The sequence below is a fragment of the Phalangium opilio genome, unplaced genomic scaffold (genome assembly GCF_054372755.1).
Source record: "Phalangium opilio isolate 3A_F unplaced genomic scaffold, DU_Popi_V2 ptg000369l_1, whole genome shotgun sequence".
Classification (NCBI taxonomy): Eukaryota; Metazoa; Arthropoda; class Arachnida; order Opiliones; family Phalangiidae; genus Phalangium; species Phalangium opilio.
The window spans coordinates 641,762-763,657 of NW_028324232.1; the positions used below are offsets into that span (position 1 = coordinate 641,762).

The following is a 121,896-nucleotide window of genomic DNA, read 5'->3' on the forward strand; positions in this document are numbered from 1 at the left end:
AAAATTTGTTAAAATTAGTTCATTAGAAGGAAAATCCGGATTTGATATATTTTAATCTTAGTGATTTATTACACAAAGTAACGAGGTCCCCAAATCTCCGTCAAAACGAGTGGGATTTAATTAAGTGTCATTTGAATAATCAATTTCAATCCCAAACCGGGAAATGAATACAAACTAATCTCAATTAATATTTAAAATAAATAACATTTTAAATATCACGACACTTGGGTGGATTTAAATACGGCAATTGCACCTAAAACATTTTGGACTCATTCTGGAAACCTTTGACGCAATTACGAGTAACCACCACCTTAATTAACTTTCCCATGCCACCGGAAACGCGATTAAGTCTTAATAATCTTAATTTGACTACGCCTTAATGGACCTTAAGGTAAAAACGGACAAAATAATATTTATTTTAAATGGTGTTATATATTTTAATTAACAATCAGAGTACAAAATACGGTTTTTTCTTTAAAAAAAAATATTTTTAAGGGTGTATCCGTTAAGCCTAAATGGGTTATTTAAATTATTTCCTCGCTTAAGGGGTACCTAGGCTACGTTTCTTACATTTGTAAAATAATAATAAAATTAAATAAAAAGGATTTTGAAAGAAAAATTAAAAATAAATTCGAGCACGAGATTCAGAACAAATTTTATCGCACGTGAAAAAGTTACGCAAAAGTTTTTGAAAATAATTTTTAAAAGCACGTGAAAAAGTTAGGCAAAAGTCTTTGAAAATAATTTTTAAAAGCACGTGAAAAAGTTAAACAAAAGTCTTTGAAAATTATTTTTGAAACGCGTGAATTGAATATTTCAAATATTTTGCGCGTGAGTATGAAATAAATTCGTAATATTAAATAAAAAATAAATAAATTCGAACACGTGATTTTAAATAATTTTTAACGAAATTCAAATATTTTGTTCAGCGCGAGAATTAAAACAATGGGATTTCGAGTTTTGTTATCGCGAACGAGTGTCAAGTTTGAGAATTATTTATGTTGGAATCGTTTAAAATAATTGCTTCCCACACGTATCTTCAGCAACCTTAATAACTCGGCGCTCATAATATACATTATTTACCGTACCGGTTTACGGGGTGAAACTTTTCCTTTAAAATAACCCCATTTCCTTGATTTTCTCTTTATGAAACAAAAGAGTTCTGCGTTTATTTGACAAGTAGCTCGATTCTTCTAAGAGGTGTTTTTATTTTTTAAGGTCAGCCTGCGAATTATTTCTGGAATATAACGCTTCTAATGGTCATTCTTTAACCGGACTAGTCGTGCCCAATTCACATTCTTGTTTTTTCCGAGTATGTAAATACCCAAATACGTTTTATCGCTGATAAGCTTCATCCGGGTTGTTTTAAGATTGTTAAAAACTACACTACGATGAGTCTCTCCGTATTTAATAAACTTTCGAGTGAAGATTTGAATTTGCTTTATTCTAAGCTTCAATTTGGTATCAACAACTTTCAAATCGGATAATAAATAAAAAAGTTAAATTTCAAACTAGAATCAAATTTGAAAACAAAATATGTTAGTTATTATCAGATTTCGATAGTTACTGGTTATGGTATCATTTGACCTCTTAATTTACGCGTTCAGAATACTATTACCAATAAAACTATATAACTACCAATTTAAATAAATTAAATGAAGTTAAATTAAGTTTAAATTACTTCGAGGAAGTGTAACAGAATTCGCGAGTAATTTTCACACACACCAAATAATAGCTTTACTAAATCCTTTTCTTTTTTCAACAACGTTTCGTGTTATTTTTAGAATTAAGTTTAGCCGTGTTTATAACAATTGCCAAAAGTCTTTAGTCAGTTCTAGCAGCGGCAGAGGTTAGGCCCAAATAATTCCCAACAACAAAATGTCTCTAACCTTATTTTTCAAACAAGTTTCACACACATACAGAGAGAGAGTGTAATTTTAACCAAGTCCAATTATTTTCCTTCCCCCCCCCCACACCTTCCCCCCCTCTGGTACCAAATTCACAATTTGAATTTTATTTATCCATTCAAGAAGAAGAAATCTCACGACCCGAATTTGTTACTTCGGTTTCGGTAGTTTACTATTTTCATTGGCGTTACGTTTAATATTTTTAATATCTTCAGCAAGATATTTTGATTTATTTAGAAATTAATTATTTTTAATTTAAATTAAACTAAGTAAATTTAGAGAAAAAATAAATAAAAGGTCTCAGGTTATTTTTTTAAAAATTTGGGGTTCACAATAATAATAATAATGAAAAGCAACGTGCAATGTTGTATCAGTTAAAACGTTGCCGCGAGATCACGAACCCCTATAGAAATAAACGTGTTAAACTAAGACGAATTTACTACCGCGCATTATTTTAATTTCACGCGGAAACGATACCAAAGCCAAGCTAGGGATAGATATAAAAAATTTTACATAGTCTACAACGCCTGACTTAACTCGGTTTTCAAATTAAAAATACGGTTGTTACAATCACGCGCTGATCCTCACGAGCTAGTCCCACCCATTACGTCCGTATTCGACGCGTTAATAAAGGCAAAGGCCGGATTAGTGTATTAAAAATGGCCTTTGATTAAAGCTTCCATTTATTAACGAAGACGAGGTAGATTCTTTCACGGACCATTTCATCCGAGCACCGGAGTAAGATTCAACGCAGGTTCTAAATACCGTATTAAAACTGAGTTAAATTAAGGCGGTATTTAATCGTTTAAAAAAGGTCTATGAAGTACTGGGAGCGCGTGCTCGAGCACGAGGCGTTTCCCGCCATTTTAAAAATGACCGGGTAAATATTCGCGTTGAAATAATTAATGAAATGGAAGCAGTTTCGAATTAGAAGGTGTTCGTATTAACCCCGCCTTTACGTCTATTAACGAGGGTGCAGGGAATTAATCGCTTCTGGCGTTAATTAATGACATTTTAAAAAGCCGTCGACATGTTAAAAAAAAAAATTATAAAAATTTATAAAAAACGCTTCCTAATATGATCGATGAACTAAATATTTCTTTACAAAAATATATAATTATTATTAAAGAAATTTTAATTATTATTAAATCTAGACCCGGGTATCATTACTTAAACCTCAATTAAAGATTTTAAATAATATAATATCTTATAGTCACATTGTTACGAAGAAGGTCTATTTACTTTAATAACTATACGATGCTATTATTTTAGAAGTTCCTAATGATAATGATAATGGCAACGATCCAGTTATAACTGAGACGTTTCTCACATACACACTCTCGACCTAAATTGAAACTTAACGATGGAAGATTTCAGGACTAGACTAATACTAAAACTAATCTAAGAGAGGTTATAATTTCTGGAAGTTTCAAAGTTGCAATGAAAAAAATAAACAAAAATCCAAAAGATGGGGGGGTTTTAAATTCTTAGCTCGTATTCCGATTTGCACGCTGAAATTTAATTAAGCGGAAAATGAAGCCAAATGTTACTAAAAACCGTAACGCTCAACTGAACATAGCCCCCCCCCCGGCCGTCTGTTTACCCTAAAATAATCGTCTCCGTCAAATTATCCGCGCATGCGCGAATTTTTTTTGTTTTTATAAAAGCCAAAATTTGCATTTCTTTTTGTGGTTTCAGATTGAGACGAGAGAGACGTTTAAAACAAAATCAACCGCGTACAAATCGGACCATAAATAAGGAAGTTGGAAAATTTTAAAAATTCTTCGTGACGTCATTACGGAGGGGATACAAATTTGAAAAAAATTATTTTTTTCAAACTTTCTTATTTATAGTCCGATTTCGATGCGGTTTGGTTTAAATTGAAGCGCAATTTACCCTCTCTTTATTTATAGATTAAAATAAGACGTCATCAAATTAAAATTAAATGTTTTATTAATTAATTTAATAATTTTTTTAAAAATAAAAATAAAAATAAAAATATTTAAGTTAAGGTCATAAAACAGTACCTTAAAAATTGAATAGACATTTTTTTATTTTAAAATAAAACCCAAGAAGTCTTGAAGACAAAAGAAGTATAGAACTAGCTGTAAACCCATTATAAAGGCAAGCTATACGAGGTAGGTCCAAGGATTTGAGAGCCAAAAAAATAAAGCCCTCGACCAGAGTTAGAGAGAGAGAGAGAGAACGTACTCATATATATGGCTTCGATATCTTAAGAGGGACAAAACCTTCCAACGCATTTGGGTCAAGAAAAATTGTTCGGACTCTACCGTATTGTTTTCAGTCTGTATATATATAAATATACACACAAACTTTGTCAAAATATATTTTTCAAATAAAAAATAAAGTGTTTTTCTACGTGAATTTACAAAATTTAGGGCATAAAGTTGTTTAAAAAAGAAATTTCCAAGAACTTGAAAAATTATTATTTATTTTTTTTTTTTTTTTGATTTTTTTATTAATGAATAAATAAATAAATAAATATATAAATGGAAGAGGCAGGATTCTACCTTTTACAGCATTGAAGTGTATGGGAAATTAATATTAGGTGTCATTACCGTCCCAATAGTTCCACTTTTACAGTTCAATAAAGTTAAGGTAAATTTTCATTCATGATTTCGTAATATATAACCTAATTCGTCAATATTAGCGTATTTTTTAATTAAACACTGATTTTTAATTACGAAATTTTGCGATGACGTAATTAAGATTAATTTTACGTAAATTTTAATAACAATTTTAATTAACCTCAAAATGACGCGATAAATACTAAAATTAAATTTAAAATATTTCAGTAGGGGAGCCATTCTTATTTACTTACATTATCTAAAATATTCGGGCGCTTATCCCCAAGCTGGGGTCTACCCGGTACGCGCCTTGAAGTAGTGAACCGCCCCTTGGTTAACTTAAGGGAATAAGTTGCAAAATTCAAGCCTTACGTATAAAATATTCGGTGCTGGTCCCCAAGATGGGGTCTATTTAGTGTATTTAAGCGCTAGTGAACCACCCCTTGGTTAAGTAAAGGGAATAATCGTAAAAATCTAAGTAATAAAATAAATAGCGCGTTTAAAAGACAGTAACGCGTAGTGTAATGGCAGCTAATATTAAACGCCCATTGCCCTAAAGAGAGTTTAAGGCCGGTAAGATGCCATTTCTGCCCGCGTCAATTTCCCGACAAAAATATTTTTCTCTTAAGGGCAACGATCTAGTCAGAATGTTGTTCGGTCAGTCTACCATTCCCCCGTTCGCGTACACCCCTACAATGAAGACAAAACGGGGGTCTTAATAAATCTCCGGTATTTTAATACTAAGAAAGGGGTAACTTATAGCGTATTACCCGAGTTGGTTCGAACGTAAAGGGTAGCCAATTTAGACTACATTATAAAGTTGAAATACATTTATATGGAATGCGATTAAAAATATAAGGGTGTTTACAACGTGGGGTCCTTACGCCTTCATAACGAGTTAATAAGGGCCCATACTTGGATTTTGGGTGATTAGAGTCATAAAATTTCACCTATTTTCATAAATTTGAAAATTATAACGTGACCTATGCAAATTTAAAGGAAATTTCGTCGGTAAACTTGAAAGAAACAAATTTGTTTGGATGATCTAATTTCTCTAAATTATTTGCAAGTAATAAAAACATTAGCATTAAGATTAAACTTAATTAAATACATTAAATAAATTACAAAAAGGGCGGCGTTGAACTGAATTAAACTGAACTTAACTTACGGTTAGAAATTAAAAACAAAACGCGACAAATAAAATAATAATTATATCTTTGAAATATTCAATTATATAAAATAAATTTAATGAATAATTCCATATAACTCTTCAATCAATTATCTTTGTGATTAGTTCGCTAACTCGCGCCTTCTAATTATCTCTATCCTTTAATTAGACTTTATTAATTGTTTAAGGTTATAAAAAAGGAACACTTATAGCGACTTCCGGCGTTGCCGCTTTTGTTCGAGATTGTTCAAAGATTATTTTAATTAATTTTATATATAGTTAGCGCTAATTGTCGGTTTCTATGAGACCGAATCCAACAACTAAAGAGATTGATTTTCATTTATGATGAGATGGAAAAATATACACTATTTTCAATATCAATGATTCCCCATAAATAATTAATCATACCTCGTTGAAAAACAATTAAAAACTTATCAATTAATTTATTTCAATGAGAACAAAAATTATAATTTTTTTTCTCATCATTTGAATTTGATTGTACCTCCCTTATTTGTCACTTGAAATTAATGAAACTTGGAGCTATTACTCTATGGAATACGGGCGTTCACGTGGTACCATCAGTTTTAACCTTAGAGGTCAAATAAGGAAGTTATGGTCACTTAAAGTAAGGTCAAAATATATCGACTTTAATTCAAAAAAATGTTATATAATAAATTTGATTCTAACTCCCTTATTTGTCGTTTGAAAATAATTAAACTTGGAGCTATTACTCTATGGAATACGGGATTTCACGTGGTACCATCGGTTTTAACCTTAGAGGTCAAATAAGGAAGTTATGGTCACTTAAAGTTGGGTCAAAATATATCGAACTTCAAAAAAATGTTAAATAAAAAATAAAATCACGAAACACGGTGCTATTACTGGATGGAATGCGTGCTTTTTTAATGGTGCTATTACTTTCTAAGCTGAAGTTCAAATAGATTAATTAGGGGTACTTAAAATCCGTCTAAAGATATTTACGGAATTTTGTTGTACACAAAAATCCGGTTTACCTTTATGTATGTACGTTTTGTTTACACCCCAAAAATGAAGTGCCGGGCCGTGTTTGTGTATGTGTATGTCGTTTAAAAATGAGTTTACTGTTTGTTTAGAATTTTAGGGACAATTTCGAGGGCAGTAAATAACAACATTGTTTAGAAGCTATTTATAAAAATAACGCCTAATTATAATATTCATTAAAAAGCATTGCAACCGCATTCCAACAAACTAACCTTTAATGCGATTATTATAAAATTATTATTAAAAAAACATCGGGTTAGGCTCATTAAAAATAACAACTCATCATTAAATTAAATGAGATGGAATTTAATGTAAAAATCAAATGATGTTCATATCGAATTGAAACCAGACTATTTTTGGTTGGGTGGCCCGGGTGGTCCTTAGAAATTAAACCTAAATAAAAATGATATATACTAATTATTTCACACGTAAATTTTACCTATTAAAAAACAGTAATGAATTTAAAATTGCAGCTCTGTGGTAAAATTAAATTTAAAGTTTAAAGGGATTTTCCTTCGAAAAATCTTAATTTAACTTGTATTCAAATCTTATTTTTATTTATTTCAACGATGGGAAATTAGGACCAGGTTGTTTGGGGGGGGGGAGTGTGTACGAAGTTCGTATATCGGTATCGGTCAGATCAAAAGAAAATTTCTTAGCAAAGTCGTTTCGAAAAATAACATAACAAATTTAAATAAAACTTAATATCTAGATCACGACGAGTATAAGGCGAATACCATATTTATATTTTATCAACGAAGCCAAACAAATTGATTACGCAAAAAGCAACAACATCCCTTCTAAGACTGCAATTGATTATTTTAGTTGAATGATATGTTGATAAAGAATTACTACTAAATGATATACTGTACCTTTAATAACTAAATTATATAACAGACAGATATTAACTTTATGTTATCTTTTAATATTAGATAAAATAAAGTTGATGGAATTCAACCGGCATCACGATATGCAGTAGTTAGTTAGCTAGTTAGTTAGTTTATAGGGATTTATAAATTTCATTAAATAACCAGTTTTATACAATTTGGGATTACCTTAAGTATCCATTACAAGTTTCTAAGCGAATATTAAAAAAAAAAAAAATGTGCCTCAAACCATATCTGCAATTTCAAGTTCACTTAACCCTTTTTTGAAGCGTCACGTGACGCTGTCGGTTCTTCCTACGTTGAAACTGAATCAATTTAGATAGAGGATATGTTAGAAATACTTTTTAACATTTAAGTAACAATCCGCCTCAGCTTTAACCGATAAACGATCTGCTATCCATTCGCAACCGGCCTTGGAAGGTCAGATATAGCAAAAATTATTTTCACCCCTTTAGGCCTATGAAATTAAAGGGGATATGAAACGTCCACACCTGAATTTTAAGTAGTTTATAAATAGACTCGAATGCAAATTTTAGATTTTTGATTTTTATTAAATTATTAGAGAAAAAAATTCTGGGATTATTAAAATTATATTAGGTGACGTTTCACAACGCCTTTATGATGTCATTGGTTCCCCTTGGGACATTTTGGTTTTCGTAATAGTCTTATAGAATTTTATATTTTAAAAGTGTAATTTAGACTTCTCAGTCATTCACTCGTTTCAAGGGCAGTTTGCAAACTAGATAAAGCAACGGCGGATTAATACGAAAGTAGTTCGTACGAATATTTGTAACTTTGAGAGTTTATTTATACCTAATGGTAGATTTCATAAACATCAACGAATGTTTCATGAGTCAGAACTTAGGAATATATAACTCGGGGCGTACGGGAAGGTGGGCAAATGCCCAAAGGGTGGAATTTTGACGATGTCTAAATAATTGATATCTGAAAATGATATATAATTCCCAACCATTCATCACGTTATTATAGAATTAAATATATATAATTTATCAACATAATTTGATTCTTGTTTTAGAATTTGTTTCAAAATTTTCTCGGCGCCAAAAATATTCAAAATACAATTATTTGAAGAGAGAAAAATTTATTTCAAATTTGGGAAAAAAAATTATATTTCAAATTTGGGGAAAAAAAATTATATTTCAAATTTGGGAAAAAAAATTATATTTCAAATTTGGGAAAAAAAAATTATATTTCAAATTTGGGAAAAAAAATTATATTTCAAATTTGGGAAAAAAATTATATTTCAAATTTGGAAAAAAAATTATATTTCAAATTTGGAAAAAAAATATATTTCAAATTTTGGAAAAAAAATATATTTCAAATTTTGGAAAAAAAATATATTTCAAATTTTGGAAAAAAAAATATATTTCAAATTTTGAAAAAAAAATTATATTTCAAATTTTGAAAAAAAAATTATATTTCAAATTTTGAAAAAAAAATTATATTTCAAATTTTGAAAAAAAAAATTATATTTCAAATTTGAAAAAAAATTAATTTAAAATAGATATTAAGTGAATTACAATCTTCATGGATAAGTTAACGCGAGTGAAATACTAAATGCGGCGGTAGAGTGAAATGGCGCACTTGAAAATTTGCAGTACGTGACCTGTGAATTTGAGATATTTTTTATAACATTTCTGCCAAGGGCGCGCAGCGAGTATTTTTCGGAAAAAAACCGGGAAATCAAAGAAAGATATCCCTCGTAAATTAAGTTAAGAATTTTAAGCGTTTTCCCCTACTCTTAAACCAATCGCAAATTGCTTTTAAACTTAAAGCTAAACCCGCTTCAAAATGCATTTAAATTAAGCAAAACTTTGATTGAAATTCGAAGACGGTAAATTCCCCGTGTTAGTTGACACTAATATAACACCTGTAACCGGATAGGAAAAACTCAGTTAACTACTGACAAGTGACACAAGCCAAGAGCGAGAGCTTCGTGCAAAGGTCAAATATCTTGGGTGACCTTATGGGAAATGTCGCATTTTTTTTCTGTCCTTGACGATTTATAATTCGGGGGTCAATTTAACTTGGCCATATACATTTAACGGCGTTCCTTAACAAGTTAGGCTTGGTACTAATGTCAATTAAAATTGGCAAACAAATTTTCGGATAGAATCCGGATTGGTTCCTTTTTTTTAAGGATTTTGGAGAAGAAGAAAAAAATTCTATTTCACGATTTTTCTAAACTTAATTTTCCAGGTCTAAAATTTTAAAGGGGTTGAATTTCTTTATAATTATTTGACCTTAAAATTGGCGCCACTAAACCCCTAGCAATATAGTAAGGGAGACAGTATTATCCTTACGTAATCTAGTAGTTTCCAACTATTATCACGGCAACATTGCAGGGGGAAAACTACTAGATTACGGTATAATAATACTACACCACTGTCCTTAAATAACACTACCACCCTGGGCCCATTGGGAATAATAAGGCAAAACTGTACATATATTATTATAATGGTACACGATATTTGTTAGGGCGGAGCAGGTATAGTAATTTTTGTTCCACATTCCAGGGATCGTGGAGTATTTTAAATTGGGTCAAATTTTGGCGAAGACAGTCGGGTAAAGTGAGATTCTTTTTGACCCCACCCATAGATAAGTTACCCCTCCTTACCCCGAGGGCCAAAATCATAATCGTATCACAAACGCCACCAGTTTAATATAAATCCTATATAAGAGAATGCCAACCCTTCCCCGAAAAATGTTTTACCACACGATACAACAGGAACTAACTCTAAGATAGGCGAAACCAACCCACCAAAATAGCAAATCGAGTAATACGAGTTTCATTTTCTAATTTTGAATTTTTATTTTAAATGGAAAATTACGCCAGAAGTTCATAAACAGAAGTAATTGTTTTTCAGTCCTTTTTTTCCAATAAACACCCTGTATGTCTTTAAAGAGGTCACCGATCTTAACGTATGTCCAGCCAGTGAGTGAGTGAGTGTCCGCGTATAGAGTCTAGTCTGACCAGGCACTTGTTAAGTCTAAAGAAACGCCGTTCTGTCTGCGGCCTTCGCGAAATCGGCTGGAATCCAACCAAACTCAACCGCTACATCGAGAACTAGGGCCTAATGAGATCGCATCTTGGCTAGCTTGGCTACGGCCTATCAGACATGGGCGCTCTCCTCTCCTTTTGGAGCGAAATGAGCGTTTTGAGAGGAGAGAATCAGAAATTATACTATTGTGAGTGGAGGGTGAGTGGGAGTGGTAGGCTTCTAACAAAAAAAAAGGAGAGAAAATGAGTGCCACGATTTAATATCATGAAACATTGGAGTGAACCTCTTGGCCAATTCAAAATACAAATTTTAAAAGAGCGCGAGTTTTTACGGGCGGCGTAAAAGGGGTGTAAAAGGGGGTGAGTTTGAAAACCAAACGTTTAGCAATGGCTCGTGAGTGTGAGAGGTGAGTGGGACGAAAAATGTTTTGGGAGAGGGGGTTCTCTCCTTCTTTCAGGCTTTTGGAGAGGAGAGAAAATCAGAACCTATCCACTGTTTCTGGGTGGGGGTTAGGGAGACAAGGGAGGGAAATAAAGAAACATGCTTTGAAATAGTAACGGGGGTTTATTGTTAAGCCAAGGCGAAGGTTAGTGATTCATAGAGGTGGAGACAAGGCTCTCTAGCTTTGAACATGCTGTAAACACAAATGGTATTTGACAGGCTACAGTCACGTAGCCTAGTGAAATACGAATGCTTATTGGCTGAACCAAAACTTTGATAATGTTCGAGGAACGTTGCTATGCTGGTAGTGTGGGAAACGCTGGTACACAAGATTCAATAGAATAAACGAAGTGTGAGAGTTAAGCTGCAGAAAATTTTGACACTGACAGTTTCCGCTTCTCTCACCAGTGGTGTGCCTTGACGAGCTGTTTTTTATTGGGTGATACTTATTAAACTTAGTTTAAAATGCCAAAATTAGAAAATAAATCGAGAAACAAAGTTTGCTTTAGTGTAGGACCTTATCAAAACTAAGGTAGAACTCCAGCGGCTTCGTCTTCAGGCTTATCGTTCAAGAATCACTGCTTTCCGGAAGTTTCTGGACAAAATAGGTAGTCGGGCTTTACACTACAAGTCTTATTCTGATTCAACAACTAATGAAGCTCAAAAGCATATGTTGCAATAAGTGTTGCCACAATTATTGCAGTGACACGGAAGTTTTGCTGGGCCTAGGTTTTAATCGAATTTATCTTAATGGTAATTTATCTTAATTGAGAATGAGATGAGAGGAGGTTTAGTAACGAGTAGTGAGAGGAGTGGAAAACTTTTAATTTTATCTTAATTGAAATGAGAGGAGGTTCAATAAAACTACGAGAGAAAATGAGCAGTGAGAGGAGTGAAACATTTTAATTTTTATATTAATTGAGATGAGAGGAGGTTTATTAAAACTACGAGATAAAATGAGAAGTGAGAGGAGTGAAACATTTTAATTTTTATCTCAATTGAGATGAGAGGAGGTTTATTAAAACTACGAGATAAAATGAGCAGTGAGAGGAGTGAAAAGTTACAATGATGTTTTGTTTGGGAAAGGAGCGAGGTATACTGGAAAGGCCTACTATGGAAAATCAGTTGGAGTGAGCTACTCGTTCCCCGCTAAAAAATTTTGAGGAGTGGGAGTGGGAGAGGCAGAGGGTTCGCCCATGTCTGCGGCCTATAAGACGTCTGGTAGCTAAAGCCAACTGAATTCAAATAGCTCTTATTAACTAACCAATATAATAAAATCTACGTCTTTCCCGTTCAAATTTCGTTTGCAGTATATTTTTAGAAAGTTGTTAAAAATAATGAACGAGTAGAACGAGATGTTAATATTAAAATTAAACAGGGACGGACAGACATCTTCGTCTCACGCGTAAGACGATATAAATAAATTAAAAAAAACCCGAAATAATTATTAAATAAAAATAAACAAAAATATTGCAGTTAAGTCGAGCGTAAATCCTAAATATATTTACTGATTAATCTATACGATAAGATAATTTTAAATAATAATAATAATATAAATAATATTAATTAAAATAAATTAATAAATATTTTGACCTTTGTTAATTGAACTTAAACCAACAAATAATACAATATTTTTTTTTTTTAATTTCGAATGGGTACATTTCGATCTAATTTCCAGAGTATTATTTAATTTAAGGAGGTTAAATTCTATTTATAAATTAAGTGAACGGACCCCACCCTTGCTTGTGAGAAAGAAAGCCAGAATGAAATCAAGATCTCATATAAAAATGTTTCAAGTCGCTTCCGCGTTTAACATAATATATTTTTTTTAAATTCCCAAGACGAAGGCGAATTTTTTTGAAGTACTTAAATATTTTTTTTAAACTTCTCTCAGACATTGTGTTGTTAAAAATATTTTCTTTTACCAAACATTCCATGATATCTGACGGACGTAAACAATTTAGTCAAAACACAAACCCCCATTTTCCATTTCACCCTCTCTTTTTAGCTCGTAATGTTCACTACGACATACTCAAATATATTAGTTTCACCTTTTACAATTTTGGTAGGGTACTAAATTCGTCTGATGATAATGGCGCGAATTGTTGTTATATAGAGCGCGGATGTTTCTAAAAAAAATCAAAGAAGAAACGTACACGTCTGTGACGTCACATAATGGTCTTATAACATACACACACCGGCTTTCTTTGAGCCAGAATTCAAGACAGTGCGTTGTTACAAAAGGGGTTCCGCCTTAGCTTCGATGCAGCTATAGAGTAATGGCATTCCGTGTTAACTTCACATAGAAGGTTACATGGTCAAAGGCAGGAAGGTGCCATTACTCAATCCGTATAGTCACAAAGTCGTACAGTGTGTACTGTATAAGCGTAATGTTACGCGTTCAAATTCTTTCACAGACTTAAAGGTGAATGTCGTGAAACGCGTTATAAAAAGAACATCTTTGAATTTGGGTCTTAAGCTTACAATTTCTTTAAAATAATATTTCAATGAATTATATTTATATCGTTTGTAATAAATAAGGTCCGTAATAATTATAATTTAAATTAAATGAATTGATATATAATTTGAAACACCTTGAGGGAGAGTATTCGATTTCAACTACCAAATAAAAATAATAATTATTGTTTATTTACGAAGGTTGTTTAGTTTTGGGGGAAGGGAGGGGGTGAAGGTTTACATCTTCTAGGCCTAGAAATAATTTAAAACTCTTTCTTAACAAATCGCTAGACTTAAAAGTTGCTTTTAAATTATTTTTATTCAATATAGTAAACCGGAAATTTGCGTGTCTGTGGCCTAAATATTCAAAATACCTGCGGCGGGGGTGAAACTCGAAAGGTCGTGCGACAATTGACTATCTTAAATGTCAAAGAAAGTTGCGATGGTTTAGTTAAAGTTAATTTTGTCGGCCTCCGTTTCATGTTAATTATTGCAATTTCACGTACTTAGTACATGGTTTAACAGCAACGATTTCTATCATATCCTAACAGCAATAATTGCAAAAGAGGTCTAGGAAAATTGAAGCTAAAAGAATTACTAGAAAGAATACAACAAATTACTCTCCCATCAAACGTAATTTGAATAAAGCGACACAACAGGATGCGGCGTTAGTTAATATAGCAATAGAAAACAATAACTTCAATTACACTGGCTAATCATAGGTTAGGTAAATAAACTTTCAAGATTTCTTATAGAGGTCTGTGTATATTGATTTCACAGAACAATGCCGCGCTTCCAAACTTGTTCAATTTGAAACTTGCCCCCCCCCCTATATTTAGCCAAAAACAAATGCACGAAACAAGCTATAGCTTCTTAGTCATATTTTTGACAAAATGAAAACTTCTTATAAATATGATTGTACAGTCTAAGCTTTTGTTTGGAAGAGACGATTCTCTCATGAGAGTTTGGGGATGTGTTTTCCGCTCTATTGAAGCACGCGTGACACTCCTGATCACATTGATTGAACACGGTTTTATTGTCTTTTAAAAGTTTCCATGGCGTTATTAATTTCTGAACGTTTTTTCCTTGTTTGTTATAACTAAATTGTCCTCGTCATGCAGACTAGCTGACTGCCCCTTCAAAAGAGGATCGAGGCATGCAGAAGACGCATTTCCCCATGCAGCTTAATTCCCAGACGTTGTCTAACATTTTTAGGTATTATTATTAGATTTAAACAACCCGCTAAACCAAAAAAATATCATGTTTTGGTACAAAGAAAAATCAACAGAGCATCGCTATACGTGACATAATACTTAAGTGGTTGTTGGTATTCGCGTCAACAAGTGTACACGAACGAACGGCGTTGAGCCTGCGGTTTAGGTTATTTTCCACAATGGGATGGTATTATCCTACTACAATCTATGGGTTGATGTTTTTCCCGCTACAATATAGGGAATTTTCCTACTAAATTTAGTAGAGAAGTGTAACCGAAAGCGAAGTAATTCCCAACATCCCTTAACATTTGGAGCACGGTTACTAAACCTACCCTCATCATTACTCTATTAGAGGCTTAACTATTTGCCAAGGCGCATGCGCTTGTGGGTTTTTGTCCCAGCCACGTCAAGACAATCAAGGTTTGTGGGTTGATTGATTGCTTTGGATTTAGTAAATACCAAACAGTTTATAGAATTCATCCTAGCACGATGATGCGATGCCCATCTTAAGCTTGATGAGCAGCTCGCCTGGGAAGATTCATGTTACATAACTAAAGTATTAAGAGGATACAGAGTGTCACACTTCTTCTATTATACCCTTCTAATGATATTAAACAAAATCTAGGTATATATTTCCAAAATTTGCACGTACGTTTTACTTTAGATAACAGACGATGCTAAGAATCCGCTAACAAGACAGACAAGCCTCTAATCTATAACACAAGCTATAGCATATCCAATTGAATTGAATTGAAAAAAATAATAGGGGATTTGATTTTGGAACTAGTTATGTTTTTAAATGATAAAAAAAAGAACTTTAACTAGTACAAGTACAAGTACGTGTTTGTTAAAATTTCTAAGAGAACTGGTTCTCGCAAACAGCTAGCTAGCTATCAAAGGGAGTCAAATATTTGGTCACAGTTCATGGCTCTCTTCTCCCAACTTTTGGGGTCCTCTTTTCAAAATCAAAAATTGTTAAAAGGTGACTTGTCGACAAACGATAATTGTTCGAAGATATTCTAAGTCAGGACACAAACACCGCACAGTTTCCTTTCAAAACCTTACTCAAAAACGTTTTTCAGTCAAATCAGCTAAAAACGTAAGGCGGCTTTGCTTTGCCTAATTGGTTTATCTACGACTTGGATCAGCATGGATAAGCTGTTTTTACTTTTAAGAATTTGGTAACCCGGCTTGAATAAAGATACAAAAACAACCGCGATGTAAATACAGCTTGAATTGCGAGGACTGATATTAATAAATATGGTGGACTTAATAGCAGACGATTTTTCAAACTCTACCTCGGTCAGAATCAATTTAAACTTAAAGGGAGAGTGAAAAGGAAGAATCGATAAAAATTGATTTTCATTTCACTATCCCTTTAATAATAAATAAAGGCAATAATGGCCAAAAAAGCAAGGAGTATTAAAAGAGGATTGAAAAGTATTCTTGACTCACCCTTGCTGTAGGCATCTTCCAATTTAATATTAGGTGTTATTAACCCTAAGGGTGAATCTGGCATTTCGTCACCGACTGTCAAGGAATAGCTGTGTTCTGATTGGATACGGGGTGATTGGACAGCGTCTGACATCATACGGTCGTGTAATATAATTGGCTGATTGTCCAATAAATTCGTCCAGTCTGTTTCGGAGCCCAAACCGGCCATATCCTCGATATTCTGTTGAAATAAATAGATAAACAATTAAAAATCAAGCTTAATCGTGAAAGAGGGACTTCAATATATTATAAAAATCGCAAAAAATTCAGGAACCATTCCCCAAAATTTAACAGGCGGTTAATGACGTCACGAGGAGGCCTCGCGATGCATTGTTCCAGATTTAACCCCCCAGGGGGGTGAGGGGTTTGGTATATAAACTTACGATTGACATTGTTAATGAGCCATAACCAAAATAAAATGGTTTATACTTAGTTAGGAAAAAAAATGTATATTTTTGAAACCTTGAAATATTGAGAGAGTACGCAATTTCTTTATAAACAAAGTTTGAAATGACTTTAACAGACATAAAGAGTATAAATTCCGAGCCACATCTGGATGGATCTCCCCTAAGTTAACCCGACAATGTACTTAAAAGTTAAAACTTATATTGACTGCATCCAAAGCTTTGCTTTGTTCATTTCAGTCTGGTTCGAATATCTCGAGCTGGACTGTCTAGTCACGTGAAATTTCACGTGAAAGCGGGGTGGGCGGGGGCGGGTCAGCCTTTTTAAAACGATAACGTTAACTAACAAAACAAGTTTAGGTCATTAGTCAAGGTTAGGTTAAATCTCTCTCTGTCGATTCAAATGGAATCTCCAATTCAACGAAGCGTTCAAAATAACCATCCACGAATTTTTTGGGGTCTACACAGACAAAATTTACATAAAAATCATTGCCGGAAATTTAGTTAGAAAAACGATCAATGCACCCCGACAAATTTTTATACATAAAAAAAATTCATATTAAAAAAGTTTCCAAAACTCGACGACAAAATGTGACTTGTACTTTAAAAAAAAAAAAACGTTATCAGATCGATTTGCTTGAAGATATTCTGGCCAACCACAATTTTTCAACAACCTTTTAGTCGCTCCAGTAGATATTGTATAGACAGTGGTAGTGAAATGGGAGGAGCTACGGAGACGTGACGTCAACATTGGTATAGTCTAAATTGTATGGCCTAAGCAGACGACTTCCAATATGGTGGCCAAAACTGAGGTAAAAGATAGGACGGTGTTCCGAGTCCTACTTTCTTTCGCATTTAGTAGTATTCATCCGCCTTAACTTGCAAATATAATTTTAAAGGGAAAGTCACCCTGTATGGAAAATACCTTAAGCCTTGGTTTGTTTCGATGCCATACACGAGCCCTCAAAGGCTTAACAATAGAAATTACATTTAACGGGCGCGTTTGTGACATAATAATAAACTTAGACAATTTTGATGAGGACCACCACCAGCACCATTGTCAAAGCATTTTGGTTGGCGATTTCTAACTTCGATAAAAGGTCAAAGCACTCACTCACTAACTCGCTATTACAACATGCTGGTTGGTTGATAAAAACCTTGAATATCTCTTTTGTTTTGGTTTTTCATATATATACTGCCAAGAGATGTTATATAAAATTTTATTTATAGTCTAATAATAATTATAATTATTATTAAGTTCGATATGAGGGTCATGCGGGTACCTCTTAAATTAATTAAGTACGAGAATTTAATTTTAAACTGGCTGCATGCATGGAATAAGATTAAATTAAATTGGTATCAATAGATACTTTTCAATATTACGTAAAAATCTTTTATAAACATTGTAACTAAAACCTAACCGAACGGCTCTAACCTTATGAATGACCTTTAACGAACGAACCAAGAAATTATAAAAATTGTAGCTTCAAATTAAAAACAGATTAGATTTAAAAAAATAAAAAAAATTCAAAGACCCCCAAAAATATTTTTTCGTTTTTTTTCTAACTTGAGTCCGGTGAAAAGTGGTCAGGTCAGTACAGTAAAATACCCAAGGAATGTTGCAAATACCTACTCTTCTTAAAGTGATTGTGAATGAATTCATTTTTATTTAAAAGTAAAATGTATAAAACCAACCAGATCTTGAAAATTAAATAAGTCGAAAAAAATAAAAATATAAATTTCGAAATTTTTTGGAATTCGAGATTAACTTATTATATTATAATATACATTTAAATTAACCCTGAATTATTATTATTAAATATTAAATTTCACATTACCTTTAATATAAGGTTAATGTCTAGGCCGGTTTATTTTTATATATTTTTTTTATCTTGTATATAAAAAGAAAATTTCAGTCAAAAATTTGAATGTTACACAGAATTTGTTATTTTTCTTTTTAAAGTAATTTTCGGTGAAATCTTATTTTTATTTCGTGATATACCGATTTTGCGTACAGATATCAGAGCGACTTTACCTAATGTATATCCTGGATAGATTAGAATACCCGGGGAACACACAACACAAGTACTGGCATAAACCAGCCCTTTACTGTACTAAAACCACCATTGGAAAATTATACCAGTGCCATATCGTGCATGGTAGAACGTAGAAGTCGTTAAGGGGGCCAAGAAACAAGACGTATCTCGATTTAGCTACATTTTGAATGCGTAATCAGTTGCCTTCCACGTTATTTTTATTTAAATTATTATAATAAATAAATAAATCGTAAAAAAACATCGTAAAATTCAAAATCTAGAGTATCGACACTCGCAGGCCTTTGACTACACTCGACCCTACACTCAAAAACAACGATTTGCCAGTACCATTACAAATTCAACACCATTATTTAAATTAAATGAACAAAAATTAATTCAGAAAAACTAAAATTTAAATTTGAGGAGATATACCTATATATATATGTACATATTTTTTTTTTTGTTTTTAGTAGAAAAAAATAAATTTACAATACATAATGCGTGACAACGTACTTACGACAACATTTTAATATAAAATTCATTAGTTCCGAGGCATTTCAAATAATAAATATCTCAGGAAAAATAATAATAATGGTTTTAAAATAAAATAAAAAAAATAAAATATTTTAAAAATAATCGGCATAAACTTCCTACAAAGTTCACGATAAAACGTTGGTATTTCAAGTTCAAGGTCAACAGCCGCGATTATAAACGATTCTTATCTTATTATTTCTTAATGAATTATCAGAGAAATAAAAAAAAAATTGAGTGGCTTTCAACAAAACCATTAAACATTTTGCTGATTTTTTATTTTTATTATTTGGAAATATTTATTGAGTAACCTCGAATAATACTTGCAGGTTAAGGTGGTATATTTAGTGCTTGGAAGTGAAGGGGTTATAATGTAGAACGTCAAGGTAAGGTGATTATTTTTAAATCTAAAATGAATCGCTTCGAAAATTAATTAAATAAATAAATATATACATATTTTTTTTTTAAATGAACATTGCGGCCGGTGTTTAAAGGATGACCCCCTTTAATTTAAGCGAGAAACTTAACATATTAATTAAGGGGTCACCACTAAAACACTGCAATGATAATAAAGGGGGTCATACCTAAAACATTCCACTGATCATAACTACCTGTGTTAGGGGGCAAAATTGCTGGTCATATTGGTTACATTTTAGACTCAAAACTGACGATTTCTCATAGAACCATGCATCCCCCTGTACTACAAACCCCCCTCCCCCCCTTTTGGAATAGACACACATAATATTCAATAAACTTCAAATATATTTTTTTAAAAAGAAAAGAAATGTAGCTTGCAACTTAGAAGCGAATTTCAAATAAATTTTGACATATTTAACTATAGGCAGGCAGGCACGTTTGCATATTTTTCAAAACTGAACTACGAGGAAGAATTTGGCCAAATAAATACCATTTCTTTTTCTTTCAAATCTTCTAGTTTTTAAGTTTATAAAGTCGAAGTTATCAGAAAATCCTTTACATATTTCATTAAAATATAAATTAAATAACTTCAAATTAATACATTTTTGAAACTATTTTCTTTTAAAAGATAAAAGTCGCGTTTGATTTGTAGTATATAGAAGTTGCTTTTCTTTTGGTAGAGGGGCAAGGTTGGTTAACCAACCGTTAAAGTATTTTATGAAAAGAGCTATAGTCGCTCGACTTTGTTCACACTGACGCGCGTTAACTTAAAAAAAAGTCTCTCTTCAGGGGCACCAGGTTACTTTGCACCAAATACCATAGGAAATTAGACTTAATTACAGGCCATGTTTCAACGTCAACTCATCTTGAAAATGTTCGGTCATTTTGCCAAAAATGTTACGTATAAAAACATTTGAATTAAAAATACACTTTATAATTTTGTCATATCAGTTTCTGCATAAGTTTATAAGTGATATGTTATGTTCCTAGCATAAGTTTGTTTAATTAATATCTGGTCAAGACAAACTGAAAGGCTTGTAATTTTGAAGTGAGTGAGGTAGGGGGCATAGATTCGAGGAGGTAAAGCGAGGGAGGCCTGGTGAGTGAGGTGGCGCTGCTGTCAAATTTGGGCTTAGTAATGCATAGACTAAATAGGACCTAGATGGAATTAAGTCCAAGCTGCAAAATTAATTAACCACCACCGTCGTTCTCCTTGAATCGAACTAGTTATCTCGAGCTGCTGGAAGTCTCTCAGTAGCATTACGAACGTGTTATACTTATCATTTAACATATCACTTATAAATTAACTTATGGTTTTTTTTTTCAAAACGCAAAACGATAATGTAGTTGAATAGACCTAATGGTTAACCTTTTCATAAAATGCCTAAGAAATGGGGGTTGGGGGAAGGGGGTTGTAATTCAGTTTAAATTTCCAATCGATCATCAATAGTGCGTATCTGATAGATATTTTAGGCTTAGCAATCTTGATCCTGTACACATTAAATCACAAGTCTCCATTCATTAGGCCCTGGGCATCCACGGGGCGACTATATTATAAGTATACCAGCATTATTCAATAATAAGAAAAAAATGTACGTTGTTACCTCGAGGCGGACAATTTGAAACGTGTTTTCTGTAATCAAAGGATTATAGAGCTTTTTTATTTTTCTTTTTAGGAATGTTACGGTAAGATTCATCAAAAAAAAAAAAAAAAAAAAAAAAAAAACAGTTCGTGGTGTTTATACCTGAGAAAGAAGAGTTCCGAACTAAACCGGACTTTAGTTCCAAGCTGACGGGGTATAGATAAGGGCGTTCGCTTATTGGATAACACTGGAGTTTGTTATTCAAGAAGTAACTCATTGTTATAACGGTGAAATGATTAAGAAAAAAAAATATATCGTATTGTTTTATGTAACATTTGTTTTTTACAAAAATATCGCAACGGTTTCCGCCATATTAAATAACCTTGATATACTACTAGGATCCCCAGACGTTTATTATTATTATTTTTACATATTTTTGTATCTCAATGAATAACCGGCCGGCATCCATTTTGAATATCCCCAAATTGTCTACAAGATCACGTGATTTTAAACTCCTAACACTTGACCTTTGAACTAATAAAAAAAATAATTTCAAACTAGATCTCTTCAATATAATAAATTCGTGATCTCCTTAAATTATTATTTATTTAAAATATGAATTAAAATTAAATTGAATAACGTTATCCTCGTCTTTTAAAATCATCAAATGACCTTTCAACCTTTAGGGGCTAAATCTATAATCATATTATATAAACTTCATATCCCGGCCTAGACGTATTAAAATAACCCCATCCTAAAATCTTTTATGGAAAATTCCTTGAAATGTCCATAGCTGATAAAGGAAAAGATCAAACACATATTTATTTCAAAGTATTTTTTTAAAATTTCTTTTAGTACATTATGTGAAAACATGATTTTTATAAAAAGGCACATGACATGTTTTCATGGGAACTATAGTTTTCCTTTAGATATTATTAGTCTGTCAAATGATTTGAGATGGAGCTGGGGGGGAAGGGGAAGGGGGCTAAATCGACCCCCATTGAGCATCTTCGTGACTGGCTCTTTCTCACGATCGTGATTCCCAAATATTAGACACTCATTAAAATTGAAGATCGGGTATTGAACGGGAAAAGGTATACTAACGGCACCCACACGCTATTAATCATACCAACGGAAGATATCCTCTGCCATTACTCGATTAAATATTGCCAGGAAATATTTTTGAGAAAAACAGATTCTTGGTCCCAAAATTATCTTTTACGCGGTTTCCATTGATCTTTGCTGGATATTTAGAAGAAAAATGCGGCAAGGGGGGGGGGGAGAAGAGGCAATGGTCTTAATTCGTCATTGCCAATAACACGTTCAAAATGGAGCAACTGCCATTACTACATTTATAATATATATTAAAATAATCGATTAAAAATAAAAAATAATAATATTATAATTTCCGTCCTAGAATTAATAATTTTATTTAAGAATATTTTTAAAAAATTGATACGAGAAACATTAAATAAATGATTGAAAAAATTGCACGTGAATAATAAATGATTGAAAAAGTTGCACGTGAATAATAAATGATTGAAAAAATTGCACGTGAATAATAAATGAATGAAAAAATAAAATAAAATATTGCACGTGATTATTACAACTCGCGCGTGCCTCCCACCGTCCACTCCCCCTAATTAAAGCACGTGATTTCATTCATAAAAAAATGCGGGAATGGCACACGCACGCGCCTAGCTGTTATCCGACACCTTTGTCAACAAGCGGAAATATAGAATGCCATTTGAAGTATATACCGGATGTAGGAACTTATAGCGTACGCTATACAAATTACAAACAAAACTACAAATGGAAGAATTTAAGCTTATATAAATAATATTCTCGGTAACTAAAACAACCGAAGTTATCGTTAATAACGCCCCTGAAATTAACCATCCCACAAAACTACTACAGACAGACATTTCACAAATGGTTTTAAAAACTAACAAATTGATCAATAGAAAATTCATTAAAATGGTAGGCAATCAATGGTTAGTAGATAGAAATGTTTTAAGCCAAAATTTTCCTGGTTAGCCAAAAACCTTCGGGGGGATGGAAGCGGGGGGAATAAAAGCAACAGCGTAAAATTATGAATGAGGTCGATGACTTGAAAAAGCCATGAATGAACCAAACGAAATATACTACATAGATCTTCCCTATACAGCCAGTAATGTACGCCATGGATGCACGGTATTAGGGGCCATAATAGTACAGATAGTGTTTGCAAATACTCGCAAGTGTTGCCAGGCATTTGTGACGTGTGCAATATACAACAATGAACATATTGAATTAAGCTTTAATTGTTGTAGAATTCTGTAATTAGATTCAGTAATTATCATTCAGTTCCAAACATGAATGAATGCAGGAGATGCAGATAATAACAAATAACTGGCAACCCTGCCCCTGAAGCGCGTGCGCAGTTAAAGTTAAAGGGGGGTTAATTTCTCTAGCCCCCTTAGCGCACATTATCCATATACCAACACCATTCAATTCTTACTTATAGAGTATAGATAAATTATAAACTTATATTGTTACATCAATCAGATTATGATTTTTAAAGAAGACAACTTCGTAAGCGAAGTTATAGTTAATGGCACCTGTTGCAAACTCTCAAGGACTATACTTCTTAAGTGGCTTTACAGGTCACCAAATTCCATTCTAATTCCAATTATAATATAGCTAACTTTCCAAGCCACTTAAATACTACCCTGAGGCGAACCGTCAATATAAAAAAAACGTTACAATTGGTCATAAGAAATTTCTTTCTCGAGGTTGTAATTGTAACAAGTAATATATTGGATAGATACAATTTATGAGCGTATTAAATTGCAACCTTGGAAGGAGTCTCTCGAGAGTAGAATCGTTTGCTTAAATTAAGTACAACTAAGATGGCAATTCGAGCAGAGAATAATTGGCCATTTCTGTCAGATTTGACCCACTTTTCAAATCGTCTTCTCTATCCAAGGGATTTATTTGTCCTTAATATTTCATTACGTCAAAGAATTGTTCGCCTCTCACTTAACAATAGACTAAATTTAGTAGCGCGTACATACTTCCAATTATTTACTTCTGTTATAATATATCAAGCATACTATTATTTCGAATACACTGCCCAAGGCTTAACTTAAACGTAAACCCCCCCCCCCTCTCCCCATACCAAAGTGCATTTTGAAATTCGGCATAGATTGATTGGAAAAGGTCAAACTGTACTTGATCCCCAAAAAATACGCGTTAACCCCATAAAAGGCTTCCGCCATCTTGAAATTCTCACGCTTCATACATATTAAAATCATAGATATCTACAAGATGTTCATCCATTCCAAAATGCGAGGGTAATTATAGTTTGCCAATCAAGAGTTCGAAAATCTAACATCTATTGAGTAATGGCACCGTCCTGCCTTTGACTGTATAATTTTATATGAGAATTTAACATGGAGTGCCACTACTCTATACATCTATAACCACCGATTTTGTGTCCACATAAGTTAAAGTTATGAACATTGCAGGGAGTTCATTCAAACTACCCAAAACAGAATTAATTTATATAAAAATAAGATCCGGTGCAGGTTGCAGTAGTTAAGGACAGAAACAATTAATTACACAAAGCATATGGTAAGTAAGTAAACAAATGTTTACTTAGGCATAGCGTAATGACAGCTGACTATATAAGGTACTATGGGGAGATAAGGTAAGGTGCCACTACCTAATAAATAATAAAAAAATGTACACGGTTTTTCTCCTCACCGATATATCTATATAAAAAATGCCTGTACCAATCCATAACGATATCGAATATTCGAAGCAGCGCATTACAATTTACGAACTACTAACAGTAACAGGTGGTTTGGTTTAGTTTGGTTATAGCTTGCTATGAGTGAATTTCCGTTGGGGTTATGCCAATTTGGTGGCAACAACCCGAACCATTTTAGGAACCAAGATGGGTAAATACGCAGGGTGTTTCTGATAAGTCTATAGCCATAAATTAAGGTCCAGTGTTCTTTGTAACTTCTATCTCTATCCATTTTGTTTGACCTATAAGGAACAGTTTTCGAGTTACGATTTGATGAGTGTTTTTAATTAAATTAATAATCACTGTCTTTCAATATCTACTCAAATTTAAGACTGCGAAGTCCTGAGTTTGTTACGAGTTTAATTCTAAATAGGAAACTTACTATTTAAAGAGAGTCACTTTAATTTAAAGGCCGACTTCCAGCGAAAAGGGTTCTAGCGAACTGAAAACCGAGCATCAAGACTAACAATGAAGTGACCGTGCCGATTTTCGAAGCCCCGCTGGGGCAAAGGTTGGGAGGGTTCTCGCTAACTGAAAGCCATGCAATGTGGTTCTAGCGAACTGAAGATGAACAATAGAAATGATTTTAAATTTATTTCGTCTCGAATTTTTGCTTTCCACTGAAGGAAATTCTCTATTGCGTATCTTCAGTTCGCTAGAACCACAATGCACGGCTTTCAGTTAGCTAGAACCCTTCCAACTTCTGACCCAGCGGGGATTCGAAAATCGGCACGGTCGCTCCATTGTTAGTCTCGATGCTCGGTTTTCAGTTCGCTAGAACTCTTTCCGATGGAAGTCGGCCTTTAAGCGAGAGGGCTTTTAGTTTAGAGAAACTAGCCTATATCTTTAAAATAAAACTATTTAGTTAATTTGACACATGGGAGAGTTAAGAGCTCGAGTACTCTTTCTTCATTTATTTATTTATTCGGGCCAAGTACTTTTAAATTGAGAATTTATGCTAAATGAAGATGAGTTTTAGCACGTACACGTGTTAATGATACTCGGTTATATAAACGTATGTAGAAAACTGGCTCTCTCGGACTGACCCTATCATTTTGAAAAATGAGCTTTATTTATATACTAGCGGCACCCGAGTCTTAATCCCCCATTGAGTTTAGTACGGGCAAAGGTTCAGGGCTGTCATTACTAAATAAAAGTGCCTTTAACGGGATAACAAACTCTTTTCAACTTGTATTAAAATAAAGAGACGCTCTTAAATGTTAGGGCTGTGCAGAATAGTTAATATTTTTAAAGATATCGAATCGGATTTGGTAATCCAAAATTTTTTTGTATGGCTAACGGGTATCTTAGAGGGTACCCGATATTTTGGGACATCTGGACATTCAGTTTGAACTTGACACGGTACAACTACCTTGTCCGGGTATTTTCGGGTACCCAGCCCGCTAAAAGCAAAGTTTCGGGTACCCGCATCGCATGCACACCCCTATTAAAAATTAATAAACAATTTGAAGTTAGAACTCTAGAGAATAGCGCAGGCGCCAATATTTAACCATATACTTAAATTGTTATCTGTGGAATTTCTTATTCTATTTATAGATTAGATGCAGAACACTATCTCTTTAAAGTTCAATTTGTAAATTACACGGCGGTTCGTCGGCCAAAAAAATAAGAAGTTACATTTTGAGCGACGAACGATATTATAACCTTTGACATTATTTTTTAAAATTCTTTTTTCTCCTTCGTAGCAAGCGTGAAATTTGAAAATTTATTTCAAATTGGGGTTAGATTTATTCGGGGTTACGCCATCCAGTATCTTCGCGGCAATTTTATAAAAATATGAAGAAAAAATACATTACGTGAATTTTCAGGCTCATTTTTCAAATAAAACTATATGCTCAAAGTCGCGAAAGGTCAAGATGAAATTATGAAGGCCGATCTTACTCGTAATACATTTTAAAAGTAATTTCGGTTATTTAATTTTTTTTTCCATTTGCAAACTGCTCTTGAATAATAATATTTCACATGAAAAGTAACAATATTAACGTTATTTCACGTGAAAAGTATCAAAAATAACAATATTTCACGTGAAAAGTAACGATTTTAACAATATTTCACGTGAAAAATAACCATATTAATAATATTTCACTTGAAAAATAACCATATTAACAATATTTCACGTGAAAAATAACCATATTAATAATATTTCACGTGAAAAATAACCATATTAATAATATTTCACGTGAAAAATAACCATATTAACAATATTTCACGTGAAAAATAACCATATTAACAATATTTCACGTGAAAAATAACCATATTAACAATATTTCACGTGAAAAATAACCATATTAACAATATTTCACGTGAAAAATAACCATATTAACAATATTTCACTTGAAAAGTAATATTAACATTAGTTCACATGAAAAGAAAAATATTTTAAAACTACGAAATTTCTTAAAATTCCTCTTGAACCGAGGATGTTTTAATCTGATTTCTTTTAAAATGCTTGGATAATTTTGCATAAATTAAGGGTACGGAAATGGCGTAAGCTACAATTAAAGCGCTAATGACTTTTCATAATCAAAAATGGTAAAGCCATTACGATTAAAAATAATATTATTTTGAGGATAGTGGGTGACTTTTGACATTGAAATGCTGATGCTCGTGTTTTGAATAGCGAAAAACGTCTGTAGCTAACAAACACAAAACAATTAATTTTAAAATCTAACCTTGAGGAGAAAGTTTGAAAAATCGTAACGTACTGTTCGTGTATACAGCCGGGTTTTCCCCACCCCTACCTTGACGTATTGGCGAAGTTGCGCCATTTCAAAAATAACAGACAAATAAATAAACAAATAAAATAAATAAAATGAAATATTTCTGAATATAATTTAAAATTTAAACCAAAAAAAATAATAAAATTGTAAACAAAATATTTAAAGGTAGTTTTGAAATTTTGGTAAAAACTTTGACAATGGATGTCAGATATAGACCTAGAGGTAGGTAGTAGTTGTTGCTGTATTTGTTTACGACAAAAATGTCGCGACACATTCAAACAAATATAATAACATTTTTGTCTCTCTTTCTCTCTCTGTATTCTTGAAATGACACACTTCTAAACATAAACACTGACAATCAAAATGGCTCGACAAAATATATAAAATTTCCCCATTGAAAATAACTAAGCTATTATTTCGACATAACTAAACCGAATATAGAGACACCTCAAAAAAACACCAAGCAAATTACTTACAACAAAACGGAATTTTAGCGACGAATATTCTAGGTCATATTTTTTATATTTAACTGTCATACAAGTAAACTAAACCCAATATTTGTTCAGACGCAAAAACACGCGGGTATAGATAGTTTTCACACATGGAGGATTCATACCATTTACACCAGGAAGTCGGGCTATCTGGAGGACAAAAATCCGTCTGCTTTTGTCCTACAGATTGCCCGGCCTCCTGCTGTAAATGGTATGAATCCTCCATGTGTGAAAACTATTCATAGCGCATCGAGGGGCTATTCACTCGAATACTTTACGATTTTTGTACCTAAGCTATTACGAGCATAGCCCTTGGGCCATCTTGTTATTGGGTGTATGTTTCAAGGTCGATTGAGATTGGGGGTTTTAGAAGAAATATTCGTTCGAGCTCGGGTCTGGAAATGCTGTCGACCTCAGCTTCGCTTTCTTTTGCCTACGGATTCTTTTGGAAAATCCTACAAGTGTCTTTAATCCCTGGCGGGGTGGCTCCATGTAATATGTCTCCCAGAGGCTGCCAACTTACTAGACGAAGCGCCCCCTTTTAACGACCCTTAACAACTACGAAGGCACGATAGCAATCCGGATTGAATCAACGAAAATACTTGGAAGGAAAAAAAATATTAGCAGGGGGCCAAATATCTATCTACTTAGGAACGATATTAAAACTCTACCCTTAAATATTCATTCCAAGAAATTATTTTAAATCAAATATGTGAGCCACTTAGTTTGGTTTTAATCCCGGTTCAATATCAGGCCTGGGTTTCAATTTAAGAACACCACCTTTTTGGGTATATTAGTAAGGTATTTAAGCTCAAATCCACGTGCCATTTGAAATCATGCTTTTAGTATTATTTAATAGATATAAAAATAATTTATATATATATTTTTGAATTAAATTAGTTATTTATTAGTTTAGTTAAAGTCGATTATCTCGGGTTCTAATTGACTTAGAACCACGTAATTGGTACCGGTACTTAGAGGACATTTTGGGCTACCATATCCTCAAGGGATTTGAAAGTATATTTAATTGTACCATAGTTACGAGGTCCCACCCAAAGTTGATTGAGTTTAATGCAATTAGGGATGAATATTTTTTGCAGTAAATTAGCTATTATTTGATATTTTAGTTAAAGTCGCTTATCTCGGGTTCTAATTGACTTAGGACTGTGTAATTGGTACCGATACATAGTGGACATCTTGGGCTAACATATCCTCAAAGGATTTAAAAGTACATTTAATTGTACCATAGTTACGAGGTCCCAAAGTTCATCAAATTAAATACAATTAGGGATGGATGAATATTTTTTCAGTAAAATATTAATTGTTTAGGAACATATTTCAAAGTACGTTGTAGTGGGTACTGCTTATGTCTAAATGATAACGAGAGAGAGAGCGGTCGCTATACGGTAGACGTAGCCTCCAGTAAATAATATACCTATGTATAATTATTGTATATGTGACAAACAAACAATACAATAGTTTCATAAAGTGTATAGTGCCGAGCGAGCTCGAGCGACTGTACTACATAAAACGTTTTGTCATAACAATGCTCACTTAAAACCATCTGAAGCCACCAGAGCTAGCTCGCAAGCTACGTCAATCTATATACTGTCTATATAACGTTACTTCACCTGTTGCTATGCCAATTACATCAAATCCAAGGTTTTCATTCCCCCCCCCACCCTATGTTCAGCAACAGGCGCAATCCCAAATTATAATTTATACCAACTATTTTGTTAAAATTAATTCAAGAAATTTGCAAACAAAATTAAAGGTTTAGTCACGTGGTATTTATAAGGCGGGATTACGTTATTACTTTGTTTTAATAATATAAGATGGTTCAGTTTGAAAACAGCTTCAAAATGAACCCAATTTCGACCAAATCGCACCATAAATAAGAAAGTTGGAAAATTTCAAACTTTCCATTTGAACTTGGATTTTTATTTTTCTTTTCCAACTTTCTTAATTACATTCCGATTTAGCCGAAATTGGATTTATTTTGAAGCCATTTTCAAACTGAACCATCCTACATTACTAAAACAAAGTAACGACGTAATCCCACCCAATAAATACCACGTGACTAAACCTAAACTACGAAGTTGATGACTACGTCACAGAGGTTAAAAAACTTAATATTTTGGGTATGAATAACAACAGTTCGTTAAGGTACGGTCCCCCCTGCGGGACAACATTCCAATCTACAAAATATACCAACGCGTTAAGTCAAAGACTTACAACTACTACTCCTACCTTAAGTATCATGCCTGCCTACCTCGAGAAGTACAACGTCACTTGTCACCGTACTTAAAGGCGCTAATGTCCTTGGAAAGGGAATCGGCAATGAAAATTTTGAAAAATAAATTCCATCAACTGGAATCAAAACGCCTTTCTCCCATACATTATACTCACTACGCGCTTAAGTTGAAATATATTCATACATTATTAATTAAAAATCGAATAAACAATCAACTTAAGCGCGTAGCGTTTGTAGAACTTTCTTTGGTTTGAAGTTAAGTTGATTATTTTAAAAGGACTCTAACCCTTAAAAGAAAAGGAGCCATGGTTTAGGATTTGAGCGCGTTCAACTCTTTATTGGGTTATTGGAACATGATGGCAAGAGCATCATAAACAACTTCTAAACGCCAGTCCAACATGGTGGACTTTGGAGAGATATTTAATACCTTTCAAAAATTCAAGGTCTAATCCATGCGCACATGATTAATGTCGAAAATACGGCCTGAACTTTCGCACGATTTTAAGCGTGGTTTTATATTACGCTACTTTGAATATTTAATGTGAAAATTACGTGTGAAAAGACAACGAAACTTCTTAAATTGCAATTATATTTATTGTCTTAAAATTATGATTACGTAATAAAAGTCCAAGCTTTTGAAACCTAATAGAAACCAATTTTTTTTTTAATTTTTTTTCTTAGTACTAGTGACAAGTCCCTACCTTTAATAGTATTATTATAAATGAAAAGGTAGCATTAGGTGCCATTACTATCATCATAGCACGAGGTGTAATATGAAATCAACAGCGCGTGCTAATGAAATCCGATTTTTTTTTAATGACATAGCAACATTGGTCTCGTGAATTGCACCTCGCGCTAACAAAAAAAAAAATAAAAATAAATTTTTGATAATGACGTAATTTCACAATCTGGGGTTAAAATATGTCCTTGACCTTTTAGGGCTGGGTTCATCTATCCGTACCCTACCGAGAAAGTTGAAAAAATAAATAATAGTAATAAAAAAAAGCTGACACAATACGTTAATTAATTTATACCTAATTTTTGTAACAAAACTGTATTTAATTCTCTTAAATTTCGTAATATTATTTGGAAGTATTTATTTCATTTCAGCTTCAAACTTTCATTTGACAAAAAAAAAAAAAAAAACCACCACGTCAAGTTCACGATCCGCCCTTAAAACTAGACCCCGGGAGTTAATTTCAAACTCAAAATTTACGTCAAGTCAAACTATATAGTCAAGGTTGCGGTACACCAAGTCAATCTGTCAAAAGATTTTGGGTTTCTTGAGAAAACAGAATTACGCAATTTATTAAAGCTAATGTAAAAAGAAAAACCCCACATTTCTACAAGGTCAAAGTAGGAGTCAGGTAACCAGCCCAACCACACCTCCTTTAAGTACTTAAGTACGCCTTTAAATTATTATCAATACCATCATAATATTTAAGCGAATTAAACCTTAAATCGGGATTAAAATTAAGTTGAAATATTAATATTTCATGAGACAAAGCAAATTCAAATTATAAAAAAAAATTCTAGGGTTAATTTAATTATACTATATATTATTAAACATTAAACCATTTAATAACCATTAAATTTGCTCTAATTTTTTATACCCCTTAACACGTGGTGTATACCGTTCCACAATTTAGGGGGAGGGGGTCCTTGGGACGGTCGTTTTAACTGGCAATTATCGTTTAGGCACGGTACCACCCAAAATATGCAAATATCCTAATTGCATCACTCACAAATGTATATACATCTTAAAATATAGCAAATTGGAACATTTAGAAACTAAATTATTTTCAATAGAAATTAAGATTTGAAAAGATATAACATTACATAGACATGCACCACTCCCAAATACAATCTACAAGCCATACATAGACGCTATTCATTTAATTCGATTAAAATTAAGTTAATTTTTCTCACGGGCACGTAAATCACCAAAGCTTATAGTAATTAGAAGTGTATTATTGCCACTGTTTAACCGGTTTACCCCCAACAAAGAAATTTGACAAAAAAAATAAATAAATTCCCATATCGTGCCTGGGATACACTTAACAATAATTGCACTTAATTACGATTTAATTTTAAACCACGCCCATTAACCCTGCCGAATAATTGAACACAGCCGGGTCATTAATACGGTACGGTTGTTGTTGTTCTTAAGGGATTTATTGAGGATTGGGAAATCACGGTCACTGAAGAATTATTTTAAGTTAATTGCTTAATTACTAAATTTAGTTAGATTCCCGTGTACACCGAGGAGTATAAATTAGTGGCAGCTTCCCCCCTTCTTTCTATACTATCTCTATATAGGAATAAACATAGGGTGCCTCTAGAAGAATAATTAAACAGCTCAAATTACATCTTAATTGGATTTAGAAATATTTTCTAAAAATTCCTGCACAATTATTTTTTTTTTTTATTTTTTTTTTTGGCATTGCATAAAAATGTTTCTAACCAACACGGAAGTAAATCTTTGTTTTAAAAATGGTTTACTTTAATTTATTCAAGCTAGACGATATCGTGTCAGTATTCTTAACCAGTAAAGGTCAATTCTAAAACATTAACCCCTCAAGTTAAAATTAAAAATAAATAATTATTGAGGAATCAATAAATATAATAAGTACAACCAACGTATGACCCTAATATTATAAATTCCAAAGCTGCCGTAGAATCAGGAACATAAAATGATGATCAGATCTGCGCATCATGCATGCATCACCCACGCGCGCATCTCCCATATATATTCAGGTAAACAACGTACGCATTTACTAAACCATATATACAATTATCACAAATCACGAAATATTCAAATTGTGGAATGATTTAGGTGTTCCAAATATGCCACGAAAGAATTAAAGAGAATCTTCTTTCAAACTCATTTTAGGGAAAAACTATGGTATAAAGTCGCTCACTCACTCACTCACTATACTTAGCCTAGTTTGGGAACGCGGACCTAATTTAAAACGGACCTGTTCAACGAAAAACTCAACCAACCCATTTCGACTTTCATTAAATATAAACCGTAATTAAAATAATTGATTTATTTATTTAAATAATGTTTTTATATATATATTAAAATTCTTGGAAAATTTTCAATAATAATTAGCGATTTTTGCCTAAATTATTTTTAATTATAAATACATGGGTGGTGTTAATTTATAATATTATTATAATTATTATTTAAAGTTAATTAATCAAATTGACATTATTTAGTCCGTATTTCGATTAATCACTAGTTAATTTTTCCCCTGTTATAATAAGTTAAATTATTTTAAAACTAGTTAACTCTGAAACAAGTTATAAATCAATCAATTGTAGTTTTAAAAAATATTTCATAGAAAAACAGGTATTTTAATGTTAAATTTAACGCAATCCAAGAACGCAACGGTCTGAAGGATTTTCAACTAACTAATGATAACTTTAAGAAATAAAACCTTTCTTTTTTTAACATTATTTTTCAGACAACTTTCTAAACTAGTTTAAGCACAAACTGGGTGTCGTATATTTTCCAATTTTTTGGGTTTTTTTTTATTCTAAGTTTGATATAGTTGTACAAGCTATAGATTTGCTGTCTGTCTGCCGAGGGACGGGTTTTTTAAGGAACAGATATATCTGAAGTTAATCTATAAGGTAATTTCGTCTCAAAGGTCAAAACACAACGTGACCCCGCGTGTCAAAACGGGCGCCATTTTAACATTAATACGTGTTTCAAATTTTTTATTTTTATTTTTCAAACTCAAAAAGATTTCGCTGAAAGATGAACGTGCAGATTTAATAAATTTAATCTCGAAATAGAGTGACATTTTAAAATATTCAAATATACTTTTCCAGAAGTTCGTAAACTTGAAGTATATCAGTTTAAAAATGCTCCCTTAAATAATTATTATTTTTTTATTTAATATTTTTATAAAATTTTATACGGTGCCTATTATAATGGTGGTACGAAGAATTTTAATGAATTTAAAAGACAAGGTTATTCAAGGACGTTCAAGGTTGGATTGGCCACACCCCCCTCCCCTGAATATATTATCAAATTCACCCGTTAATAGAGAGTAAAATATCTCCCAATTTTAATGATATTACAGGCTTTGAACTTTTATAAAAACTGCATTTCATATTCTCTTTAACCACGTGAAAATTGCTCGAGATTTTTAAATTTTTTATTTTATTTTTTATTTCTTCAAAAATATCTTTAAATTTTAAACAAAAAAGAACCATTTAACTTAAGAAGTCCAAGGTTAAACAAATTTTAAAGTAGTCCTATATAACGGTTTGGTAGTCATTTAAAACGAATGCAAAGGTTTATTTAAATAAAATTTAAATAAACGTAATTTGTTATAATTAACCTTAAATTTCAACATTTAACTCACTCCTCCTTTCCCAACAATACCGTATTGTTTTAACGGTTCCTTTTTTTAAAATTTATTTCCTTCATTTTTAAGGAATGTTAATTACTGGGTTTAAAGATGATTAATTAAGAAGAGCTTTTTAATTTAAAAGTAGGACGTTTAAGCTTAAATTATGACGTCATTTAAAAGTTACTTTTCTAATCCTTAAACGAAGAATAATTATTTTTCAAAAAATTCGACAGAAATATTTATTTCTTGAAATTTTGCCAAAATCTTTCTCGCGCTCTTGAGATAATGGGGTCGGATATTTCTCAGACATTATCAAATTTAAATTACAATAAAACCCCCGACCAATACAATGTCCAACCCCAAATCTGTCTCGTGCTCGCGCTCTCGAGATAATGGGGTCGGATATTTCACTGACATTAACAAATATAAATCACAATGAAAACCTCGACCAATACAATGTCCAACCCCAATCTGTCTGGCGCTCGCGCTCTCGCGATAGTGGGGTCGGATATTTCATCGATATTAACAAATTTAAAATTACAATAAAACCCCCGAACAATACACTGTCCAACCCCTCGTTAATATGCAAAACGTTTCGCTTTTAAAACATAATTTGAAGAATCAATTCTACGAAATTTGAAATAATTCTAAAGGTTAGTTTTAATTTCCAAGTAAATTACGGCGGAAAATTTCCCATTCACGTAGGTACGTAATACAACGTCACTATAAATTCTCCTTATATTATTTATTATTAGTTTTATTAAGAAATAATATTCCCTATAACCTTTTGGTTAATCCGGTAAGGTACGGATTAACTAGATGGATTTGGTAAAAGATTAGCGGCGGATTAAGTAACTCCTTTAATCTATCTTTATCTCCCCTAGAAATACCTTGACCTAAATCCAGAAATAATCTTTCAATAGATGAATTTAACAAAGTTATTATTACAAATTATTATGTTTTTTCTTTGTTATCTAATCTTAACTATAACAGGTGATTATTCTCGGATGTATTCTTTATAGAGTGTTTCAATTTTTAACACCTTTTCCCATTCAAGGATGCTTTCATTTCTATAACTAAACAAGGATATGTCGAAATGTATAATTTCTTTTTAATTTCTTACTAATTTATTTAATTTAAAATTGTTTCTATGTTATAGTAATAGCGTACTGTTTGGTTGGTAGAGTTTGAAAAGAGCTTTAAAATGGTCCAAACCGCGTCAAAATCCGATAATAAATAAGAAAGTTTGAAAATTTCAAAATTACAAGTTTGAAAAATAAAATATTTTCAAACTTCCTTAATAATCGTCCGATTTGGACGCCATTGGTCTCATTTTGAAGCTGACGTTACGCCCTAACCGCATACGTTAACATCCAATTAATATTCAAAACACAAACTAAGTTAAATCAAAAATCAAACAAAAAAATTCCAATATAATTTGAATTATCGTAACAGAAGAATTTGATAAATCATAAATTATATAAGAATGCGGGCTAATAATAATAAATACATCCTTTCTCGATGCGCGCGTAAGTAGTAACAGCAGCTACAGCCTTTAACTCTATATCAAAATAAGAGAGGGTTGCCATTATGGCATTCGGAGCAGGATCTTGTCGGGCAAAAGAAAGAAAGCTCGAATTCAAAATTGGGTCAATAAAATATTATAATTTTTTCCCCGTCTCCATGCCTATCTTTACCATTGTTAAATCTTACAAATTCGTCAGGTTAACTTGAAAGTAAGTACAATACTAAAATCCTTATAATATATTCGCTACCAAGTTAGGTTGTCGTCGGTTCAACATGGTTACCATGCCTTCTGATTTATTGAGTGGTTACTCCGGTATTAGAAAATTTTCTCCTTCTAAGAAAATTGGGGCAGAGGATTTTTTTTAATTCTTTGTTTGCGTTTATTTAACATTAAATGCCAAGAGAGAGAAAAATGTCCCCCCTAACCCCCCCCCCCGAAGAACGAGTAATTAGAACATTTTTTTGGTAAGAGCGCGGGCGTTGAAACATTAAAAATTTTAAAAACATTTTTTTAAATTAAGTAGAAATACTTTCCTATAATCAAGGATATTTACTTCTGCTTTGGTTTGCTTTGGTAAAACCCTTTTAACAAATTTTAAAAATAAAAATTTGTTTTTTCATAAAAGATTAAAAAATAAACAAACAAACATACTTATCGCTTTTAATCTTAATTAAATTAATTTAAATTGAAAGAGTCTACGTTGGGATTATTTATTTATTTATATATACGTTCATAATCCCTTTAAAATTAATTACCATAAAACATTAATGAATTTAAAATATTTTTTAAAAAAATTAATGGATTTTAAGTTTTTATTTTTTTTAGTATTATTTAAAAAACAACTCCCTGAGGTAAATAATGGGAAGCTAACAACCAAATTGAATTTTTGAATTTAAAAATAACAACCAAAATGAAATTTGAAATAATTATTTCAAATTCCAATTTCTTTTAATTTAAACACACATTTCATCCTGCACGCCATTATTCCAACAGAACAATCTATTGGTTATCTTCCCTTTAAGTTTAATATAAACCCAACTTAAGCCTTGGTGTCTACGTTAAATTCTCATTCGGATTTGGGTAAAACCCAGCCAGACTCAATACGAACTACACCACGTGTTTAGGCTTAGCGCGAAAAGGTAAGTAAAAGAAGAAATTAATAAAAATCGTAGCCTCTAAATTGGGTCAAACTATACCAAGGCCATTACGAGAAAAGAAACCCCAGTCTATCTTTCAGCGTTGATAAATTGAATTAACTGAGATCTTAGTTAAGATCCATCCTTTTGACATAACAGAAAAATAAAAAAAATATAATTAAACAATAACTATCCATAACACTATATAGAAGTTGGGGATTTTTGAATGACTTTTATTGTCAAAGGTATATACAAGTGTACTCACTGTACAGGTTGTATTTTTTAAGGGGGAGGGGCTTCTTTACGTTGGTTATCATCATTGTGAAACACTACACTACAGTACACTACGCGTGTAGTCTTTATTACTACACTCGGTAGAAGTCGCGTCAACGAAAAACGTAATTAAAGGTTGTTTGTTAGAAAATTTTTATGAAAAAAAAAAAATAATAATACTACTAGGTAGGTAAAGCATAAGTTTATAAGATGATATGTTAAATGATATGTATGACACGTTCGTAATGCTACAGAGAGACTTAGAGCAGCTCGAGATAACTAGTTCGATTCAAGGAGAACGACGGAAGCGAATTAAATTGAAGTCCTAATTACACTAGGTGGTGGTTTAATTAATTAATTTTGCAGCTAGGACCTATTCCATCTAGGCACTCCTATTTAGTCTATGCATTACTAAGCCCAAATTTGACAGCAGCGCCACCTCACCTCACCAACCAGGCCTTCCTGGCTTTACCTCCTCTCGAATCCATGACCTACCTCACCTCACCTCACCTCACTCACTTCAAAATTACAAGCCTTTAAATTCAGTTTGTCATGACCAGATATTAATTAAACAAACTTATGGAATATTACATAACATATCACTTATAAACTTATGGTTTAGTAGATGCTTCGCTTGCAATAACCGTAATCGCGTTTCAACCGGAATAAGCTCCACTGTTTAAAGTTAACGTTTGAGTAAATAAACGCATTAAACTTAAGCATAGCTAGAGTGATTCGTAACTCTGACATTGAGTTGTCACGAATATGACAGATACACGAAGGTAAAAGGTAGAGAGAGCAAGTGTAGTTTAATATGTTTTTTTTTCCCCGTTTTTCGAAGAATTTATATCTAGGTCAAAATTATGTTCGAGAGGAATTTTATAAATCTGTTTAAATCGTTTAATTTTATATACATATAGTCTTTTGGAGGTTTGTGAAGTATCAAGTTTAATTATTATCAATTGGGTTTTTTCAGGGGCGTACCCTCCCGAGTTCGTTCCAAGATACTCAAAGTGTATATAGGAAGTCGCGGCTAAATAAATATTTGATTGCTTGAAAAAGCATATTTTTTTTTTATTTTTTGAATGAATTTAATGGTTATGAGTTTTGATATTTATATATATCTGTACTATTTCAGTCGTGACGTCATCAGGTTCTATTACAACGTACATGTAAATATACGTAATCGTGGATTTAAAATAAAACAAATTTCGTTAAAATCGGATAATAAATATTAAAGTTAAAAAAAATTAAAAATTTAATTTCAAATTATTTATTTAATTTTGGTCCGATTTTAACGCCTTTTGTCTCATTTCCAAGCTTGAAAATCGAGCTCTAAACGAATCTACAACCTTCCTCTTAAACTAAAAGGCAATCTTGTTGAATTTTCAAGCGATTAAAACTTCAAATTATGAACTTTTATCGATGAAATCTAAATTTAGAGCTTCCATATCGTTATCGATGTTTCAAATCGATTTATTTGAAATAAAAAGAAAATTCAAAGCCCGTAAAAAAATCCGGGATTAAAACTAGCCAATAAATCATACTAGAAAATATCTTAAAATATATATATACATGTGAGCTGGGAACTAAAATAAAAAATAATACCAAAAAAAAATAAGTCTGTGAATTCGATGGGTTTTGGATTTATCATATTTCTTCTTATAGTTTTATAAATCTCAGAGTTCGATGAGTTCTCAAATATTTCAGACCGAGTTTACCAAAGAGTGCCCGTAATAAAAATGGTATATCCCTGGCTTTGAATTCATAGTAAACTACGGTTGAAATAAATTCGAGATACGCATGAACTAGCACGCGCTATAATTGACGATTTTTGAAAAATTGCCCAATCGCCTCATTTTTTATTTCAAATTTGAGTAACTTTTGAAAACTGTAAAACGCGCTTTAAACTTTACCCTAGAAATGATATGAATAATAACAAGACCAAATACGTATTTAACAAACAATTCCATTTGAATAACAACCAAGAAAACCGTAAGAAACTAAGAATTAATAGAAAATACCAAAAATTAATTAGGATAATCAAACTGTTAAAATTTCAGCGGCATATTAGAGGTCAAAAATTCCTTAAAAACCTAAATAGCTAAGATGACATTTCTCTGGTATTTTCTTGGGTAAAATGTAGCTCGGCCCGGCTCGAAAATTGGGGAGTTTACTTATCTAGCTAGCTAGCGTAGCTCTAGGGGTTTTTTTCTTCCATAACTTAGTTGGTTCCAAGTACTAACTTTATAACGACGACGTCACAGCCAGTATTTTACAAAATGGCGCAATGTCAATGCCTGCTCGATGGAGCGAGGATGATAACCACGTGACCCAAAGTCTTTCCTCTTTCAGCTCGCGCCAACAACATTTTTTTATTTCTTAAAAACATTTTTTTTTTTCACGAGATTGTAAAAAAAAAAAAATTAATTCGGCGCGTGAAATGAAAGAATTTTATTTTTCATAATTTTCACGCGAGCAATATAAGTATAATTTCACGTGTAGGTAGGTTTTATTAATGTAAAATTATTCAAAGTTGTATTAAACAAAATGGGACACGAAGTGAAATTTCATACAGAAGTAAAAAAGGATCTCGCGTATTAATTAATATGACTTTAATATAAGTGTACTTATGACGTTTACCGAACTACATCTACCTCCCCTAAACAGAAACTAACGAAGTTACGACATTAATTTAAAAGTTAAATTTAATTTCATACATTTTAAATATGACCGTTCAGCAAATTTAAAACCAATTAAAACTGTAAACGCGTTTTAAATTAAAATAGGCGACGAAAATCGGTCGCCAGATTAATATAACATAATTAACCCTAAATTTAACATATTTTTAAGTTAAAAAAAATTGGAGATTTTCGCTTTCAAAAATCCAAATTCAAATTTACAATTCCTCAATTAATAAAATTCAACCTTAAAACGGGGTAAATATTAATCTATCTTCTACTAAAACTCAGCTACTTCCAAGGTTGTATTCATCCCGAGCCCACGAGCTAAGTTGAAACCCGTACATTTAATGTTAATTTAAAAATCGCGCGCGCGTGACTTGGAGATCGGAAATGGCGCCAAAACGCGCGAGACTTTTAATTAAAAGCGCGTGCGAGCGCGGGACATAATCGTCTTTCCTTCAGCACGCGCTTCCTAAGTAGAGCTCGCGCGCCTTTAATAAAAAGATTAAGGAAATGGCGGGAAATTAGTGTTCTAACGTTCTTAGTAGCCAATAAAACAAAGCGAAAACTTCATCCGGCGCCTATTACGTCACGCCTAACGGAATCCCTCGACAAATGAATTTAATTAGGGTTCATCAAGGATGCCCTAAGAAAGAATGTTGACTCTATAAAAAAAACACCAAATATCCCTACGCCCCCGCGTGGCCGTTACGAGTGAAAATCTTCAAAGGACAAACGACCCACGCTTTCAAACCTCTTAAAGGGATACAGTCACAAATATCTCATCCTCTTAACTAACTCCCCAGTTAAGTTCTTGACCTTTGAATGAAAAATAGAATGTAAGACACTAACTATCCCTTTAGTGTCCGAGTGCTGGAATAAAGTTCCTAAAATAGAACTTGGGAGGACTTCTGACGTCAGAGTTTGTTCTAAATTGGGATTGGATTATATATTGGTAAATATAAATTCGGATTGGTGGATGCGAGGGAGCGTGGGGGGGGGGGTAGAACCACCTCCGCCGTGATGGTATGACGTCATATCTGCCCACGCTTTCTTTGAGATGCTTTTACGCATTGCGGGGAAGGCAACATTTTCTTCAATGGAACCAGGGGCATTGAAGGGGGAGGGGGGGGGGTGACCATCATCCGTAACATATGGTTGTCATTTGGAAATACCCCCACCACCTTCACTTAAATCTCCCTTCACAGGATTAAGTCTAATACATCATTCGCTCAATCAAACGGAGTCTTAAGGTCAAATGCATGATCCACTATAATATTTTGACCTATTTTGATATTCCCCTTATGACCAATTGTAATCTCTACCTGATATTGTCACCAAAGTTTCGATGACATTTGACCCTAAAAAGCACCAGAAATTATGACCCAAGTCTCTATGAAAATCACTTGTCATTATGAGTGACCAATAGTAATTTATATCTGAAATTGTCACCAAAGTTTCGATGACATTTGACCCTAAAAAGCACCCGAAATTATGACCCAAGTTTTAACAAAAAATCACTTATCATTATGACCAACTTGTAACCCTAAAAAACTGACCCCAAAAACAACCCCTCTTCAAAGCTAGCTAGCCCATCATGGCGAAGAATTATTTTAATAAAATAATCAATATATCTATTTCTACAACAAGTAGTTGAGGTCAAGTAGATCCCCCCCCCAAATAGACTGGCCTATAATTGACTTAACGACTATATTATTTGTACTTTAAAACGAGAGACTGACGATCTGATCACGTGATCAATATCTTACTTAGAAAAAGGCTATCGGCGAAACCATAGAGATAATAAATAGATAGACATGATATTTCTATGGATTCTGAGAAACGCATCGTTATGCAATATGGGAACCAAAACTATACAGAAAAACATTTCCCAATAAAAACACATATACGCAATTTAAAATATATAATTAAAAATAATCTAGCTTAAAATTGCCATTAATTAAAGTATAATTTGGCATTTAATATTTCCCTTTTATAGTATCCCGTATTATCTATAATTTCTTGTCAATTAAACTGCAATTTGGTACTTATAATTATTTTTAATAAATTTTTTTAGTATCCCATATTTATTAAAATTATTTATCTATAATTGGTTGGCAATTAAACTTTGGGGCACTCTTTTAATTCCCTTAAACTAAATTAAACTTAAAAAAAAAAAAAAAACTGAAAATGTGGTTTACGAGTTGGAATTTCCCTTGGGAACTTTGACATATTTGAAAGATGACATATCCAGCTGGATGGATTCTCCGAAAAAAAGTACTTGAAGATAACGAAGTCCTCGTCCTTATCACACAAGTACTCCCCCCCCCCCCACTATCTAATAACATAGTTTCTTGTCTTTAATAATTTGTACTTATCTTAAAAATTTGATATTTGACTAAAAATAAAAATTATAAAAAAAAATAATCGCAAAATTTTGGGCTCTTGAATATTTCATAAAAGCGTGAAATTTATTCACAGTTGAATATTATTAAGTAATTTTGAATTATATTTAATTATAACTTAAGTAATTTAATTATCAAATGGAATATTCCCCCCCCCCCACCCCTCCAATCCCATGTTGAAATTACAGATTCAACAGGTTGTAAAAGGTTATTTCATAATCTAACGGACCCCTAATAACGCTTTAACTTCCTTAATTCATTTGCCAGATTTGATTTGAGTTCAGTTCAATTCAATTCTGATTAATAAGTCTACGTAACTCAAATTAAAAATTCAAAAACCTCCATAATCTAATTGGTCACAAACAAGTGGTGTTACGAGCACCGATGTACGCGTTCAAATAATTGCAAAAATAATAATAATTCACTTGCAAATTAAATAAATTCATAACGGCGTCCGCAATTAATCCATTCGTAATTAAATAATTTAAAATTTAAAAACTTACGGAATCAAAGGAATCATTGGCCCATAAATCTTTAATGTCACTTTCCACAATATCGTAGAGGGACTTGTCAACTTCTATAGTGTCCATCATGGTTAAGCTTAATTCGTCCAACTCCAGGGTTCAAAGGTTGAGGGGTGGGCGCCGCGAACAACAACCACCGAATTAATTAACAGAAATCACGGGATTAAGCCGACCGAGGCTTAACGAAATCCACCGTGTTGTTTTTTTTTGAAGAGCACAAATTCGCCGCGTAAATCCGGTGGTACGCGGATTGAATTCTTCGTTTAAATTTCACGCTATTTGAATAATTTTTAAGAAGAAAACACCGTACGCAGAAAAACGCCGGCGCACGACACGCGTTTGAACAGTTTGACGACTTCGGCGAGACTAAAGTTGGGACACAACCGGCGTAAAGTCGCGTAACCTCGCCGCTCGGAGGCGCACCACCGTTCATTGACTTTTCCAGCAGCTAGGCCTAGTACTATTATAGAGTAATGACACTTCCCTGCCTTTAGCTACGTTATGTTCTATGAGAAATTAACGTGTAGTGTCACTACTCTATAAGAGGAACCTCTTCGGCACGCGCGGATGTCTACACTCATGCTAAAATCTGGAATTAAATAGTTCCAGAGTTAATATCTTAATAACTCTTGAAATAATCGGGTTTAGGTTTAATTTTAAACTAATAATTAGCTAATATTGATTCAAATTACTATTAAATTTCTTTATATTTAGTTAGTTAAATAAATAAATAAAAATAAAATGATTTTTCTAGATAGACAAGTGGTGATGTTGATCTACTTTTTACATTCAATTTTTTTGGAATTAAATGAACTAGCTAAAGTTTATGACCTTATCGCCGCGCCAAATCTAATTAGTAGAGATTTCTTTCGTTAATTAACGATTTTAAACTCGATTAATTAATAGACGGTACGCTCGAGTTTGTAATTAAATGACGCTTACCTAATTGACATTTTCTTTTAATATCTATGAATAAAATTAATTAATGGTCATTAATGATATTTCAACGCCCTTTACGCTTAACTTCTTCTTCTTGACTTTCAAGTACAATTCCTCAATGAACTTTGAATCCGAATCTTAAGCCGTAACAATATAGAAATCCATCATTTGAAAGCTAGGGTATTTAAGTTTTTAAGTTAAACTTCAATTACTTAAGTTCTAATTAACTTGGAATCAAGTACTTGGTACCGTTGGACAGAGGACAATTGGGGCTATCAACTTCCGAAGGCGATTTGAATTTGCGTTGAAATTATCAGAGTTATGGCGTCACGAAGTTGGTCTATTCGGGAACCCAAAATTTTTGATTTAAGTTTTTAATTTAAACTTCAATTACTTAAGTTCTAATTAACTTGGAATCAAGTACTTGGTACCATTGGACAGAGGACAATTGGGGCTATCAACCCCTGAAGGCGATTTGAATTTGCGTTAAAATTACCAGAGTTATGACGTCACGAAGTTGGTCTATTCGGGACCCCAAAAATTTGTATTTAAGTTTTTAATTTAAACTTCAATTACTTAAGTTCTAATTAACTTGGAATCAAGTTATTGGTACCGTTGGACAAAGGACAATTGGGGCTATCAACCCCTGAAGGCGATTTGAATTTGCGTTAAAATTCCCAGAGTTATGACGTCACGAAGTTGGTCTATTCGGGAACTCCGAATTTTTGATTTTACAGTATTTGGGATAAAGAAACAATTAGATTAAAATTCACTTCTGACGTCATTTTGAAATTGTTTAAAAGTGTTGGAGGGTTTTTATATCTGACGGTATGGTCTATTTATTTTGAATGGTTAAAAAAATATATTTGGGTGTCTCTCAAATTTTGGAAACTTCCTTGAAACGAAGTCTAATTATTATATATTTTTGTTTTTATTTATATTTGAATAAAAACCCACTCAGCTGTTTACCATAATAATAATATAAAAATATCCTACACCGGAAATACAATTCAATTTAGGAATTTAGCAGGAAGTAAAGGTATTTTTTACACATTCTATAGAGTAATAGCACCGTCCAAAGAGTTCTCAACATCGTGTCATATCACGTGGTCTACGAAATCCGCTGACAACGCGCGAGATAAATGATTAAATTCGTCTGATCAGCAATTAAATCGAATTAATAAAATAATGTAAGATTATAATTTCCCATAAAAATTTCAATACATCTTAGGGGGTTGTCCAAAAAGGGAAAACCCTGAAGTACATGAAAGTTCTATGGGAAATCAATCATTTTGTTGCTTACTTCTAATTACGTACTTCTGTTATATCTCAAATGTAAATTTTGATGAGGGTTAACTTTGTATAATAATTGCAATTATAAAAAATGAATTAAAATTAATTGGATTGAGGTTTATTTCGTTTAATTGATGCAGACGCCTTTGGAATACTGATTCCAATAATCATCTGAAGTCCCAGCCAGGTCAGGTTTATTATCTCAAGTGTCTTTTTTATAATGTCGGCTCAGTTCAAACGGCTTTTAAAGATTTTCGAAATTGGTAAGCTTTAAATATTATAATTTTTCACTATAAGAAAGGGTTGTTTTTACAATAAGCCATAACGGGAATAAGGAACCCTTTTAAGATTGCAAGAAAGAGAAGTATTCAACTTGACCTCAATTTAATTTTAAACTTGATTATTATTTAAATTATTTAAAATTTAATGATATTAGTTTAATAATTTAATTGGCTGGGTTTTATTATTACTAAAGACATGAGAATTTTGGCGGGATTAGTTGCAACACGTGACGCTACCGTTTTTCGCGCCCTTTTTTAAAATTTTCCGGATGAAAGGAGAGTTCCTTGTTAGTTCTCTCCATCTAGCGGCAATAAACCTAAGCTTTACTTAAAAACTTTGTTAATTTTTGTTAATTAAAATTAAGTTTAATCGTGAATTTACGGCGTGATTTAATTGATGTAAATTATGCCTTTGTTTAAAGATAATTTAATTATGTTTCTTTTAAATCAATAATTTATATTTTAGGAGATCAAAACTCATTAATAAATAATAAAAAAAAAATTACGGGATGTTTAGGGAAGTGCCTATGTTTTTGAAACCTTGACCGTGAAATTATGTTGATATTTAAATAAAAGTTTTATTTAAATTAATAAAATAATATTTCAATTCTAGGAAAAATTGATTTCCGATATCAACGGAACGGACTTTGTCATTAAAACATAATAATAATAAAATATATTTTATCAAAGAGAACTTTTCTCGATCGATTAATAAAGTTTGAACCCGTAATTAAATAAAAAAAATCAATTTAATTGAAGAAACTTAAAAACAATTTGGTCTAACTGGAATTCCGCGTCTATTTTTTTATGGAGCTGGGTTTATGAGACTCGGAGCCGTTACTCTCTACAATTTTCTCAAATAACAACCACAAATAACTATAAAATTGCAAAACTAGACCAAGAAGTGATATCTAGTTTATTAGGGAGAAGGTATCAATTCGCGCCACATTTCCAGCTCTTTATCTCCAGTCCAAACGTTACGTAGGTCCGGACTGTTAATCCCCGCCGACTCTAAATTACAACCAGCCAGCATCTCATTGGCTCCTAAAAACTCGTGCACGTCAGACTCAGCGCGACGCGAATGAGAAAAAATTACAGTCATATTTTCCGACTGAGGAAAGGAGGCGAAATAGCCCGGCGCCCTCCTCCTTTTACGTCCCCCCTTGTATTTTGAAAGGGGGGGGGACTGCAGGACTATGGCACGCGCCAATACTTAGGCATCTTATACCTTCTCCCTAATAAACTAGATATCACTTCTTGATAGGCGTATAGCAAAAGTCGCATAGTAACAATTAATTAGAGAAACAATAAACATTGTTAAACAATTAATAATAGAGGGGTAAACATCGTTAGTTACAATATATGTAATTGGCGTAAACAAAACACCAATTAAAATGCCTTTTCGATCTCAACCTATTTAAGAGCGACTTCCCTTGCTCGGTTCAACTCATATTCACCAAAGATCGATCGATTGAGAGCTTAATTCCAGCAAATAAGCAAATTGCTCGCGATTCAAAATCGATAATGTACAAAGCTTTGTTAATATTAGCTTTATTGGGTTTATTAGCGTCTTGTCGGGCGCAATGGCAACCCGAAGATACTGAGAAAGGTAAGTAAGCTATAGCTCAACTTGAGAGCAGGGCCGGAAATAAGCACAGGACACTGGACATTGTCCAATAAAATCTGAAAATGTCCCATAATTTTTTAAAAAAAAAACTGGACAACTGACCAATAAATGTTACCGATGTTTTGATAGCTTGACTATTAAGTTTCGATAATATATTGGGTCAGTACTCCAGTGGACAGTGTCCTATATATTTTCCAGTCAAAGGAGCTAGGGGTCATTGGCTGGACACACGTCCTATAAGAAATTTAATTCTTATTTCCGCCCCTGCATGCTTGAGAGCCATCCACAATTGTTATAAAATTAAACCTAATTTAACAGCGCCCCTATTCAATTTTAATAAAGATACGGTCGAGTCGGGATACTCCGATGAGGAAGATAAGGTAGCCGCTAAACCAGAGCAAAACGAGCGGGTCAAAGGTGTTGGTGACATATGGGATCGAATATTAGAGAAGAATCAGTCATCCAGGCAAGATAGCAGTCCAACTGTCAACCAAATTCTAACTCTGCTTCAAAGAGCCCTACTTAGAATCAGGTCCGAAGTGGATCAACTACTCAAAAGGGTCAGGGAACCCCTCGAGGAAGCCGTTCAAGATGTCCAGAAGGCCGTGCAACATCCCCATGATGCCCTCTTCAAATTACTGGGTAATCTTGAGTAATTAAAGACCCCACCCCCTACCCCCTCTCCCGGCATATACACTTTGGACAGTGGTAGAGTGTCACACTCTCAAGGTCGGATTAACACTATTTTGGGGGACCCTGAGTATCATCTGAGCCCCCAAACACATTCTTAAAAATGGGGTGCCTAAAATATCTGGGACCCTAGGGCTAATAAATAAAAGACCCTTTTAGGTAATGGGCCCCCAAAGTAATTTCTGGATCCCCTTGGGCAAAAATGGATCATTGTATCTTCAAAAATAAACAATGGGCCCTCAAAAAAGTCATATCTTTGGTCCCTGGTCTAAATTGAACCATTGGGTCTCCAAAATCATGGTACCCTTATAAATCCAGGCCTATACTGTAGTAATTAACATCACGCGTTTAACTAAAATAATTAATTATAAATGAGGGCTATGTTAATTGCAGTCAACAGTTTCGAGATTGAAATTGGTAAGTACAAATTTACAATCGCAATTACAATTGCATCCTTAAGGAAAGGGTTATCCTTATAAATATATAATTAAGAATAATATCTCTTTACGCTTCAATTATAGAACCGGCGATCAAATGCGGAAAAGATACAAACGTACCTAAAGAGGACAGTAAGGACGCGACTAACCAAGAGGAATCTGACCCTTGCAAAAGAATGACCTTGTTCTGTTCAGTCACCAATAAAGTACCAACGTGTGACTCCAAATCAGGACAGTGTCATTGCATCAACAAATAACTGAACACCTCATATCAATGATATGCAATAAATTTTGTTTATAAAATTTTGTAATTCAAATTAAAGGTTTTTAAAACCTAAATTGTTATAAACATTTCCGAAATAAACCTCGTTATTTTTTTGTTTTGACTTAATTCGATTTAATATTAAAATTTAGTTAAGTATAGTAAACGGATGTGGTTCAAGTACTTGGGTTTTTTTAAACCTTTCCAAGTTTGGATACACAGTATTTACCAGCTCAATTTGTAGTTCAAAATGTTAACGGTCATGTTAGACGCGCAGAAACAAGACCCGCACAATCCATTGCAATTGCTTATACTCTTTGAGCGGATTATTTTCAATTTCAAGGAAAATTATTTATGAAAAAACTGATTCAACAATTCATCTAGAAATTTATAAATTGTGGTAGGTATTTAAGGTATCACGATTTGCATTGACTTTCCGAGGGCGAGTCAAGCCACTCAAGGACTATACTTGTCTGGTAACGTTGTCGACGGTGTTATGTAAACGAGTCGCAGTCAAAAGTTCAATATTGATTTCTACGCAAGCAGCCACATCCCCGGGACACAGCGAGCTCTGAATAAAATCGAGTCAATATTACCTAACAGCGCCATCAAAGGCTACGGATATCCTGGTATTTCTTTAAACAAAATGTCAGGTAATATTGACCACCATCAATAAATACAAAGTCCGATGGTTTTCTTATTCTTTGGACTTATCTCGCTCCAGACAATATTTCGGTGTCCACTTAGCTAACACCGAATACACCTTAAACCAAAACTAAGCTACAATTCAAGGAAATGTTTATGCTTTAAACTCTATTCAATTTACGTATCTGAATAAGACATTTTTCTTTTTATCAGTCAGTCAGGTCTTTCTATTGACTGATTATCGATTTTCACGCGCGATTTTTGTGACGTCACAGGCGTCCGCGCCGCGCCCTTTCAATTTCGTTCCTCGCGCAGATTTCCCGCTAAATTTTGGGCGCGAATACAAAATTGGTCTATATTGGCGCGAGCCGTATTATTGGTTAAAGTCACAGCGCGTGCTAGCTGGAGAAAATAATAAGGCGGGAAAGTTACGCCATATGTTGCAACCTCACGAGCGCGCGCGCCATATATGTATTGAAGAAGTAATTTAGCCAATCAGGGAGCTCCTTAAAGGGGAGTTTGGGGGTAACGCCAGTTCTAAACCTAAAATACAATTTTATATATTCTTATCAAGTATTGATATTAAAATTACTTATAAAGGAGCTGCGTTTGACCTCCCCTTTGGGTCAAGTGACCTTGGGGTGATATATAGGAAGCGTATATATATATATTTATTTATTCGCAGCCCCTCCGTGATATCCAATTCCCCATTGGTCAGCCCCGGACAAAGTTTGGGGATGGGCAGGAAGGGGGGGGGGGTAAATAAGTCCGTATGGTCCGAGAAGACATAAATAAAAGCAAGGTCTCTCTCTGGGGTGGAATCAGTTTTCTAGGTTTCCAAGTAAATCAACAACTTTTGGTAGAGAAGTAAGATATAGATGGATATACACTAGAGGGAGTAATGGCATCCCCTAGCCTTGACTGTATTAAAGCTCTACGGGGAAAATAACACGTAGTGTCATCCATTAAAATAAAACTTAAAACTTGACGAAGATGAAGTATGAATATTTCTACAAAGCTAAAAATTTAAATTGAAAACTTTTCCAGGCAAAAAATAATCATTAAGTTGGGACAGATAAAAACTTTGATAATTAGAGGGGGCACCGGGGCACCCTCCCTTTTTAGTTTAGGACCCTAAGTGTACATCATCAGCTAGAAACCCAATTTTCCGTCCCTGGAATCCCAGATTTGCTCTACAAGATATGACAGAATTAATAACTGCGCGGGAAAGGAGCAAACAAGAAAAAAAGGCGGGAAGCGGAACTATATATCGTCTGGCAGATAAATTTGCTTTTCGGTTTATAGGGAGTGAGCGAGAGTGGGACCCCAAATACGCCTGACTCCTTCGTTTGAGAGATTTGTAGCTCTGGGGGCCCTTTGGTCAGCCGCTCGTAAATTTAACGGGTTTTGGCGGGAAAACTGGATGACGGCGCGCGCGTGAATTATCGTCTCGAGCGCCAAATTTTACTACAGCAGTGCTTCCTGTCAACAAGTTAACGCGCGCGCTCGAATAAAATGCGCGTGAGATTGATTATTGAAAGCACGCGCGAGGTTCCGTTCCTCCCCCCTTTCATCCCCCCACCCCGCACGCGCGAGCTCCCTTTCCTTTCCCCCTTTCAACCACCCCCCACCCCCAACAACAATAGGCTGCACGTCACGTGACTTCAGGGGCGTGCCAACCACGGGGGCAGCGGGGGCAAAGGCCCCCGCTCTAATTTTACAGCGGGGGCACCGCCCCCGCTCTGGTGACTAAGTCTAAATAGTAAAAAATTTCATTGAAGGTGAAATTTTCATTACCCAGTGTACAATTGTTGTGAGAGGAAGTCAGTTTTTGGAAGTGATTAAGAAAATACAGGTCTTAATCATTAACATGTTCGTAATATTTATAAATATATTTGGAGTTCTTCAATTTTTACTCCGCGTAGTTATGTAATAACCAATGGAGTCCCAGTTATTAAGTGTGATGCATGCGATTAGACAGTGCACGTAATTCTATAAATATATATTGCAATCGTAAAGGGGATTGGTAAAAGTGCCAGCTTTGATAGTTCAAAAATCGTCGCTCGAGGACGTTTTTGAAGTTCAGTATAAAGCTCAGGTTGTAAAAAGAATTGTGAAACTTATCTTAAGAGATTGTAAAAATGTAGAATCATTTTTGAACTAGTCCTGGAAATGAAGAATTTAGCATTGTTTGATAGTCTCGAGAATATATCGTTCCTGACTTCCACCAGTTTTTGTTTACACATACTGTATAGACATAATAGCTATAGCAACCACGGTTTTGTATACAGTATAGTGTTGCAATTATTTCGCATATAACCGTACGTGGCTAATCATAGAGCTGATTAACTGCCAGCTTCAAGAGAGAAAGGGTGTATAGCCGATAGCGCTTCAAATTATTGTATTATCATATTTGGAAAGAATAGGTAGGCAGAAGACATAATTTCTTTGCATTTTTACTATTTTCTACGATGTAAGAGAAGAGAAAAATGTATGCTCAACTAGAAATGGCACTTTATAGAATCGTAGCCACTATATCCCACGAGTATTGAATTGGTCAGGCATTAATTCTCACGTTCATGCGCACCTCTTCGTAATTTATAGTGCATGCGAGATACTGTATAGCCTTAGATCATTTGGAACAACATTGAAGTACTGCAAAATAATTTTTGCTCTTGTATGAGTTTGGAAAGAGGTTAAGGTGGCTCAAAATTGTTTACACAAGTGCAAAATTTTTTGCACAACTTTCCCTACCAGTGTGGGATTTTGCCCCCGCTCCCGTATAAAGGTTGGCACGCCCCTGCGTGACTTAGCTCGTGAATAAAATAAGTTTGCGATTCAGGAAAAAAAAACCCATAATTTGATGTTGGTTGACATTTTGCGTTTTATAAAGACGAATAAATTGAATTTTATTTGTCACTTATTGAAATCTAATCTATCTTTGTATTATATATATAATATTAGCATTTTAATAGATAAAATCTATTGAAAAATGAAAATATATATTTTAAAAGTAAAAATAAATTTAACTTTTCAAGAGTCAATCTGGGCCAGAAAGAAAAATATTTTAAACCGGGGGGTTTTATTGGGGTTTTTTTTCTTATCATATACATAAGATAAAATTTTTAAATTGAATAATTTGCATATATTTAAATTAATATAATATAAAATTCCTTGAATGTATGAATGAATTGAGTAACATTCTATCAATAATATTATCTTATAATTGTTTTTTAAGAAAAGTTAGTTAAACTTTGTTTGTGGGTCAAACAAGTTACCAAGCAACAATTTGACCAATAAGAAAAAAAGGGGTTGGAATATCGGACATTGGGGGGGGGGGTTTGGATGGGGAAGAAACATATCCCTTAAGACATCGGATCGGGAGTTATTGTTTTTCTAGGCCCCCGGGGGAGGGGGGGGAGAAATAAATCGATCAGATCGATATTTATTTGAGAAGAATCGATTACAGATTTAGGCAGCTAGCGTATATATATAATGTAGAATGTAGGCGGTCATTGCGGCTAGAGCTAGGGATTTATTGTCTAACTGCGTTTGGCAGCAATGGCATTAAATAGATATTAATTACACTCAAATAGACTAATCGGAATCCACTAACATAGTCTTAAGTCCGCCCTCGCTTTTAGATAAAAAAGTTTATATATAATAAAATAGATATAATAAATAACAGGTTTTAAATGGAGTTTCGAATTAATGAAACGCCGCCATTAATATTAATCGACTAAATATTAAAAGACTACTTTGATAAATGGACACACAATTTCTGATTATGTAAAGAGAAAGTCAACTTAACTTGGCACTATTATTTAAGGGAATTAAACATTAAGAAGGGGTTTATAATAGTGCCAAGTTATTTTATGGTTAATCGATATTTTTATGTATTTTTTACGATATCACGTTCATTGTATTTTCTTTTTTACCGAAGAAACTGATAAATTTAAATGATTTCTTAGAACTTAAACATAAAAATCGTTTTATCATCGATAAATATTGTATTTATCAGGGAATAATACGGTACATGGCGTCAGGGGTTTAGCTATTCGAGTTCAGAGCGGAAGGAAGACATGACCAAGTTCTATTTGTTAAACATCAGTAAATACGCTAATTAATCTAGCTTCAGGGATAAATTTAATTTTAGAAGTAGGAATGGAGAATGGGATTAGTATTTACTTCAGTTATTCCGACTCATAGCCTAGTAAAGAGCCCCTCCCTCCAACCAACACGTTACGAAAAGTTTAAATTATATCTTATTGGCTGCTCACTTAAACCCTACGTTTTGATGACGTTGCTGACGGGGACGGCGAAAAATTAAATACGTAATTCCTTTTCACCTCTGTCGCTATGACCCCCCGCCTCTTTTTTCATACCCCCCCACTCCGTCGCGTTAAAAGGGGGTCCGGGACTTTGACTCGAGCGCCCAGATATTACTCTGTTCTCCATTCCTACTTCTAAAATTAAATCTATCCCTGGTCGCTTCAAATTAGAGCATAATATGGAACAGGTATTAAAATATAGGATTTTATAGGACGGTTGGGCTCCGTGCTACGCTGGTATCAAATAGCTAAACCACTTAACGATAACCTCTCCTTGGATGGACTTATAAGAGGTTTTGCAGCAAGTACTTTAGACTTACGATGTCGACGACTAGAAGGATATCACATCATATTGAAATCGAAGAATTTGAATGGAATAGCGTAAAAATCAATCGACTCCAGACATGACCCTCTCCCCTATGGGATGGGGGGTAAGAAATGGGGGTTTGGAAAACTTTCAATGTTTTGATACGCTCCAGCGCCACCAAAGACATTTGGGATTCTGGGGGGTCGGGGGAGGAAGGGGTCAGGAGGTCAATCAAAGCTAGCTTCCCCCCATCTTTCTCTAGGTTTAACTTCCAGAGGCTATACCCCACGCTCTCGCATCCCCCGGGCACTAAAAATCAATAATTCAACCCCCCCTCCCCCCGATGGGAGAACTGCACTATTGATTCTGGAAGCAGAACTACTTTGAGACTGTTCACCTGGCGGGAAAATTGGCAACCATCATACCAGAAACTCTTTCTCAATACGTTTTTATTATAAAGTTTAAAAAGTTTGAAAAATTTATAACATAAACTCCGTGACTTTTCCATGAAATTTTTAAATTGATTTGAAATAAAAATTGAAAATTTGTTGGCGATTTTCCCAATAAAAATATATTAAGAATTTTTCCCCCGTTCCCGCAATGCTATTACCCTATTCCGAAACTCCACGACTTTTCCATGAAATTTAACATTGATAACCAGGAATTTCAAAGGTTACATGAAAGTATAATTTTTTTAAACAGGAAATTCAACAAAACGTTAGGCCCAGTTTACCGTTAAATTAATATTTAACTTTTAATATAACTCCATGAAAATTCCACGAAAATTAATTTATTTTATTTAGTGTAGGAAATAAGATCAATGAATTTTCCAATCACGACATCCTAAGCATGCATCGATATTTTAAAGTTATAAGGATCAGCCAACATTTAGGGGCAAGTTCCCTGTGTTATTTTCCATAGCCCCTGTAGAACTGTTTCACCCCGCACACTTCGATGCTACCGGAGAAGCTACCATCCAGGGGTAATTACTATCGGTTGAACTTTGTCGCCTTGGTAACGGCGTTAAAAAAAGAAAGCATTGGGAACTTTTTATCTTAGGATGTAGCAATATGTCTTGGGAATGGCGGGCTTATTGCTGCTCTTTTAAGAGTGCAACGAGAGCGTAAAAATTGCTGTTAAACCTAATAGGTCATAATCGTTAACTTTAACGACCGGATGGATGAATGGCCGGGAGCTGCTGGATTGCGCTTTATTGCCTGTCCCCAACTTTGCTATTTAAAGGACATTGTTTTTTGTTTTATTTTGTTGGTCAGGTAATCGACACGATAAACACTCCTAAGCAATTTATTGTGTCGTAACCTTTATTAAAGACTTTCATAAAAATCATGATGATTTTATACCCGCTTATAGAATCCGATAAACGACTTGTCTTTGAAATGGTTTAATTATATATGCAAAATTTAAAAGCTATGTTGAAAGGCTTTGATTCAATACTAAAATCAAATTCCTTGACCTTTCTCTACCATTTTTAATTTCACCTGAACCTTTAGGACCGTTTTTATATTTTATGACCCATTTCGGACCTTATTAAAAATTTCCCGACCCTAATTGGATGTTATTAAAAATTTCCCGACCCTTAATTGGATGTTATTAAAAATTTCCCGACCCTTAATTGGATGTTATTAAAAATTCCCCCACCCTTTTGGACCTTATTAAAAATTCTCCGACCCTTATGGGACCTTATTAAAAATTCCCCGACCCTTATTGGACCATATTAAAAATTTCCCAACCCTTATTGGACCTTATTAAAAATTCCCCGACCCTTATTGGACCTTATTAAAAATTCCCCGACCCTTATTGGACCATATTAAAAATTTCCCAACCCTTATTGGACCTTATTAAAAATTCCCCGACCCTTATTGGACCTTATTAAAACTCCAAGACTCTTCCTGTAATTCTTTGATCCTTCTTGGACCATTTTTAATCCCCAAAGCTTACCAGGTTAGCCTTGACCTGTGGCGCAACCTAGGGGGGTAAAAACCCCATAGCGAGGGGGTAAGAAAGGGGGGCTGCGTATTGGTTTTGTCTGTAAGTGACGTAATTATTTGAGAAGCGCAGTTTAAAATGACATTAAGGAAAATGTAATAAATTGGCGGCGCTCGATATACGGAAAAAGATATTGAAGAGAAATTCTTGTTCTTAGAGAGAAAAGAAGGATATTTCTTCGTCATTTCGGAAGAAGCGAGTGTGAGCGAGAATCAATTTTAATGTCGCCGATGACAAAAAAATAAGATAGATTATCTTCCCTTTAGTTCCAAAGTATTTCCTGATTTTTTGTTCAGGAAAAAAAACTTTTTAAAAAAACAAATATTGCCTATAAAATATCCATAGAACACTTAAAAAACACAAGATTAAACTTGAAGTATCTCTTGGGCTGCGTTCAGTAACCGGCATCAAAAACATCGATGACTAAAAGATGACATCGATGTCTTACTGAACGGTTTTTCGCGTCTTTGGGCGTGACGTCATGATGCTCATCGGATGCCCATCAGAAAAATCGGCTGTGAGAGGAGGTTTTTTTGATGAGCATCGGATTCATGACGTAAATTTCGTCATTTTGCGCCGCGACAATTAAAATAATGTAGAATTGACAAATATTATCCTTATCGATAATAATACTAAAAAGCAATATATTATTTCGGTAATAAATGGATTCTGACAGAATTTTGATTTAATTGATAAATTGAAGTAGGCCTACAATATCTTTGTAAATATTTCGGATTTATTATTTAAGTCTCTGCAGTAACGTTATCATAATATCGTCGCCATTTTGAAAAGCATCGATTACACAAAATTGTGCCGTTCAACAACTGCAACGTCATCATGACGTCAAAAGAACACCGATTTCATTTTCCCAAACATCGATGTTTTTCCTGATGAGTGTTACTGAACGCAGCCTAGGCCTAGACTAAAGCCATTTGGGAATTGCATGTTAAAATTAATATTAAATTAAATGAAAGTCGGTTGAGAATTTTTTTAAAAGTAGAACTTTTTTTAAAATTGTAGAGAATCTTTAAAAATCGTGGAGTTTCGCAGAGATATTTTAAAAATCGTAGTTTCGACAGTTTGTTTTTTTAAATCGTAGAGATTTAACCAATAAGTAAATAAATAAATAAATAAATAAATAAATAAATAAATATATATAGAGTATGGCCAGTACTTTAAAATACCAACTCTAAAGGTGATTCGATTTAAATGAAACCTTATTGGGGGGGGGGAGGGCGAAAAGGGGTGGGTAAGTTGATGATCTTCTAGATCGAAGTAGAACCTCGTGACCGACCAAGACCCCCTTCCCTTAAAAGCCCGGGGGTTTGGGGTAGGGGGTGACACTTAGAACGAGAAGGGGAGTGATAGAGAGGGAGGGGGGGACACTTCCCCTGATGGCCAGCTCGACTTCATCTTCGATATACTCTTCAATCAACTTAAAAGGAATTGAATCTGAACAAGTAGTCCCAAAAGAAAAAGTACGTTTTCTTTTTCTTGGTCTATACCCTACCCTAAAAGCCAAGTCCCTTTTTCCCAACCAATAATTTCACTTGGTATGAAGGACACTGGTCATGACGAGGCTTTAATGACACCTGTCAACGCTGCAGGCGCTCGCCAGCGCTAGCGCGATAAAGCGGAAATGAAAAATGATGTCTGCTACCAAATTTGTTTTTTTGTTTTTTTCTTACTGATAGACTTTAGAATTACTTCGGATTATTTACGGCGATTGGGCAAAGCTCTCTTGTCGCAACTAGGATTTCTTAATGGTAACTGGACCGGACTCATGGACTCGACCGCTCTGTACGTGTAACGTGGTATGGGCGGTAAGGGTTAAAGGTCATTTTGATCAACCGTGAAATAGGGTGTTGTCCGAGAACCCAGTTTCGTCCGTGACATTCTGAAAGTAAGAATATTTATTGGTTGGGGTTAATTATATTTATGATGCATTTTAACAAATTAAATTAGAAGTAAAATCATTAGTGGGGGTGGAGGGGAATGGATGAAACTGTCCATAGACCAAAATAGTGCTCAAAATTAGCGATAATGATAAAAATAGTGCCCAAAAATTGCAATAATGACAAAAATAGTGCCCAAAAATTGCAATAATCATAAAAATCGTGCCCAAAAATTGCAATAATCATAAAAATCGTGCCCAAAAATTGCAATAATCATAAAATAGTGCCCAAAAATTGCAATAATGACAAAAATATAGCAAAATAATGCAATAATACTATGGGAACAGTAGCAAAAAGGCAAAATACAGCAATAAATGTAAAATACAACAAATATTTAAAATATCTACGCATAATAAATGGAATAATTAAATGGCAATGTAAAAAACACCAAATTCAAAAAAGTGCAATCAAATATTATTATCAAGTGATGTCACTCTTACCTCGCCTCTCATGTATATGACGTCACAGCAGTAAATAAACATAATTATTTCGAATGAAAGTGGCGTTTCTTAGTACAACAAATAAACAATTTTTTATTAATAAATATATTTAGCTATATATAAACTTTACAACTTTATAGTTTGGTTCCGAAGTTTTTGTTTGTTTGTTTTTCGTATAACATCGTATGTTTGTTTATCCATATTTACGCCAAAGAAAAAACACCGTTTGTTTGTTGTTGTATAATATCTATAGCGTTCTAGAATCGTTTAGTTTTTTTTCACAAATATTTTCCAGATGAGGAAATTATTCAAATTTGTTTTTTTTTTATATTTTAGCTAAACATTGTTTTAACCACTTTCGCTTGATAATATTAGTTTGTATACGCAAATATTTGTACATCTATTATTTTCCTGGTATACGCTAATTAGTCAAAATATCGTAGTAATTAAAATTTTAATTACGGATTCGTAAAGTACACGACTAGAGCTTTAAAATGAAATCAACCGCGTTCAAATCGGATTATAAATAAGGAAGTTGGAATTTATTTATAATTTCAAATTTGAAAGTATATAATTACCTAACTTTCTTATTTATAGTCGGATTTTCACGGGGTTTATTTCGTTTTAGAGCTCTATTCGAGTACAATACGAATACGTAATTAACATTATCTTAATTTTAATTTTAATTAAAAGCCCCAAAAAACAATTAATTTATCTTTGCCAAAAATGGACTACGTCTAACAACAATTATATCTAATTAATAAATACCTTTCTTTAGTAATAAAACTAGATCATTATATATATATTTATGTATATATGAACACAGCAGCCAATCCTAACTAAACCTAACTTCACTTTGTTTTAATTTAAACCAAATCTAAATTAACGAAGTGAGACGACCAAGGCTTATCGATTATATGGTTAAAATCAACTCGAATAAAAATGAAAAATTTCAGTTAATTAACCAGATAATCTAAAAAGCCCTGATTAAGCTAATTAACATTCTCTCCGGATTATTTAAATTGCTTTAGACTATTGATGACGTCAATACTCTAAATACACTTTGACCTATGACCTAATTTTGACTCTCCTACAATTTTCAAATTTGAAATTTTCGTATGTATATTTTTGGCTAGACACCAAGATTTAACTATTCTTAATAAGGCCCTATTAAACGCAATGTTGTTTTTTCAAAATGTTATAGTCCAAAAACCCTTTTTTTTCAAATTTGAAATTTCAATATTAGCAACTGCTCTTAACTCTAACTTTTGACATTTTTTTCTTAATTTCAAACATTGATTGAGTTTAAATTTTTTTAAGAAATATTGTTCATTAAACTCTTTGAAGAATTTATAATTAATAATTTTTTATCACATTTAATTTTTTTTTTTGGAAATTTTCAAATATTTTGTTTTTTTCTCATCTTGCATACAATTTTTTTTTTAAAGTCGAATTCTGTTTTTTGCATAAATTAAAATTTGCATAAAATTAACGGGATTAATTTTCTTTTGCAAAACTTTATTTTGCATTATTAATATATCGTAATTTGCATTTAATACTGCCATTTTTATCTGCAATTTTCATCGGCAATTTTTCAAGGTCAAAAAACTGAATTTTTCTTTTTGAAATTTTTTTGTATTGTTTAAAAATTTTGCGATATATTTAATTTTATGTTTTTCAAATGTATGATTTTCTTTCTTTGTTTGTTTGTTTCACTACAAAAGCCAATTACAGTACCAAAATTAGCGAAACCCGCGCTATTTACTGTTTTTATGTAAAACTGGCAACTTTTAAAATAGAAAACTACAATATTAAGCTCTTTAAATGTCTTTTAATGACGTATAAATTTTATATTTCTTAAATTTCATAATTTTTAACTCAAAAGTTTTGAGCTAGAAATTCCCTTTTACTTGTTTTTTTTTTTAAACCGCCAATTTTAGCTGCCTATAAATTTATCAATACCGATATACCATCATTATATTTATTAAATTTAAATCATTTAAACTAACTAGGAAGATTAAATTAAGTATAATTACTTCTGATTCCAACAGAGCTCGTCAAGAGCTTTAAAATGAAACCGATCGCGTTACAATCGGACTATAAATAAGGAAGTTTGAAAATTTTTGAATTTCAAATTTGAAAGTATAAAATTCCCTAACTTCCTTATTTCAGATCCGATTTTAGCGCGGTCAGTTTCATTTTAAAGCTCTCGATGAGCTCTATTCACTCCCCGCCTTAAAACTAATTCTAATATTTAAAATGATGATATTTAAATATACTTAAAATCCAGTTAAATTACTCTACATCTATTGAAAAAATGAAAAAAAAACCCCAAATGACGAAAACAGATGAAGACGACAAACACTTCTTCAATAATTAGTGTCAATTTCCACCAATTTCTTATTTACACAAAAATAACTAATTTGCATATATAAGTTAAACCTGTACACGTAATTAAATAATTAACAAAGTCCCTCGATCAAATTTTTTAAATACTTGGAAAGAAGAAAGAGGGCGTACTGACCAAGAGAGTCTCGATTTCTATTGGCCCACAGAGAATTAGCGCAATTATCCATGCACAACTACAGTCTTAATTAAACACCATTAAATTAAAATAACCCCCCTCCCTTCCGCACATTAAAAACTCAAACCCCGCTGGCACATAGTTCCTCCTAAAAAAACCCCAATACTTTAAAATTTTGATTAAATAAACGATAAGTAATCTCCATTTAAAGCAGCTGACATTTATATCAACACGTGTGTCATCAAAATTTTTGTCCAACGTTAATTAAGTTGATTTCAAACTCCAACCTGACATCTTCCAATTTAAACGTTGTTGTTGTTGTCAAGTTTCGCATGATAATTGATATTTCAATTCAAAAACGACAAAATTAGTTCATTTAGTTTTTTCTCTCGCTGAATTCCTCGACGACACTAATTATTATTTCATTTCTTCATTCCAATTTTCATTAGAGTCGTTAATTAATTTCCGGCGACCAATTAACATTAACGAATTCCCGTCCAGTTTATATTAATTCTTAATTGATTTTAATTAATTAATTCGTAGCAATTAATTAAATTTTCTGAGATCTTATACGTTATTATTTTTTTTTTTTTGGTTTTTCTAAATTCTTTTTTTTTTGGGATTTGTTTTTTCAATATTTTATATTTTTGGTTTGCGTTCTAGATAATAATTCAAACAGATTTGAGCCTATGCCATTGGGGCACCATTGTACGAGGTTTGCTAAGCATATCGGTCCAATGTTTGGTCTCTGTGGGACCACTTCGTGAGGAAAGGATAATTTTACCGATCATTTCATTCCTACCTATTTGATCGTAGTCCATCACGGTGACCGATAGCGACGTTTCGCGGATGTGTTCCCAAGGAACGCTAAACTGGAACGTTTCGTTGAACACCGGGTTCAACGAGACTTTGATCACGCGTGTTTTGCGTTTCTCCATTCGCTTATCGCCTTTGTGCAACCAGATTTTGACGTAAGGATCTGTTCAATTAAACAACAAAGAAACAATCAAGATTATTTCAAACATTATGGTCAATTGACATAGTAGGAACATCGTCTCGTGTCCGACCCCTCAGGCCAGGCGGGTCAGGACCTCCCCCTCCCCCCCAAACAAACCATTTGAAGTGTCCATTTAATAAGCCGCTTTCAAAGTCAAACTAGACTTCCCTTTAATAACGGTACGGTTCCCACCAATTTTTACACTCCAATTCCCTTAGTTTCAATAAAATGTTCAGCATTTGGAGAAAAACTTTCACGACCCCAGCAAGGAGATTTACGCAAATGCAAGAACCAAACTTAGCTCGGTTTGGCGTTAATTGCATTGCATTCTCAAGTGGAAATGCATCCGCCGACGGCTTGTCCAAATCAAACGCCATTTAATTTTAAAAGTCCTGAAGTTGATCTCCGTTTTAAACGTGTTAAGACAACCGTTAATAATAACACGTGGGGGAGAAAGCGCGCCTTAATTCCAAAGTTCCCCGCCAAATACGGGACATTTTCGCGCGCAATAAACTCGCAACCTTACCTTAGGACTTAAACTTAACCGCCTTAAAGCGCTACGAAAGTAGGGTAATAAAACGGCGCGACTATAAAATCGAAATAGTCTATCGTAGCGCGCGCGCCGCGCCTCGAGATGAGCTGGCGCGTGCCGGAAAGGTTTGCCTCATAGACATAATAAATAAATAAAGATTATATTAATAAATGTAATGGTAAATCAGCTGGAGTCGAAAGGTATCATCAGAAGGTATTTGGGGTATCTATGGCAAAAGGATAGGTTATCGGTTATAAGCGACAAGACGTTGTGTAATGGGGCGTTACCAAGGAGTTCTTGAAGTTGACAGAACGGGAACAATATTAACATTTAAAGATAAACACGGGACAGAACATGGGCACCAAATTCCGACCCCCTCCCTACCCCCATATCCATCCCAAATTCCAACCGTAAATTGTCGCCATAGCAAAATAAATAAATAAGTACGGAGATCTTAATTTACGTACGCCCAAAATATCGCTTCAAATTGAGAAAAGGTCCTAAAGTTTTAGTTATAAAAGACACGATTTTCATTGGTTGGTCCTGATAATTAATTCGTTTCTATAATAGAGTGCTGTCAGTTGTGACGTCAGATCCAAGGTTAAACGTCACGAGTCTGCCTTTAGCAATGGGCGGCCATGACAGTTACCGTTTTTTCTTTATGGGAAAATCGCATGGGTGACGTCACACCGGCGCTTCTGACAGCACTCTATTGTAAATTAATACACCATTCGGCGGGCCACGTAGAATTCTACCTTGACAAATTACGATTAAAATGTAGTTTAGAATAAAATTTAAGCGTATAATTAAAGTTAAAATGATTTACGACAAAGTTGGGCTAACAATATAAAAAAAAACCACGAAATGACATTAAAAAAGTGACGTAACATCACAATCATTATGGCAGCCATATACGCCAAGGCTTACGTTTCATACGTATTCTTAGTGACTATGAATGGGATTCCATGTCCCATTATGACGAAAGTTACTTGACGATATAATGACAGGGTACAATTTCAACTATACAAAATGCTCCATATCATTAATCAAAATACCACACCTCCCTGGTTAACAATTACTATTCTTAATTTCGAATTTAAGCTAATGTCAAATTAAGGTTTTAAATATAAATAGGAGGATCTAACGATGGTAAAATCGTATTCCGCTAACGGTATAACATGAACAAACTGGTATATTCGTAGTTTTGGCTCTCCTTGTTGGTAAGTAAATACCTTTTTTTCTGCTTTTTTTAACTTTTCCCAGTGATTTTCAACACCAAACTTTTTAATTTTCTGAATTTCCTGATTCAGTTGGCCTGATCTCAAATCAGGTTGAAGGCGTAAAAATGGGTAAACTGAAGCCACTCGAAGGGCTGAATTTTACTAATTGGAATCGTCGTAAAGACAACAAGCATGTCGATTGTTATGGCAGCTTTTTTTGCTTTTTCAAAAAGGAATAAAATAATAAAGATGAATTGTTCAATACAATAAATATAATAATTGTTGTTCTCATTAATTTCATTATTAATTGCACCTCTTTGAATTTTTTAAGAAATAATTAAAATGTGGGTGGACACTATAAGCGTGCACTGGTCAACCCTTGTTAGATAAAGCCTATCTAGATTATTATAATTATTATTCTTATTCTTGATTGAAGGAAAAGATCAGGTCAAGTAACATCACTAATTATACCTTTTTAAAAGAAAGGGTCTTTTCTAAATATAAAAGGAATTTATAATTATTATTATTATTAAATAACTAGCTTTTAATTAGTCTTAAAAACTATCAAGGACTATCGCCATTGCTTAAGAGGCGTCTGCTAAATCGAACCTCTTACCTCTACGGGATTGGTTGAATTTTCACAGATAAGCTAACACGAATATAATACTGAAAAATTCGGAGTTTTTTTTCATCTACCTTGACAAATTACGAATAAAATGCAGTTTTGAATAAAATTAAGCGTATAATTAAAGTTAAAATGATTTACGACTAAGGCAAAACTTAATTTTCAAGCTCTTATAGTGACTTTGAACGCGATTCCACCCATGCACTACTGCGCCAGTTGCTTTGTGATGCCACGAGAGAGTACACGTTCAATTATACCAAATTGCGTTTCTCATTAATCAAAGTAAAACGCCCCTTGAAAAAAAATTGCATTCTTGACATTTATATTTTTATTTTTAAACTTAAATTAATGACGCAATTAAATTTTTAAGTATAAATACGGGAGGCTCGCGATGGTAAAATCATATTCACCGCAGAATATTCCTCTAACGCTATAACATGAACAAGCTCGTGTTCGTCGCCTTCGCTCTCCTCGTCGTTGGTAAGTATAAACCTTAGTTTTATTTTAAATGTTTCCCAGCCTGTTTTTGTTTTTTTTAATCCAAATTTCATTCCCATCTAGTTGGCCTGATGTCAGATCAGGTTCAGGGAATGAAAATCGGATTTAAAGGGAAACTGAAGGCATCCAAAATTGAACCTGCAGAGAAAGAGGCCGGTTTAACCAGTCGCACCAAAAACTCCAATCCTGCCGGAACAATACGGGGCAAAGGCTTACGCCGTGTATATTAATATAGTTCATAGTGTAATAAAGATGAATTGATCAATAATAATAATAATTGTTCTCATTAACTTCATTATTAACTTAATTCTCTTAGAAAATTTTAAGAAATAGTATGTTGGTTTTGACTCGTTATGGACATTAAAAATTAATCAGTGCTTATTACGCTTAAATTAGTAAAACAATAACGGGACTATCTATCTATTTATTTATTAATAAATTAATCAAATAATCTGTTGCATAATATTATTGGGGCCAGCTAAGTGAAGTGACCGGTCCCAACAAAAATAGAACTGAGACTGCAAACTAAACACGACCAACCATTTAGTTAGCTATCTGATGACGCCAACTTGGCTACTCCCCCTATCTTATATCTGATATATTCTGGTCAAATCCTACAAGGTTTATTTTTATTAATTTTTCATGTAATATAAAAATGTGGATAACCTTTAGAGAAGGGACACTGGTCCGCGATGGACACAATAAGCGTGTGGTCATCCCTTGGTAGATATAAGCCTATCCAGATTATTATAATTATTGTTGTTGTTGAATATCAAATGACATTTTTCACGAAAATATTTGTCAAAAAGGAAGAGAGAAAGAGACAATAAGTCGAGACTCAATCTTATGCGTGGTGATTTTTCATTCCAATGACAGTTCAAAAGAATTAAAATGTTAGAGTTGAAATGAAACGAATAAACAAAGTAAGATACAGGTCACAAGAAGGCGTCATGGCCGCCATACGCCGCGTAGCTTCGACGTCTTAACAGCTCTGTATGGCGTGACTTCTAGCACGCAAACCAAGTGGTGTCATTCGTCAATTCTCATCAAAATTGGTTTTACAATTTAATTGCAAATTTCAAACAAAACAATCGGGTGTGATCAATCAGTATAGCTTAAGGATTTGTATAAAAACGAGGGTCTAGCGACGGTACAAACATATCCACCGCAGAATATTCCGCTAACTCTATAAGATGAACAAACTGGTATTCTTCGCTTTCGCTCTCCTCGTCGTTGGTAAGTACACACCTTAGTTTTATAATTTTAATAAATGTTGCCCTGTTTTTTTTTTTTTTTAATAATTTATTGTATTCCCCGTCACCTGTTGGCCTGATGTCAAATCAGGTTGGGGGAATGAAACACTCGGTTGAATATGAACTGAAGGCATCTAAAATTGAACCTGTACCGAAAAATCCCGGTTTAACCAGTCATCGCGGAGGCCTTGGTAAATTCGATCCTGCCGATTGGGTGATTGGCTAACGCAATGTATTCGTTCATAATGTAATAAAGATGAATTGATCAATACGATAATTATAATAATTGTTGTTCTCATTAATTTCATTATTAAATGCACCTCTTTGAAATTTTTAAGAAATAGTATGCTGGTTTTTTTGAATCATTAGGGACATTAAAACATAATTAGTGTTAATTATGGTTAAATTAGTAAAACAATAACGCGACTATCTAATTGATAAATTTATCTACAGCATAATATTATCGGGGTCAGCTAAGTGAAATGACCGGCCCCAACAAAAAAGAACTGGGACTGTAACCTAAACACGATTAACCATTTAGTTACCCTATCTGTTGACGTCATCTTGGCTACTCCCCCCATCTTATATCTGATACATTCTGGTCAAAGCCCAAAAGGTTTATTTTTATTAATTTTTCATGTAATATAAAAATGTGGATAACCTTTAGAAGGGACACTAGTCCGCGATGGACAATAAGCGTGTGGTCATCCCTTGGTAGATTTAAGCCTTTCCAGATTATTATAATTATTATTATTGTTGTTGAATATCAAATGACATTTTTCACGAAAATATTTGTCAAAAAGAAATCAAAGTAACAATAAGTCTAGACTCAACCTTATTTTTTTCATTCCAATGACAGTTCAAAAGAATTAAAACGTTAAGAGTTGAGATGAAACGAATGAACAAAGTAAGGTACAGGTCACAAGAAGGCGTCATGGCAGCCATACGCCGCGTAGCTTCAATGCTTTTACCGCTATATGCCGTGATTTCTAGCACGCAAACCTCGTGGTGTCATTCGTCTTCAAATCAAAATTGGTTTTATAATTTATATGCAAATTTCAAGCAAAACAATTTGGTGTAATGTCGTTGGGTATAGCTTTAAGATTTGTATAAATGCGAGGGACTCTCTACCATAGAAACATTATTCACCGCCGCAGAACATTCCGCTAACTCTATAACATGAACAAACTGGTATTCGTCGCTTTCGCTCTCCTCGTCGTTGGTAAGTACATACCTTTGTTTTATAATTTTATTTAAATGTTGCCCAGGGTTGGTTTTTATTTTACTTGTTTATTTACGCCAAATTTTATTCCCATTGATCAGTTGGCCTGATGTCAGATCAGGTTGGGGGAATGAAAAACGGGTATGATTTGAAACTAAAGGCATCCAAAATTGAACCTGTACCGAAAAAGCCCGGTTTAACCAGTCATCGCGAAGGCCATGCTATGCACGCTGGGATGATTTTGTAACTCCGTGTATTCGTTCATAATGTAATAAAGATGAATTGATCAATACTATAATTATAATAATTGTTGTTCTCATTAATTTCATTATTAAATGCACCTCTTTGAAATTTTTAAGAAATAATTAAAATATGGGTGGAGACTATAACCGTGCACTGGTCAACCCTTGTTAGATAAAGCCCATCTAGATTATTGTAATTATTATTCTTGATTAAAGGGCCTTTTTCTAAATATTAAAGGAAATAAATATTAAAAATAAAATGAATTATCTCTTATTATTATTATTATTAAATAAGTTGCATTGAATTAGTCTAAAAAGCTATCAAGGACTACCACGCCCCTCCCCGCCATTGCTTAAGTGGCGTCTGCTAAATCGAACCTCTTACCTCTACGGGATTGGTTGAATTTTCACGGACAGTAAGAAGTTCGATTACGGTATAAGTTAACATGAATATAATACTGAAAAAAAAAATCCTTTTTTTTTCATCTACCTTGGCATATTACGAATAAAATTAAGTTTCGAATAAAATGAAGTTTTGAATAAAATTAAGTTTCGAATAAAATTAAGTTTTGAAAATTAAGCGTATAATTAAAGTTAATGATTTACGACTAAAGCAAAGCTTAATTTTGATGCATCTTCTAAGTGACTTTGAACGCGGTTCAACCTATGCACTACTGCGCCAGTTGCTTAATTCATGATGTCATGGGATGGTACAAATTGCGTTTCTCATTAATCAAAATACCACGCCCCCTCCCCTTGAATCAAATAGCGTTCTTGACATTTATATTTTTATTTTTAAACTTAAGTTAATGACGCAATTAAGATTTTAAGTATAAATACGGGAGGCTCGTGATGGTAAAATCGTATTCACCGCAGAATATTCCGCTAACGCTACAACAACATGAACAAGCTCGTGTTCGTCGCCTTCGCTCTCCTCGTCGTTGGTAAGTACACGCCTTAGTTTTAATTTTAATGTTTCCCAGAATTTTTTTTAATCCAAATTTTATTCCCATTCAGTTGGCCTGATGTCAGATCAGGTTCAGGGAATGAAAATCGGACATTATGTGAAACTGAAGCCATCCAAAACTGAACCTGTATCGAAATTGTCCGGTTTAACCAGTCGTACCAAAAAATCTGGTATACAAGATGTGCTCCAGGGAATGATGGGCGTATATTAATGTAGTTCATATAATGTAATAAAGATGAATTGATCAATAATGATAATAATAACAATTGTTCTCATTTAACTTCATTAGTAACTTTCCTCTTAAGGCCAATTCAGATACGATACAACTCAAGTTGACTCAATCAATTTAGATGAGTCAATTCGAGTTGAGTAAAATAGTTGAGTCGTGTTGTTTACAGATGTTGAACCACCAAATTAAAATTTGATCACCAAGTTAAAATGATTTAAGACTAAGCCAAACTTAATTTTCATGCACTTTGAACGCGGTTCCACCTATGCACAACTGCGCCATTTGCTTTGTGATGTCACGAGAGAGGGTACAAGTTCGTTTCTCATTAATCAAAGTCCCACGCCCCCCTTTAAAAAATATTGCGTTCTTGACATTTATATTCTCATTTTCGAATTTAAATTAATGCATCATTTAAAATTTTAAGTATAAATACGAGGGTATAGCGATCATAAAATCATATTCACCGCAGAATATTCCGCTAACGCTATAACAACATGAACAAGCTAGTGTTCGTCGCTTTCGCTCTCCTCGTCGTTGGTAAGTACACACCTTAGTTTAATTTTAAATGTTTCCCATTGTTTATTTATTTATTTATTTATTTACGCCAAATTTTATTCCCGTCCAGTTTCCCTGATCTCAGATCAGGTTCAGGGAATGAAAACCGACCCTGGTTATTATCAACTGAAGGCGTCCAAAACTGAACCTGCAGTACCGAAAAGGTCCGGTTTAAGCAGTCATCCCAAAAACTCTGATCTAACAGATCGTGAGGAAGGAAAGTGGGGGTCAAATCAGTCATAAACTAGTAATAAAGATGAATTGATCAATAAAAATAATAATTGTTCTCATTAACTTTCATCTTAAAATGTTTTTAAGAAATAATATTAGGGACCTTAAAAATTAATTAGTGTTTTTATTAAGGTTAAATTAGTAAAATAATAACGCGACTACCTATCAAGTCAATTAATTAATATGTAGCATAATATTATCGGGGCCAGCAAGTCACATTGATCGGTCCCAACAAAAAAGAACTGAGACTGTAACATAAACACGACTAACCATTAAGTTAGTCTATATGATGACGTCATCTTGGCTACTCCCCCTATCTTATATCTGATATATTCTGGTCAAAGCCTACAAGGTCTATTATTTTTCACGTAATATAAATGTGGATAACCTTTAGAAGGGACACCGAGCGTGTGGTCATCCCTTGGTAGATTTAAGCCTATCCAGATTATTTTAATTATTATTATTGTTGTTGAATATCAAATGACATTTTTCACGAAAATATTTGTCAAAAAGAAAACGAGAAAGAGACAATAAGTCGAGACTCAATCTTATACGTGGTGATTTTTCATTCCAATGACAGTTCAAAAGAATTGAAATGTTAGAGTTGAGATGAAACGAATAAACAAAGTAAGGTACAGGTCACAAGAAGGCGTCATGGCCGCCATACGCCGCGTAGCTTCGACGTCTTTACAGCTCTGTATGGTGTGACTTCTAGCACGCAAACCAAGTGGTGTCATTCGTCAATTCTCATCAAAATTGGTTTTACAATTAAATTGCAAATTTCAAGCAAAACAATCGGGTGTGATCAATCAGTATAGCTTAAGGATTTGTATAAAAACGAGGGTCTAGCGACGGTACAAACATATTCACGGCAGAATATTCCGCTAACTCTATAAGATGAACAAACTGGTATTCTTCGCTTTCGCTCTCCTCGTCGTTGGTAAGTACACACCTCAGTTTTATAATTTTAATAAATGTTGCCCTGTTTTTTGGTTTTTTTTTTAATTTGTTTATTGTATTCCCATTCACCAGTTAGCCTGATGTCAAATCAGGTTGGGGGAATGAAACACTCGGTTGAATATGAACTGAAGGCATCCAAAATTGAACCTGTACCGAATGGGCCCGGTTTAACCAGTCATCGCGAAGGCCTTGGTAAATACTATCCTGACGATTGGATGGTTGCCTAACTCCGTGTATTCGTTCATAATGTAATAAAGATGAATTGATCAATACGATAATTATAATAATTGTTGTTCTCATTAATTTCATTATTAACTTTTCTCTTAGAAATTTTTAAGAAATAGTATGCTGTTTTTTTTTTGAATCATTAGGGACATTAAAACATAATTAGTGTTAATTATGGTTAAATTAGTAAAACAATAACGCGACTATCTAATTGATAAATTTATCTACAGCATAATATTATCGGGGTCAGCTAAGTGAAATGACCGGCCCCAACAAAAAAGAACTGGGACTGTAACCTTAACACGATTAACCATTTAGTAACCCTATCTGTTGACGTCATCTTGGCTACTCCCCCATCTTATATCTGATACATTCTGGTCAAAGCCCAAAAGGTTTATTTTTATTAATTTTTCATGTAATATAAAAATGTGGATAACCTTTAGAAGGGACACTAGTCCGCGATGGACAATAAGCGTGTGGTCATCCCTTGGTAGATTTAAGCCTATCCAGATTATTATAATTATTGTTGTTGTTGTTGTTGAATATCAAATGACATTTTTCACGAAAATATTTGTCAAAAAGGAAGAGAGAAAGAGACAATAAGTCTAGACTCAACCTTATTTTTTTTCATTCCAATGACAGTTCAAAAGAATTAAAACGTTAAGAGTTGAGATGAAACGAATGAACAAGTAAGGTACAGGTCACAACAAAGCGTCATGGCCGCCATACGCCGCGTAGCTTCGGCGTCTTTACAGCTCTGTATGGCGTGACTGCTAGCTACAAACCCACGTGGTGTCATTCGTCTTCTCATCAGAATTGCTTTTATAATTTAAATGCAAATTTCAAGCAAAACAATCGGGTGTGATCAATCAGTATAGCTTCAGGATTTGTATAAAAACGAGGGTCTAGCGACAGTAAAAACATATTCACCGCAGAATATTCCGCTAACTCTATAAGATGAACAAACTGGTATTCGTCACCTTGGCTCTCCTCGTCGTTGGTAAGTACATACCTTTGTTTTATAATTTTATTTAAATGTTGCCCACAGGGTTGGTTTTTATTTTATTTATTTTTTTAATCCAAATTTTATACCCATTGATCAGTTGGCCTGATGTCAGATCAGGTTCAGGGAATGAAACACCGAAATTATGGTGATGAGTTGAAACTGAAGGCATCCAAAATTGAACCTGCAGCGAAAAAGCCCGGTTTAACCAGTCATCGCGAAGGCCATGCTATGCACGCTGGGGCGATGTTCTAACTCCGTGTATTCGTTCATAAAGTAATAAAGATGAATTGATCAATACGATAAATATAATAAAAGTTGTTCTCATTAATTTCCTTATTAACTACACGTCATTGAAATTTTTAAGAAATAATTAAAATGTGAGTGGACACTACAACCGTGCACTGGTCAACCCTTGTTAGATAAAGCCTATCTAGATTATTATAATTATTATTCTTGATTAAAGGAAAAGTTCAGGTCAGGTATAGATAACTGATTATACTTTTTTAAAAAAGGGCCTTTTTCTAAATATTAAAGGAAATAAATATTAAAAATAAAATGAATTATCTCTTATTATTATTATTATTATTATTAAATAATTTGCATTGAATTAGTCTAAAAAGCTATCAAGGACTACCACGCCCCCTCCCTGCCATTGCTTAAGGGGCGTCTGCTAAATCGAACCTCTTACCTCTACGGGATTGGTTGAATTTTCACAGACAGTAAGAAATAAGTTAACATGAATATAATACTGGGGGGGGGGGTTTCTTCTTATTTTTTTTCATCTACCTTGACGTATTACGAATGAAATGAAGTTTTGAATAAAATTAAGCGTATAATTAAAGTTAAAATGATCTACGACTAGGCCAAAACTTAATTTTCGAGCTCCTAGTGACTTTGAACGCGATTCCACCCATACACTACTGCGCCAGTTACTTTGTGATGTCACGAGAGAGAGTACAAGTTCAATTATACAAAATGCGTTTCTCATTAATCAAAGTAAAACGCCCCTTGAAAAAAATAGCGTTCTTGACATTTATATTTTTATTTTTAAACTTAAGTTAATGACGCAATTAAGATTTTAAGTATAAATACGGGAGACTCGCTACCACAAAATCATATTCACCTCAGAATAATCCTCTAACGCTACAACATGAACAAGCTCGTGTTCGTCGCCTTCGCTCTCCTCATCGTTGGTAAGTATAAACCTTAGTTTAATTTTAAATGTTTCCCAGTATTTATTTATTTATGCCAAATTTTATTCCCATCCAGTTGGCCTGATGGCAGATCAGGTTCAGGGAATGAAAATCGGATTTCATTATGATGATTTGGACAAACTGAAGGCATCCAATACCGAACCTGTACCGAAAGCGTCCGGTTTAACCAGTCGCACCAAAAACTCTCGTAAATCCAATCCTGCCGAGAAAGTACTGGGCTTACGCCGCGTATATTAATTAGTTCATATAATGTAATAAAGATGAATTGATCGATAATAATAATAATGGTTCTCATTAACTTCATTAATAACTTTTTTTTTTTAGAAATTTTTAAGAAATATGTTGTTGGTTTTGAATCGTTAGGGACATTAAAAATAATTAGTGTTAATTAAGCTTAAATTAGTAAAACAATAACGCTACTATCTATCTTTATAATAATTAATATGTTGCATAATATTATCGGGTCCAGGTAAGTCACAGTGACCGGCCCCAACAAAAAAAACTGAGACCGCAATCTAAACACGACTAACCATTTAGTTAGTTATATGATGACGTCATCTTGGCTACTCCCCCTATCTTATATCTGATCTATTTTTTTTACATAATATAAACGTGAATAACCTTTAGAAGGGGACACTATAAGAGTGTGGTCATCCCTTGGTACCACAAAGCCTATCTAGATTATTATTATAATTATTGTTAAATATTAAATGAAATTTGTCTTCGTCTACGTTATACCATTTTTCATAAAAATATTTGTCAACAAAAAAATTATAAAAAACCAAAGTAACGTGATGGCAGCTCAAAATAAAATGTTCGAATTAAGATTAAACGAATAATAAGCAAGGTACAGGTCACAACAAAGCGTCATGGCCGCCATACGCCGCGTAGTTTCGATGCCTTTACAACTCTATATGGCGTGACTGATAGCTGCAAACCACGTGGTGTCATATCATCAATATTGGTTTTATAATTTATATGCAAATTTTAAGCAAAACAATCAAGTGTAATCTCGTTGGGTATAGGTAAGTTTTTGTATAAATAGCAACCATAAAATATATTCATCAAAGAATATTCGGCAAACGCTATAATATGAACAAACTGGTATTTGTCACCTTCGCTCTCCTCGTCCTTGGTAAGTACATACCCTTTTATTATCAAAACTATACAGACTGGTGTTTCTGATAAATCTAGCCTAAATTAAGGATCAGTGTTATTTTTGAGTTGAAAATTTAATTTCTATACATGAATTATTTTATAAGTCTCTGAGCTATGGTCATCCCCTATTATTCAAATGCCCCCTTCATGGTCTTAACGTGATATTTCATTTCAGTTGGCCTGATGTCAAATCAGGTTGAGGGAATGGACAGCCGCCCTCCTGGAAAACCCAGATATAATGGTGTCCAAAGGTTTCCGAACTTAAAACCTCAACCCAAATTTCATCGTGGACCGGCGCTAAAAGTTGAACCCAAATTTCATCGTGGACCGGTGTTGAAAATCTAACGCTACCAAAAACTAACCAAAGCCACTCCGGGCAGTTTTCTTTAAATAATAGATAATTATGTAAAGCATCGATATAATAATTAATTATAAAGAAATAAAGATGAATTAATTTAATTATAAAAATAAATAATTTTTCTTATTAACTTTTCTCTTGGAAATTTTTAAGATGCCGAACCAAGTTAGGTATAGCTGATGACGTCATCTTGACTATTAACCCCCTATCTTAGTCTGGTCAAAGCCTACAAGGTCTATTTATTATCACACGATATAAATGTGCACTGGATAACCTTTATAAGGGACACCATTTCGCGATGGACACTATAAGCGCGTGGTCATCCCTCGGTATTAGTTAAATATTCCACGACATTTGTTTACGTCAATCTGACAAATTTCACGAAAATATTTGACTACGTCATACGGAATTCACGGTACACACTTACATAAATATAATAATGAAAACCTCGCGTGCATTATTTTTCTCTATGCAAATTTAAATGCAATTTAAAATAAAAGTGAGAGTATAATTAAAGTAAGGAAAAGTTTTTCCATGATTTACGACTAAGCTAAAACTGAAAAACAAGTCACGTTACATTACGTCACAATCCATTATGGCGACCTAAATTTTCACGCGTACTCTCAGTAACTTTGAACACGGTTCCGGTTCCACCCACGATGTCATGGCAGGGTACAAGTTGAACTACACACAAATTACGCTTACCATTATTGAAATTAATGCCCCTATTATAATTTTAAGTATAAATACGGGAGGCTCGCGCCAGTAAAATCATATTCACCGCAGAATATTTCGCTAACGCTATAACAACATGAACAAGCTTGTATTGGTCACCTTCGCTCTCCTCGTCCTTGGTAAGTAAAATTTTGTTTTCACCGGGTTATTTTTTTTTTAATCCAAATTTTATTCCCGTCATTCAGTTGGCCTGATGACAGATCAGGTTCAGGGAATGAAACACGGATATGATTTGAAACTGAAGGCGTCCAAAATTGAACCAGTAACGAAAACGCCCGATTTAAGCAGTCATCCCAAAACCTCTGCTCCATTACACGAACTTCCGAGATAAACCCATTCGCCTAACGCCGTGTACTCGTTCATAATGTAATAAAGATGAATTAATCAATAATAATAATAATAATTGTTCTCATTAACTTCATTAATAACTTTTTTTTAGAAATTTTTAAAAAATTTAGTATGTTGGTTTTGAATCGTTAGGAACATTAAAAAATAATTAGTGTTAATTATGGTTAAATTAGTAAAACAATATTAATTATGTAATCGGTTGCGTAATATTATAGGGGCCAGGTAAGTGAAGTGACCGGCCCCAACAAAAAGAACTGAGACCTGTAACCTAAACACGACTAACTAAGTTACCCTATCTGATGACGTCATCTTGACTACTCCCCCTATGTTATATCTGATCTATTTCTTATCAAACAATATAAACGTGGATAACCTTTAGAAGTGGACACCCGTTAGTAAATAAGTCGCGATGGACACTATAAGAGTGTGGTCATCCCTTGGTACATAAAACCTATCTATATTATTATAATTATTATTATTACTGTTTAATATGGAAATTCTGACATTTTTCATAAAATATTTGTTAAAAAAAACCCCAATGGAACATGGCAGTTCAATAGAATTAAAATGCTCAAATTGAGTTTAAACGAGTAACAAGTAAGGTAGATGTCACAACAAAGTGTAATGACTCCCATACGCCGCGTAGCTTCGATTGCTTCCTTTACTGCTACATGGTCTGACTGATAGATGCAAACCACGTGGTGTCATATCATCAATATTGATTTTACAATTTATAGGCAAATTTCAAGCAAAACAGTCCAGCATAATCTCGATGTGTATAGCTTTAGGATTTGTATAAATAGCGACAATACCGCTACAACAACATGAACAAGCTTGTATTGGTCACCTTCGCTCTCCTCGTCCTTGGTAAGTACATACCCTTTTATTATCAAAAGTATACAGCCTGGTGTTTATGATAAGTCTAGCCAGCCTAAATTACGCTGCAGTGTTCTTTTTGGGGACACGATTTTGGGTAGAAAATTGTCACTGAGCTATGGTCATCCCCTATTATTCAAACCCCCCCTTTCATGGTCTTGACGTGATATTTCATTTCAGTTGGCCTGATGTCAGATCAGGTTGAGGGAATGGACAGGGGCCCTCCTGTCAAAAGAAGATATTATGGTGTCCAATGGTTTCCGGACTTAAAATTTCAACCCCAATTTTATCATGGACCGGCGCTAAAAGCTCAACCCAAAGAGATGATTATGTAAAAAACTAACCAAAGTCTCCGGGCAATTATCTTTAAATAATAGATAATTATGTAAACCAGCGAAATAATAATTAATCATAATGAAATAAAGATGAATTGATATAATTAAAAAAATTATTTTTGTTGTTATTAACTTTTCTTTTTGAAAATTTTTAAGAAATAATATGTAGATTATGAATCGTTATACACGTTAAAAATTAATTAGTGTTAATTATGGTTAAATTAGTAAAACAATAACGCGCCTAACTAACTAGTCAATCAATTTATTAAATAATCTGTTGCATAATATTATCGGGGCGAGCTAAGTCACAGTGAATGACCGGTCCCAACAAACTTCTGAGACTGTAACCTAAACACGACTAATCATTAAGTTAGCCTATCTGATGACGTCATCTTGACCACTCCCCCCATCTCATATCTGATATATTCTGGTCAAAGCCTACAAGTTCTATTTTTATTTTTCACATAATATAAATGTTGATAACCTTTACAAGGAACAGTAAATAAGACACTAAGCGAGGGTCATCCCTTGGTAGATAAAACCCATAGATTATTATAATTATTATTGTTAAATATTAAATGACATTTTTCACGAAAATATTTGTCAAAAAAATAAGACAATTTTGTGGTGATTATTCATTTCCATGGCAGTTCAAAAGAATTAAAATCATCGAAGTAAGGTAAAAGTCACAACAAGGCGTATTGGCTTCGAAGCTTTTACCGTTATATGGCGTGACTTCTACCCACGTGGGGTCATTCGTCATCTTATCAAAATTTATATGCAAATTTCAATCGGGTATAGTTTTAGGATTTGTATAAATACGAGGGTCTAGCGATGGTACAAACATATTCCGCTAACACTACAACAACATGAACAAACTGGTATTCGTCACCTTCGCTCTCCTCGTCCTTGGTAAGTACATACCCTTTTTTATCAAAAATATACAGCCTGGTGTTCCTGATAAATCTAGCCAAAATTAAGGGACAGTGTTCTTCTATCAAAGACCTTTTGACCTGACACTGTTATCGAGAATTAAGATTTGACCTCTTAATTAATTTAGTAATAATTGACTTCAAGTTTCTTAATTAAGGTTTATTTGTTCAATCTTAACTCTTAAACAGTATCCCTTATAGGTCAAACAAAATTGAGATAGAACATTTTAGATTCAAAATCGATTTCCCAAAGAACAACACACTTGACCCCCTTAATTTATGGATGCAGACTTTATCAGAAACACCCTGTATCTTTTATCACCCCCAGATTTTTTTAACACCTAATCTTATTTCCTGGTTCAGTTGGACTGATGTCAAATCAGCTGGTTCAAGGAACAGAATTCAATTTTGAAAACCCGAAGGGGTTACGAAAAATTGAACCTGCAGGCAAAGCGTCCAGTTTAACCAGTCGTACCAAACACCCTGGGCTACACGAATATATTCGAGGCTAAAGCTATGTATTAGTAATATTATAAAGAAATAAAGATTGAATTGAAAAGGTGTTTAATGTGTATAAAAAGAATCATACAAAGATTCACGAGAATATACACTTAGTGATAACATCATAGCATAATAACGAAAATATTACATATATACAAGACGATGAACTCGAAAATTAACAGTTGCATTTATAATTATGTATTTGTGCAAAATTGACAGAGAATATGTCTAACTTTTCTTTCAAAAGATTGCAGGACCTTTGCATCCTGTTAATAGGGATTAGGCTTGAGCCTTTAACATAGAATGTATCAGGGTTGATTCTTAAAAGTCGAGGAACATTAAAATTTAATTTTTCTAGCAGAGAGGGTTTTGGCATTAAATTATGTAACAATTTGAACATTAATTTGAAATCAGCGAGTAAACAGACACTTTTTATAGTAGGGAGTCCAAGGTGATTAAGGATACCTTCATAGTTATATTCTAAATTTTTAAGATAATTTCGAAAACAATACTCTACAAATTTTTTTTGAACACCCTCTATTTTAGCGAGAAGGTAGGCGCTACAACCCCCCCAAGCAATCCAGCCAAATGTTAGTCGCGATCTGACCAGACTTAGAAATAGAATCGATGACGTAATTCGTGATCACTTTTCGGCAAAGTGATCACGAATTACGTCATCGATTCTAACAAAATACCTCGAAAAGATCTTATTAAAGATCTGGGCGTACAGTTTGACCACAGACTTTATTTTTATGAACATATTCACTTGTGCGTAAACCGTTGCCGGCGAACACTCGCGGTTTCATACAAGATGAATATGATAATAATAATAATAATAATAATAATAATCGTTGTTCTTATTAACATCGTTGATAACTTAAATCTAAGAAATTTCTAAGAAATAATTAAAACGGGTAACCATGCCCCCAAATAAGCCACCGCGGTGGTGGTCATCTCTTCCTTGACCAATCCTATCTAAATTATTATAATCATTATTATTGTTAAATATTAAATGACATTTATCTTCGCGCCTACATGATACCATTCTGACATATATCTTATGCAAATATCTTTGTCAAAAAACCCAATAGAACAATAAGACTAAACTAAACTCAAAACCATAGTATACGATAATTTTTCATTCCAATGACAGTTCAAAAGAATTAAAAATTCTTGAATTGAGATTATACCAGAACGAATAACAAGTAAGGTAAACGTCATAACAAACAGTAATTGCTGCCATAAATCGCGTAGTTTTGATGCCTTTAAAGCTAGGTATATGGCGTGGTATGATTCGACATATCATCAAGATTGGTTTTACAATTTATATGCAAATTTCAAGCAAAACAATCGGGTGTAATGTCGTTGGGTATAGCTAGGTTTTTGTATAAATGCGAGGGACTCTCTGCCATAGAATCATATATTCATCGCAGAATATTCCTCTAACGATATCCTACAACATGAACAAACTGGTATTCGTCACCTTCGCTCTCCTCGTCCTTGGTAAGTACATAACCCTTTTTTTTTTTCAAAAGTATACAGCCTTAATTAAGTCCCTAAGCTATGGTCATTAACCATTATTCAAATCCCTGCCCCCCCTTCATGGTCTTAACGTGATATTTCATTTCAGTTGGCCTGATGTCAAATCAGGTTGAGGGAATGGAGAGCCCCTCTCCTGGCCAACCGAGACATAATGGTGTCCAAAGGATGTCGGACTTAAAAGCTTATCCCAAAGAGATGCTCATGTTAAAAACTAGCCATTCCAAAAAGGCCATAGCCGCTCCGGGTTATCTTTAAATACGAGATAATTATGTAAACCACCGACTTAATTATTCATAAAGAAATAAAGATGAATTAATTTAATTATAAAAATAAATAATTTTTCTTATTAACTTTTCTCTTAGAAATTTTTAAGATGCCGAACCAAGTTAGGTATAGCTGATGACGTCATCTTGACTATTACCCCCTATCTTATATCTGATATATTCTGGTCAAAGCCTACAAGGTCTATTTTTCTTTCGCATAATATAAATGTTGATAACCTTTAGAAGGAACAGTAAATAAGCCACGATGGACACTAAGTATGTGGTGGTCATCCCTTGGTAGATTTAAGCCTATCCAGATTATTATAATTATTGTTGTTGTTGAATATCAAATGACATTTTTCACGAAAATATTTGTCAAAAAGAAAGAGAGAAAGGGAGCAATAAGTCGAGACTCAACCTTATACGTGGTGATTTTTCATTCCGATGACAGTTCAAAAGAATTGAAATGTTAGAGTTGAGATGAAACGAATAAACAAAGTAATGTACAGGTCACAACAAGGCGTCATGGCTGCCATACGCCGCGTAGCTTCAATGCTTTTACAGCTCTAAATGCCGTGACTGCTAGCTACAAACCCACGTGGTGTCATTCGTCTTCTCATCAGAATTGCTTTCACAATTTAATTGCAAATTTCAAGCAAAACAATCGGGTGTGATCAATCAGTATAGCTTAAGGATTTGTATAAAAACGAGGGTCTAGCGACGGTACAAACATATCCACCGCAGAATATTCCGCTAACTCTATAAGATGAACAAACTGGTATTCTTCGCTTTCGCTCTCCTCGTCGTTGGTAAGTACATACCTTTTTTTCTCAAAAGTATACAGGGTGTTTCTGATAAGTCTAGCCAGCCTAAATAAAGGGGCAGTGTTCTTTTTGTTGGGTGCTCGATTTTGAGTAGAAAATTGTAACTTCTATCTGAATTATTTTATAAGTCTCTGAGCTATGGTCATCCCCCATTATTCAAATCCCCCCCCCTTCATGGTCTTGACGTGATAATTCATTTCAGTTGGCCTGATGTCAAATCAGGTTGAGGGAATGGAGAGCGGCTCTCTTGTCAAAACCAGATTTCATCGTGGACCGGCGCTAAAAGCTCAACCCAAAGAGATGCTCATGTTAAAAACTAGTCATGCCAAAAAGGCCAAAGCCGCTCCGGGCAGTTTTCTTTAAATAAGAGATAATTATGTAAACCACAGACTTAATTATTCATAAATAAATAAAGATGAATTAATATAATAATTAAAATAATAATGGTTCTTATTAACTTTACTATATTAGAGCTTAATAAATTTGACTCGCGCACGTTACGTATTTCTCGAAGTTAATGAATAGCGTTTTGTTTAGTTCAATTTAATTTAATGCCTAAACCCAAATCATTTAAATTAATTTATTTTCTGAAATAATAATATAAGGCATTATAAGTTAAATATAATTCAATGGATACTAAATTCTCAGCGTTCGTAATTTAACTATTGAAAATTCAACGTGTCCTTAATACAAATCAAAATAAATTAAATCCGAATCGTCGCATCTCTTTAAAACTCAACAAGTACTCGAAGGAAGTCGGACCGCGTCCTGAAGTTCCACACAAACAATAATGAATTCCCGCCTGTTTTTGCTCATTCTTGGCAAGTCGAATTTTAATTATATTATTTTCTAATATCAACTGACTCTACGATTAAAATTATTTTTGAAAAAAAACCCTTTTCTCCCTGAGTCTTTTTTGTCAAATATTTATTTCCCGAGGGGTTTTTTTGTCAAATATTTATTTCCCGAGGGATTTTTTTGTCAAATATTTATTTCCCGAGGGGTTTTTTGTCAAATATTTATTTCCCGAGGGGTTTTTTTGTCAAATATTTATTTCCCGAGGGGTTTCTTTGTCAAATATTTATTTCCCGAGGGGTTTCTTTGTCAAATATTTATTTCCCGAGGGGTTTCTTTGTCAAATATTTATCTCCCTGAGGTTTTTTTTTGGAAAATAATATCTCCCCGAGTTTTATTGTAAAATATTTATCTCCCAGAGTTTTTTTTGTAAAATATTTATCTCCCCGAGTTTTTTGTAAAATATTTATCTCCCCGAGTTTTTTTGTAAATTATTTATCTCCCCGAGTTTTTTTTTTGTCAAATATTTATTTCCCAGAGTTTTTTTTTGTCAAATATTTATCTCCCTGAGATTTTCGCAGGTTTGTATGAACCCTGGAAAAAAATTCCCCGACTTATCCAAGTTATTCCCGAATTCTTCAAATTTTAACTATAGGCAAATAAATAAAAAACCCCACGCTTCATAACTCATTTTATCCAAAACTTAAAAACACCATAACGAATAATATTTTAAAATCTAATTAAACCACGTATATAGGTAGCCTGATAATGGAGTCGGTTTTAAGCAAACCATTGGATCCTCACGAGGCTAAGACGGCATCTTTAAAATCTAAGGTCCCTATTCCCCGGGCCAAGAGCAACTGGTTCTCGGGCTTGGTCAAGGTGCCATATATTGAAATTTTCGACCCCTTTTTATACATTGTCGATGCGTTCACGGGATACACGGAGAGACAAAACAGGCATTAATAGAAAGTTAACCAATCCCACTACAACAACAACAACAACAACAAACATCCCCTATTTAAAATGTAGAATAAATAAATAAATAAATAAATAAATAAATATTACGAATACATTTGTATTATAATTAAATATCCGAATGTTAGAGTGGGGGTGGGGTTCAAATTCACGCGCTGCGTTTGTCTCACGCTCACGTGATTAATTTTGGCGCCCTTTTTATACATCACATCACACCTATACTAATCTAAGACAGAATATATCTCGCGAGGTTTGGCGCCAAAAAACATCTCGTGGTTTATCATCATAAAGATGGATCGGTTCTAATATCGCCCCAGATGGTTGTCATGACAACGCCTTTCATTAAGAAAAGAAAATGCAACCCCCCCCCCCTTCAACCCAACCCTATTTCATACAACTATATTAGTTTATCAACGCCAGGGTCACGTGGTAGGCAAAGTCACCAAGGGGGGATGAAGGGGTTTTGGAGGTATTTCCTATTCAAATTAGATCCCGTTCTTATCGACCTATTTTTAAAACAAAAGCCGGAACGCTTCCCTCGACCCACAATTCCCCCAAAAGAGTAAAGAAAAAAATTGTAAAATGACACTTTCGGAAGTAATATAACGAAGGCACTTCCGGTTAAATACCGGAAATTGTTTCACCAGAATAGAGACTTTAACGGGGGACACGTTTGACGTTGACAAATATAAAGGCGAGATAAAAATATTCTTTTTTAAATAAAAAATACCAAAAATAAAAATATAGAAAATTGGAAGAAGTTTTTGGCTTCTATGGAAAAATAAATTCGCCAGAACTTTACCTTTAAAATTATATATCATATCTCGCGTGCATTATGACGTCACAAAATAATAAAAAAAATTGCGTGATGAACCACGCACGTCAATTCGTGTCAAATTCACTTGTCAAAAAGAACGATGACTTACTACATTGGCAGGTAGCTTACTTAACACTGACAAGTTAGGTTGTCTTTAAAAATCTCGCGCGCTAAAAGATTTCCGGCCAGCGCGTGAAAAAAAAAGAAAAAAAAGGGAAAGTGAATGAATTACCTGAAGATCCCGTAATGTCTTTGGCCTTTAAATTCCGGCATTTGATGATAGATACCGTCAATTCGCTCGTCCGTGGAACGTACAATAAACTCATTAACATTTCTCCCAGCTAGAACGGAAGAAAAAACGAACGAAAACAAACAAAAAAGTTAATTAGACATTTAATTAACTTTGTAACACTTACGTTATCCCTTTAATATAATAAATAAGATTTATCCCAATTTTAAAAATCGCGCGTGATACTGCACGAGATTGGGTGGGGGGCGGGTGGGGGGGGGTAAGAATAAAACTTGGCAAGCTGTCAATTAAACGAAATTATTCTGACAGACGTAAATGGCGGGAATATGGCACGTGCCCCGAATTTGTATAAAGGGCCACGCGAGGCGGTGGGGGGGTTAGTATCTCGCGCCAATTTCTCTTTCTTTTTCCCGCCAATTGGAAATCATTAGTAACCCGAGCACGTCTCCTGCCTTTGCTAACAAAACCCAAAAAAAGTAAAAAAGTAAAAAAATAAACACAAAAATAGAAAACTTCGCTGCTCTAGTTTCTTTCTTTGGGGCATCAATTCCAGAAGGTGTTAAGATTAAGAGCGTTTCGTTATCCCGAAGTGTTTTACGATAAACAGTTAAACACTAAAATAAGATGGCGATTTTTTAAACACCCTGTATAGGAAATTATTGGCGCTAATTAAATATATAATTAAAAGAAGAAATTGGATTGGGGTGTAGTAGCGATCATCAACTTGAATTATTGCTAAGTAACATTTCACGTAATTGCATCAAGTGTCCCCCCCCCTTAAAACTGAAGAAGAGTATGTATACAGCTGAACTACTTTCAGGAATCCCATAAAGGGAAGGTGAAACGTTATTTAATCGAGGAGTGATATTTTTAATCGATTCTTCTTCTACTAATTAAACGTGAGTATTGTAATCATTAAAGGTAAATACCACTTAGGAATTGTTTTAAAAAATAAATTCGTTTCACACTCCCTTTAAGAATTAAAAGAAAAGAAATGCGGCAAAAAAAGGAACCTGATTGTTTCAAATTGAAGAGTCAGCAAAAAGGCTCTAAAAAAACGTACAAATTGAATGAAAAGGCAAAGACTAAGAGAAAAGACGGCGGACCATACTGTTGAATCAAAAAATTAAATGGAATAAAAATTGTAAAAAGTTGGCGGAAAATACTTTGGATTCTTTTCTTATTTTGAAAAAAAAAAAAGAAAATTAAAGAAATAAAATAAAATTTGGGCCACTGTTGAAGAATCAATAACAGACAAGAAGCTCATAATTGACCAGTAGAAAAGTCTACGAAATCCTTTCATTCCCATGGCCTTTGACCCTCGAATAAATATCTCGATCTCATTTTAAACAAATTTACTTCTAGTTTACGACCTTCTAAAAAATCTCCTCTATTGAAAAGCGGCTAGCTGAGGCATTTGGGGGTGAGAGGGGGGCTACAATAGTTGAACCACTCAATTTTTGATATCGAGGTCAAATTCGAGTAATGGTCAAGCAAGCGCGGTCAATTTAACCCGAAATTTATTGAGAAAAACTGATTTTATATGACAGCTGATATTACGCTGTTGGTTTCCATATTGTTCCTATTGATCGATTGAAGAACAATATTTGACCAACGGTCAAAAAATAAAAGAACCTCCGTATAACAACTCGCTGACCAATATGAAAACCTAAACCTATATTACAACGCCAACGTTTCTACCTCATAGACATCACCCAAGCCCTGCCAATACTCCACTGACCACCGAATGACCACTGACCATACGTGGTATTTTAACCAAAGCGGTAGGGCAATAAAAGTTAATACGATATTCGCAGTATTGGTCAAGTTAAGACTTGAATTTCCGCACGATAAACGTTTAAGGCCCAAGTACTAGATGAACTGTACAGCTTGACCAATCGATACCGGTCAGAAGCAATTGTTAAAACGTTGCGTGCATTAAATTACGCACTACATACTACGCGGTATGTTTAATCAAAGGGGAGGGATACGTCGCGTACTTTATTCCTGGTTGTTAATAAGGTTAATAAAGATTTAGGACAATCAATCGCGTGTTAGTTAGTGTCGAGCCCCTCGAAAGACAACAAGAAACCTGAGTTCCTTTCAGTTGGTACCGTGACGCGCTGCGTGACAGTCGCTTGAGTTTAACGCTCGGCAGCTTTAGATTCTATGGTAGAATATTAAGGGAGAAGCCGCCATTAAGGGGTTTCGAACGCTAGTAAATCTCCATAGCCCCTGTAGAACTGTTTCACCCGCTATACATCGGTGTTTGCAGGGAAAAAACCAGCCCCTTTGTTCTTTTATTTATTTTATTTAATTTCGCGCGTGCTTTAATGTCACGTGTTTAATAATTGCACGAGCTTTATCATATATAGATTAGTGTCACGTGATTATATTGTATAGGAATTTGTCTCGTGCGCACGATTTAAAAACCAAGCGCGCGCGCGCTTTAATCTCATGTGTTTAATAATTGCACGTGCTTTATCAAATATAGATTAAAGTCACGTGATTATATTGTATAGGAGTTTGTCTCGTGCGCGATTTAAAAACACGCGCGCGTGCGCTAAAAGTTTCTATAGGCCTAGAATTCTATAATGTTGAAATTGGCGGGAAAAATATTATCCGGGTGGTGGTTTAAATTTAAACCGGCGATAAAACCGGAAACGGCGCTAGCAGACGACAGAGAAAGGCGAGAAATTGATAGATCGAGTTACTACGAAGCCGATGACGATAAATATGACTCGATAATACAAAGAATTTGCATAAATAAAGTGATTAACGACAATATTCTTCAAACTGAAGATGAACAATTAACAAACATAGACAGTTTAGAAATTGAACGCGTCATCTTCGAGGGCGGTACCAACGAAAATGACGTACAGATTATACTGGACAATATCGAGACTTTTCAAAGCGCCATTGGACAAGTACTCGATTTCGTCACTTTAGTTGGACAACCTAACACTACGACGGACAGTGGGGGCGAAGGTCAAGATGATGAAGAATGGACAGTAATAATAAATAAAGTCACCATAGAAACCTTCGTCATTGATAAATTACTCTTGGATCAAATGGGGGTCGAAGAATTAAGGCGAGAAGCCGTCCAAATGGACTTACTGGCTACAATGTCCGAAACACCCGTGGTCACGTGAAATAATATACACAAATATTTGTAAAAAAAAAAATTTAAAATGAAATAAATAATTTGGCGAAACTTTGGAATTATTTTAAAATGAAATAAAATAATTTGGCGAAACTTTGGAATTATTTTAAAATGAAATAAAATAATTTGGCGAAACTTTGGAATTATTTTAAAATGAAATAAAATAATTTGGTGAAACTTTGGAATTATTTTAAAATGAAATAAAATAATTTGGTGAAACTTTGGAATTATTTTAAAATGAAATAAAATAATTTGGTGAAACTTTGGAATTATTTTAAAATGAAATAAATAATTTGGTGAAACTTTGGAATTATTTTAAAATGAAATAAATAATTTGGTGAAACTTTGGAATAATTTTAAAATGAAATAAATAATTTGGTGAAACTTTGGAATTATTTTAAAATGAAATAAATAATTTGGTGAAACTTTGGAATTATTTTAAAATGAAATAAATAATTTGGTGAAACTTTGGAATTATTTTAAAATGAAATAAATAATTTGGTGAAACTTTGGAATTATTTTTTCTTCAAAGATATTAAAGAAAAATCTAAAAATGGCATAAAAAATGGAATCCACGATATCAAATACGTTTTTAGGAGAGGGGAGGAGCGAGTCAGGCGTGACATATTTGAAACGGGAGTCCCGGGGTTCGAAATGCATTGTGGGCGGACAAATAACCGTTGTCTTATCTTAAAAAACCAAGCAAACCGAGACGGAGAGCGTGACAGCTCGGGCCAAAGAATAAAAAAAAATTAGGTCGGATTAGGCCTATCTAAAATGGCAAAGATACGAAAAAAATGGCATCAAGTTATCTTGACGTTTCATAGGCAGAAGCGAGTCCTAAGTAATACCAACTTAACTTGACAGTAGGCGCGAATACCTCAAATCCATCTCGCGCTCCGGGCACGTGAGGGGGAAGGGGGGAAGGGGGGGAATTGGTGAAGGCGCGAGATAAAGGCGCGTGAGGAAGATAGAAGAAAGCACTCGCGCGAAAGAAGAAGATCGAGTTACGTGGGCACGAGACCACCCCCCCCCCCCCCATTCACCCTACTCCCGGGTTTGCCATGCCATATAATACTATCGTGGTGGGCGGAGTTCTGACGTCATCGCCTGACAGATTTTTCCCCGATATCTTCTTACAGCGCGAGCCAAAAAAATACATGTATATATGAAATATAAAGAGATTTCTTTTTTTTTCCTGGATATTAGATACGTAAGTTTAAATTAACGTTAACGTAGGCAAAACGAAACGAATGCGTGGGGTTATGAATATTAAAATAATTATTAAGAATAGCATTAGCAACGTTATATGGCTTCCATGGACTGGGCTCATATTCGTCTTGGTTTCAATAAATTAAGGCCTTTATAAGAGCGTGTAATTGCAATGAGCGTCTTACTTGTGGTAAGACGAAGAACCTGACCCCTAACCCTTTTAAAACCAAACTTTAATCTAATCTAACCTCCATTATCCCTACCTCGAAATCACGTACTAATAATTAACCCACGATTCTCAATTTGACCTTAACAGAGGTCAATCTCGGAACTGGTAAAAAAAGGCTAATAAAAAATACCAAAAACATAAAAAGAATCGATGGAAAATTAAAATTAATAGTTTCTAAAAATAAATAAATCCTTTGGAATAATGGCAGTACCCTACCTTCCACTGTATTAAACATAATTGGGAAACTAACACGGGGTGTCACGGGGTGTATATCACGGTATACAACAAATAGAAAAAAAAATAAATAAATATTTCGGAAACCCATCCCATTCATTTCCTCAAACAATAAAGGGTTAGAACCACGATATCAAAAAAAAAATTCTTAGTTTATAAAAAAAAACCCAAAAAAACAAAAGGGATATCAAAAATATGTGGGGCTCACCCCCCCCTTCCTTGATATCACAGAATTCCTGGGGCGTGATGAATCATGACAGTTATATTGCCAGCAATGCTGCTGCTTTCCAGCCAAAAAAATAAAAAGATAAACCACCACTAAGTTTTGGCCGGACTCTATATATATATAGAGAGAGGTCACGTGTACTGGTCAACCCAGAAGCCCAGAATAATATCGAGATAGAAAATTCGATATAGCGGAAGAATCGAAATTGACACGATTTCTGTGGCAAATGTAATTCCAAATGAAATAAAACTGACAACATCGTCTCTCCAAGTCAGGCCGGGGGGAGGGGCTAAGGGGGGGGGCTTAAGTCGGTCAACCAACCGGAGAAGTCAATACCGTGGAAGTAAGACTACCAAAGATCCAAAGTTGTCAATTTCACTTTTGAAATATCACAGCGGAATGATACTATTATTGTGGGGACAAGAAAGTAGTCTCCGATGTTCCTAAATCTGCAGAATGGTTTGATTTTCAGGCGGTTTTTACTCCCCCCCCCCCCTAACCAAAGTATGCGGATTTCGAGGGGATAATCACTATTCGAGATTTTACGTTAACACGATAGTAACGTAATTATTTTTGCATGTACTGTATAGGGTTTTTTGATTTAAGATTGAGCTGTGATCTCCGTTTAGGATTAGGGGTGCAACGAACACCGATGTAAGCTGTGAATAGCCCCTCGGTAGATTCCATCGAATTTGACAGAAAATAAAGACACGGTAAATCCTTCTGTTACGTTTTGACGCAACGGGATTTGGATTTCAAAAGGGATTTCACATCGGTTCACGGCAAATAATATCATATCACATAAGGGTTTTCCAACGAGACGACGTTTATGAACATTTTGCTTAATTACTCGGGCCCTGATTGTTGCAACCCCCAAGTTTCTAGTATCATTGGTAAGCTAAGAAATAGGGCTATAACATACTCAAAGTACATCCCCCGTATCTATTATAGAACCATAGTTAATAGGTATCTTGTAATTACCCATGTTAACGCTATGGAGATTACGTTAATTAACATTTTGCTTAATTACTCGGGTCCTAATTGTCGTAACTCCAAGGTATTATGTATCAATGGAAAGCTAAGAAATAGGGCTATAACATACTCCAAGAACATGCCCGTACCTCTTATAGAACCTGAGTTATACCCCTCCAAAGTTGCCTATCAAAAAATCCCTTAATGTTAACACTATGGTTCGAATTATAAAAGAACATTTTGTTTAATTACTCGGGTCCTGATTGTTCTAACCCCAAATATATAGTATCTCTGGAAAGCTAAGAAATGGGACTATAGCATACTCAAAGGACATCCCCGTATCTCTAATAGAACAAAAGTTATACCCCTCCAAATTTGCCTATCAAAAAAGCCCTTAATGTTAACCCTATGGTTCGAATTATAAAAGAACATTTTGTTTAATTACTCGGGTCCTAATTGTTGTAACCCCAAAGTATTTAGTACCATTGGAAAGCCAAGAAATAGGGCTATAACATACTCAAAGGACATCCCCGTATCTCTAATAGAACCAGAGTTACACCCCTCCAAAGTTACCTATCAAAAAATCCCTTGATGATAATTAACCCTATAAATGGTTCGAATAACAAAAGAACATTTCAAATGCTTAATTACCCTACCCACTAATTATCGATTATAAAACGTCTAAAACCCCATCCATGAAACTTTAGCACGGGTTACTTACTAAGCTTGTACGAGGAGTATACGGTGTACTTGTAAGTAAAAGTACTTGAATAACAAAAGACTTAAGTCAGCATAAACCTGACTTTAGAACTAGGGGGGATGGGGATGTTGATCAACTTTGGTCTAACACGGTAACAATAGAATTCCACTCGAGAAACTTTTCTAAAAAACAGTCTTGCATCGAGACCACCGCGGTTCCTCAAATTTCGCCTGAGCGGATATTTTAACCTCAAGGGCCTAAATTGATGCGGCATCAGCGAAAAATCTCCAACGCGACAATCAATGGTCGACCCACCGACCGCCGAAGTAATGGTAAGAGAAGGCAAAGGCAAAGGGTATGTCTTACCTTTTCCGTGGGTTTGAGTGTCTTCCAGAATGAGGGCTTCTGCGTGAAGTCGATGGTGTTGAGGGGAACGAAGACTTCGCCGATGGAATCGTCTCGACTGAATCTGTCGTAGTCGAAAATGTGCAAATGAAGAACAGACTTTTGCAGTTTGTACATTGGATAACCTGAATAAAACAAATAAAAACACAAAGATTTTTTAGATAAAAACACAAAAAACAAATAAAAACAAAGATTTTTTAGATAAAAACACAAAAAACAAATAAAAACAAAGATTTTTTAGATAAAAACACAAAAAACAAATAAAAACAAAGATTTTTTAGATAAAAACACAAAAAACAAATAAAAACAAAGATTTTTTAGATAAAAACACAAAAAAACAAATAAAAACAAAGATTTTTTAGATAAAAACACAAAAAAACAAATAAAAACAAAGATTTTTTAGATAAAAACACAAAAAAACAAAGATATTTTAGATAAAAACACAAATAAAAACAAAGATATTTTAGATAAAAACACAAAAAACAAATAAAAACAAAGATATTTTAGATAAAAACACAAAAAACAAATAAAAACAAAGATTTTTGATAAAAACACAACAAACAAATAAAAACAAAGATTTTTTTAGATAAAAACACAGAAAATGCACGTACAATCATAAGTTTATAAGTGATATGTTAGCTCCATAAGTATGATATGCACTACCAATACAGTTCGTAATGCTACTGAGAGACTTACAAGTACTCGAGATAACTAGTTCGATTCAAGGAGAACGACGGAAGCGAGAATTGAATTGAAGTCCTAAGTACACTCGGTGGTGGTTAATTAATTTTGCAGCTAGGACCTATTCCATGATCTAGGCACTCCTATTTAGTCTATGCATTACTAAGCCCCCTTTGACAGCAGCGCCCCCCTCACTCACCAACCAGGCCTCCCTCCCTCGCTTTACCTCTCGAAAGTATGACCTCACTCACTCACTCACTCCAAATTCATTACAAGCCTTTAAATTCAGTTTGTCATGACCAGATATTAACAAAACAAACTTATGATAGGAACATATCACTTATAAACTTATGATAAAATATATAACAAGGATAGAAATCCCCAAAATTTGTAAAATTTAACTGCAGCTCCCCATTTCAGTTTGTAAATAAAATAAATGACTAGTAACTTCGTAAGCCATGCCAATTTTCTCCTCTAAGAAGACTACGATTTACTTTTTTAGGTCAAATTTAGGTGTAAAGTCTTTAGAGGGTAAACAGAGTGAGTGTTGTATGTAAGAAACACTTTTGGAATTTTAAAGCGGATCGTCAAAGTTTTTATCGACTTTCTCTCTAACTCGCTTGCTTCCCGCCTAAAAGATATATATTTTATTCAAAGCTTGATTTTCCCGAAATCCCTTTCGCTCCTTATTTTTATTTTTAGAATTTATCCACGGGGGAAATCAAAGCAGCAAAATATATTAGTCCCCCATACATAAATAAATATACGCGTTAGACATTGTAGCAAACTGATTTTAGACTTAACTCCAAATTAACAAACTGCATGCACACCTATAAAGATCAGTATGAAGATAAAACTCCTTTTTTTCTAATCACTTTATTTATATCTTGAGTTTAGCTTACATTTGGTCTAATTTTTTGATTCTTATTACGTAATTTGAATAAATCTGGCCTATTTTTCAGATTCATAAATTTTAAATTTGATAAATATGGCCTATTTTTAGTTTCATAAATTTTAAATTTAATAAATTAGGCCTATTTTTAAGTTTCATAAATTTTAAATTTAATAAATTAGGCCTATTTTTAAGTTTCATAAATTTTAAATTTAATAAATTAGGCCTATTTTTAAGTTTCATAAATTTTAAATTTGATAAATCTGGCCTATTTTAAGTTTCATAATTTTTAAATTTAATAAAACTGGCCTATTTTTTAGCTTCACAATTTTTTAAATATAATAAAACTGGCCTATTTTTAGATTCGTAATTTTATAAATTAAAAAACAGGCCTATTTTTTAGATTCAGAATTTTTGAATTAACAGAAATTTTGAATTAACAGAATTTTTGAATTAAAAAACTGGCCTATTTTTTAGCTTGACAATTTTTGAATATAATAAAACTGGCCTATTTTTTAGCTTGACAATTTTTGAATATAATAAAACTGGCCTATTTTTTAGCTTGACAATTTTTGAATATAATAAAACTGGCCTATTTTTTAGCTTGACAATTTTTGAATAAAAAAAAACTACCCTATTTTTAAGCTCCACAATTTTATAAATTAAAAAAAACTACCCGATTTTTAAGTTCACAATATTTTAAATTAAACTTATTAAATCTGGCCTATTCCCGTTTAAATTAACTCTAACGTTTATAAACCAGGCGGCCCAGGCCTAAAATTCCCAGTTCAAATTACTCAATGTCTAAAACTGAAAGCCTGAAATTTATCAATTTGTCTCTTATTTGAAAATAAATTGAACAGAGAGAAAGAGAGTTAGATAGCAACTAGAGAGAGGTTATCAGAACTATAAACTTAGACCAATGGATGGATGCGTGCGTGGTAGGCCTGGTAGTCTCTCGTTACAGATAGTAAGTCTATCTCTAAATTGCCTCTCTCGCTTATAGGACCTAAATATCTTCATTTCTGGGCTGGCTTTACGATTGACTGAGCAAACATTTGGGAGCCAAGTGGGAAATTAGTCAAAGCCAGAAGGGGAAGATTTTCAATCCTCTAAAGAACCCTTCCAAACCCCAACCCTTTCAACTTTACACTAAAACGTGAGCCGACTTCCAAAGCGACTAACACAAACAATTTCTTAAGTTTCCCCCGCGCATCTTGACCCGATAAAGGTCAAAGTTAAACTCCCCAAACTAATTAACCATGGGCATAAAACGTTTATCTATTGTAAAAACCAAATAAAAAGTTCTACATCGCGGCTATTAATTAAGATTAAAATTAGTTAATTGAGCCCTTGTTTACTTAATTATAGACGGTATTTCATCCCTAATTAGCAAATTCAAAGTCAGAAATTTTACTAAGCTCGCGATAACTTAAATTAGATAACCAAAAATGCATTTAAATCATAGAATAATCATAATTAATGGCGTAAAAACTGTTAATAATGATTAAATGGATCGTTATTTACCTTTTAAGCGTAATTTTTCATCTTAATCTATATTAAAACTGAGTTAAATTAAAATTAAAATTAAAATTAAACCGCTTGATAACAATCGTAACAACATTGACACTCGCGAACTTCACGCGACGAAACGCAACTTCACGCGTGGGCGGGGTTTAGCCAAAAGGGGATCGGCAGCTCCCCGCGTTTGCCTGCGTTACGTTATAGGAGAAATTAACGTGGAGTGACCTAACCACTACCGGAGATTGCGCCAAAATAATAATACTTAAAGGGACAGTGACACGCAAAAAAATTAAAATTTTTAAATTACCTTCAAAATAGAATGTTTCGTTCCATCTGGGGTTGAGAGTTCGGTGTTTTACTTTGGTCTCCAGTTTATTCTTTTTATCTGGCAAAAGGCACACTCTAACGTACGGGTCAGATGTCCCTAAACACATAAATAAATAAATAAATAAGTAAACAAACAAATAATTAAATTAATTGTCGCCAGAAATAAGTCGTAAATAATTAAAGTTTAAAAAAATAATTAAACGTTACCTAATAGATCTTTGGCAGGAATGTCTTTGGCCTGATGAATTTTGAGGATAAGTGTATTTGACTTGAAGTCGTACTCCAAGGTGAAGTGAATCTGACCTGCACTGTCAGTTCCTTCGTGTAATTCCATCGGTAGGTCTTCTACAGTGTCCTGCATAGGTCAAATGACCCCCCAAAAACATCATCACTCCCGGTCCTATTATAAAGTTCAAGGGTCAATTAAGTTACTGACCTCCGTGTTTGGCATAATAGCCGAAAGAAAGGACATGGCCCCCGCCGAATCTTTTTCTTTACTTCCTTGAAGTCTAAATGCCATTTTAAAAAAAGAGTTAAAAAGAAATTAAGTTTAATTAGGTTTGGATGCGATGTATGTGCGGAGTTTGCGTTTTTAGACCAAAAATAATTTGGTGGTAATTTGATTGTTTTTACCGTTCCAGTGTTCATTAAATAATGTTCGTAATTTTAGCACACGTATTTACATAAATACAATACATTTAAGGTAATAATATTTAGTAAAAACTATTATTGAAAATTTTAAAAGTGACGTAAGAAGTGTGACGTTTGATTACAATTAAGTGACAAGACTCTATAGGGAAGCGACAGTTCAGTGCCTTTTATTGCGTTAGGTTCTATGGGGAATATAATACTAAGTGCCAACTCGCTATTTTAACGCAAAATTAATTAAAATTAAATCCGAAATATCTAATCTAGATCAACCAAAAATAATTAAATTAAAAGTCACTATTTCACCAACCTTTCACAAAATTCTGTTTCAATTAACCGTAAATTTTTACAAACTTGAACTTTGACCTTTGATATATAACTATAAACAAAATTTTTAAAACATATTTATAAACTTAAAAGTAATTAAAATTAAATTAAAAACGCCCAAAAACCTGGCTAATTCCGTTTTAAACACTTAACTTTGAACCAAATTAATAACAAACTTACCTAAATTGAAACATATTGACGTTTAAAAACACAAATTTCAAAATAAAAATAGATAAAATCGCTTGGGGTTGTTGTCGTTGTTAGAAACCGGAAGCGTTACGTTGTTTCCTTTTAAACCCTTTCGGAAGTAATGAAAAATTCGAAACAACAAACTTGACCAAAAACTTGGCACCGATTCAAAAAACAAAACGACAACTTTGAGATCAGCTGTCCCGGTTGAAAACTGTCTCTCGGAGTTCGCGACACTACTGTACCTCTCTCGCGTCAAATTGTCCCCGCTCGCCTAGCGCCTCAAAGACACTCTTTCCAGCAGAGCAGGACACTCTCTCCAGTCCAGTCCTGCATCTCGCACGCGCTTTTTTTTTTCCCGCCTGAAATTTACCCGGCGCGTGCGCACATCTTTCCCGCCTTTCAGCCTGGCTTTTAATCCTTACATCCTCATCCACCCCCCCCCCTTTAAAAGCACGAGCTCACGAGCTCGCGAGCTCTCTCCCAACGCGAACCAATCAGCGCGGTCCTTTTTGGCGGGACCCTGAAATCCCCGGTTTGTTTATTTTTCGCTCGTAATAAGTTGTAGCAAAGAGAATGTTTTTAGGTGACTTTTAGGCTTAGCTTAGGAGCTACCTAGATATTTTGAATTGTAAATAAATCTTGGGTAAATATTTGCGGATTAATCTTTACAAAGTTTAAATTAGAACCTGTACTCGATCGATTTCATTTCAATATCAAGTATTTTTAATTTTAAATTTGTGTAGTTGGGGTTGCTGTTGAAACGTTTTTGAAAGAACTGGGTCAATTTTTAAACCAAGGGTCACAGTGTTTTGACCCCTGTCAATATTCTTTGAAAATGTTTGCCCTCCAAATTGCCCAAAATATTATGGCCCGTTCCCAAAGTGTCAGCGTTGAAAACTTCAAACCCGATATGTGTAAACATTACACCCAAAATTTATAAGTGACGTGACCCCAAAACACTTCTTCTTCTTCTTCGAGATTTTGATTTGAAATCAATATAAAAGTTTTGCCGGTCATATTCCCTTTAAATTCTTAAAAGTCACTTCAACATAAACATTAATGATTATTGAATTATTTTCGAATTCAGTTCAGTTTAAAAAAATTATATTTTAGTAAGTAACTTCACCTGAATAATAAATGACTTCACAAACCCGGATTTTTTTTAAAAAAAAACCCCTTGAAAACTTTTAAGGCAAAGTGTTTTTGCAAGTCCGCTTTTCCAACTAATGGCAACTCCATATTGAAGTTAATAATGGCAAAGGCCTATGGTTGCCCTTACTCTATTTCACTCCTTTTAAAAATAGAGTAGCTAGCAACGATAAATCATCTTTGTAATATAATCGTCGACCAAGCCACAAAAAGCCCACAAAAAAAGAATTTTAAAAAAATGTGGCCCCGGGTCGCTTTTGTTAACAGTGTATACGAGGGGGTAAAGTTAATAAAGCCAAAGCCGGGGATAAAATTGTTTAGCTATTATTAACCACACATTCTCAACGCGAACACGATTTAAAGGGAATATTACCCTATCTTGAACTATTTTAAATTTTACCATATGTTAAAGGGCCTATAATTCATACAGCTAATTGGAATAATGTGTAGGGCTCCATTTTGATTCAACGTATCTACGCGGGCTTTGTGGGAGGAGCTATCTAGACTAAACCTTATGAATGACGAATAATCTATCTCTGTTGCTACCCTTCGCACCAACCAATGAAATCGTAGTAAGGAGCAAGACCGGCCAATAAAACCCGAAATCATAGAAGTTAACATGAGATAAGGGGACGCAAATATTCCTGTTAGCTGCATGCATTCCTGTTAGAGGTAATACAGCCTTTAAAGATGATATTTGAGGGGGTTTGAAAATGACTTAGTGGCGGCGGCAACCAACGGTTTGACGTCAGTCTGAATTTGAATACGGTTGAAAAGCCAACCAACCTTTCAAAAGCCTTCCCCCTTAATGTTGGCTTTCCTTTCCCATCGCTATTATTTGGGTAGCTTCTAAAAGCTTTCAAGACACGCTTTATAACGTAGCCTATGATTGAAGTCAACACGTGACTTGGTAATACCCAAACTATAGGATATTTTACAGCGCATGCGCAGTTTCGCCTTATCAATATTGATAATAATAACATTTTTAAATAAATATTTGAATCATCTGTGGAATTCAGATTGACTTTTCCAAGTTGTTCTTCTCCCCCTAAACCCCCAAACGGAAATGACCAATTCCATCGGCCGCAATGGGGTGAGCTAATTACACTTCCGGTTTCTATATTTCCCCAGTTCCTTTTATTCCCCCCTCCCCCACCTCCACTTCCATTTTTATTTCCCCTTGTTCAACACTACCTGACAACTTCCGAATATCCAATCAGAACAATTCGTTCGTTTCCCTTAGTTTATCTTAAGCCTAATTATTACTCTCTCAACATTTTTTGGGGGGAGAAATAGTGTCACGTGATTTATAGAGGGTAGTTACTACATTTACGCAGTAAGGAATTTAAATACTGTATAGTATGTAGGGGAGGGTAGAATTTTCATTAGTCTAATGAGGAAACGTGCGTGGATTTCGAAAAAGTTCGCGCGAAATTAGGCCTTGGCCTTAGCGACACGCGCCTATAATCTTTCGACCAATCATAATATCAGTTTTGTCTCGCGCTAAAACTTTAATTTCCCGCCTTTTTATTTAGCCTTTTTTGTCACGCGCCAAATTATTAAATTCTCGCGCCAAGTAAAAGAATGACCTTGAAATTTCAATAAGGCGGGAATTATTCCTCGCGCTAATTTCCCGCCCATTTTTTTATTTTAATTTTTGTCACGCGCCAAATTAGAGAAAGGTTTTCGCGCCTTTTGCTTATGACCTTGAAATTTCAATAAGGCGGGAATTATTCCTCGCGCTAAAACTTTAATTTCCCGCCCATTTTTTTCTTTTTATAATTTTTTTTGTCACGCGCCAAATTAGAGAAAGGTTTTCGCGCCTTTTGCTAAGTTATATGACCTTGAAATTTTAATACGGCTAATTCTATTTTATTATCCATAAGACACTTGTCGAGCTGGGATCTTGATGTAATATTTAAGGGGAATGTCTGGGTACTTGGTGGTAGTAAGTAATTAAGGGGAGAAGGCTACCCACATCAGGTAACCATAGCAACCCCGGGTACAGCCCGAAGTAAAATCATGGCCCCGAGCAAACTCCTTGAAAGCCAAGTCCCGTTTGCGTTTCACTCCTAGCATGCCTTAGAATTAATACTAGACATTAGGCAAGTATTACGTTAAGGTTTATGGCAAATTACGGTAGAGGTGGAGAAGAGGTTATAAGGCTCTCATCCGAAAACTTGGGAATCCCTGGAAATGAGTTTGATTTTACTGACCATTAGGAACTAATAAAAGTCGGACTTAGGCTTATACGCCGTAGGGGGGATATGTATGAGGGGGGGGGGGAACAGGCTTCTGTGTTAGTAACGCCTGACTTTCTCAGCTAAGTCATGGAGGTTTTAATGGATTTAAAGTTAGGGGAGTTCAAAGGAATAAATAGAGTAGTGGCACTTTATATTAATTAGCCATAGAACTCAACGTAAACACTGCAAGGATGTGCCATTACTCAATATATATTTGTTATTAATTTTACTTGTACTAATTTGTTTTATTTTTTTTACGGTTTTAATTAATGATTAAATAATTAATCAAGTTTATTTTGGGCTTGAAAAAGTGTTTAGGTGAAAAACAGCTGGTAATATTTTTTAGGCCTAAAACATAATTATTTTTCAGGCCAGTGTTTATCATAATCTCGAGCTGTTATAGGATGGTGACGGACATTAATATTCCTAAGCGTATTTAGGCCGGGAGCAAATATTTCCTAAAAATATTTTAAATTAACAGCGGGTGACTCGCTTCATTAAAACTCCTTGCTTTTCCCTACTAATGACTTTTCAGCGCTCAAATTTCATCCAAGGGTTCGCCTACTAAATTAAAATTCTTAGCTGTTTTGGTGTAATTTAAAAAGGTAGGCGAGTATCCGACCCCTTTTTATTTTAAAACATTTTCTCGTGAGTTTTAATATTTTTGAGTGGAACTTCGCCCGAACTTTTCTATGGTATTCGAGGTCACCGAATTAATACGGAAATATATAGGGGAAAGCGAGAAAAAATTACATTGCTACGCCTTTAACCGTATTAACCTAAAGGGGGCGAATATTACCAGGCGCGAGCGCACGAGATTTACAAATGACTTTTAAACTTTATTTAATTTAATATTGTTGAAAGGCGTTAATGAAATGGCTCCGTATCCGTATAGAAATACCCTATTTGCAAGCCTACAATTTTTAAAACTAAAAACGCTGAGAAAGTTATCAGATTAAAAACAGGCGCTTTTAAAATTGAAACCAAGTCAAGCGGAATATGCAGCGAGTGGAAAGCCGAGTTCAATTAGGGTGATTTATTTTATACTTAGCTTTAATATTAGAGCAAACTGGGGGTGACTTTGACAGGAACATTTTTAAAACTAATGGCGGTTCTTAACTTAAAAATGTACTAGAGTCTATACGAAAATTGCCTACAGCGCCATTAGAGTATATACTCGTGTTTACGAGTCGACTTTATTTAAATAGCGACTTTTGGTAAATTCCCTGCCCCCCACTTCCTTTTTATTTTATGTTATATTTATTTTTTAGTTTTGGCAAATAAATTTTGCCAGGATTAAAATTTAAGCAGGGAGGAGAGTTTGCCACTTCGTTATCCTTGAAAGTTCAAAAGCGACACTTTACAAAAGTACACCACTTGAAATATTAGTAATATTTAATTTGGTTTCACATTTATCTTTTAAGTTAAGTAATTAAAAGTTTTACATTAACCAATTAAATTATCTAACCAAATTTGTGATTTAAATTCCCCATTTAAACTAAACTTAAAATTATATTATAGTGTACCTTAGTGCTAAACCAATAAATAAATAATTCCGAAATTGGCCAATCAGAAGAGTCCAAATTTTGAGAATTAAATATCAGACTCAAATAAATGATGATAATTAAATATCAGACTCAAATAAATGATGATAATTAAATATCAGACTCAAATAAATGATGATAATTAAATATCAGACTCAAATAAATGATGATAATTAAATATCAGACTCAAATAAATGATGATAATTAAATATCAGACTCAAATAAATGATGATCATTAAATATCAGACTCCAATAAATGATGATAATTAAATATCAGACTCAAATAAATGATGATAATTAAATATCAGACTCAAATAAATGATGATCATTAAATATCAGACTCAAATAAATGATGATAATTAAATATCAGACTCAAATAAATGATGATAATTAAATATCAGACTCAAATAAATGATGATAATTAAATATCAGACTCAAATAAATGATGATAATTAAATATCAGACTCAAATAAATGATGATAATTAAATATCAGACTCAAATAAATGATGATAATTAAATATCAGACTCAAATAAATGATGATCATTAAATATCAGACTCCAATAAATGATGATAATTAAATATCAGACTCAAATAAATGATGATCATTAAATATCAGACTCAAATAAATGATGATCATTAAATATCAGACTCAAATAAATGATGATAATTAAATATCAGACTCAAATAAATGATTATGAACCAATATTCAAAATTATTCTAACGCGAACAAGACCGCACTCTGGGAAACTAACTTAGGAGCGAAACCATTAAGGGGTATTTTTTTCCCTTATGGTTGGGGTTGGGGCTGTGGGGGGGGGTGGTCCCCATCCATATTTGGGCGGAGTCGCTGTTTGGGACCCTGCATGCACGATTGTCTTTTTTGGGTGGATCTCCTCCTAACATTCGTTTCTTTCTTTTTACTATACGCATTTAGAATTATTAGTTCATAACTAAAGTCCGTATTCACTATCTGCAAGGGCCTAAATTCGGACTTCCCTTCTCCCGCCTTAAATAGCGCTGCACACTCCGCTTGATTCATTCATTTATTACCACCACCACGTCGGTGGTATGGTTTGGTAATAACCTAGGACTACACCTTTAATGGAATATTTTAACCTAAAATCGATTTGGGTTTGATTAAATGATATCTTTAACACTTTGTAACAAGTTAGTTGCAAAACTACGTTAAACCAATTTAGTTTTGGGGATAAATTTTTCGCAAAATTGTTTAGAAAGAGATTGTTTATCCACGAATTTACCGGTTTGTCGATGACGTCACACGCCGGGGCGTTCAGTGCGCTTACCAAAGAGTGATCGGTTTTCCCACCGGTTACCTCCCTGAACGCCCATCAAAAACACGTCCCACTCTTTCCTTAATTAGTGTGTTAATTAGTTGGCCGTCAATTTAAATAAACACGATTGCCAGTTAAGGTTAAGGGTTTCCAAAAGTACGAAATTCAGTAAAAAAATTTACCTTGAAAAGGATTTTATACAACTGGTCTATTTTAATTTAAAAATAGGTCGAAAATTCACGGAAGAAAGATTTAGATGTATCCAAGTTTATCCGCGCATTAAATATTATTTTATATACATAACTCTGTCCATAATCCTTTGATTTAGTTTAGCGCTTTTTGTGCTGCCGTACACTATCTACTTTATAGCTAAGCCTTGGCCCACTCCAATCCCCCTTTTAGTTACGAGGTTATAAAACAAAATGCGGTTTCGCTTTTATAGTCAAGTTATTCTAGAGAGAAGTTTCCTGCATGCATAATAAAATATTTAGCACTTCATGCACTTACGCTAATACGAAAGCTAATTAGCTTAAATTGAATTTAAATATTAATATTAATAAAGAAATGATAACAGTGGACCTTCCTCTACTGTTTTTAAATTCGTAGTACAATTCTCAATTAGCTCTAATTAAATTAATTTAATTTAATTATTAATAAAAGAAATATAATATAATATAAAGTATATAATTTTAATTCAGGCTCTAGTGCGAACGAAACCCCTAATCGGATAAAAAGCATCGAGTTTGAATATTTGCTACGCGGAATTCTTCTTTTATTCAACAAATAAACATAATTAATGCGGCATATCTCTTCCCAGGGGTTTCTGTTACAACCCCAGTGCAGTATTAATACTCCTAGCTTGAAAACTATGCTATATAATTCAACTTTCTTGCCACACAAATAAGAAAAAAAGAAAATTAAATATTAATTCAAGAAATAATTCAATAGAAGAATTCGGAAGTAAATAAACTCGAAGTTATTTACACGATATAGTATAAGCACTCGCCCATAATTCCTCGCGAGGCGCAGAGTTAATTTTCTTTAGGGCCCAAAAAACATTTGGAAGGAATTATTACACTAGCGCTCTGATAATCGTGTTAGGGGCGTGTCCAAGAAGATGATAAGGCCCGGGCAAACAAGGCCCGAGCTCTCCTTTCGGGTTTCATATCCCTAACTCCTTCAGGCCAAGAAAGATACGATTCTCGAATGCTAAGCACGTTACGGCTCGTTAGGCCCGAGGCAAAGGCCTAGAGGTTTCTCCAAAAACTATTCCATTACAATGTAAAAAGGAAGCGGCATGCATTGCCTTTGACCTGAAGGCAACGCGACTTTAGTTCTAAATATTTGACGAAAAACCTAGCCGCGCTTGCTTTGAATTCAGACCGGCGAATTTGACCTTTGAACCTCGTCCGCGTGACCCCTACACCCTAGGCTATAATCCTTAATCAGGTTCGTTTCGTTAACGAAGTTATTCGCCGAGATCTAATTACTTTTGCCCAAATCCTTTCTTTACCTATGCGCCTGGAAATGGAAAAGTTCGTCAACCTTAGTTGGCAGTGGGTGCCAAACCTGACTTTTGTGGCGCCCTTTCATGTTAGCCGCTAGCACGAGCGCCAGTTACGTATTAATTCCAATTATAACACCCACTTTCGTATACTAGCTTTGGTAGAAGAACTAGTTTTAACTCCATTAAAGTTGGAAGTTAGATAGCTTTGATTTTCAATCGGATTACCCAGTCGCACGAGATTATTTTGGCAGCGCGCGCGAGACATCCCATTATTCAAGCTCGCGCCTGAAATTTTGTACTTCACTTCAAGCACGCGCAATGATAGAAGGCGGGAAAGGCGAACACGTGACGGCTCCCGCTTTATCTCGAAAACGTCTATAAAGATTTAATTCCGGTTGGAAAACAATGGGGCTCTTTTATAATTAAAAGATTTAACCACAGACCTAACTTCATTTCAAATCGACCACTAGACTACTAGAACGCGGCGAACTGAATATAAAACACACTAACGCGTATAAAAGTGGATAAGCAAACCCTTTTTTTAGGTTAAAACCCTTTTAGAATGCAAAATAGTCAAAGGATAAAGTCTTACAATTTTTTTTTTTAACTTTAAGTCAGTGGTTTTATTCCTGCTTTAGACCAAGGCTTAAGGAAAAAAGGCTTCCTACTCGCTGTCAAGTTAAACTGTCAAAAATATATACGTTTGACGATTTGAAACAAAAACCCTTGGGTTCGTATCAGTCAAAAATTTGCATTGGAAATTACTAGGCTTACCAGGGGTTGGGAGCCCTCTAGCGGTTTTTAAGGTAAACACCGTATATAAATTTTTTTTCATGCGGATTAAATACGAGTAGTGGCACCTAGCGTTATATTCCTTATAGAGATTAAAGGCAACTGCCATTACCTTATAAATATATAACTGGGGGATAACCAGACTGTTGATTTAACGAATTGGCTTAATTTAAATATTTAATTTTATAATAACAATTAACGTCGCTGTCTTAAAAGGAACACAGTTTTGGGTTGAAAGTAAAGTGAAATTAGGTACCTTTTAAGATTGCAACAGAGGGGCATGCTGAGTAATTCGGAATTAGCTTTGATATTTAATTCAAATTTAATTTAAATTAAATTAATTTAATTCAAAGCTAAAAGTTTTAAAAACGTACCAACCAATTGGACAAGGTATATCCGTACTTGCAGGGGGAGGTCAAGGGTCAAATTAATAATAATTTGTCATTATTATTAAATAATTCGTCATTATTATTGTAAATTATAAATATACGATATTCAAGGGTGGGGGCGGGGTTAGCGTGGTGACGTCACTACGGAAGACTAATGTTCTAAACTACTTACGGCGGTAAAGCGTGTAAAGCTACTGAAGAAACTAAGGGAGGGATTAACCTTAGCGTAGTTCCGTGTTGAACGCGATCCTCGACGTTGTGTCTAGTCAGTTCCACGACGCTGCTGCTGCCGTCCACTCCTTGACCACCTCCGGGAGTGCCCGCTTGACCAGGAGGAACGGGAGGACCCACTTGCAAAGGTTCCAACTCGTCGCCTTTACTCTTCTTGGCGGAACGCTTCTTCCAATACAAGTAGCACAGCACCAAAGTGACCACCATGGACACGACGGCCGCGATCGTACCCAACACCCAAGCCAATATGATCGTCGTGTATTCCATCTCAACCTGTTTTAAAGAACCAATGAAGAAAAAATAATGATAGATAAGATTAGCAAATTTTCATTATTAATAGCAAAAGTTTATAGGTGAAAACATAAAGTGTACTTCGTTCAAGTTTGCTAGCGATGTGTAATACAAGAAACGCCCCCTTACCCTCAGAATAGTGCCGACCCCCCCATCCTTCACTACCGTAGCAGCGCAAGTGAAAAGGCTCAATATAGTAGCCGGTGCTAACTCTAGTACCAAGAATTAACGTTTGGGTCGCCACCATACAGTACTATTTTCTATAAAACTTTTACCTCAAATAAAAATCTCTTCTCTGATTGGTTAATTCGCGTAGAGGTTGTTGAGAGGAAGGTCTTTTACTTTTCATTTTACACTGATTGAGTCAACAGGAAAAAGAATGGGAACTGCGAACGAGGTAGGTGGGTATACTTTTTGGTTTTTAATCTATAAACTTTTGTTAATAGATATTAGCTCCGTTATTAACCGTCTGTTATAATCTAATGTCTTGAGCTTCTTGATAAGCATATATTGCGTCCACACTTGTGTATTCAAACACTAAATAATTCGGTTTTGTTAAAAATTAAAAGTGAATTTCAAAATATTTTTATAAACCATTTTTTTATGACAGATAGACAGACAGACAGCAATGGGGGCCGGGGAGATAAAGATAAGCCGGATTATTTTTCTCTCCGAACTTTCTTGGAATATTTTGCAAAAACATGAAAGTTAATCCATGAAGCCCCAGCCGAATGTCACTCTATCAAGATCAGTGTCACCAACACTGGGTCCTTCTTTACCCCCCTTTAAACGTAATCCGTTTGGAGAGTGCACCCAGCAAAGCTACACGCTACTGAAATATTAGTACACCCACTACATATATCTATATAGCTACAAGCATTAATATAAGCACTGTACATAAAATACTTAAAATAATTTTTTTTTATCTCAAAAAGAAAACATGAAAAATGTTTTTCAGAATTTTTCACAAAATTTTGAACAACTTCCATCGAAAATAGAACGAAAATTTAAATTTAAGGTAAATAAAATTCCAGGCTTAATTTTGACCGAGGCTTAGCATGGGGGCGGGGGGGGGGGAGTTTACTTTTAATAATATTCCAGGGAAAGGGTTAAAGGTTTCTCGACGAGAAATTTGAAGTGCTCGGTACATACGACTTTAATTGCTAAAGTTACTTTGATCAGTGTCTTCCCCCATTTACAAATACCGCGCATCTAGAGGCCAGACATTGTAACTGAAGTATTTCTGTGCCCGATCAATAATAGGGATGAATTAAGTCACTTAAGACGTTTTGGCTCTAAGTTAATATAGGTTTTACGTCTTCATGAAGTTGTTCTTCTACCCCTTACCTTTATTTAGTTAAGATAAAGATTATTTTAATGTACATGAGAAAGGCAGAGAGACGCACGCTGCCATTTCCCTTCTGGGGTTTTATTTTTTATAAAGGATTAAAGTAGAAGTTAATTACTTTAAATAATTAAATAAATAAATTAGTTTTTCGAAATATTAATAAATTAGTCGATTATTTTATATAAATGTTTTGAAACGAGGGACTTTTAAAAACAATGCTTGGAATCAAATTTAAATTATCTTTGGTTAGTTTAATAATTAAATAAATAAATTAATCGAAACATTATAAAAATTAATCGATTATTTGATATAAAAGTTTTTTTTTCCAGGAACTTATTTTTTTTAATAAAAAAAAGTTTGGAATCAACTTTAAATTATCTTTGGTAAGTTTAATAATTAAATAAATTAATCGATTATTTTTATAACGAGTTTAAATTATCTTTGGTTAGTTGAATAATTAATTAAATTAATCGAAACATTAACAAAAATTAATCGATTATTTTATATAAATTGTTAAAGACGCCAGGAACCCTTTTTTATATTGAAAAGAAACGAAGGCAAGCTTAAGAAGATTTTTGTCTAAGCCCCAAATTTATTTTTTCTTAAATTTGATAATAAATGGATTTGGCCAAGATCCATTTTAGGGATCAATAAAATGGTGGTAAGGAAGAGGGAAGGGGTAAGGGAAAATCGCGCTTTTATATCGAGGCAAGCTTAATGCTTAACAATATCCAGAAAAAATGGATTTCAAAATCTAAGAAGAAAAGTATTCCTATGCGAAGGAGTAAAAAATATTGTAATACCGAAACACATCGAAAATCAGAAAAAAAAATCCAAAAAAATGGAAATATTCGTCGAAAATGGCTTTTAATCTTTTAAGTAGCCACTGTAATATATAATGGATACTACCACCACCAGTACAAGTACTTGGAAAAATCAAAAATGACCTTTTAAAGGGAAGGTCAACGCGAAACTAATTTTTTCTAATATTTTTTGCAATTATATTATATTAGACTCTTTCATTAATGGCTGATAACCTTTGACCTATTATAGATAGGGTGAAACTAAAAATACCATTATAAAGACCGTATTCCATATAGTAATTACACCGAGTTTCGTGAATAATAATTACGAATCAAATTAAGATTAAAAAATAATAATAATAATCTCGATTAGAAAATAAAAATTCATTTTACTCTTTTTTTCAATGGCTGATAACCTTTGACCTATTAAAGATAGGATGAAACTAAAAATACCATTATAAAGACCGTATTCAATATAATAATTGCACCGAGTTTGGTGAATGTAGTCCAAACAGTTACGAAACAAATTAATATTAAATAAAAAAATTCTCGATTAGAAAAATATTTCATTTCAATCTTTCTTTAATGGCTGATAACCTTTGACCTATTATAGATAGGGAAAAACTAAAAATACCACTGTAAAGACCGTATTCAATATAGTACTTGCACCGAATTTCGTGAATGTAGCACAAATAGTTTCGAAACAAATTAAGATTAAATAAAAAATAATCTCGATTAGAAAATAAAAATTCATTTTACTCTTTCTTTAATATCTAATAACTTTTTACCTATTATATATATAATAAAATTCGAAATGCTTCAACAATAATTTGGCAAAATACTTTCATTTCACTCTCCCTTTAAAGATTGTGGGTAGGTGGAGTTGCTTCTATACGGGACTAGGGGTATACTATAAAATGCCAAATCTTTGGTGAAAAATGAGCGAGGCCATTTTCGGTGTTAACGTTTTTTACGATCCTGGATATAAAATGGGCAAGAAATGGCGATCGAAGTCGCAATTGCTGGCAATAAGCCTTGACAAAACGCCCTTCCTTTGTTGCCGTGAATTTAACCCCAGTTCCCAATCGAAAAACTTGGACAAAAGCCCACCCAACTAACCAATCTCCATCTGACAAAAAATAAAATGACCACTGAATTTATAACGCACAAAAAAATCATATCCCAATGGATTGTATAGCGCAATTTAACTCATCGGTAATGATTACCGCTAGTAACTAAGACGCAAGGTAATTAATTACTTATCAACACTTTTAATAAATAAGTATGCAATCAAGGTCAGATTTGGTCGAAATTATATCAAATGGGGCTAGTGCACGCTCAATTTTGTTTAGCATACTTTTATTTTGTCCATGGTTCCGACTTCTTTTAACTTCCGGTTAGTTGGTTAGTTACGCCGACTACTGGCTGGCTTCTTCCTAACCGGAAGCGCAGTCAGAAAGACCAGCAGCAGTTTCATCCAATAACACGCTGCCTTACTAGATGTTTTTTACACGTCTTTGTAGGACAAGTCATCAGCCACGATGGATCATTTCAATCTACTCAAGTACCATCTATTCCACATTCTTCCATTACAACCTTATCGAAGGCTACCACGCAATTGGCTCGACTATCGAATCGAAATGCTCTATACACAATAACGGTCATAATAAAAACGCCATAGATTTAAGGCTAACTCTACATAGGAAATAAACCTAAGATTGGTGCCAAGTTAGGTTGTCGTTAAGGCTCGTAGGGGGGGTTACGATGGAGCTGGCTGGCGCTTGTGTCCCAGTTGCGTCAAGTGCACGCTTGAGTTTACTTCCGGTTTGTTGTAAGGCCATCTTAGAATGGCTCTAATTTCAAAGGAAAAGGAGTGATTTTCATTAGGAAATCATGGCTTTCTTAGACTGAATTCGACTCCGTATACCCAGAATTCCCGGAATTCCTTGAATAGTTGGGATGTTTTTTCCAAGTCTAAGAATATACCAAAGGGTTATCGTTGGCTCTATGGTTTAATATTAACATTCCTGCTAGGCTTAATAATGGTGTAAACTTAGGTCGAGAAATGACGAACCAATATTTTTTATTTTGGGTTAGAGCAACGATTTATCGAAGGTAATCTGATTAAAAACGCGTAAGCCTTGGCGCCTTTAAATGGACATGGCAGAGTAGACTACTTTGCCGTAGGCTTTAACGCTATTGAAGGTAGGCTTCCGCCATTACTTCTATAGATAGAATATAGTCCTTGTTTGGTTTCGCTTTGGTTTGGTTTGGTTTACTTTTGGTATCAATATATACTGATTGCGAGCCTTGGTTTCTTGGGATTGTCAGGCCTATTTATAGAGGTGGTATCAAAATAGGCTTTTAAGCTTATTTGATCTTTAAGCTCTTAGCTTTAGTTATCTTTGGATATGGATATTGAAACTACAGCGTCGGGTATCACAAAACGAGCTTGCAACCGTTATTCGGAGGAAAATAGGTCAAATTATTGTTAGTAGGCCAAATAATTTTAATTATAATTGAGGAACTAATTGCGTGAAATGAGTTGTTTAGGGAGCTTATGTTTAATTATTGCGATTTAATTGTTTTAAATTAATAATAGGCTAAATTATTGCCTATAAATTGCTTTAAGGAGAATAATAGACCAAATTATTGCCTATAAATTTTTAAAAGGAGAATAATAGGTCAAATTATTGCGTGTAAATTTTTATGAGAGGAAAAATAGGCCAAATAACGGCGCGTAAATTGTTTTAAATAAATAATAGGCCAATTTATTTGAAGTAAATTGTTAAAATGGGCAAAAAAGTAAGAATAAAATTGCAAAGGAAAAAAAAAATTGGCCAAAATTCTGTTCACAAATTGTCATAATACGCCTAAAAATTGAAATTATATGAAAAGGCGTATTTAAAACATTTTTGGGAGTCATTCCAAAAAGCATTTATCGATTTAGAGTCATCCCCCCGCCCTGCATCCACCCCACCTTTGGTAAAGAAGAAAAAGTAGATCCTGTAAAGGATGCTTTTTCTATTTTCATACAAAACACGACGACGAGTTTCAAAAATAATAAATGAACAAAAAGAAACCCGGCAAATATAAAAACTTGGGTCGAAAGCGATGTTCATTTTTCATTCAGTCTAGAAGTCGAAAGGCGAGGGGCAAGGGAAGGATTGAGCCTGGCAAGGCTTAAGGCTTAAAAAACAATCGCCTCCTTTTACAAGCGATGCAGAACCAAAAATAGAGAAAATTTGTAGTTCGATTCGGTTCAAACTGGCCTAAACAACAACTGTATTTCCAAGTCGCGGCCCGCCTAATTGAATATCGATACAAAAGGACCCTTACTCGGTTACGTAGTATAATATATTTCTTATTAGTAAGGTAGGGCGCGTGCAAAGTGAGGAGCGCCAGACGCCATGGAGGCTCGATAAAACGTTCGCTAACACCCAGTTAATACGCGTTTATAGGGGGGAACGGGGTATTGCAATATTATTTAACTTGTAACCGCTGTAGCTTTGTACGAATTATATGAAGCTGGTTGAACATGGCACCTTTGTTTTTTCTATGTCGGAAAATCATCATTATTCACTTGAAGTCGTCAGTCCACGGTGTGACAAGCTCACTTGACCAAAGGAAGGGTTATTTTCAAAGGGAGAGTGAAATATTATCAACTTAATTACGAATTAAAGGATACAGAGTAATCAATCATATTTAAAGTTGACATTTAAATTAAAAGGCCTGGTTTAATTTAAGGGTTAATCAATAGATTCGAAGGTAATTAAAATAGTGCATGCTTGGCCCAAATTGGTTTAACATACTTGTATATTCTATAGTATTTGTCAAATTGGGTTCAAGAGATTTATATATAGGAAAGGTGTCAACTTGATATACGGGCTATAACTGTACTTACAAACAAACAAGGACCTTATTCCTCGAAGCATAAGTTTATAAGTGATATGTTCCTTCCATAAGTTTGTTTTAATAATATCTGGTCATGACAAACTGAACTGGAGCTTTGTAATTTTGAAGTGAGTGAGTGAGGTAGGTCATAGATTCGAGAGGAGGTAAAGAGGCGAGGGAGGCCTGGTGAGTGAGTGGGGCGCTGCTGTCAAAGGGGGCTTAGTAATGCGGACTAAATAGGAATCACCTAGATGGAATTAGGTCCAAGATGCAAAATTAATTAACCACCACCGAGTGTACTTAGGACTTCAATTTAATTCGCTTCCCTTGTTCTCCTTCTCGAACTAGTTATCTCGAGCTGCAAGTCTCTCAGTAGCATTACGAATAGTATAGGTAGTGCATATCATACTTATGGAGCGAACATATCACTTATAAACTTATGGTTGAAGCTATTCCCAGCTACAGACCTAATTCCGATTCTAACTTGGAACCGTATAGGGGGCGCTATACCTCTTAATACGGCAATGTAGCGCGGCCAGGTGCTGGTTCTATCTATCCTTTCAGGCCCAATTGGCCCAGATAATTATATTGACGATTGCAAATTTGTCGCTAACAAATCTCCCATTTATAATGTAGTCCACTTTACACGGACCTCTTATCAACTTCCGTATCGATCAAGCCTTTGTTTAATTGCAATGACCTCGTAATTACAAACGAATTAGTTAATTTGATTGGAAATTAAATGTTAAAATAACCCCTTCCCTTTTTTAACTATTATTTATATTGATTTGTTGCCACTATTTACCGCAAACAGTTAATTCATTAATAAAAGCATTCCAAACCCCCACCCCCATTAATTATTCCAATTTGTATAGTAATACTTGATAAAGAGGTAAATAACTTAATTAACTAAATAATTATTTACCGCGATAATTGTTTTAGTTAAACAGTCTAGCGTAATTTTGAATAATTAAAGGAGGCTTAAAGATATGAAAGTAAATTAACGTTTAATTAACTAGGGAATTAAACGATAATTGTAATTAAAAGATGCATTATCTTAACAAGATTAGTGATGTGGAAAAAGAAATCTAATTAGTCAACTTAACGCGGCTCTCTCGCTTAATTCTCACACTCCAAGAGTAATTATTCGTATTTATAATTAATTAATTCATTTATTTATTAAGAGCTTTTTTATCATAAATTTGGGAAATTATTTCCAAGAAATAATCTTGCTTCATTTTATTGCCGAAGCAAACTTTGTTGCTTTTGTCCAAGACACAAAATTCGAGAACTTTAAACTTTCTCGTGACAACTTTGTTGGAGTCGGACAGTAGCTTTAATTTTTAAATTTCATCGAATAACTCTTTCTTACCGAAGATTAGTGTCCTACCCCTTTTTGTGTAGTGTTCTTAAACACGCGCTCGAAAGACTGGGAGTCCGGGGACTCGGATACTATCTTAAAAATAACATTTTAAAGCCGTTGAAAATATAGGCGTTACGGCAAATGTTAGACCCCTTCTTGAATTTTTCTTAATTGACTCTGGCACGTGAAAATAGCACGCGGAAATTACAGATAAGGGTGTTCGCTACGGACACGTTAATATTATCAAAGGTAAAGAAATCGTATTCGCTATAAAGGCAGGCAAGCTTTAACTTCATTACTAAAACTACCACGAACAAAATTAGAGTGTTCGTTTTAATAAAGTTAATACAGTTAAAGCTGGAAATACTTTTTTAATTTAAAAGTATTTTAATACCTTCCGTTCATTACCTATTTAAAGACGTCCGTTTGAAGTTGCGTGGGAAGTTTGTCTGAAAAAGCAATTAAAAACACGACGCTTGACTTTTTGACTGGCTACGTTAATTAGCGGAAGACTTAGGAGGGCGTGGCTATCCTTTCAAATTTATTTGAATTAGAACTAGACCATTTTAAGCAATTAAACTTAATTTTAAATACGACGACAGGAAACGCTAACTATATCCCGCCCACGAATTTCCCAGCGTTTAAATACAGAAAATTACATGATATTTTATAATTAGAGTTTTTCCTTATTAGTAGACTTGTAAGAAAATTGTGTAACTTATGATTTGATAATATAATAAAATTGCTTTACACTATTTTTTTTGGGGGGGGGGGGGTAGAAAAATTGGCTTCATTTACACTCGGAGTCGAAGAAAATGAAAAATTTATTTCTAAACTTTGGAAATGGCAGCTCGTTTAACCCTTTCTATAACATTAAGCTAGTCTAACGTTAGCATCTGCCTTTAGTCTTAAGTATTTTCACAGAAATATATCCTATCCTTTAAAGTTTAAAAGAAAAACAAAATATCAGTAAATCTCGGTTGAGTTCAAAATCGGAACTACCAAAAATTAGAACCAAAACGCTGTAAGTGTCATAGTAAAACATATCGGAGATACGTGAATTTTGCTCTCAAATAATTTTCATTTTTTCTTACGGAGTTTAACGGTATCATTTTCAATTTCGAACTAAAAACACTTTTTACAAAAAATATTTCTGTTTATTGAAATTGAAGTAATACGGTGGAAGGCAGGGTGATGGGATGCAGTTTTCTACGTAACACGCTTTATAACAGTATTACTTCAATTTTATTGAACAAAAAGTAAAGATATAACATTATCCTCGTATCTTAAGCCTCGGTCTGGTCTCTGGACGACAATCGCGAGTTTATATTGATGATGATGATTCGCGAAGGTCATCCCCGCCTTTGACAGTACTAAAAGGTTAAATTGACGTGATATAGGGGCGACCCTTAAGTACCTTGAAACGGTGTTTTTCACAACCCTAGAGACACGATCCCTTTTTTTTTTCTTCTTATTTTTAGAAAGTCTGTGACCCTCATTGATTCTAAATCAAGGGCCTTACTTCACAACTCAAAAAACACGCATCTCAAGGACTACGTTAACTCATAAGTTACAACGTATTGTAAAATTGTTTCCACGTTGAAACATACACCTAAATATTAAAACAAATACGTAGTAACTCCACTGAAATAAAATTGCAAAGTTACGTGGTCTTCCCTTTAAAAATATTTTCCGTATTGAAAACGGGCGTAAATATTAAAACAAAAACGTAGTAGTTCCACTGAAATTACAATTTCAAAGATACGACCTTCTAAACCGGGATAGAGAGGTGGGCTGTTTAGTTCTTCTTTTCGTAATTTGAGTTACATTCTTTTGAAAGCAAGATTTTCTCGTAATTGCTAAGGGAATTTTGAATATTTTTGCGTTTTCGAATATCGGGATATTTTTGGGGGGTTTTATTTGCCAATACGGTTTATGGTACGCATGCGCAGCTTTGTTAAATCAACCGTAAAATATCACCTAACCCCGTGAAGAAATTCAAAGTTCTTTTAATGGAGTTTCAAAAAACATATCATATCGGAAATCGTTTGCTCAACCCCATTTAACAAACTTCATAACATAAAAGGAACAAAATCCGTTACAATCTTAGAAAGTATAATATTTACAGTTAGTTTTAATTGAATTTAAAGTGATTATTTTATTTATCTAAGGGAGATTAACGTTTAACCAAAAATGAAGGCGAATTGCATTTTCAAATAATATATGTTGCTTGGCAATTTAAAGTATCGCTTCAAACGACTCCCATCTCGATCATAAAATTAACCCTTCATGTCCCCAAGGCCAAGTAAATATTCAGCTCTTATAAGTACCTAACAAATAGATGCCTGAATTTACAATGGAAATTTTAATTATATGGTTAATAACAAATATTATTCTTAACATTATTAATTGACCTAAAAATATAATTTTGAAAATCATGTTAATTATGTACAGAATTTAAAACCTAGCTTTATAAGTAATAAATTTAAAAGGGGAACACTTCTGTTACTTTTTTTTTGTCCTGGCTTAAGGGGGCGCCTATTACCTCGTTAAAATTCAAGTATCTCTTTAAAATGAAGGCTAACCAACCACTTGACTCTTGAGTCCCCAGTTATGTTACCCTGTAGTACCATTTAACATCTAATAATAATAATAACAATAAAGAGTTGTGACATAACGCGGCAAAACACTCTACGACTTAGAAACCAGGGTATAAGGGTTGCTGTGCACCGTCAATATTTTCGGTTGTCATGACAACGTTGATCAAAATAATCATCACGAGACAAGAGAGAGACAATTACCTATATATCCAAAAACAAAAACCCTCTACACTACTACACTCGCTTCCTCTTAAGGTTGACGATAATGGGGTTCTTGTCCCGCACGCGCCACGCTTTCTAACAGCGTTTTTTAGCGCGTGCTCGAAATATATTAACGACACTTTATCCTGTTAGTAAATGCGGAATGGGGGAACGCTAATGACTTACGTCCTCTTTTATCTTAAGGATAATCACGTATCTTTTCATTTTGTAAAGTGAAGTCGAAAGTAAAGAAAACAGAAAAAAGGTTCAGAGCAAAAACAACGTATCTACATTATTGCCTAAAATCACGCGCGTTTAAAGGCAAAGTTTCACGACGAAAATTCTCATAAATTAACCTTTAATTATTACAATTTTTAAAAATTAATCTCCTAATTTACCATAAGGTTTTTCCCGCCAATATTAAATCATTTTATTTTTCCTAATAACCCATACTCTCGTGTTTTAGACCCCCAAACCCTTTTATTTTTGGCGGGAAGTGGGTTCCCCCCCCCCAAACTCTAGTCGTAACTCTATTTTGGCGCAATTTCTAGACTTAACTGCTTAATCAATAACGCCCAAAAACGAGTCCACTTCCCCACCCTGGACCCCATCAAGTACAGAGCCCCCAAAAATACTTTACATCAGTTCTTAAGCGCACCATTTTGTTGGCAAAGAGAGAAAATTAAGCGGAATAGGGAATATGGGGGGTATGGACTAGACCCCAAATTTTCGGGGTAATTTGTTTGATATAGTTCCGGTCGAGTGGAAACCCCAAGAAATACGGCCCCACTTTCGGGCCCTAGCTTGCTTGCCTGCCTGCCTGCCTGCCATAATCGTGTTAGGGTTAACGCTAAGAAGGTTCTAACCCCCCAAACCCCGAACCCCCTTTGTTAAATTATGTTGTATGTTTATTTTGTTTTTCGTATCAGGGTCCATAGCTGCATGAGCTCCCTGATTTATAAACTTACGTATGGGAACTCTAGTTTTCATTTAATTAAGGTACCTCCCATATATTTACCTAGGTAGAAATAAATAAACACAAAGTTATTACTGATAAATATTAAATGCGGGTTTTCAAGTAAGTTTAACTTTAATTGATTTTAAATTAACTGCAGCGGAAATTAATTAAATTAACCTCGAAGTTAAGTTAACCAAATTAAATTTTGTTCAACTTATTTATTCCCCCAATTTGGAGACATAAGTATGTAATAGATAAGTGTTCACTAAATATAATGAAGTATTATAAGTGGCATGACGTACCTCAATAATGAAGTATTATAAGTGGCATGACGTACCTCAATAATGATTATTTTAACCATGACGTTCGCGTCAAATTAACTCGGCCAAACAATTATGGAACTAAACCTAAATACTGCAATCCGATATGAAATTGTTATTGTTAATAACATTGAATTCAACTGAAGCAACGTGTAAAACTATAGCAAAAACACGGTGCGGTATAACTGACTCTAGAAAGGTGTTTTTATTAATAATCCCTAAAAACAGGTGGTGAAAATTTCGACCGAGTGACGTTAGCGGAGATTCTGTAAGTTGACAGATGAAACTACAAACGCAGCCCGGTTCTACCTTTCTACGTAATAAATGATATACTCAATGTAAAGGTTGTAATATACATATTTTTTCAAATCAACTTGTTTATCCTTAAAAAGCTACACCAAACTGTAGGTAAAGCAAAGAGTGAATGCACCAGCTGCATTTTGACCTTATAAACTCGTAATATTATTTATGCCAGCAAATTCAGATTGTTTAATAATAAATTAATTTGATTTTTATATGAAACAATTAAAGACTATTAAACTGTATTTAAGTTAACTACGTAGTCGCCATTCTGTCTGGTCGACTCGGAAATAGCTTAATTGATATATTTATAGAGACAGACAGACATACCGTAATTGAATTTAATTAGTACATAATGATCCGATTTTTAATTGGGATTCTTTATTTGATTTTTTTCCCACGGAATTTTGAATTTTTGGCGGGAAATTAATTGGGGGAGGGGTTTATTTCGGGGTTAATATAACGGGAAAGGTTCCCCCACTGATATCTTAACTGTTTAATACATCTACACACGTACGTTTTGATTTCTAAACACATACGTAGTTTTTACAGTCAAATTCGTAGCGATCTAAAGGTGTTAGGGCAAAAACGTGGTAACTCTAGAGCAGAGATTGGCAATTCAAACCGAGTTTGCCTTAACCGTTAGCGTTTCGTTAAAGCCTTTAATAGGTTTAAGCGTAAAGCAAACTAAGGCTGGTTTTAGAGGGGTGGGGGGATGGCGCGAGCTTATCCGCGCGAGATAATCTCGTGACGAAGTAGACAGCACGAGGCGCCCATTTGTAGCCTTCCGGATCGCGTTTTTATTATTCTTTCCTAACGGTTTATTAGTATATATACCCAAGCCTGGGGCCTCCCGGTAGACTAAAGGCAAACTACGGGAAGCTTCTATAGAGATGATAAGATGGTAATGCCATTTCTCGATAAGAACTTTGGAAACGGACCCCATCTTGGTTATATGAGGCGTAAAATGATCTCGGAAACTGACAAAAATCCCTGAGAGATTTTCTCCCGATGGCCTTTGCTTGCTTTCACGAATCAAATACCACTGCACCACCAACGTTTCGTTTTTCTCTATATATATGGGGGATTATTATTATTCGGGTGACGGGTATGGCATGCACTCTTGAAATGACCCAAGTTCTGGCTGGACCTTCAGTTTCTAAGCCTAGGTCTTATAAGGTAACTCAAGGTTGAATTAAGGTATTCTGGTCTGTATTTTCACACTGAAGGTAAACTTTGCTAAGCCTAAAGTAGAGTAGAACGCTATGATATTGACCCAAACTAATCAGGAAATAATGAATAAATCGTTGATTTGCACGCGTCACAAATGACTGGCAACACTTGCACGTATTTGCAGACTATCTTTGGATAGATAGCTAGCTTAGTAAAGAGGGTGCAAGAACATTTGTAAGTGGGGTGGGGGTGCTGCAAAAAACGGTGGAATTTTATGGCCCGGATCCAAATCTGTGTCCGAGCAATTTATATTTTTGTCCCAAAATGTTGATTCTTCTTTATTACGCGGCTTTTTTTATATACTATACTTCGGAAAGAGGAAATGAAATGTTTCTGTATCAACGAGAGCTTATTCCTCCTCTTCCTGCAACGTTACTATGGAAACGTTTATGGAATGGAAAGAAGCCGGGGGATGGTTGCTTAGCAACGGGCCCGCCGCTTCTCTATATAGATACATAGATACTCATTTCATTTGGCGGGAAAAGATACTTAGCTTTTGGGCATTTTTATTGTTGTTGATGTTTACCCCTCCCCTTCGCAATTGATTCCCCCCTCCGAACTATTCGTATCCCCAATGGATTTACATCGAAATTGAGCTGATTACTTAACATATTATTACTAATTATTTTTAGGAATTTCTATGGTTTTTATTGTAAAAAATAATTTGTTTTTTCTCTTATATAACAGGAAACCGTATCTTGTTATTGTTCTCGTCCGAATTCTTGAAGAGAGAACTAACTGTCTTGTCTTGCCGGGGGCATTTTCTTTCCCGGCGCGCCTTTCATTTTTCTTTAGGGGGTCCTCTTTTTGGGCTCGATGCCCATTCCCCTATTTCTCTTTCTTTCTTTGTGGAACTAAAGAAAGAGTAAAACAATCGCGGGCGTTTTTGCCACTCCTTCCTAAAGATTCCTTTAGTTTTTTTTCCTAAGGCAAACGATCTTTCCAGTACTTAATCTATCTAGCGGAGTAACGGCGATGCATGCCGGCGGGAAATTCTCCGCATCTTTCCCGCCAAATTACTCTAGTGGCGGGGGCCACGTGCGATTGATCGTGTTTTCAGCGCGCGAGATGATACAACAACGAGGGGTTGGATACGAAACAATTTTATCGCATAAATTTTCCTTTAAAATGTATGTAATCTTTTAAGTATCCAACACCGCGATTCACGCGCACGAGGTGATACACGGAGGGGTCGGATAATTAAAAACGTTACCATATATTAATTCCGTTTAAGTTCATATAATCTTTTAAGTATCCAACCCCGTAATTCACGCGCACGGGATGATACAAGAGGGGTTGGATAATTAACCATTTTACCGTACTAATTCCATCTAAGCTCATATAATCTTTGTAAGTATCCTATCCCGCGGTTTTACGCATGTTCGATTCATCCGAGTTAATCGAGTCGTATTAGGGGGACGGTGAATAGCAATTAGGCGTGAAATGAGGCGACGTCTACCTTCCTACGTATTACTTGGGTTAAGTCGAACATGTTGTAAGCTTTTATTTTGGTTAGCGCGTGCAACCCGAGTATGGATAACATTTATCAAAGCTCGGACGCCAGCTGCCAATAAACGGAGTTTGGGGGGAGGGGATCTGTTGTCATGGTTACCATCCGGGGTTAGGTTAACAGAGAAGAAGAGCACGGGATAACCCCTTCTCCCAACGTAACCCGTATGCTTAACTTTCCCGCGCCTTTTTTATTTAAGAAAGTGCCTCTAACAGCAATAAATAAGGGTATATCTAAGCTTGTTTGTGACTCTATGGGTCTATGGTAAAATTCTTGGAGCTATTACTAAGCGTAATCATACTTCAGGTCAAAGGTCAAGGAAAATTAGAGTAAAAAATCAGAGTAGCGTAAAATGAGATGGCTCCTTAAGAGCCAGTTTTTTTCGCCTCAGGCACGTAAGAAACTCGTCAAATTATACTTTCAAATGAGCTAAGCCAATTAGCGACCGGAATTGGAGGTTGGGTTGAACGAGTGACGTCGACACAGAAAGAGATGTGTAGTAATGCTAGGCATGATGGGTAAAAAATTACAAAAGCAACAGGTGTCTCTGCATGCGTAATTAACTAAGTTACCAGCTAACAAACTAGAAATAAAATTCCCCATAGGGAAAAAAAAACCCAAAAAAACCCTGGTTTTTTTCCTTGTGAATTTGGATCTTATATGTTAACGTAATTTTCATTAATTACTTGGATTAAATTTACTTCTAATTAACTGATAGGAAAATATAACAAATTATAATACAGACGTGCGATAGTAAGCATTGGGGAGATAAATGTAACGCCGGGTTCGTAAACAGGCATTTTATTCGGTAACATGCCCAATTTTACAACCTAAATTATACGATCTTGGCAGCCAATGTTATAAAGCTAGAGAATATAACGTTGTCAAACTGATACGTGTTCCATTAACTTATATAGCGTCATAAGTAAATAATAATTCCATAGAAGTAAACAATACACTAACCTAGGATGTATTTCTTCTCCACTATAAAAGCTGGATTCGACTTGGTTTCTAGCTAACTTATAAGACCGAGTTATTATTTACTTATGACGGGAATATATATGTAGTGTTATATTTTACAATTCTCAAAGGAATCCTCAATGTTTATAGATAGTTGGGGGTGATAAAAATTGACCCCTAGGGTCGAATGACCTTAAAAACAAGCGAGGGTTAAAGGTTAGACGTACTACAAAATATCTTTCCTTTCTAATCCTAAGGAGAATACGTTGCCATGGTAACGAAAATAGGATCATCTCGATAAAAAGCTCGAGTAGCACGCGCTCAAGGGGTGCTCGATCGAGTTTCGGAATTTTCAAATTTTCGCGGGCGGTTGGTCTGACGTCACCGAGAGACCCCCGAGGGGGAAGAATGTTTGTTTTTGCTTGTCAAGGCCATTGATTATACGAATAGGGAAGCAATTTCAAAGTTTTCAAACTATTTTCATCCCATTTTTTGTTATTTTTACGTGCAAAATGTTCGAGGGAAGAGTTTTTATTACATTATTTTCAATAATATTGTTGAATTTAGGAGGCTGAACGCCGAATAATTGACCATGGTGTTTTTGACTTTTTTGCTATTGCCAAGGCCCAAGGGTATTTGATTATTCAAATTTAAGGATATTTAGTTATTTTTTCTTTTAGGGCTTTAAAATATGAGAGAGAAGTGTTTTTTTTTCTGTTTATCGTTGAATAATTTTCAATTATATTCCCCATCCATTGTAGTACTGAACTTTACAACCCCAATGGCTAAACTTTGCAAATTTAAGGTAAAGAATGGATAATTGGATATTGAAATTGAATGCACAAACTACAATAGTTTACATGTTTCAGAATTTGAAACAAACCAATTTAAAGCAATGTAAATTATTGTGGTTAATTATTGCAATATATTTTGTCTACATAGCGAGATTACGTTGGATATATTCAAGAAAACTGATGTAATTCTGGAATAAACACAAACATTCGTTGCTAATAAACACTTTTTTTTATTAAATATGAATCTTTAACATAACAGATGAAAGTTAGTCTGACTTGTAGAATCATTTCTAGGAACATTTTTTTATTAAATAATAAATATGAATCTTTAACGTAACAGATGAAAGGTAGTCTGACTTGTAGAATCATTTCTAGGAACATATGTTTATTAAATAATAAATATGAATCTTTAGCATAACAGATGAAAGGTAGTTTGACTTGGAGAATTATTTCTAGGAACATAAGTTAATCTTTTATTAGATTTATTGTTTTATTATTTGATATGATAATGCTTATCACAGAATTTAAAGGGCAATATGGCTTGGAGCCTAGTTTCTCGAAAACGGAAACAAGTAAATTTAAAAGATTCTTATTTCATATCACAGTTTTAAAAGGCAAAAGTTAATGGTATTTTAAGAAGCATTTCAA

At 34.1% G+C, this 121,896-nt stretch overlaps 3 protein-coding genes and 1 long non-coding RNA gene across 6 annotated transcripts in view; 2 read left to right on the forward strand and 2 right to left on the reverse strand.

Annotated features, from left to right (window-relative positions):
- LOC149597178 (uncharacterized) overlaps positions 1-43,747 on the reverse strand; it is a 62,794-nt gene extending 19,047 nt beyond the window's left edge. The window contains exons 1-2 of the mRNA XM_089861154.1: positions 43,346-43,747; positions 16,161-16,380 (exon numbers count right to left, since the gene is read on the reverse strand). Coding sequence (XP_089717280.1) covers positions 16,161-16,380; positions 43,346-43,435 — 310 coding nt within the window. The 5' untranslated portion in view covers positions 43,436-43,747. The remainder of the gene's footprint in view (positions 1-16,160; positions 16,381-43,345) is intronic.
- A 3,506-nt stretch (positions 43,748-47,253) lies between these two features.
- Positions 47,254-49,229, forward strand: LOC149597179 (uncharacterized). 2 transcript variants are annotated; one of them, XM_089861118.1, is made up of 3 exons: positions 47,254-47,488; positions 47,825-48,148; positions 48,718-49,229. In XM_089861118.1, the coding sequence occupies exons 1-3, from the start codon at positions 47,404-47,406 to the stop codon at positions 48,888-48,890; spliced, it is 582 nt and encodes a 193-aa protein (XP_089717244.1). In that variant the 5' UTR covers positions 47,254-47,403; the 3' UTR covers positions 48,891-49,229. The 2 variants fall into 2 exon arrangements, with proteins under 2 accessions (XP_089717244.1, XP_089717245.1); XM_089861119.1 differs by having other exon boundaries at positions 47,849-48,148.
- A 9,539-nt stretch (positions 49,230-58,768) lies between these two features.
- LOC149597180 (synaptotagmin-7-like) lies at positions 58,769-104,942 on the reverse strand. 2 transcript variants are annotated; one of them, XM_089861089.1, is made up of 7 exons: positions 104,663-104,942; positions 94,794-94,866; positions 94,565-94,712; positions 94,338-94,454; positions 90,895-91,058; positions 83,775-83,883; positions 58,769-62,083 (listed from the first exon to the last, which is right to left on the reverse strand). In XM_089861089.1, exons 1-7 carry the CDS (start codon positions 104,938-104,940, stop codon positions 61,776-61,778), a joined length of 1,197 nt encoding a protein of 398 aa, XP_089717215.1. In that variant the 5' UTR covers positions 104,941-104,942; the 3' UTR covers positions 58,769-61,775. The 2 variants fall into 2 exon arrangements, with proteins under 2 accessions (XP_089717215.1, XP_089717214.1); XM_089861088.1 differs by having other exon boundaries at positions 104,615-104,942.
- A 15,831-nt stretch (positions 104,943-120,773) lies between these two features.
- LOC149597181 (uncharacterized) lies at positions 120,774-121,675 on the forward strand. Its single transcript, XR_016379305.1, has 2 exons — positions 120,774-121,259; positions 121,324-121,675. It is a non-coding gene; the product is annotated as an uncharacterized LOC149597181 (long non-coding RNA).
- The last annotated feature ends 221 nt before the right edge of the window (positions 121,676-121,896 follow it).

Coding starts and splice junctions, on each gene's coding strand:
- LOC149597180 (XM_089861088.1), bottom strand. CDS start 104,940: ATGGAATACACGACGATCATATTGGCTTGGGTGTTGGGTACGATCGCG. Junction 94,455..94,564: donor TCCTGCCAAAGATCTATTAG/GTAACGTTTAAT, acceptor TTATGTGTTTAG/GGACATCTGACCCGTACGTT. Junction 83,884..90,894: donor CACTCAAACCCACGGAAAAG/GTAAGACATACC, acceptor CTTCCGTTCTAG/CTGGGAGAAATGTTAATGAG.
- LOC149597179 (XM_089861118.1), top strand. CDS start 47,404: ATGTACAAAGCTTTGTTAATATTAGCTTTATTGGGTTTATTAGCGTCT. Junction 47,489..47,824: donor ACCCGAAGATACTGAGAAAG/GTAAGTAAGCTA, acceptor CTAATTTAACAG/CGCCCCTATTCAATTTTAAT. Junction 48,149..48,717: donor TGCCCTCTTCAAATTACTGG/GTAATCTTGAGT, acceptor CTTCAATTATAG/AACCGGCGATCAAATGCGGA.